Source organism: Lissotriton vulgaris, chromosome 4_1 (assembly GCF_964263255.1).
Source record: "Lissotriton vulgaris chromosome 4_1, aLisVul1.2, whole genome shotgun sequence".
Lineage (NCBI taxonomy): Eukaryota > Metazoa > Chordata > Amphibia > Caudata > Salamandridae > Lissotriton > Lissotriton vulgaris.
Genome location: NC_141691.1, coordinates 976,639,100 through 976,783,278, shown reverse-complemented (window position 1 = coordinate 976,783,278; position 144,179 = coordinate 976,639,100).

Below are 144,179 nucleotides of genomic sequence, written 5' to 3'. Positions count from 1 at the left end.
TATAATTACCTTCTACTGATAATTGGGCAAGGATCTCTTATTTATAATCATCCCTATCCTGGATGACAATAGCTCTGCCTTTATCGGCGGGCTTGATCACTATATCCAGATTAGTCTTCAAACTTTCCAGGGCTTGTCGTTCTTGTCTTAAAATATTGTACTTGATATATTTCTTGTCAGTGAGCAATTTGTTAACGTCTCCCATGACCACTTGCTCATAAGCCAACACCCTGTGTGGCATCATTTGGGCGGGAGGGGTAAAAGTAGATGGTGGGCTCTGGCCTGTGTTACTAAATACTGGTTGATAGGGTGTTTTATTAAAGTAATGTCTCAAACGGACTTTCTGAAAAAATTGATGGAGTTCCAATTTAAGATTAAAGCTATTGGGTAGATTGGTAGGGACAAAGGATAATCCCTTTTCCAGGATTTTTCGCTCATCAGTGGTCAACTTATAGCTTGAAAGGTTAATCAAAGGACTACCTACATTATTTCTACTTGGAAGATCTACCATCTGAAATGCTGTTTCCGAGTTCGGATCTCGCCATGAGATTCCTGTCGAAACTTCACTTGTTTCGCAGGCCTGTCCCTTCCTTGATTCCAGGTTGGTTGACCCCTGCCCTGATTCCAAGTCGTTTGGCCCGACCCCTGGCTCGTCCCCAGGGGCGGCCCCTGCCACGTTGTTCTAACCATGGGTCTTGCTCTAAACAATCAGTGTGGAAATCTTGTTGGGCAGCCCCACTAGTGCTTGGTTATTCGTTCTCTGAGCCACTACTAACAGAGGAGTTAGAGAAGGTGTTGTATCTCCTAAAACCTCCCTTGCCCCTAGTGGTAGATCTTCCTTGTGACTCTTGGTTATAATATCCTTCCGCCAGGTAAGGATAAACCGTTCATTTGTCAAAGAATTCGAGATCCTTAGTCAATTGATCCAACTTAGTGGATTGTGTAAAGGTGTCAAATTCCTTAAGCGTCCTTTCTAGGCATTCTAAGGCCTCTTTTGCATTACTTAGAGCTGAGTCCTCAACAATTTCTTTTCCAAGTTCCCCAATCTCTTTAATTAGGCGCTCAATTTCCTCAAGTGCAATTTCGACCCCAAGCACCATCCAGTGTCTGGAGCAGTTGTTTGAGATGAAACTGAACTTGCCTTTAAATTTAGGGTTATCTACAAAAATCGCAGATTCATTACGAACCTGCAAACCTACAGGAATAACATTCGCCTGTAAATATTGGGTAAGAGCATGCCCATGAAGTCTTGTTCTACTCAACTTCTTTTCAAGTCTCTCCAGTTTATTGATTTTATCATTTAATGTTATATCAATTGGAGTAGTTATACGGCCCAGGAAGCTGCCACCCCCCTGAACCTCAATCAGATTTTTGATATAATCGTCACTGTAGGTGAGTGTTTCATTCTCTGACATGTCCTATATTGTCTATAATTAGATTCTTTCTGGCATTGGAAACAAACAACAATTAAACAAAATTATATAAACATCTAACAACAACGAAACAACCCTCGCAGGAATCCCAGCTCAAGAGATCATTAATTCAATAAGAATGGTCCTAGACAAGTTTTTAAATTAATACAATAGTTATTATTTATAGCTGGGGAATAGATCCCAAGGAGGAGAGACATTCTTTAAACAGCCAGAACTTAATATCAATAGATAGTACCCAACCTGCATATACCAAAGACAATTATTTCAGTCAGTATATTTCACATTTATTTTCAGCATTCTTTAAAAAAGAAACAAATTCAAATACAAAAAGAAGAACTGCAAGATGCAGTAAGCAAGTAGAAAAGGGGGTGCTCAAGTGAATGAAAAGGAAATAAATCAAGATAGCAATTTGCATAGTTTATGTACAACTAAAATTACAGATCTTCTAGTTGGACAGATAAAAAGGCCTACCTATACACAGTTATATACAAGGATTATAATACAAGGAGGGACAGGGGCTGGAGAATTAGGGGTGTAGGCCTCTAACAAGGGGAGAATACAATTGTCGACATTTCGACCCTGGTGCAAAAGGAGGAGGATTAACGCCTCTGCTGCGGGTCTTCTTCAGGACTGGAAGGGAAGAGACGGGGAGGGGCGATAGGTAAAAGGGAACCAAATTGACCTGAAAGGAATTTAAAATGAGATAATTAACCTCAATAATCAGAAAAGGGGTACTTAAAAAACGACTGAATCTGTGGGTACTTTACCAAAAAGCGTGATATGGAGGTCACGTTCCAACAATGAATGAATCTTGAAAGATTGCAGAACATATCTCTTAAGATATATGGAAGAGTTGATTTGATCAAAACAGTGTTCTCCATAGGCTCACATTTCTATTTAATTGTATCCCATTAGCTTTCCCAAAGGGATTAATACAAAAGATTCAGGGGAACATATATAGCCTTATCTGGGATAAAGAGAAGCTAAGATATCCTGGAAGAAGCTGAGACAAATGCTATGGAAAGGGGGCCTACACTAGCCAGATAGCCAATGTTATTCTATGGCATTTCAATTTAAGTTTTTTAGGGTCCTTCCATGCATGCTAATAAACACTGATAATGAGGATATGGATAGGGTGTTTCAGCCTATGCTAGGATTTTTAATTGAAAATGTGGGTTTCTGTACAAGTTTGAGTATCCTAAATCTTACAAAAAATTCAAGCTAAAGATTCTGGTGGTGCCACAATTTTATTGCTTAAACTGCAAAAAGTCTGCTCAATTCCTTAATTTTCTTTCTATGCACTAGTCTGGGATTCACTTAGCACTCCAGAGTGCTTGCAAGACAGGTTAAACATCCCGTTACGAGCTGCAGCTGTTCAAAAAGGGGGGGACCTGTTAGATGGCAGCACCCGATAATCCTGGTCAGAGTTAAGCGCTAAGTTGGGCGAAAATCTTTCCAAATTTAAAAACTATTAGTATCATGGTTAGTGGCACATAAAGATGAATTACAAACCCCAGAGGACATTGAAGCAGCCCTATATCTGCCTGGGGTCAAGAAAGAAGTTTCAAAGTGGTATGGACTGTTGTGTCAAGCAGATGATCTAGTGATGCCACCATCCTACATGATATGGAACAAATGCTTGCTGAGCAACCAATTAGAAATTTTATGACAAGTACCCTTTTGCACTTCATAGTGTTATCCGCTTAAAAGAAATCACTTGTTTGTTACATTGGACTTGCGTCCAGTAACCCCTGTATAACAAGTGATTTCTTTTAAGCCTCAGAAATGTCCAGAATTTTCTGGTGCACCTGTTTCTGGAATGCCCAGGTTGGAAGATTTTTTGGGGAGAAAGTAAGCTCATCTATAGCAGAAATTACCAACAAAGTAATTAAGGTAAGCACCTGTCTAGTGTTGTTTGGGATAACACAGCAGATAGAGAAAGAGCCTAATAACCCCTCCCCGCTCCCGCCTCCCAGCTGCTCCGCCCACCCGCGCACTTGGCCTTAAATGGCGACCGTGCGACGCAGGTGAGTGTGACCCACTTGTGGGACACCCCCGCGCCGCACGGCCACCAGCTGCTGCGTGTGCCCCTTGCCTGCCCTCTGCCTCGCTGCTGCCTCGTTTTGCCGATTGCCGGCTGGCGCCGCTGCGGTTGTTTTTGCCCTTGTTTTGTCTAACATTTGTGCCTGTTTTATATAACTTTGGTTTTTTCCTTGTTCTCCTTGTTTTGTTGAGAATTTGTGCCCGTTCTGTTTAATTTTTATTTCCCCCGTGTTGTGGTTTCCTTCCTTGTTGTCCGCCTACCTCGCCGCCCTCTGCCCTCCCTTCCCGCCACCGCCGCTTTTCCCCGCCCCTTTTTCTATTCTGTACCCTCCCCGCTCCCGCCTCCCAGCTGCTCCGCCCACCCGCGCACTTCGCCTTAAATGGCGACCGTGCGTACGCGCAGCGGTCACGCGCAGCGGGCGCGCCGATTGTGCGCCGAAGGCGCGCCAAAGGTAAGCCCGTCTACGCCCATCCGCGCCTGGACCGCGCCCAGTGCCAGGACCCCTGGCCCACGAAGACCCCGACCGACCCGCCTGACATACTCCGCCGCCACCCTCACCGCCCTCAACACCGGCCGACTCCCAGAATGCCATCAAGCCTCTCCACGACGTACCCACGGACCCTTCAGCTGCCACGCCTGCAAGTTCACCTGCATCCGGACCTGCCTCGCACCAGCATCCACCAAGCCGAACACCAGCAGCACCCACCTCAAGTGCATCCTGCTCAACACCCGCTCCGTCCACAGACATGCCATCGAACTCTGGAACCTCCTCGACACCACAGCTCCAGACGTTGCCTTCCTCACGGAGACCTGGATGAACGCCTCTTCAGCTCCCGACATCGCCATCGCCATCCCAGAGGGCTACAAGATCGTCCGGAGGGACCGAAACGCCAACCAGATGGGAGGAGGCATCGCCATCATCCACAGGAGCACCATCCGTCTCACGACCAGCACCGACAACTCCCTGACCACCGCCGAACACCTGCATTTCCAGATCCACACCAACCCGAACACCACCCTCAGAGGCACCCTGATCTACCGACCCCCTGGACCACGCACACAATTCAGCGAGGACATCGCCGACTTCGTCAGCCCACATGCCCTCCCCTCCGCTGACTACATCCTCCTGGGAGACCTCAACTTCCATCTGGAGAACAACAACGACCGCAACACCAGCACCCTGCTCGACAACCTCGCCAACCTGGGACTCAAGCAACTGGTGTCCACCCCCACCCACCTCGCCGGACACACACTCGACGCTGTCTTCTCATCCAGCAAGGACATCGACTTCAGCCACGCCACAGAGCTTCAATGGACGGACCACAGCTGCGTCCACTTCACCTTCAAGAAAACAACGACCCACCACCACCAGCAACAGGCCGCCCGCAGAAGCTGGAACAAGATCACAGCAGACCAGCTCGCCACCTCCCTGAGCCAGCACCCTCCTGCCAGCTCAGCGAACCCCAGCCAGGCCGCCGACAACCTCACGAAGTGGATCAGCAACTGCGCGGACGAACTCGCCCCACTGAGGACCCCGCCCAGCAGACCCGGCAGCAAGAAAGCCCCATGGTTCACCAACGAACTCAAGAGCTCCAAGAAGAACTGCCGAGCCCTCGAGAAAGTCTGGAGAAGGGAACCGACACCGGACAACAGGACCTCCTTCAAACTTGCCACCCGGAAACACCACCAGCTGATCCGCGCCGCCAAGAAAACAGCATTCAAGGACCGGTTGGACAACAACGCACACAACTGCAAGGAACTCTTCAACATCGTCAAAGAGCTTTCCAACCCCAGCGCAGGAAACAACGACATCACCCCATCGCAAGACCTCTGCAACTCCCTGGCTTCATACTTCCACAACAAGATCGCGGACATACACAACAGCTTCAACAACCAACCAACGCACACCATGACCGAACAACCACCCCCCACCACCACCCTCCACGCCTGGACCCCGATCAGCACCGAAGACACCATCCGCACGATGAACTCCATCCACTCCGGATCACCGACCGACCCCTGCCCTCACCACGTCTTCAACAAGGCCGACGCTGTCATCGCACCCCACCTGCGAGACATCATCAACACATCCTTCGACACCACCATCTTCCCCGAGAGCTGGAAACACGCCGAACTCAGCGCTCTACTCAAGAAACCAACAGCGGACCCCACCGACCTCAAGAATTACCGCCCCATCTCGCTCCTCCCGTTTCCAGCCAAAGTCATCGAGAAGACCGTCAACAAGCAGATGGCCGCTTTCCTCGAGACGAACGGATCCCTCGACCCCTCACAGTCCGGCTTCCGAGCCAACCACAGCACCGAGACCGCCCTCATCGCCGCCACCGATGACATCCGAGCCCTGATGGACAACGGAGAAACAGCGGCCCTCATCCTCCTAGACCTCTCCGCGGCATTCGACACGGTCTGCCACCGCACCCTAGTACGGCGCCTCAGCAACGTCGGAATCCAGGACAAGGCGCTGGAATGGATCATCTCCTTCCTCGACGGGAGAACACAGAGAGTCCGCCTACCACCGTACAAGTCAGAGGCCACCGAAGTCATCTGCGGCGTCCCCCAAGGATCATCTCTGAGCCCCACCCTCTTCAACGTCTACATGAGCCCCCTCGCGGCCATCGTACGCAAACACAACCTCAGCATAATCTCCTACGCCGACGACACCCAGCTGATCCTCTCCCTGACCAACGACCCCGCCGCCGCCAGAGCCAACCTGCACGAAGGGATGAAAGAGGTAGCCGAGTGGATGACGACCAGCCGCCTGAAACTGAACTCGGACAAGACGGAGGTCCTCATCCTGGGCTCCTCTCCCTCCGCCTGGGACGACTCCTGGTGGCCTCCCGCCCTGGGCACCGCACCCAAACCGACAGACCATGCACGCAACCTGGGCTTCATCCTGGACTCCTCCCTCTCCATGACCAGGCAAGTCAACAACGTCTCCTCGGCATGCTTCAACATCCTACGCATGCTACGGAAGATCTTCTGGTGGATCCCCACCGAGACCAGGAAGACCGTCACCCAGGCCCTCGTCACCAGCCGACTGGACTACGGCAATGCCCTCTACGCCGGTACCACCGCCAAGCTCCAGAAGAGACTCCAGCGGATCCAGAACGCCTCAGCCAGACTCATCCTCGACATCCCACGAACCAGCCACATCTCCGGACATCTGAGAGACCTTCACTGGCTCCCCGTCAACAAAAGAATCACCTTTCGCCTCCTCACCCACGCACACAAAGCCCTACACGACCAAGGCCCGAGCTACCTCAACAGCCGAGTCAACTTCTACTCTCCCAAACGCCACCTCCGATCAGCCAACCACGCCCTCGCCGCCGTCCCCCGCATCCGAAGAGCGACTACAGGAGGAAGGTCCTTCTCCTACCTGGCCGGCAAGACCTGGAACTCCCTCCCGACCGACCTGCGCCTGACCCAAGACCACCTCTCCTTCAGGAAGAAGCTGAAGACCTGGCTGTTCGAGCAGTAGCGGCCAACCCCCCCCCCCCCCCCCCCCAGCGCCTTGAGACCCTACGGGTATGTAGCGCGCTTTATAAGTGTCACTGATTGATTAACTGGACAATAAGGAACCTACATTTGTACTTGATAACAATAGTGAAGCATGAAAATTGTCAAAGATGGCTGGATCCTGAACCCCAAGCTGGAGGACTGGTTCGCACAAGAAAAAAAGAGTATATTTAATGCATTTTGGGAATCAAAGGTGTAAGAACAAAGTTGATTTATGGTTCTTGGTGGTCGTGTGGTTGCACGTTTGACACAATGAGGTCCTATGATTAAGAACAACACTGGAGTGCTATCCTGGATCAGAGCAATACCCAAAGACCGTCTGTGAAAAGGAATGGCAACACTCCCTGGACCTGGTGGGTGAGGGAGTATGTGTGTGGCTATTGTTGATGAGTGGGTCAAATGGGTTTGGGGATGAGGACTAAAAAAAGAAAAACAACACAGGCAGCAAACAACACACAAACGTCAGAACAGAATGCATTCTACAATCCTCCTTGGTTAATACAGATATGCTACGGAACTAGCTGTTAATTGGCTGATATCAATGCTTGTCACCAGGGCAACCAACACACTAACAATAGACAGAGCACATTGAACAAAAATCCTAATACTTGTCAAATATGGCTCAGATATGCCATTTAATCAGCTATCATGGTTGAATCCCAATAGCACTCGCCATTTCCAGCCGAATACTACACTGGACCATTAAAATCATGCTTATAATTCACCTTTCTCAAATAAAACACATTATACGGAACTCTTGAAACTACGCATGTAACACATACATATCTCTAATTGCCAACAAGATATGTTTAATAGACGACAGAACTCTTGAGGCCTCTTGTGCACAAAATCACCCCAAAGGCATAATGTGGCAATCCACAGCGAACTCAAGAGCACGTTATTTGCACCATACTAGCATAATTCTCAAAACCATTTTAAGTTTGGTTAAGCATAGCACACAGTTATGTGAAAAATATTGCACTATACGTACTTACCTGGCTTTCGGCTACTTAGAAAACAGTCTGCATAGGTTGAGCAATGGACATTCAATAACCCATCTCAACAAAAATAACTAGCTCCTTCAGCTCACCCATCATTATGTATAATACACCATAAAGGTTTTTAGCAGAATCAAACTAATTATACTTGCTCATTAATAAACGCTGACATTATGGTGCCACTTTATTATATAATGCACTATACAAATGATTGTATAATAACATTGCAGTTAAAAGTCAGCAAAACATTTGCTTTGCCAATATAATGCTAACTATCCCAGCCTGCCAGTGATATTGCTCAAATATACCATAGTGCTGCTCAAAATTCCAGCCTGTCAGACATGGTCACTGTTCCTCCAAGAGGCGAGTTCAACTCATTGTGACAGGGGAAAGCCCTCTGTGTAAAGGGAGTGCTCAGGGTGCTGGAGTTGTTGTGTTTGACAATGGGATGAGTGTGTGCAACTCTAATGTCTAAGTCGTTAGCTTCAGACCCTAGAGTTGTCAATTAGGTAACATGTACTTACATAACAAGTTTGTATATTTGCTCTAGTAGGGAAAGCATGCATTGGCACATATTTCTCATTACTGCAGTATGAATAGCCACACGGATGTGCCAAAAGTCACATCACAAGTACAAATGGGACACATTCATGCCCCAGCCAAATGCACAGCAATTACGCCGCCCTTGCGGCATTGAAAACTTTAACCATTGTCATCTAATCTTCATATTTAACCATTATTTATTTCTCCATTTTACTAAATTCTTCATGCTCTGTATTTTTGAAATCCACGTCTGGAGTATTTTTGGGCTGTGTTCCAAGTTTCTTATATTCATTTAGTGTCCATCCGGACCTCTTCAATAAATACGATTAATGCCAGGCTCATCTCAGGCAGTGTTTATTTCATAAAAACCCAATGCATTTCGGGCAGCACAGCGCCCTTCTTCGGGGGTCACTAAAACACGATAAAACATTTTCCAATTAATCATCCATTCACGTAAATGCATATAACATCAAATGAAATCAACACACTAGTTTCTGCAGAAATACAGCCTTATACTCATCTGTAGTTTCTACGATTGTGGCTCGTGGTAATCTTACCTAAACTCTTGGAGCGTTATCTATTGAATTAAATAGATAACGCTCCAAGAGTTTCAGGTAAGATTACCACGAGCCACAATCATAGAAACTACAGATGGGTATAAGGCTGTATTTCTGCAGAAGCTAGTGTGTTGATTTCATTTGATGTTATATGCATTTCCGTGAATAGATGATTAATTGGAAAATGTTTTATCGTGTTTTAGTGACCCCCGAAGAAGGGCGCTGTGCCGCCCGAAATGCATTGGGTTTTTATGAAATAAATACTGCCGGAGATGATGTTCTGACCGACTTTTTCGGCCCTCCTTTGAGGGAGAATGATTGGAGGTGACTCCAGCCTATTATCCTTCTAGTGCAGGGATTAGAACTATAAACAGGGCCTATTCATAAGGCACAGTAATGCACTTTCGTACCCTTTTCCTTAGATCAGGGCTTATAGACTTGAGTTAGGGGATAGATTCATTAGTATTAGTGATAATCCGTCCTTTTGCAAGAGTGCTAGTATACCTTCTATGGAGTTATGCTTATTTCGGGCCTTGTAGGCCTCAAACGGGAGAGACTCCATCTTGCTTTCTGCCCCGGCAGCTTGAGAGGCTTCTAGGTCAAGTGTAATGTTTTAGTTTCGAAGTGTTGTTCGATTGGAGAGAATCGGCTCAGGCTGGCCCTTATCGAAAGACTGTATTTTTCTCCATTCCGAAGACACAACATCAGGCTGGCCAGCTGGGAACGTGTCCTTGGTACGGGGAGGTACAAGAATTTGGTGGGCGGCAGGTTACTGGCCGTAACTTTCCATGAAAGGACAAGCTTCCATATTAGCGAAAGCGTGAGGCAGTGAATGAGTCAGTCTGTAGGCGGCAGCTAGCCGTTAGCATCAATGCCATTAATTATTTCCAGGCAGACAGTCGCCATTTTGAAGTCCGAGAAAGATCATGAAGCTGATACTCTCTGAGAAAGATTGAGGAGGAGAGAGGAATAGTGCAGAGTGATCGGAGACAGAGAGAGACAGCAGCTAACAAAGAGGAAGGTTCCAGTGACTTGGAGGGAAGTGGAGGAGACAGAGCATAGCGGTGCAGACGTGTACTCGAGACTGCTGAGGTGTGATTCCGAGACGAGCCAAGGAACAGACGAGAAGGGAACCTAGATGACTGTCGAACCCCGACTTCGTGCTCATAAGGTGTTCTCTGCCCCACTTTGAATAGTGTGCACATTCTAACCTTTCACTTTTCTTTGCAGGATATATGTTATAGTATAGTGCTGTGTTTATAATCATTGTAATAAAATACCCCAGTTCTTAGTGAACCAACATGTGCCTTGTATTCTTGTTCAATCAGGGTAACCTGGTCTTCTAGTCAGACATCGTTTTCATGAACGGATGTAAATCCCGGTCAGGTAAGAGGTGACTGAATAATGAGGGAGAGAGGGACCATTTGATGCTGAGAGCAGAAGGTACATGATTCAATTTGGCAAGTTGTGCTAATTTCTGTTATTGTAGTATCACCCCGAGTAGCCAATGAGAGATTCCTTCCAAAGGTATTCATAGGAGAGTGATCGTCGTTGGTAAGCGGCGTTAATGAGAGCACTAGGGGGGACACTGGTGTGTAGATCCGCCGGATTGCGGATCGGGCTGAGAGTGAGAGAACACTGGGGTGGATACCAGTGTCTAGGTCCGCCGGATTGTGAACCGGATTGGAAGGAAGAGAGCACTAGGGCTGCAGCCTAGTGTGTAAGGCACGCCGGATTGCGTGTCGAGTGAGCACTGATGGTGATCAGTGTGTAATGGTAAATAATCAGACCTGCCCCAGGGTAGATTAGTCTGGGCCTAAGCTGCCGTGAGACTAGCTGGTATGAGTAGGATATTGTAGAAAACCTATGCGTGTGTATAGCTATTTCCCCATCCTTAGGTACGAGATATAAATATATATATATGTACATACCTATTGTAAATACGTTCTAAGGAGGGAGGTGATTACGTTCCGACTGGGTTGGTCCGAGGAGCTGATCCCATCTGGTTCGAGAATCCGGTCGTTACATCTGGTGTCACGAACTGTTTACGAAGCCTGTGTGCGCTGTATTGTTTTGATCTTGTTGATTTGCGCTCGGCTTGTACGTATTTTCTTTGTTGTTAATTGTGTTTATCTTTTTTTTTTTGTTGTGTGTTAAAATGTTTTCGCGAAAATCGAAATCTACTTTTAAATTGCCTGTTGAAATTCCCGGCTGGGAATCAACGCCTTACGAGGCCTTGGCCCGTGAGTGGGCTGATTCTACTGGTTTGAGTGAGAATTGGACTTCTTGTTTGGAGCAGGCGGACCTGCTGATGTGGCTTCTTGCTTACAAAAGGCTCCAGTAGTGAAGGGTGATGAGCTTCCTATTTTAGGACGCAGAGGTTGGATTGTGTTAACTGCATACAGAATGCTTCATGAGAAATTTGTGAAATTACAGAAGCGATTTGTGGATATGGAGGAAAAGTTTGTTGAAGTGCAGAATGCGCATACTCTTTTGCGATGTCAAAATAAATTGCTTGCCGACAAACTTGAGACTTATCAGACTATAGCCGAAAGGGCTGCTGTTCGGATTGCTAAATACAAATATAGAAACCGTCGCGGTCGTGTTTCTAAACGGAAAGTGCGTCTGGTCGTGGCAAAAGCCGGACTGGATTGGAACCCCGACGAGTGGGATGGTAATATCTGGGACTCGAATGATTCTGGCTCCTCGGCTGAGGAGGGTGACAGGCGCGAGTCTTCTCGCTCCGGACGTGATTGTAAATCTACTTCTTGTGACAAAGAGGATGATTCTAGCGGCCATGGTCGCTCTTCCCGTTCTGATGACGTATCTCATCTTGATTGTTCCTCTAAATCTATGGACCGGGCTTCTTCGGATGCTCGTCCGGAGGTTTCTGCGCATCCGGTTTTTCGGCGCAAGTTACAACAGGCTCCTGGTAATCCTAATGGTATTCATATGGATAGTATTGAAGACTTTACTCAACAGGAAGTTAGTGACATTTTGCAACGATTTCGACAACGGCCTGGTGAGGCTTTGCTTACGTGGATGGTGCGCCTTTATGAATTACGTGCTGCAGGTATCATGTTGGATGCAGGTGATGCTTTGCGTTTTTGCTCTTTGAGTTCTGATTCTACTGTACAGGATCATTTTCGAAATTTTAATGGTGTCGGCCAAATTAGTCTACTCCAGCTAGCGACTGATGGCTGTAATCACAAATACCCTACTGAGTCTGATTGGCCTATCAATGACAAGCTGTGGTATACTTTGCGCGATGCGTCGCAGCGGTTGAAAGAGGAGGTGATGAAAACTGCTATTTTTCTCAGTACTGCTGACAGGTTGTTGGATGGCTTATTGACATCTTCTGTGCGGAATCGCATTATCCTTTCTTCCCCTGTTGCGTATAAGCAGGTTATGATGACTTTGTTGATTAATCAAACTGGAACTCCTTTATCTATGGTGCTTGAATCTGTCCGTCAGCTTGGTGAGTTGGGCGACTGGTTTAAACCTGAGAGACAATCTCGACCGGAGGGTCGTACTGCTGGAGATTATAAATTCTCTAGACGTGATATGTTTCTTGCACTGCTGGCTGATGGTGTGAAAAAGGAGGACATTGACGGTGAACCTAATAATCGCTTATGGGACATGTTTCGTAAGCGAGGTTTAGATCGAAAGGAGGGTGCCCGTCGTGTGCGAAAGAATGATTGTGATCGTGAATATTCTGATGACAGTGGTGACGACAGGCGTCGTGTGGATTCTGATCGCCGTGAAGAACGGCGCTATGAACGTGATGTATCCCCTCGTTGTGAAAAAGTAAGGGGGAGAGAGGGGGAAAAAGAAAGGGGGAGAGATGATCGTGTCTACAACAGATATAGAGATGAAAGGGATCAGTCCCCTGAGTTGAGGAGAAGGGAGGATCGACACAAACTTTCTGATCGTAATTCACAGTACTATGGAAATGATAGAAAATCCATTTTGTAATCGAGATGGATATGAACAGGATGTTTTGATACCTAAGAAACATGAGAGCATCTACCCTGATTTGTCCTGGTTGACAGAACGCAGTAAAAATGACTAGGAAATAGGTCAAGCTCCAGTATGCAGGTGGGCTCATAAAGACAATAGACCCTATGTAGATATTGAAATTTTTTGGAAACATCGTAATATCCAAAGGGCCCGAGCATTGGTAGATACAGGAGCGGAGGCCACTCTAATTCATGGTAAATCAAAGAAATTCAAAGGCCAATTTTTCACAATTACTGGTTTAGGTGGAAAGGAGACTCCCACAGTGCAAACTACACTTGAAATGAGAATAGGTAGAATTCCCCGAAGAGAATATTCTGTATTAGTTGTACCACTCTTGGAATATATAATTGGAATTGACATTTTAAAAGGAATGACTTTGCATTTGGATGACGGTTGTTATCAATTTGGAACTAAACATTACATATCGTCCAGACCCGTACGGGTTGGTCGTTTATGAATGCCCCCCATAAAAATTCCTCAAGCTACAAAAGTTGTTTCTCAGAAGCAATATCGTATTCCAGGTGGCCATGAAGAGATCAGTGCCACTATTCAGGATTTGGTTGATGCAGGAGTTATAACTCCGGTTACTTCTGCTTGGAATAATCCCGTTTGGCCCGTGCGCAAGAGTGATAATTCTTGGCGCATGACCGTTGATTATCGAGAACTGAACAAACACACACCCCCTTTGACTGTTGCAGTACCAGACATCATTACCTTAATTGAAAGAATTCAAAAGCATCCAGGTACATGGTATGCGTCCATTGATATTGCTAATGCTTTCTTTTCAATCCCGATTGCCCCCGAGTGTCAGGAACAATTCAGTTTTACCTGGAATGGGCGTCAAATGACGTTTAGAAGTCTTCCCCAAGATTATGTACATAGTCCTACGATCTGTCACCGGCTGGTGGCGGAGCATTTGTCCGAAGTAACTGTACACCTGCAAATTCAAGTGTGTCATTATATTGACGACATTTTAATTCAAGGCGAAACACAAGATCAAGTTCAGACCCAATTAGATCAAATCCTTGACTGCTTGCGTGAAAAAGGTTGGGAAATTAATCCTGATAAGCTACAAGGTCCATCCCAAAATGTCAAGTTTTTAGGTATCAATTGGCATGAAGGTCACAGAGAGGTGATTCCGCAGGTTAAACAAAAAGTTTTAGATTTTGCAGTTCCGAGGAATAGGAAAGAAGCTCAGAGCTTCATTGGTTTGTTTGGTTTTTGGCGTCAACATATTCCACATTTGAGTCAGATATTGGCTCCTTTATATCGAGTCACTCGCAAAAAGAATGCGTTTGAATGGGGTGAACCACAACAGAATGCATTTAATTTGGCAAAAGAAGCGATTCAGTATGCTTTGGATCTGTGGCCTGTGGGCGAGGGTGCTGTGGATTTGAATGTGTCTGTACAAGGTCTTTATGCAAATTGGAGTCTGTGGCAAAAGCAAGGCAGACAAAAAGTGCCATTAGGTTTTTGGACTAAAAAGTTACCCGAGGCTGGTGAGCGTTATACACCTTTTGAGAAACAGTTACTTGCGTGCTAATGGGCTCTGGTGGATACAGAGCAATTGACTTTAGGTCATGATGTGATTTTGAGACCTGAAATTCCTATTATGCAGTGGGTTTTGAGTTCGCCAAAAACTCATCGAATTGGACATGCTCAAGAGGCGAGTGTGATTAAATGGAAATGGTACATTCAGGACAGGGCACGTGTGGGTCCGAAAGGTGTGGCAGCATTACATGAGCAAGTGGCGCAGGCGCCATCAAATGAGACTGGAAGTAATTGCTCCGTACCTGTAGTGCAGGAATCTCCTGTCAAGTGGGGTAAGCCATTTGATGATTTGTCCGCGGAGGACAGAAAACATGTGTGGTTTACGGATGGTTCAGCGAGGTTCATTGGAGAGAAACGGCATTGGAAGGCAGTGTCCTATAATCCGATCACTCAAAAATTGTTGAGTACAACTGGTGAAGGAAAGAGCAGCCAGTTTGCTGAATTATATGCAGTTTACCAAGTTTTGAAACAGGAATTACCTGGCACATGTCATATTTTCACTGATTCCTGGTTCACGGCTAACGGACTGGCGGTATGGTTACCAACTTGGCATTCTCATAATTGGGAATTTCATTCAAAAGAATTGTGGGGAAAAGAATGATGGCAAGAAATTTGGGAAATGCTCCCACAGAGTACTGTGACAATCTTTCATGTGGATGCTCATACCCCGATAGACTCCCTTGACAAATTCTTTCATAACATTGCAGATGAGAAATCTAAAATTGCTGAGGCAGTGGTGGACATGCAAGATTCTGATTTGGCGGGATTGGCGAAATGGGCCCACCAGAAAGCAGGACATTTTGGAGAGAGAGCCACTAGCAGGTGGGCCGCCGATCGAGGAATTTATATTCCTTTAAATTACATTAAAGATACTATTCTGCATTGTCCCATCTGTCAACATTCCAGACAACGAAAAGTACCACAAATTGTTAAAGGTCATTTACATCGAGGAAAATTGCCCGTTCAAATTTGGCAGATTGATTACATTGGCCCGCTCCCTATGAGCAAGAATTGTCAATATGTTTGTACAATTGTCGACACTTACAGTGGCCTTTCCCTGCAAACAAGCTACCCAAGTAAATACCATTAAAGCATTGGATATATTAATCATATTATATTATGGCATTCCATTTCAAATTCAATCTGACAATGCATCCCACTTTCGTGGAAGATTGGTACAGGAATTTTGTGCGGAAAACAATATAGAATGGGTGTTTCACATTCCTTATTATCCACAGGCATCAGGCCTTATTGAAAGAATGAATGGTTTACTTAAAGAACAGTTGCGAAAGTTAACTGACAATAAGTATAAAAATTGGAGAGATTATTTGTTTCGAGCATTGTTAATTCTGAATAATCGTCCCTTTTTAAATGCTGAATCCCCCTTGATGCGTTTGTTTCCCCCAAATGTTGTTGCGAAACCCAACACCATTGGCAATACTGTAATGTACTGGGAAATTTCCCCCGGAGCTCTAGCTCCTTGCAGAGCAACCCCAGGTTCCGCAGGCTTGGACCTGCATGCCATGAATGACACTGTACTTAAGAGTAAGGATCGAATCATTGTTGAGACAGGCGTTGGTGTCTGTATACCGGCTGGACGTTTCGGACTGATTGCCCCTAGATCGGGCCTTGCCTTAAAAGGTGTCCAAGTACTTGGAGGAGTGATTGACAGTGATTATCAGGGAGAGATTAAGGTCCTCCTGCTGAACAGCAGTGAGGTTGATTTATCAATTCAAAAGACTGACCGAGTTGCCCAATTGCTAATTATGCCTGTTTTCAGTGGTGAGATTCAGAAAGGCACTGCCCCAACTTTACTAACTGTGCGAGGCCAAAAAGGCTTTGGCTCTACCGACAGCCCTGGAGCGAGAATATGGGTGCAATCGCCTAAAAATCTCCCTGAACAAGCTGAAATTATTGCAACCGGTCATGACAACACCATTTTGGTGATGAGACCAGGGAAAGTTAGCTGGGAAGCTGTCCCGGCTGACAAATGTTACCTACGAGAATGAATAATGCCTGTATTTGATTTTCTTTCAGATCATTCTCTGGACTGCTGCTGCAGGATGTGCCGGCGTGGACTCCTTTTGGTCTGCTACGTCGGGGGAGGAGGGAACCCACAGACTTTGGTTGATTCGAGAACCCGAGTACCGCGTTCCTTCGCTGCGTGGGATTCATCATCGAACTTTTGGACTACTCTGGCTAAACGAGTTACTAATTCTCCGCATTTTTGCCTGACACCCATGCGCTCAGTAACTGATATTTTAGCGACCTGTTTGGTTGCTGTCCCTGCCTCAATTAAAACTTTGAAGCATATTTTCAATATATCAAATGCCCGACCCAATGTAATCCTGGGCGATTTCGCCGCCCATGAGTATTGTCCCTTATGTACCATTCTCTCGGATTCTATTCCCCCAATTCATTCTCAGATTACTACATATAATATCACGCAGGGTGACTTGTGCTTTTTCTTGACTTGTGATCCTAATGCAATTACTGAATGTGTAAAGCTGAAGCTTAAAGCCTCCACTTCTTTTTCGACTCATGAATGATTGCTGTGCTCACGAAGACCCCCAAAATCATGTGCTTCTGTTAAAAATAACATGACCTGTAAAAGTATAGTAGTTGCTCCTAGCCATTACCGTACAATGTTGTTACCTTCTGGTTGGTTGTTTTCATGCGGCAACACCTCTTGGCCCTATATTCCTGCAAATATTTCCGGAGGCCTGTGTGCCATCACTAGACTGAGTTTATTAATGTTTTCCTCACATCCTAATACTTATTCCCGTGTAGTTCGTGATGCTATGATGTTACATGAGGACTGTGACTCTTCTCTACATCTTTATTCTAAATCGGAATACATTAGTTTAGCTATTTCCATTATTGGTGTCCCGGCATTGGCTGTTTATAATGCCAAATCCATCGGGAAAATGGCCTGTTGGATGGTAAAATCTATTAATCAAACTTCTACCATTTTATCTGATATGCTATTAGATGCCCAGGGTGAACGCAGAGCAATTCTGCAAAACCGTGCAGCCATCGACTATCTTTTGTTAAAGCATGGACACGACTGTTCTGACTTTGAAGGTCTTTGCTGCTTCAATTTGTCTGGCCATACGAAATCAATTCAGGCCCATATTGACAAACTCCATGATTTGACTACAGAGGTTAGAAAGCACATTGATCAGGGTTGGTTTGACTGGCTCTTCAATTGGTTACCTGACTTACATTCCCTACGACAGATATTAGGGGGTATTATAATTTCTATTTGTATTTTAGTAGCTATTTGCTGCTTTATTCAGTGCGTTCCTTCTCTACTCCAATACTATAGATTTGGCAAGAGGAATAGATCAGTTAGTTTTGTTTCGTATTATTCTTCCACAGATGTTAGTTCCATATAGAGAATGATTAATAGACTGGAGTCAAGGGTGAAGTGTTCTGACCGACTTTTTCGGCCCTCCTTTGAGGGAGAATGATTGGAGGTGACTCCAGCCTATTATCCTTCTAGTGCAGGGATTAGAACTATACACAGGGCCTATTCATAAGGCACAGTAATGCACTTTCGTACCCTTTTCCTTAGATCAGGGCTTATAGACTTGAGTTAGGGGATAGATTCATTAGTATTAGTGATAATCCGTCCTTTTGCAAGAGAGCTAGTATACCTTCTATGGAGTTATGCTTATTTCGGGCCTTGTAGGCCTCAAACGGGAGAGACTCCATCTTACTTTCTGCCCCGGCAGCTTGAGAGGCTTCTAGGTCAAGTGTAATGTTTTAGTTTCGAAGTGTTGTTCGCTTGGAGAGAACCGGCTCAGGCTGGCCCTTATCGAAAGACTGTATTTTTCTCCATTCCGAAGACACAACATCAGGCTGGCCAGCTGGGAACGTGTCCTTGGTACGGGGAGGTACAAGAATTTGGTGGGCGGCAGGTTACTGGCCGTAACTTTCCATGAAAGGACAAGCTTCCATATTAGCGAAAGCGTGAGGCAGTGAATGAGTCAGTCTGTAGGCGGCAGCTAGCCGTTAGCATCAATGCCATTAATTATTTCCAGGCGGACAGTCGCCATTTTGAAGTCCGAGAAAGATCATGAAGCTGATACTCTCTGAGAAAGATTGAGGAGGAGAGAGGAATAGTGCAGAGCGATCGGAGACAGAGAGAGACCGCACCTAATAAAGAGGAAGGTTCCAGTGACTTGGAGAGAAGTGGAGGAGACAGAGCATAGCGGTGCAGACGTGTACTCGTGACTGCTGAGGTGTGATTCCGAGATGAGCCAAGGCACAGACGAGAAGGGAACCTAGATGACTGTCGAACCCCGACTTCGTGCTCATAAGGTGATCTCTGCCCCACTTTGAATAGTGTGCACATTCTAACCTTTCACTTTTCTTTGCAGGATATATGTTATAGTACAGTGCTGTGTTTATAATCATTGTAATAAAATACCCCAGTTCTTAGTGAACCAACATGTGCCTTGTATTCTTGTTCAATCAGGGTAACCTGGTCTTCTAGTCAGACATCGTTTTCATGAACGGATGTAAATCCCGGTCAGGTAAGAGGTGACTGAATAATGAGGGAGAGAGGGACCATTTGATGCTGAGAGCAGAAGGTACATGATTCAATTTGGCAAGTTGTGCTAATTTCTGTTATTGTAGTATCACCCCGAGTAGCCAATGAGAGATTCCTTCCAAAGGTATTCATAGGAGAGTGATCGTCGTTGGTAAGCGGCGTTAATGAGAGCACCAGGGGGGACACTGGTGTGTAGATCCGCCGGATTGCGGATCGGGCTGTGAGTGAGAGAACACTGGGGTGGATACCAGTGTCTAGGTCCGCCGGATTGTGGACCGGATTGGAAGGAAGAGAGCACTAGGGCTGCAGCCTAGTGTGTAAGGCACGCCGGATTGCGTGTCGAGTGAGCACTGATGGTGATCAGTGTGTAATGGTAAATAATCAGAACTGCCCCAGGGTAGATTAGTCTGGGCCTAAGCTGCCGTGAGACTAGCTGGTATGAGTAGGATATTGTAGAAAACCTATGCGTGTGTATAGCTATTTCCCCATCCTTAGGTACGAGATATAAATATATATATATGTACATACCTATTGTAAATACGTTCTAAGGAGGGAGGTGATTACGTTCCGACTGGGTTGGAGGTGCTCTGAGGAGCTGATCCCATCTGGTTCGAGAATCCGGTCGTTACAGATGAGCCTGGCATTAATCGTATTTATTGAAGAGGTCCGGATGGACACTGAATGAATATAAGAAACTTGGAACACAGCCCAAAAATACTCCAGACGTGGATTTCAAAAATACAGAGCATGAAGAATTTAGTAAAATGGAGAAATAAATAATGGTTAAATATGAAGATTAGATGACAATGGTTAAAGTTTTCAATGCCGCAAGGGCAGCGTAATTGCTGTGCATTTGGCTGGGGCATGAATGTGTCCCATTTGTACTTGTCTAGGTCGTACCTGGTGGCATTTAAGCATGCCACATACCAATCTGCACGCTATCACAAACCTAAGGACTAGGAAAATGGAAGAAAAAGGAACGAAAAAAACTGTTAAAAATTATGTGTGCATCCCTTACCCATGAAAGAAAAAGTCACATCACAGCACCATCATTATGAAAAAAGCCATAATGTTCTGGTGCGTAGAGCGCGATTGGAATAAAAGCATCCACGTTAGTGGTCAGGTTTACTAATATTTGGCGCAACACAGCAAGACAACTTGCTTCACTGTGCTGTGTTAAATGGCAAGGGAAAGATTGTGCTATATCTATTAAGATATGGCTCATTCCTGCTCTCCTTCTGCGCTGGACCACTTGCGGGTGCCAAGCGCTAGCACAAGCACCCTTGCACAATGGTGCAAGGGTGTCTGCGTTACATGCAGGATTGTTTTGTACAGGATGGGACACCGTCCTGCTTGCAATCAATCCACTGAGGCTTTTTCCTCTTTCTATGTGTGCTGCAAAATGCAGCACACATAGAAAGAAGAAAAGTGAGGAGAGATACACATATTTCTCCTCGTTCTGTCCCCCTGGCTAAACATACCATTTTGACACTTTGCCAGGTTTATTAGTGTTTGTAAATCTGGTATTTCACCATACAGCATGGGCTGGACTCTCCACCAGTGGAACACCTTTCCAGGACAGAGTAATGCAAGGCAGTGACTTGTGTTGGCTTGTGTTCCTCCAGATTTACCGTGCCATGCACAGCCACGCAAGGAGGCTCTGTGTGGCATAGTAAATCTCACTTAAGGGCTTGCGTTGAACTTGAGTCACCTTGCGTGATGCAAGGGCAATGCAAGCACTAGGTCTTTTACAGCACTATTGGTACTCCTGCTATCATTCAAATATTGAGTTAAATGCAGCAACAGTATTATGCATTATGCCTGAATTCACCAGTAGAGGTATGTGCAGAGCTATTTTCATGCCAACAATAATTTTGCTCCCTTGTGCAAGGCCCCAATTAAATGCAAGCTCTTCCTCCAACAATCTACTTAAGCTAACTTCGATCTTTCCTACTTTGTCCTCCTCCACTGACAGGGACCTGGTTGCAGTGGGTAACTTGGCCAGACTTGCTTGCATTACATGCACTTGGAGCTTCAGGGGCAGACAACCCAAAGAGACACTGACAACATGGGACTTCTGATAGATTAGTGTAAAGGGTGCTTTGAGGCCTGTATCAAAGCAGATCATCCAGCCCAGAACGAAGTCCCTTGGTCTGCATCTGTTACCATATAAACAACAGGCAAACTATTTTATTGTCTGAAACTGTCATTTAGTATATTGGGGAGTTTGTGGCACATTTGAGACATAGACTAACTTTAATGATTAGTATAACTAAAGACCGTTAAAAGAGGAAAAAACATTTAATTAACTATTAACCCTTGTAATCCCGCTGGGCAACTTTGTTGAAGGATTATATATCTAAAACTACTAATGGACTTGTACCAAACCAATTAAATCCAGTTTTTTAAAGCACATTTCTACTTTCATAGCAAGTCTGGGGTAAATCGGTTCAGTGTTTTTTGCTGTAAATGCAAGCACAATTTCCTATGGGGCCTAAAATGGGAAACCACAATTTTTTTTCACCACCCTACCTTTTTTGTCCTGCATGGATCTTCACTAAAATTGTCATGCCAGACCTTAGCTGACTATGCCAAGTGAATGCCAATTTTGGTTTGATTTGTGCTTGGGGTCAAAAGATCTATACAAATCAAACAAGCTCCTTCAATGCCATCAATGATGTCATTTGAGATGTCATTAGTGATGTCATCAATGATGTAATTTCACTTGTCATATGTGTTGTAATATGTAAGATCATAAGCAGTGCATTACAGTGGCACATGCTACCGTTAACTCACTGATGAATATTCATGTTTTTTAAACATTAGTTTTTATTCTCATTTCTACATCTAACTATAACGTCACCTTAACCTTTGTTATTTTCCGTTAATTTCAAGGCTTTTTTTAATATAAGCCTTATTATCATACCTAGCTGTAAGTCACTTTAACCTTTGTTTTTTTCAGGGAATTTCAGTTTTTTTTTTTTAATCAATGGGAAGATCATAGTCGAATACCTAATGATAACATCTCTTTAACCTAACACAATAGCTCTTGTCAGAGTCATGATATTCTAGGGGTCCCGGCCTGAGAGGGCTTGGTTGCAGAGCTCGGCTGAACCCCTAAAAAATGCAGTACTTATGACCTCACATATTACAACACTTAATACATATTCTAGGATATCATTCATAACAACACTGATGACAACTTAAAATCACATTATTGTTGACAACACTGCATGGAGGTGGCATAAGTTATAATTTCCTTGAGTTAACTATAACTGGAGAATTTCAAAGTTTTTTTAATTAAAATGTGTTTAAACTGATATCACTCTAACATTTGTTTTGTTCAGTGTGTGTATGAATGTGATATATATATATACAAATATATATATTCACTGAAAGCTTTTTTAAATTAAATGTGTTTAAAATTACATCACTTTAACAAAACCAAAGGTTACAGAGACATTATAGTTAGGCTCAAGTTTCACTCGTACAACACCAGTGAAATTTAGCATTTATAGTTGGGTGAGCTAAGTATAACTCACGCAATGCACTGCTTATGACCTCACATATTATATCACTCATGACATTGTCAGTGACATGACTGATGACACTGGTGACATCATCCAGTTACTGTGAGTGTTTAAAAAATGTTTATGAGTGTTAAATATATCTACCAAGGTGAATTGATGAATCAGTGGATGTATGAGAGCCTGTATAGATGGTTCAGTAGGTGCTTGACTAACTTTATAAGAGAGTGATTAGGTGCCTCATTAAATGTATGGATTACTGACTAGGTTGTCTGAATGTCTGTATCAGTCTGTTAGATGATGTCTACATGCCTGTTTGGGTTGGGGAGTGGGTGTATGGGTGCCTGATTGGTTGTCTGAGTACCTATATGGCTGTATTGGGTATCCGTGTGGGTGGGTAAGAAGGTGTGTGACTGCCTGCATGGATGAGTGAGTGGGTGAGCCAGTGGGTGTACGGGTTTGTGAGTGTGTAAGAGAAGGGCTGTATAAGTGACTGAGTGTGTGTATGGCTGTGCTGGTGAGTGAATAGATATATCAGTGGTATATAGGTGAGTGAGTAGACATGTGAAAGACAGTATAAGTGAGTGTTAGAGTATATAAGTGACTATCCCCCAGATGCATCAAGAACCCATTTTGCTATTCCTTAATAGTGAAAAATAATGATTCGCTATTAAGGAATAGCAAAATGCAATGCATGAAGAAATCACTAAAAAAATAGCGATTTCTTAAAATTCCTTAATTGCGACTCACAAATTGCGAGTCGCAATTAAGGAATACCTCCCCATTCAATCCTATGGGCCTAGAGGCCCATAAGAATGAATGGGAAGACATTCTCAATTTGCGAATCGCAATTAGCAAATCGCAAATTGAGAATGCGATTTCAAGGGTGCAGGGGTGTCCAAAGGACACCCTGTTGCATCCCTGAAATTGATCTGTGCACATATGTTGTGCACACACATGCCCTTAGGGCATGTGTGTGCGCAACATGAAACTTTGAAAAATACCCTTTAGTGCATTTTTCAAAGTTTTTGCAAATTACCATGAAGTTCAACTTCATGGTAATTTGCGAGCCCTATTAGTGAAATCGCAATTTTTTAAACCTTATTGCATTGCATGTAAGGAATCTCAATTTGAGATTCCTTAAATGCAAGTAATCGCAATTTTGCGATTTCTTAGTTTGCGATTTTTGCATTTGTGATGATTTATTTTTTTATTTATTTAAAACATTTGTATAGTGTGGCTGTCACCTTACAGGCATCCTGGCGCTGAGATATCTCCAGAAGGGGTAAGCACGGGGGCAGCAGAAGAGTGGCCAGGAAGTTAACATTTAGAAAACAGCCAGGTTTTGACCCGTTTCCTGAAAGGGAGGAGTTCTTTCGTTTGACGGATGTCTAGGGGCAAGCTGTTCCATAGTTTAGCAGCCGCAACTCTGAAAGATCTACCTCCGGTCCTAACTTTTTTGAATCTCTGTACTTTTACAAGGCATGCCGTTGTAGAGCGAAGGGCACTGGTTGGGATGTACCAGTCAAACATGGCTTGTAGAGAGCTGGGCCCAAGTCCCTGCAGGGCTTTGAAAACCAGGCTGAGGGATTTGAAGGCCACTCGCTGTTTCAACGGGAGCCAGTGTAGTTCGGCCATCGCCGCTGTGGCCGAGGATCTCCTAGGCCAACCAAGAGCTAATTTAGCAGCGGCAGATTGTACTCTTTGGAGTCTGTCTAACAGCATTGCTGGAGACTCGAATAGCAACGCATTGCAATAGTCAAGGCGGCTAAGAATAGTACACCTGACTATTAAAGCCCGGGCCTGTAAGGGAAGTAGTGGCAGGATCTTACGTAGGGAGCGAATGAGGGTCGAGCAGGTGGATACTGTTTTTGCAACCTGGGCTTCCATGCTGAGTTTGTTGTCCATCATAACACCCAGATTGCGGACAGTGGTGACCGAATGGGGTTTTTCCGAGGATTCAGGGGGCCAAAAATCCACCGGGAAAGGGCGAGGGATCCGACTCCCGGCACAGAACAGAACCTCGGTTTTGGAGGTGTTAAACTGTAGTGAGTTGTTGGGTAGCCAGCCAGCTGTGTCTCGTAAACAGTCATGAAAGGATTCCAAAGGGATCGATTCCTCACCCTCCCAAGAGAGGATGAGTTGAGTGTCGTCAGCGTAATTGATCGCCTCTAGCCTATGAGATTTTATCAACGTGATCAGTGGTTTGAGATATACGTTAAATAAAATCGGGCTAATGGACGAGCCTTGAGGCACCCCGTGAGACACTGGGGAGAAAGCTGATTGAAACGGAGGAAGGGACACAGCCTGCTTCCTATCCCGCAGGAAGGAGCAAAACCAGTGCAGGGCAGTGCCACCCACCCCGGCCTCCCTCAGTCTCTCCAACAGAATCCCATGATTAACCGCGTCGAATGCGGCAGACAGGTCCAGCAGAATCAGAGCTACTGCCTGACCCCTGTCTGCACACATTCGAAGGTCCTCCATGGCGGTGAGTAGGGCTGTTTCGGTGCCATGGGCTGGGCGGAAACCAAATTGTATTTCGTCCAGGAAATGGTACTGCTCCAAATGTTTGGAGAGACATGAGCTCACCCAACGCTCAGCAATTTTTGCAGGGAATGGTAGCAGGGAGATGGGTCTGTAATTCTGTAGACACTCAGGATTTAGGGAGGTTTTTTTTAGCAATGGTGAAACAAGGGCCTGCTTCCAAGAAGAAGGGACTGAGCCGCTACGCAGAGATTGGTTGCAGATCCTGCAGAGAGTGGGGAAGAGTTCCTCTCCGGAGGTCTTCCAGATTTTGTGGGGGATAGGGTCCGGAGGAGATCCAGATGAAATACCGCAAGCCAGTCTGTTGAAGTCTGCCTCAGTAATAGGGGGGAGCTCCAGCAGGCAATCCGCAAGCTGCCACCCTGGATTCTCAACTCCGATGTCTATAGTACCTTCCCCAGAGCAAGGGGGGCCGACCAATGTGGGGGAGGTGTTCAGGTTACGAATGATGGCTGCTATTTTTTGGTTAAAAAACAGAGCAAGGTTGTCGCAGAGGGCCTGTTTGGGAAGGGTCGATTTTTTTGAGCAGTCAGGATGGGTAAGGCTATTCAGAATCTGAAAAATGCTTTTGGAGCTGTTAGCGGCTGTACATATTGTGGAGCAAAAATAATCAGATTTAGATTTCTGGATCAAGGATTTATATTCAGAAAGATTAGTTTTCCAGAATAGCTTGTTGGCATCGAGGTAACCTTGCCTCCATTTCCTTTCCGCCTGTTTAAAGGCAAGTTTTAGAGCCTTTAAAGAATCATTAAACCACGGAGATGACACTCTGCCCTTATGCTTGCGTTTTTTTAGTGGAGCAAGAGAGTCCACTCTCGTGGTTATCCTGATACATAAAGCCTCATAATTGTCAGCGACTAGACAGTCCGAGGAGAAACTGTCAGCCACCTGGAACACAGCATCAGTGGTTCTCAGCCTTTCAAGGGCTCTCCAGTCTCTATACATGAATTCAGAGGTGGTGCCGTATGCCGGTGTTCTGACCCCCTTACAGTTAATATGGAATTTAAGAAGGGAATGGTCAGTCCAACCCATGGGCAAGATTTCATCCAGGTGTACTAGCTGTGGGACCGAAAATATAAGGTCAAGTTGGTGCCCTGCTCTGTGAGTGGAGTCCTGACTAATTGATGGAGCCCCACACTTTCACAAGAGAGCAAAAGATTGTGCAGTCCACTATCGAAGGTGCCATTCGGCCAAAGGTTAAAATCGCCTAGAATAATCAGTTTGTTGTGGGAAGTCGCCATGTTGGTGAGGGCCATGTCGGTGATGATGCATCCCAGAAGCAAAAATACCGGTCGCAAAGGGGCAGATTCTGAGAATCTGCCCCTTTGCGTGCGGATTTTACCTTGATGAATCTATGCCTATATGTGTGAGTGAGAGATTGTGATAGTGGCTGTATGGATTAGTGAGTGTGATTGTGTTAGGCTGTATGGGTGAGAAAGTATGTTTTAGTATCTGTATGAATAAGTGAGTGGGTGTTTAAAACTGTATAGGTGAGTAAATGGCTGTCTGATTGACTCTATAGGTGAGTGAATAGATGTGTGAGTAGCTCTAAGAGTGACTGACAGTGTTTGAGTGGGTGTGCGGCTGAAAAGGTGATATATCAGTTGCTGTATTAGTGAATGAGTTGGTATATGAGTGGCTGTATGGTGACTGAGTGGATGTGTGTGTAGACCTATGAATCAGTGAGTGAGTACGTAAGTACTGGTATGAGTGAATCAATGGTTTTAAGAATGGTAGTGTGGAAGTTGGAGTGGGTGTATGAAAGGTTATATTGGGGTATGAGTGGGTGCGTCAGAGATTCTGTGGATGATGTCATCAGTGATGTCAATTGGGATGTCATCAATGATATCACTGACCATGTCATGAGTGATGTAATATATGAGGTCATAAGCAGTGCATTGCGGGGGAACAACTTTTAGTTAGCTCAACTAAATATAACTGCTAAATTTCTATGGTTTTGTATGAGTGAAACTTGAGCCTAACTATAACATCTTTGTAACCTTTTTTCAGTGAATTTCTAAGGTTTTTTAAATACTAATTCTTCACCATAAAGACCCTGTAACCTTTGGATTTTATCAGTGAATTTTCAAGGTTTTTAAAATGCATTTTCTTTTCTAACTGTAACCTGTAAACTTTGAGAGTGGGTGTGTAAGTTGCTGTATAGGTTGGTGACTAGGTGTGTGAGTGGCTTTATGGGTCTGTGAGTGAGTGTGTAATATCTGGGTAATTACGTAAATGCATGAGTAGTACCTGGGTGATTGTATGATTACATAGGTAGTGCCTTTGTGATTCTGTCAGTGCAATTGCCAAGGACACACTGCGAATACCGGATGTTTTTGACAATGTGTAAAACACATATTTAGACATATTTTACATAACGTTTCACTGTAGCTATTGAGTAAGATACTAATTTAACTTTCCCCTTTGTATCCATTTGTTGAGAGAACTACATAAAAATGCCTTTTCCTTCTTCATAGCAACACCCTAGGTCGCAATGACATCAGTAGTCACAAATAAAAATGACGAAGTGTAAAACAGATATGTAGACATATTTTACATAAAGTTTGAGTCGAACTATTTAGTAACACATTTGTTTAAGTTTATTTAACAACATATTTGTAAAAAAACACAACAGTTTCAAAAAATAACTTTCAACATCTAAACTCACAAATGGAACATAAACAGAAGCAACCAGCAGCTGACTAGGGTTTCGCACATCCACTTCGTCTGTTTCAAAATTGTTAGGCGGTGCGGCTACTCTCACCATCCGCTGCCACGAATGTATATCAGACCAATGGTTATGTAAGAGCAGAGAGGCGCACACAGTGAAGTCAATAGTATACGGAAGTCCAAAAAGAATTGTAGATCTTCGGTTCTTATTTGTAAAGGTTTTCTTTATTTTCATGTACAGCGGCACAGCCAACGCGTTTCATTCCCATTCGTGCCTTGGGAATTTCATCAGGGCATGTTTTAGACAGTCTAGTCTGTGCGGTTACTCTCGATATCGTGCTTCTTCAAGAATAATTTGAAGGGCAGTCACAGTGGGTCACAATGTGTACCTGCAGAATGCTATATGTTGAAGTCCAAGTGAAATGAAGGTCCAAGTTCCCACGAAATATCAGGTCGCTGTCACTATGATAGGTCAATAAAAGTAACAAATCCGGACCCCTCGGGGGAACTCCAGAGGGGAAAGGGAGTCTAACCACCCAACGAAGTCTCCGGCTTCAAAAGGGGTCCGCAGAAGCGTAGTAACGCCACAGTGCCTTCGGTATGGCCCCCGTTCTCCGCTGCTCCTCCTCCTGGAATTTTGGAACATAACTACCAAACATCCATCAAACTACCCATTGTTACCCAAACTCATTTTGAAAATTGCACTGATTTTTAACTTTTTTTCTCTATTTTGACAAAAAGACGCAGATTGTTGCGAAGCTTAAGTCACTGGGAAATGAAGAAATATCATTAGATAATATACTTTTCAACTAAAGGAATAAGAAGGACATGCCCATTTATCTACCATGAACATTCTTTGAGAGGAGTTCATTCATAGTGAGCAGATTTGCACAATGCACAATATGTCACAAGGCATTCTCAAGTGGTACAAATAAAAAATAGTCTTGCAGGAGTATATCAATGCTTTACCATCTAAATACATACTATAGCAATAGAAAAAAATCAGCAAGAAGGCAACACAAGGAAAAATAACCCTCAATTACAATAGCAGCCACAACAACACCAGGGCAGAGACACCCTTCAGAGTTGGAATCTCAACTTCAAGATTTGGCTCCACAGTTTTCCCAGATGGCATCCTACGGCATGGATTGTAGAGTTGTAGTAAGTGATGGAGAGCAGACTATAACAGCCCTTCACAATGCAGCAAAGAATCATAAATGTTGATGGCTTTTTTATTTTTGGCCCTTGATAGTTTTACTACATTAGTAGGCATTTTATTATCTTCTAATTTATTGTTACACTTCTTACATATAACGTGCCATAAATATAAGTCAACAGTCTGTGTTTGAATCTTCTAATGAGTGCATCAACAACATATGCAAACATACTCTGGTTTTTGAGACCACACCATGTTAATTTTTGTAATCTCTTTTTCAAAACTATCAACTGTAATATCTGTGTTCTGTTCTGCAGCTCCTCTTAATAACTCTTAATTTCCCCTAGAATCCTGCTCCGGACCAAAGAAACAAAACTTCACATCATCACAAACCTTTTCTATGTCTGCCACAGTACCATGCAAATGTGTTCTATTCATTTCTCCTAAACATAAAGCAAGAATTTTCACATAGTACAGCCTCCTAACTAAAGTTCACATTGTTGAGTGGTGTACTCCTAACATCCTGAAATGATAAACTGTGCTTTGGCACACTATGTTTGATAAACTACTAGTGAGTGTCCCTGCAAATTTGCATGCTTTCTAATCTTGCAAGGATCCAATACTTGCAAAGTACTTATTTCGCGTTTTAAACTTCGCCTTGGAAAGATATGTAGAAATTTCCATAATATATCAATAGCTTTCTGTCAAATACTACAAACACTACTACAATTCCATTTCTATACAGGCGCCTGACTCTGCCTTCCTTGTATCTGTTCTCCAATAACTTGTTCTACATTTATAGGTACCATTACCTCTTTCACCGTAGTAGTGCCATTCTTAATTTCATAATGTTGTCCTATGTAATCAATAGCATAAACTAATCTATTGTCCTAGAGATATCTTTCTTCATTAAAAAAGACTCTGTACTAGAATTACATATGTATTCTCCACTAAAACTGTGCAAAAGTTAATTCTATTCACTAATCTTTTTTCTGGTTTTGTCTCCTCGTGTGTATAAACAATGGGATTCTATCCTGTATATCTTATTTTTTGTTTTTTAATTGCTTTAGTGATAGGTGAAAGGGGCTTGTCTCTGGAAATGTTGGAGAGAAGCACTATGTGTTTTTAAAATACCCCTCACACACTATGAGTCCCATAGTGTCATGCTTCATCATAGGGGTCTTCCCGTCCCTCTACGGGGCGGGGTGTGCTACGACTACGTGGGAGCACTTATTTGTGAGAAGACTATGTGTGTGGTGAAATTTGTGAGAGTGATAGGGAAAGTGAGAATTATTACTTGATTAAAACGGATTTAAACATTTCCTGGCTAGTGGGAAAATACACTTTATTCAGTTCCCTAGCTGGAAACCTTAAAAAAGGGGAATTAGATAAGTTGGGGGCAAAATATACTCCATACTTGGTCGACATGTTTTGAACGCAGTCCCCACTGCGTTTCTCATCAGGACCTAAATACGATCCCTACTACACTCTACACGCATCTAGTGGATATATAGTATGCCTAATATTGCATGAAGACTGACCGCAAATATAGGCTGGCCAGTATTATCCAAAAGGGGTTGAATCACCCCAAAAAAATTACTAAATTGGTATAAGTTGTCTCTGGATGATAAGCCATATGAGCAAGCAAACGGGGAGCAGCACGTAGGTATGATGCAGGCAAGAGCTTTCCTGTTTTCCACAATGAAACACATTGATTCCTAGTAGGTAGCCTTCTTCCCCGTTTGCTTGCTCATATGGCTTATCATCCAGAGACAACGTATACCAATTTGGTAATTTACTATATATCCACTAGATGCGTGTAGAGTGTAGTAGGGATCGTATTTAGGTCCGGATGAGAAACGCAGTGGGGACTGGGTTCGAAACATGTTGACCAAGTAGGGAGTACATTTTGCCCCCAATTTATCGTATTCCCCTTTTTTAATGTTTCCAGTTAGGGAACTGAATAAAGTGTATTTTTTCCACTAGCCAGGACATTTTTAAATCCTTCTTAATCTAGTAAAAATCCTCACTTTCCCTACCACTCTCACAAATTTCACCACACACATAGTCTTCTCACAAATAAGTGCTCATCCATAGTCGTAGGTCGTAGCACGCCCCGCCCCATAGAGGGACGGGAAGACCCCTATGATGAAGCATGACACTATGGAACTCATAGTGTGTGAGGGGTATTTTAAAAACACATAGTGCTTCTCTCTAACATTTCCAGAGACAAGCCCCTTTCACCTATCACTAAAGCAATTAAAAAACAAAAAATAAAATCTACAGGATAGACTCCCATTGTTTATACAAAGTCTAATAGGAGGTAAATTCTATTCTTTAGAAACCTCTATCCTCCCTCCTTTTGTTGTTTTGATTTGTCTCCTCATGCACAACACCATTTTGTCAAAAATCTTCATTCTATTAATTATCAAAATAAAAAGCTTCACCTTCAAAGCAAAGGCCTTATCAACTACTCTCCCAATGTGTTCTTTCTGTTTCAGTGCATGTCTCCTTCTTATATACTTCTTCATATTTCTCAGTAGATTTATAACTACTCTACTACGAAACATTCTAGCTCTGATTTTCTTAAACTGCTTCTGCCTCCGGGTTAGTGTCTGTCCATCTTTGTTACATTCTTTCCTGTTCTTTCTATATAGATTTTGTCCATTGTCAATCGTTCTCATAGTTTGAATTGTATTTTAATTTTTTTATAATCTTTGGAAATGTCCACATATATTTTCTAAAAATGGACTTTGTCCTGTTACCAATAGCTCTTTTTTCGGTCACCACTTTTTCTTAATTTTGAACCTTTTAAGTGTCAGTTCTGCATAGATTTTACAGTTGTTCTGTTCCTTTTTCCTCCAAGCTTTTGTAGGCAGTCTGTAATCATGCAGATATTGTTCTGAAAAAAAAGAACTATTTTTAAATTTTGTTTCAAGTCACTGTAACAACTACTGGCTTACACATAGTACAAAAATAGTTTTTTAACGTTATGTTGCAGTTTTAAATCTACAAATGAACCCATTGTTATAAGTACAAGCACATACTTCAATGTACCAAACCCAAACCAAAACACAACATTTAATTTATTAGTTACCTTTCAATATTATTGCACCCACTACTACAACCCAGCTGCACCATATCTCAGTTCTCATCTATACATGCTAAAAGACCAATTTATCCCTTGTTTAATCAATTTTAACATAAACTTCAACCAAAGTGTAAAAGTACATACAGTGTCTCAATACTGTAAATCCAAAAACACAACATAAGAGCTATTTATGTGCCTCTGTAACACTGTGTCACTGGTAGATTTAATGTTTCAATACTTTTCTACTTAGATGCATCAGATTTTAATTTTGAGAAGCACTGCACATAAAAATCTGCACATTATTCCATATCACAGCATATAGCTCACTAATTCTTCTGAGCACATGCAAACAGTGTGTGACACGTTACATATGTAACTCACCAGATGGTTCTAAAAGAGTACATATTCCTCACTAAAACATGTAAATACATGTGTTTCTGGTTGAATACAACAATACTCCCTGGATGATTGGATTGGTGCATAATAGTGCCGAGGTGATTCCCTCAGAATATAGGTAGTGCCTGCATGATTCCCTGGGTATGTAGGAACTACATATGTGGTTCCATATCTGCATAGTTTGTGCCTGTGTAATCACATGACTATATTTTGACTATCTGGGTGATTGGACGAATGCATGTGTGTTGCCTGCTTAGTTCAATGAATACATAATTAGTACATGCATGATTGGAAGAGTGCATGTGTAGTGCCTGGGTGATTGAACATGTCTAAATATCACACTTGATATGTAATTGCATACATGACTCTCTAAGAGTATACATTGCTCTGTTACTCGGCGTGCACATGCATCAGTAAGTTTCTAAAACTGAAAACAGCAATTGCAATTTTTTCAAAGCACAAAACCTTTTCTTAATGGCATACCTACATAATTTCACAGATATTTCTTTTGTCTTTAAAACATATATTTAACACTTCTCAAAGAAAAGTTACACGCCAAGTGAAGCTAACACAAGAACTCTTAAGAGACATTCTGCACTATTAACCCTCCTCAATTTTAAACATGGCATGTTTAAAGAAATACACCACCCTCAATATATACATGACATTTTCAACAGCCTTAAAGAATGTAGATCACCAAGTAAACATATATGTGATTTCATAACAGATATAGACCCTCGGGCCATCTTTGCAAAAGTATATAGTTCTCTGCATCTTTAAGTAAACTCGAGACTCATCGTACATATAACTACCTGCAATCACAAAAAACATATCTCACCATCTAAGTATATGCAAACCGGTCATATATATGTTAAAATCCACCTTGACAAACACTTCCTAATTTATACCTAACGTGTTTTACCACTTTATAATTAATATTCAGACGCAGGACATTTTCTTATCTTTGGTTCTGACTACACTACTGCTGTTTAATAATGTGACTAATACTACCCCAATTCCCGGAATGCAAATAATATAGATGTATCTATTCTGCACATAATGCTCAGACATTTAAAACATTGTCATTTTTGAAGGCATTGCTCATGGTAATTTTCAATAGTACTAAAATCTTAAACACATTCGAGCTGGGCCAGATCGGATATATTTTTTTCACATCACTGTGATACTCTTTTTAATCAAACTCCCATATATATCTTCATTTCTCCCATACACTTTTTAAATAATTAAAAAGTTATATACATACCAGTGAATTGAGTTAGTAGATTATATTATTCTTTAAGGTCTTTCTGGATAGTTATAACACTGTTAAGATTTGTAAAACCTAAGCAAAAGAATGGTACACCACTCTCATAGAGAAGCAACTATAAAATGGCATTCCTCTTCAACTTTCTACTCTATGATAGTGAGAAAGACAGCAAATGAAAGTATGTCTTTCATTTTAGACTACTGTATCTCCTCTTGTGAATGGTTAGCATCTGTTAACCCTTTCCCTCTGTTTCAAAACAAGGTTTCTGTGCCCTTGTGTTCGCGATGTTTTCACATTCATCATGGAATAATCATGACAAAAAAGGGAGTCCAAACCCATATTTAGCTTCAGTTTTTAAAAATTTAAATACTGAACAGTAGTTTATTACATAGTCCTGAGTTGGAAATCAAAGTTTGCCATTACTTAAATTGTGTCATAACACCTAAACTTAAAAAATTTTTCTGTCTCTTTAATATCCTTCCCCCCAATACACTCTTAGCTAGTGTACCTAGCAACCCAGTTGAGCCAATAGGTCACAAGTTCACAGCACATTCAAGAAGGAACATGCTACTTTCAAATAAGATACAGCAGTTGTGGTTTACTCCTCAGATTCAAAAGCATATCCATGTCTGTATTACATTTCTTTTTTAAACAACAGCCAATAATAGGACTTTCTGCTAAGGCATCCAACACACTACCTAATTTTATTCACGTTCATGTTAACAGCATCCAATGAAATCTATCTTTTTTTTATGCACCTCCATTTTAACTACTTTTCATTTGGAAAACGACCTCATTCAACTCCAGCCTTCTCCTGACTGCTATTGGTCCTTCGCTTCAATACAAAGTGTGGACTGTGGGCCACAGCTATGTACATTGGGCTAACGAGGATCCAAAAAACAGGGGTATTGACAGGGACTTGAGTTTGCCAAGTGTGGAGATTACTTGATTTGGCCAGAGAGGGTTAAGGTTTCATCAGTTCCTGGCTTTGGTTAACTTCATTGCGTTTTGCTGAGCTCCTCACCTCATGATTGTGCACTGTGTTGGCAATGACCTAGGCACATTGACTGGGTTAGGTCTGAAAAGCTGAATGAAAGATACAGTTGCAGAACCGATGTCGCTTTTCCTTCACACTGGCTTGGTGTACTCTAATGTATGCCAAAGACAGAAATGGAATGGGCAAATCAATTCTGTCCACAGATTGGCAAAGCCAGGAAACATGGTAATAAAACTGTTTTTGCATTCCTCAGAGACTATGCCTTTGGCTGTATCTATAACAACAATCTGTGTTCTGACATGCACGTAATTTATAGAAATGATGGGGTGCACTTTACAGACAAAGGCAACAGGATGTTTCTAAGTAACCTGAAACTCTGCATCTTGTCTTATGTGTTTCTGTCATATACACACAATCAACACAAAGCCTCTTGTTAGAGCTAATCAAGTACCCAAAATATTGTTAAGTTTCTTTAAAGAGATATTTTTTTCGGTTTTTGTGAAACTTTATGATGGTCGCCGTTACGTTGTGAAAACGGAAAACAAAAGCAGACATTCAAAGGCCCCCAGCACATCCAGAAATAATGATTAAAAAAACATTCTAAACATTTTGCTACACATATTACTATATACAGGCTTCTTTCAAAACATGTTTAAACTCCTGTTTTGGTACTAAGTTTCTTTAAAATACATATTTAATATCTATTGTGGATTTTCGTGGTTATTCCGGATGTCGCAACGGCGCAATTAACCGTGACGATCACACTTCTTCCATAAAGGGAAAAACACATAAAGACACACATATTATATTTTTTTGCACATTAGGTGTTTATTACTGCACACTCCAAACTCATGTTTTTCTAGTGTATTTCTAGAACAACCATCTCTAAAACCTATTTTCAGTTTTTGAAGTGAGGCCAGAGATCAGAATGACATTAGTAATCATGATCCTGGCAGACACGGCGCGAAAGTGGAATGCAAAAGAAGGAATTCAATAGCACCACCACATAATTTTTTTTTAACTATATAATTAATTCTAACCATTACACTAGATAGCTCACTATCTAAATAACTCTATAAAATAATTTAACATAATTCAATAACTCTAAAACAATGAGTATTATTGATTCATATATTTTATTTTATATTTCCACCAATATTCACAGTGTCATGGAATTTGTCACAATGACCCCATGATGGTACACTGGAGGTCGTACTAGTGGTTGCAGCATCATCGCAAATATTGCTAGCATTTAAAAAGATCAATTTTGGACACATAACTTGGGTCACTAACATGCCCATTTCTCCACCCTGGCCCCTTATGTTAGCTTTCACACACATTTTCAGCTCCGGGAACCATTCCCGGATGATAAAATGGCATCTGTAACTTTCTGTTCAGATTGCGTCCAGCCAATCAAAGCATTCCTGTTGGTGCGCACAGTCAAAATTAATCACAAAATTGTCGCAAAATCTCAGTGTCCAGAGATGTATCTATAATTTTCAGCTTACATTTTTCAAAAACTGCTGGATAGATTTGCACAAAATAACAAAAACCCTAGTCTGCGTAACAATATCTACCTTTCTGCCAAGTTTGGTGTAATTGCATCCAGCGGTTTGGGATTTAGGTTCTACAACGTATTCCAAGGAGAATTAACATTACAAATGCACACTTTTATCACACTCATATTTCTCGGTCCCCCCAGCATGGAAGCTTCCCATACTTTCCATGACACAGAGAACCTACTTTGACACTTTTTGGGGAAAATTTCATGAAGATTGGTCGAACAACGACAAAGTTATAGGGAAATGCAAAAAGAACAATTGATGGACAGACTGCAGAACAAGGTCATGCATTCACACCAGTACAGAGATCTGGACATAAATCCATTGTTTTTTTTTTGCTCACCATGCTATTCCAGTTTGATCCCAGCCATATGCAAATCAGTCTTGAACCTGCGCCCAGTGGGAACAGTCCAGCCGGAACTGCCAGGCCAGGTCCTCACTGGACTGGAAACAAGCATCCTAGGACCGGTTTCAGGGTTTCACCCCTCATCAGCTAGGATAGATTGAGCTCAGTAGCATGGAGAGCACGGGACCCACGTCTGGGCATACATGTCTGTAGGAAAGTAGGATCTGCTTCATATGGTTACCCCTACTTTTTTGCTTGATGTTACTCCATTTTGACTAGTCTGACTGGGATCCTGCTTATCAGGACCCCAGTCTATCTGCTTTATACTTAAAAATATTATGCTTGTACTTAGGTACACTCCAGATTGGATACTGTGGTACCCTTGTCAGTCACTAGTATATGGTACACGTGTACCCAGCGCATAGGTACCCCAGAGGCCTCCCATGGGCTGAAGCATGTATTATGCCAGCCATGAGAGGCCATGCAAAATGGAATTACAGGCCTGTCATTGCAGCCTGTGTAGGGTGGTGCATGCATAACTTACTTTAGATATAGGTTTACTAAATCTATAGGTCACTACACTTAAAACCTATCAGTCACCCTTCTAGCAGGCTTTGACAATCCTGAAGGCAGGGTTTACATGAGAGGGTGCCCCTGCATGAACAGAGCTTCTCTGCAGCCTTGGGAGACCATTCTCCCAGGTTGTCGGTGACGCAGCCAGACATATAGGTAGAGGTGCATTATATGCCAGCGTAAAATGCTATCTCGAAAAAAACAAAATTTGTCGTTCAGGTATCAAACACCTTGGAATCATACCTCCACACTGGTAACAAGTGTGGGAGTTATGATTTCACCCTTCTGTAGCAAGCTTTGTGGTGTCACTGGTCTTTTTTGTACCAGCCTTCTTGACCCGGGCAGCACAAAATGGTTGCTGCCAACCAGAGACACATTTCTGCTCTTCTGCTGCTGAGCAAAGCTCGAGCAGGGAAAGGCAGGACAATAGGCATCCTGTCATAGGTAGGTGTGACCACCTCCCAGACAGGATTTAGTGCATTTCGGCTGGGTGTCTGCACTTCCAAAGTGCCAGAAAGTCTGCATCTGGAGCACTCTTGGTGTGCTGTGCATAGCCCAGTTCTCACTAGTCCTGGAAGCCATTGGCTCCTGCTCTGGCGCGAAACTGGACGAAGGACATGGGAGTATCCTCCCCACTGTCCTGACAATCTCCTGGGAGGGTCCCCTGAATCTGTCCAACCCTCTCCTGTGGGTACAAAAGGGCATACCTGGCTGTAGGATCCTAGATTCGACGTGGACAAGATTCTGATCAGGAAACAACTGACCTTCGACCATCAGGACACTCTGGACTTTGCTGGACTTCAAATGGGCCCGACTTCGTCTCCCTCTCTGTTCAAAGCATTGTATGTTGCCTGTGCACCATACAGGCTCCTTGCAGGACCTGTGGAGCATCAAGGACAACTGAAGTATCTCCCTTGGGGTGAAGGAGTCACTCCCCTGCATTCACAAGCACTGTACTGCAACTGACCAGTCTGCTGATCCTGAGCTCCAGTGGACTCCGATGGCTCCAGCAACACAGTAAGTGGGTTCCTACATTCCTTGAGGTTAAGCTGCACTCTCACTGAGTTTGAAGCCAGTATCCCTTGTGGAAACTGCATAACCTGAACCCCTGTGCACCACATACATTTGCAAGTGCATATGCTTGTTGGCATTCTACAACTTAGTGCATTGCTCTACTGATGGCCCCAGCTTTTGCACACATTTCATAGAAAGGACTTTGGCTTCCTTGTATCTCTGTTCCCCGCAAGCTGTTGTTTTGTGAAACTGCAAGATGCCCTCCCACAACTCCAGTGCTTCAGCCTGTAGGTCCAATTGCAGAACAACACTATTGGTCTCTCCTGATTGCTCCAGGCTGGGTCTGATTCCCCTGGCTGTGGTGAGTCTCCTGGTCCTTGCTGGGCCAGACCATGACCTTCTCTACCTTCTTCACGGATTGCCGCTGCCAAGGCTTGTTGGTGCTCCCGCCAGACACCAACCCCTCAGCATTTGACATCCTTCATGGGGCAGCTTGCACCAGCTCCTGGTCATCCTTGACATCTCCTGGTCCACGTCACTGCAGAGTCAAGGTCTCCAACTTCATATCTGAAGCACCCGACATCGGTGGGCATTTGCCTACCGAGCCCATGGTCACTCTTGAGTGACCCAGACTCTGTCCCCTCTGCTTCAGGTTCCTTCCTTCAAGAATCCACCTGTGGGTTCCACTATTCTTCCTTCCAGCAGTGGCATTTCTTTGAAGACTCCCAATGTGTAGTTCCCTGCCATTAAGTGTAAAGTTAAGCACTGATCCAATGTAGACCTTCCTTGTCTGAAACCGTATTGGAGGATTATTAAAACACCATTCTCCTCCAGCCAGTCCCTTAACTTAGTTAAAATCACTCTCCCCAAAACTTTAACAGCAGAATAAATTAAAGATATCGGCCTAAAACAATGTGCGTTTCCTCTCTGGCCTTTTTTTAAAACTGGGATAATAATGGAAGATGCCCACGATATGGGGAAACCCTGTTGACTTGACATATTATAAACATTTGTCAACATTTTGGCCCAGAAAATTGGATTTTGTTTATATAAATTGGCTGGGACACCGTCCTGGCCAGGGGCCTTGTTGCTGGTCATTTGCTCTATAGACAGTTTTACTTTGTCTTTGCTAAAAATCAATTCAGAAGGTTTCCTTATCTACACTACTATTTTACTTTTGGCAAGGTAAACTCGGGAACCGCAGCACCAATCCACACACCCAATACATTGTTGTAATCCTCAGGGTGTGTAGATGGACATAGTCTGCATGAAATAAAAAAAAACGTAAATTAAAAAATTAAACTTTAAAAACAAAGTTGTCCCCTAAAAGTAGCGCCGGCCGCGACGTAGCGCTGGCCGTGACCTAGCTAGTGATGCGTGATGGTGATGACGACAGGCGGGGAGGAGCTCGGGGAAGAGCGGCGGCTCAGGTAAGGCAAAGGCAAAGGTGAGGCGGGAGGCGGGAGGTGGGAGGCGGTCTGGGCACTGTCGGGGCGGGCGGGGTAAGGCAAAGGCAAAGGCGAGGCGGGAGGCGGGAGGCGGTCTGAGCAATGTCGGGGCAGGCGGGGGCCGGGGCAGGAGTGCACCCAAGCCTGAAATGTTGCCCCCTTCTGCCCCGGGCAACGCTGCTGCAATCCGGAAATGCTGCCCCCAGCCCCCTTCTGCCCCAGGCAACGCTGGGGCGGGATGCTAGTATAATCTAAACTAGTAAGTGAGTCTAAGGTAGCAGGGGCCTCATATATGGATTCAAAATGAGAGAGCCATTGTGAATGAATGAATGAATGAATGAACGGAAATTTGTAGCGCGCAACTTATCCCAAGGGCATTAAGGCGCCAACAACAGACAGAACAAATAGTCTCATGGTACCGGATCCAAGATCTACTGATAGGCCTCAGCAAAGAGCCAGGTTTTAAGTTGTTTACGGAAGAGCGGCAAAGAGGATTGTCTTACCAGTTCTGGAGGGAGGGAGTTGCAGAGATTGGGCACAGTGGTGGAGAAAGCTGTGCCTCCCCACCTAATTCTTGCAAATCGGGGGACTAGAAGAAGATTTTTAGAGACCGAGCGGAGTGCTCTGCTGGGAACATAATCTTGTTAGATTTACAGGAGTGTAACCCATATACCAATTCAGGACTGGGTAGGTAAGGTGCAACAAAGAAACAATGTCCTGAGAGGTAAGGATATGTAGACAATTAAAACATGCATGCACATAGCATTACTGGTAAAGAAAGAAGGAGAATATTCGTTGATATGACAAAAGATAGTTAATCATCTTTATATTATAACATTAGTTTCATGGTCGGATGTTATACAGTTAGAGACGGCACTGCATAAATTGAATTGATGACAACCATATAAAACTTGGTGCATAAAAGTGTACAAAGTGAAGGAGGCGACGCAAGGGAAAAGTGAACAGCGTGGGCGGTGTACTGTGAGTAAGGTGCACATCATTTACAGTGAGTGGCTCGAAGCAGTAGGCAGAGGTTCTTCAATTAAATGTAGAGCCACAAAGGAGGAGTGCGCCTGTTATTTTGGCTGTTAGGTCGACGGCATTTCGATCCACATTAACTTGGATCGTCATCAGGACTTGGTTGTCTGAGTTGGGGCGTGCTTGGTGGATGCTGGTAGTGTGAATGGTCTATTTAGCAGGTTTCCACGAATAGGAGGGGCAGTCTGTGGCAACTGGTGCAGGCCAAGTCAAGAATCGTCTGCAGACTGCATGAGGGCACTTGAGTAATCTGTGCCTTGATCGGCCGTGTTGGATCAGCCGTGTTCTAGCACGTTAGCGGAATGAATCGGCGTGCTGGAGCTTAAACGAACTGCAAGCGTTGGAAAGACACCAGCTGATCCAACACGGCCGATCAAGGCACAGATTACTCAATGTGGATCGAAACGCCGTTGACCTAACAGCCCCACCAAGTGAAAGCAAACTGCTGTCTCCCGAAGGTGGGCACCTCAGGAGATTGTAAGAGCCGGCCCTGGAGGGTGGTGGTCCCGATGGCAATTAATGGCTCCAGTAGGGTGCCACAGACCCTCCCTTCTTCATTTTCCATGGGCCAGCTCTGGGAAGGTGGTGTTCCCCAGGGACGTATATGACCCAGGAGTGGGGTCCATGTGACCCCCTCCCATTATTATTGCACACATGCCCAGGGGAGGTGGAGGTCTTCGGGACATGGAGGTTCCATGTGCCCCCCCCACTAATTTTCATTTAGCCCCAGTGAAGGTGTGGTCCCTGGGGCTTCAAACAGCACCCTGAGGGAGGACCATGTGGCCCCCTTCATTAATTCAATAAAGACCCAGAGTGGTTGTGGTCCCCAGAGCTCAGGAGCCCAATGGACGGGGTCTACATGGCCCCCTCCGATATATAAATAAAGCCCATGGGTTCTATTTATGCCCCAGGGCCTAGCCTACCCGGGGCTATACAGTAAACAAGTCCCAGCTTGTTTTTTAAAACTTTTTGCCATGGATTTGTGATCCTGTCACATTGTGGAAGCACAAATTTTGTAAAACATGCTTTCCTGCCCTGGCGGCATCCTAGGGGGACCCCAGGACCAGAGCCAGGGGGCCAGTGTATTCCTATCCTGCCCCCTTTCCTTTTTTACAACTTTGTTATGGGACCAGATACATCTGAGTCCCAAAATTGTTGCCAACACTTCCTGGTTATATATATATATATATATATATATATATATATATATATATATATATATATATATATATATATATATATATATATATATATATATATATATATATATATAGCAGACCACTTGGGACATTATTTTGACATTCAGGGTGAAGGCGGCAACCTACTGTGCTTTTATTTCAGTGCACTACAGTATCCAGCATTCCTGTGCGCATACGCCCACTGGGGCGGGATATTTCAATGCGCAGGTGGTGCACTCGCTGCTCTTCTCCTTTCCTGCCAGTGAACAAGGGCAATAGGACGCCCGAAACGCATCTGGCTTTAGACACTGCATTTAGAGCAGCTTTCCTGTTTGTCCTGCATTCCCGAAAATAAATGGCTTGAACTCGCCGTGTTGTGGCTCCATCATTTGAGGCAACTCGTTCTTTTCACATATGCAGCCAGCCTGACCGCGATGAAGCCCCACTGCTATCACAGCGGGCCTGCAGCGGCGAAGATAAGAGACGCTGATGGGATGGCGGGGCCGCTTTCTGGAAGTTGTATGGGCAGGACGCCGGGCTTGTGAGCTTCTAGCAGACCACTTGGGACAATATTTTGACATTCAGGGTAAGGCGGCAACCCACTGTGGTTTTATTTCAGTGCACTACAGTATCCAGCATTCCTGTGCGCATACGCCCACTGGGGCGGGATATTTCAATGCGCAGGTGGTGCACTCGCTGCTCTTCTCCTTTCCTGCCAGTGAACAAGGGCGATAGGACGCCCGAAACGTGTCTGGCTTTAGACACTGTATTTGGAGCAGCTTTCCTGTTTGTCCTGCATTCCCGAAAATAAATGGCTTGAACTCGCCGTGTTGTGGCTCCATCATTTGAGGCAACTCGTTCTTTTCATATATATATATATATATATATATATATATATATATATATATATATATATATATATATATATATATATATATATATATATTTCTGCCACTCCACTTCGCAAGCAGGACGCAGGCGCTCTCTTCTCCCGAAGAGATACATGGAGCACAGACCCAAGTAAGTGGAAAAATTGTCGGTTTATTGAGCTGTTACTCAGTCGGCCATTACGCGTTTCGGTACTGACGTACCTTGATCACATGACACAGTAAATGGTCACCTGGTTTCTTATATACCAACATTTGCATTTTTTTCTCTTTTGTTAGTGATGCAATTAAAGTGACAGTGCTCTAATAATAACAAATCTGTACATTGGTTGTTGTAACAATCGTTGGCTCCATGTTGCATTTTAACGCACATTTCATGTCGGTATAAATACCCTAAGATACATTTACATAGTAATATATACATGTTCAATTCATATTTACATGTGTTCCTGTGCAAATTTTGCAATAAAGTGCATTTGATCACGGTATAAATACCCTAGAGCAGATTTCTAAAGAGTGTTATAAATATATAAATAAATAAATATATATACATTTGTTAAAAAACTCATTTTCTTTACAGCTATATCACACTTTATACAGAACGTGCAAATTCGCATGTGCAAAATAACGCTTCTTCAGATTTTCATATTACATATGTGTAGTATCTTTAAGATTGATTTGTCGGAGCCACTTATATATTCAGGACAGATTATATTGTGGTTGAAAAGGTCCTATTCAGAAGCCTCTGATAAGGATGGTTTTATGTAAAAAAGAAAAAGTGTTGTTGTGTAAACCCTGATGACAGAAAAAAGAAAACTCCCTAAAAAGTGTTGCAACATACAATTCATAATTTTTTATGTCTATGAATTGTTTTATTAAAAAAAACAGTTACTAATAAAAACTTTTTATTTTCTATTTCTTGTTTTATGTTAAGGCTATGTTTATCGTGATACACTAAATTCCATTTGGGTTTACCAGGGGAGTTGTTTATGGGTATATGTTTTTTTTCTGTTTGTTTTAATATACTCCATTTTAACAATATCATTACTACATACTTCTTGACTGTTCTTATAGGCTTGTATACAGATCTTCAGTTATATTTAGCCCATACGGTTGTTTAGAATCTAGCTTTAATATATAGCTAGTTTCCAATCTTCTTAATTTCTCATCCCGATCTCCCCCTCTCTTGCTTGGGGGTATTGTGTCAATGAGGTAGTATTTAAGTAATTTGACATCTCCCTGGTGTTTTTCATTAAAATGACGGGCAACTGGGTAACTTGGGTCTTTGTTTTTGATTGCACGTATATGTTGCAATATTCTTTTGTGTCCCTGCAGTTTTGTGCTTCCCACATATCTTAAATTGCAGGGACACTCGAGGATATAGACCACATATTCCGTTTTACACGTTAGCATGTGTTTGATTTGTTGGTCACCTTTCCCAAATGCTAGTGTAAAACTCTTTTTGTTCACCCCATTTAAGCAGGCTTTACACGTTTGACATTTGTAGAAACCTTGTCTCTGGTTAAACCAGTTCTTTTTAGGGATTTCTATTGGATTGTTCACTACTAATCTGTCTCTCATATTTGGTGCTCTTCTATGAGTGACTGTTGGTTTGTTTGGTAAATATGGACCTAGTATTGGGTCATTCTTTACCAATGGCCAATTTTTTAGAATAATTCGACCAATTTCTTTATTTTGTTTATTGTAGCTTACAATCATTCTGAAATCGTCATCTTGTGGTATCTCTGTTTTTGATACTTTCGTGTTTGTCTTTGCCAGGGCTGTTTCTAAAAGGGAACTACTGTCTACCTCGTTACTTTTTGTTATTGCCTTTTCAATGCATGTTTTTGAATACCCTCGTTCTAAAAATCTGTTCTTGCTTGATTCTTGTGCCTTAGATAGTTCTTCTGGTGTGCTACATATGCGTTTAATATATATATATATTCACTGAAAAAACCATGGGTTATAGACCATATATAGTTAGGAATTAGCATTTACAAAACCTTATTTTACTCACACAAAACCATTGAAATTCCATATATAGTTAGTTGCACTAACTATATATCGCGCACCCGCAATCCACTGCTGATGATGTCACATATTACATCATTCATGACATGGTCAGTGACATCACTGATGACATCACTGATGACATCTCAAATGACATTCCTTTCGTTTTGCAATAATTTGCTAGGAAGGTACCGTGGCTAATCCGTATTTTATATATATGTCCTCTTTATTAGGGGTGCCCTCCGGTGGGGCGGGACGAGCTACCTCTAATAAATGGTCCGGGTAGAGCCAATTACCAATCAGTGGGGAGAAGATAGGCATTACAGATTACAAAAGGGGGGACAAGGGTCCGCACTACCTATCTTACAGTGAGAATCACCATTGCTCCCCCCCCGACTGACACCCTCCTTTGCCTCAGCTTGGATCATCATTTGCTAAAGTGTTCGAAGACCCCACCGTGATTATAACAACAACCGGGGCCTTACTGCACACCCTGAGAAAAACTACGCAGCAAGACAATCTCTACCTTCTCCCTTTTCCATGTTCCAACGCTTTGAAATGAACAATATATTTATTCGCAGTGACAAAATGGCGGTCAACACTTCCTGATTTCCTTCGAATCGAACGTTAACAGACGTCACGCAGCAAAAAAAAAATTCCGCTCACGCACAGCCGCTGGAAGACATGTATCAACATGAGCCTCCTCAGCCACCCTCAGAAAACCTAGGGGGTCAGGATACGTCTCCCGTGTAAGCATGGGCGAATTTTGCGAATCTCGCGTTCGCGAATTTTGCGGATTTGCGAACTCGCAATCCGCAAAATCCGCGAATTCTCGCGAATTTGCGGATTTTTTTTTTTTGTGTTTGCGCGGGTTTCTGCCAGTTCGCGAGGGTTTTGTACAATGTCGCAAATTGCGAACTTACCTGTCGGGTCGCAAGTTTCGCGAACTTGTTGTTTCTACGTGTCCAGCCTGTTTGGGACACTCTTCTTCATCACTGCCACTCTCTGTCACCACTGCCACTCTCTGACTACTCATGCCACCCTCTGGCCCACCCATGCCACCCTCTGTTTCATCACAGCACCCTCTGGTTGTCCAGTCAGTGTACATTATTGTGGCAACGCAAGCACACCTTCCCTGCCTCAAGTGACCTGAATTAATTTGGGGCTGATTAATGTGTCACAGAATATTTTTTTAGCTGGCACCTGCTTCCTTAGTGCTTCCTGATTAGTGAACTTTTGCACTTGCTAAGTGCTTTCATTGTTGCAAAATTAGTTACAACACCTGCCCTGCCCCAACTGACAATAATGAATTAGGGGCTGATTAATGGATTTGAACTGCCAGCCTGGCTCCTGCTTGTCTCCCTTAGCTGTAATTCAGGACCTTTGTGGCATATGTGTAACTATTCTGAGGTTCAGAGCAGGGTCACATAATAGTTGCAACTGGCAACTGAACTCTGGAGGGGCCCCTCAGCAAGCACTACAGGAAATGGCTACTAATGATGAGCCTGAACTTTTGAACCTGGTAAGTAGTTTCAGTTTTGATTAGATCGTATTTCTGCAATTTTGCACTTATTCGCGGGGCGCGAAGTTGTACTGGGAAGCCGCGAACTCACGCGAACAGTGCGAGCAGTGCGAGCAAAATCCGCTGCTCGCGGATTTGCGGATTTTGCGGGAGATTCGCGAATCTCGCGGATTGCGAATTTCCCGAAAATCCGCAAAATCCGCGAGCGAAACGGATTTTCCGCCCACACCTACTCCCGTGCCCCCTTAAACTCATTTCCCACATTGTTTTTCATCCATCTTGTGATTTAATTAAAACGAAACACAAACCGGGAAGCGCTTCTACCGCGAAAAATCGAAAAAAACTTTTTGGCCCCACGGGACCCTTTAATAACACCAACATCATTCCTAGGAGGTCAAGAGGGGTCTACCTTGCCCCCTTTCATTAAATTCCTCCTTCATTTTTCTCCTCCTCTTGTCTCTCGATCCTACCGAGAGACAAGATGGCGGCCGCTCCGGACTGTTTAGAATGTTGACAGACACCGAAGAGCCAATCAGCTTCGCTTCGCGAAGTTCCGTTACGCGTCAGGTACGCGAACCGGGGCGCTAACCGGGACGCTGTCACAGATATATATATTTTTTAAATTGTTAATTTCTCAAAATCCACTGGAGCACATATATTGAGACCTAGCAAAGGCACATCGGGCTAACAGTTCCTACAATTTTACCAAGTTTCATGCAAATCCATTCAGCCGTTCGAGCTAAAAGTGAGGCCAACCGCCCTATGGAAATTAACATGGGAAAAACGCATTTTGGGACCCCCCTTTTTTCTCGGCCCTCCCTTGACGAACCCCCCCCCAAAATTTTCAGGGGCTGCTCAGAAACAAAATGTGCCATTTTCCTGAAAATTTCAGCCAATTCCGTCCACAAACGCCAAAGTTATTAGACATAGAATTTTCAAAAATCCCATAGAGAAAAAATCCTAACTATATATACCTACTGGCGACCGCCAGTAGGTAATATATATATATATATATATATATATATATATATATATATATATATATATATATATATATGTAAATGTAAATGTATTTATATAGCGCAAATCGCCCACATCGCAGGCATCTATGCGCTTGCTTAGGGAACCCGTCCTGGTATTCCCCTGTGAGATAACCCCGGCAGGGTATCCACAAGGTGAAAGCCAGGCATCCCGCCGCGAGGGGCCGTTGTGGAGATTAAGCAAGCTATTGCCCAGAGTCGCAGAGTGTGAACCCGTGAGTCGAGTAGGCACCGGAGCGAGAATTATCGAGTCCGTGGAATTATTGAGCCCAACCCCCGTCGAGGCGGGGAATTGAACCCTGGTCCAGGGCCGATCTCAGCTTCCGGGTCCATATATATATATATATATATATATAAATTACCTACTGGCAGTCAACCAGTAGGTAGTAATAGTGAGGACCTAGTTTGCATAGGAAAAGCATTTTTGGATTTGCAAATATCTTTAGCATTGTTTGATGAATCTTCCCAAAAATTAACTAATTGGGCAGTCAGGTTAGCTGCTATGTTGAAAGTTTTAGGGTGATTCATCAAGCGGGGGCTGAGAAAAATGGGGGTCTCAAAACACATGTTCTCTGTGTTAATTTCCATAGGAATCTTTAGACACGGCTACAGCCTGAACTGCTGAACGGAATTACACCAAATTTGGCAAAAGGTAGCTTTTGGTTCAGAAAGCACTCTTTTTGTTAAATGGTGTAGATCTGTTCAGTAGTTTCTGAGAAATGTAAACATTTCTCAGATATAGAACTGTGGCAGTGGAGGGTCCGCGAACCCTTCCGATCTCGTGTCTGAGATCTGATTGGCTGCCAACACTTCATCCTGGAAGTGTTAGCAGCCTTTGAGTGACTCGGTTCAACCGGGTCACAAAAAAAAGGTTAAAAAATAAGAAAACTGGGCATGGTAGAAACACCCTGACCCCCTAGGCTTCCTCGGTGGGCCCACAGGGACCCGAGCACCAAACAAAAGCATGTTTAAAAAAAAAACAGCTGGATTTTGCCACCCATTCCACCTCCCCTGGGCTATGCTCAAAATAATGTGTGGGGAGGCTCAAGTCTTCCTACACAGCCCCAGGAACAACCACCTCCCCAGGGATACTTACAAATGGGAGGGGGCCACATGGCCGTACATCCCTCCTGCTGGAGCCGTAAATGGCCCTGAGGACCACCACCCCCAGGGCCAGCTCCAGTAATGTCTCAGGGTGCCCTTCCCTGGGACATTTCAGTTTGCTATGGGATGGCAGGAGCACTGCTCCCTCCATTCCATAGCAAACAGTGTGCCCGCTTTGAACAAGCAAAAGCACTTTGCTCTCGCTTGTTCAAAGCAAGCACACTTCACTTTTTACCCCCATGGAGCTGCATGTCAGCAGCTCCCTGGGGGTTAATATCAATGCCGGCTCCCGCCTCCCTGCAGGAGGCGGGAGACGGCTGGGACTGTTGGGGGCTTCAGACCCCCTTGCAGTCCCCAAACAGCTGGCCATGCCCCAGGGGATGGGGTCAGCGGGCCAAAAATGGGTTAGGAGGAGGGCCACGCAGCCACCCTCCTTAAAAAATAAAAATGAAAACAAAACTAAAATGAAATGGCTTGGCCCCTGGGATGGGGTCCCTAGCAACAAAAATGGCCCAGGAGGGGGGCTACTCGGCCCCACTCCCATTAAAATGAAGAAAACAATGGGATTGCGGACCCCCTCCCCTTTCCTAATTTGAATAGAAAGAAAGGCCTAGCCCCAGGGAATGGGGTCTCCTGTGTTAAGGGTTAATATATGTTAGGGTTTCATGGTATTCCACAGAAGTAAATATACATTTAATGTATGCCTTTGGTTTTCTTAAAGCTGTAAATAAGCATTAAAGAACTGTAATTTCTTACTACCTGCAATTGTGCATTTGCTAATGCTTGTTTGCATGCTAGAACTTGGTAATGATCGTAAGGAAAGGTTCTGCTGGAATATGGTGTTCAAAGGCACGTGTAAACAGTCAGCGGCTCATACACGTGCAGCATGTGCCATGCAAATTACCAACAGGTATAAATATGGATACAGCGCTCGTGACGACGCTTCGCTTCAACTGAGCGTCACCGCGAACACTGCTGCTGAAGCTTTTGCCGCGTATTGGATTCCTGACCTTTGACTCCCGCTGCGTCTGGAAATCAGAAGCCCCGGTATCTCCCAGAAGATCTCCTCTTTTCCCGTAAGTGCTCTCCGCCTCCCCGCCTCCCGCTTCCTTCTTCTCACCCCGGTAGTGCCTCCCGTCTCCCTTCTTCTCTCCCTGCAAGTGCCTCCCGCCTCCCGCTTCCCATCCTCGATCCTTACCTAAAAGGAAGAAGAGTCCGGACAGCGTCTTCTTCTTGCCTGCAGTCCCTGGCAATTCATGGAGGTTTCCTCATCCTGATCGGACCGCATCACCTCAGTTTCCGATTCAGCACGTCACCTCCGGTCCGGCAACCAAGTAGGTTCATTGTTCTGCATTCTGTCCATCAACTGTGTTTTTTGCAATTTTCACCCCGAGTGGGCTGGGTATGCTCAGACGTGAGTCCCAGGCTCTCCACATCACTGGAGTCAAGCTATCCAGGCTGAAGAAGGCTGATAGCCAGAAACCGGTCCGTGGATGCTTGATTCCGATCTAGGAAAGACATGGCTTGGTAGTTCGGGCTGGACTGTTCCCATGAGGCACAGGGTCAAGGCTGATTTGCATATAGCCATTGCCTAACCTAGGGTGGTGTGGAGTGCAAAATAACAATGGATTTAGGCCCAGATCTTTGTACTGGGGTGAATGTAAGACATTGTTCTGCATTCTGCCCATCAACTGTGTTTTTTGCAATTTTCACCCCGAGTGGGCTGGGTATGCTCAGACGTGAGTCCCAGGCTCTCCACATCACTGGAGTCAAGCTATCCAGGCTGAAGAAGGCTGATAGCCAGAAACCGGTCCTTGGATGCTTGATTCCGGTCTAGGAAAGACATGGCTTGGTAGTTCGGGCTGGACTGTTCCCATGAGGCACAGGGTCAAGGCTGATTTGCATATAGCCATTTTCTGACCTAGGGTGGTGTGGAGTGCAAAATAACAATGGATTTAGGCCCAGATCTTTGTACTGGGGTGAATGTAAGACATTGTTCTGCATTCTGTCCATCAACTGTGTTTTTTTGTGAAATATAAACAAGCATTGTTTAAAGCAAAAGCTAACAAAGCAAATAGGCACCATTAGGGTGCAGGAATTCTGTTTGTTGTTGTTTTCTCCTAATTATCGTTACAGACCGAACTCCCAAATCCAGCTTTAAATTACAACAATCCAGGTATGTCAAGTTGATATTACAAGTTCAAAGTTAGTACAAATATACTAATTTTAGTGATAAGTAGAACATTCAAGGAATTGTATTTCATGAATACTTGTTCTTATTCAATGCTTTTCAAGAAGGAAGAGTTTAGTGATTGTTGTAGAAGTGTAAGCCAGGGCTGAAAAACAAAAGGTATATTTCACTAGATAATAACAAATAATTGAAAAAGTTCATTGACAAACAATTGTATTCATGTCTTGTCACACTTGCACAGCAGTAAACGTTTAGAAGGCCCGGCACACGTATCTTAGAGACATCATTGGATCTGAAGAGCTCCTGAGTTTCTTTTTGTTTCTCATTCCACTTCCCCTTTTCCCTTGTGGATAAATTAGAGTGTTCAAGAGTTATCATCCTTGACGCTTTGGTTTGTTCAAGAGAGAGTTGAGGGTTTGCAGCAAAGAGAAGAAAGAAAAACCGGCAGTGTCGAGGTGTAAGCTCAACAGAAAGCGAAGCCTCAAAAAATTGTTTCTTTTAATTGCTGCAAACCAAGAAGGATTTCCAGAATGGATGTAAATCAGTTAACCCAGTTGGTTCAAAGGTTAAATACAGAAATGCAGGAACTACGTTCTGAGAATCAGTCTTTACGACAAGAACTGGATAAGACTAAAACAGGTTTTACTTCTTGGTGAGACTCCACAGGAGAAGGGCGCGGTACTGTCTTAGCACCCCCTACGTTTGTAACAACATCTTTTGGTTCACAGACATTTCGTACCCAGTCTGCCTCTGTCACTGAGCAACCAGTACAATTAACAGTTGTAACTCCCACTCCAGTACCTTTAGCAAATCCTAAACGGTTCATAGGAGATTCTAGCAAGTTTGCGACATTTATGAGCCAATGTCAGTTGCATTTTTTATGTAAGCCGCAAATCTTTGTTAATGATACCACAAAAGTTTCTTTTATATTATCCTATCTGGGTGGGGTAGCTGCCGACTGGGCGATGCCTCTTGTAGATAATAATGATCCTCTTTTACATAATTTAAATGATTTTAAAACTGCTATGACTATTTTGTTTGCAAAACATGTCTTCCTTCAAGCTTCAGATAATGAGTTGCTGAATCTGCGACAGGGCTCCAAAGATTTAGTTACTTATATCACCACGTTCAACAGATTACTTGCTGAGACACATTGGCCTCCTGAAAAAAGAATTTCCATTTTTTATAGGGGTTTGAAGGATGAGATCAAAGATTCACTAGCTCATATAGTTGAATTAGCAAATACATTTAGTGATTTTCAGGAATTTGTTGTCAAATTAGATCATAGATTGGGTAAACGTAAGGGAAAAAGATCTAAACATGATATCAAAAGTCTTCATTTCAAATCAGAGAGAAAAGACATAGAAAATAAATCTTCTTCAGTAGAACCAATGCAAATTGGAGGAATAAAAGGACCATTATCTAATGACGAAAAAGAAAGACGTAGGAGGGGAAATCTCTGTTTATATTGTGGAAAGGTTGGTCATTTTGCAAAAGACTGTCCTGTAAAACCAGTCAAAAAGAAGGCTTTGGTTATCAGTACAAATAGTGAATCGGAAAACTAATTGTCTCAGAGGATGTTGAGACCGATTCTCTGAGTAGACGTTAAAACCAGGTCCCACAATATGCACCTTGTGCATTAACCCAAGTCCCTAAACATTTTGCAGTAAGATTACTTCTCATTCTGACCATTCAACAAAGACATAGTATTCCTGTGCTTATTGATTCAGGAGCTACATGAAATTTCTTTGATATAACCTTTGCCAAAACCTTACAAGTACCTCAGATACCTAAGAAACAACCAGAACCTGTGAGGGCAGTTGAAGGTTCGGCCTTGTCTTCAGGTTTGATTAGGTTTAACACCACGCCATTGTTATTCGTAGCTGAAAATGGACATTCTGAGTATGTGGTCTTTGATATGATTGACACACCATCTTTTGGAGTCATTCTGGGTATTCCTTGGTTAGAAAATCATAATCCCAAGAGAGATTTGGTAAAACGCACAGCGACTCTTGACTCAGCTCATTGTAGACTGCATTGTTATCAAGACACCAAATATCCGATCATGCCACTCTGTTGTGCTGCTTTACAGTCTACTAATCCTGAACTACCAGCTGAATATCAGGATTTCAGTGATGTATTTGATCCGGTAAAGGCGACTACTCTCCCTCCCCATAGAATCTACGATTACAGAATTGATCTTATTGCTGGGGCAAAACTACCTTGCAGTAGAATATACGCCTTAACAGACCCAGAAAACCAGTATTTACGATCTTATTTGAACAAATTACTGGAATTGGGTTTTATTCGACACTCCACCTCGCCAGTTTCGTCGCCTCTTTTCTTTGTAGGGAAGAAGTCAGGTGATCTGCGCGCTTGCATTGACTATTGCGCAGTTAACAAGGCAACCATTAAAAATCGGTATCCTTTGCCTTTGATTCCTGTACTTCTAAATCAAGTAAAAGGTTCTAGTGTTTATACAAAATTGGATTTACGCGGAGCCTATAATTTAATCCGCGTAAAAGAGGGCGACGAAGGGAAAACCGCTTTTCGTACTAAATTTTGACTTTTTGAGTATACAGTAATGCCCTTCGGTTTAGGTAACGCCCCTGCAGCGTTTCAATATTTCATAAACAAAGTGTTGCATGATTTATTAGACGTCTGCCTCATTGTTTACATTGACTATATTTTGATTTACTCAAAAACCAGGAAGAACACACTGAACATGTGCGGTTAGTTTTGAAAAAGCTCAGAGACAATGCCTTATTTGTGAAACAAGAGAAATGCGTATTTAATTCATCAAAAGTGGAGTTTCTGGCATACTGGTTATCTCCAGAAGGTATTACTATGGACCCAAAAAAGGCTGAAGCAATTCTCAATTGGCCCTCACCAAAGTCTGTGAAAGATGTTCAACGCATTTTGGGTTTTGCAAACTTTTATAGACGTTTTATTGCAAAATTTTCAGAAATTGTGGTTCCAATCACATCATTATTAAGGAAAGGAAAAACATTTCAGTGGTCTTCGGTAGCCGAAGATGCTTTTGCAATTCTTAAAGAAAGGTTCACCACAGCTCCCATTTTGGGTCACCCAGATCCAGACAAACCTTTCTTTGTAGAGGCGGATGCTTCTCAAACAGCAAACAGCTTAGAGGTCTTTTAGTTTTCCAGAATTACTAGGCGCACTACCTGGGTGGCCGCAAAGTGATATGTTCAAAAGGTAGTCAGTGTAGGCAATGAGGCGAGCGGTAATACCTCACAACCGCTCCAAGATGGACCAGCAAGCTGATCCACACAATTAGAGAAAACAACAATGCCCCTGCGCTATACACATACAATAATAGGATAGTATTGATGTAAGTTAGTTTAGGAAGACAATAGAAGTTGTTGTGACAAATCTAAACAATTCGTGACTCTCCGAGAATGAGTATCAAAGAGTGAGAATAGATGGATGGATAAACAATCTGTTCTTGGTGTAGTACTTCTGTTTATTGTTCCATTTCAAAAGCCAACACGTGTTTCATCGCAGGGAACAAACTGCGAATCTTCAGGGCTGGATAGAAACATAAAATAAATTTTTTGGAACATGTTTTGTTGGCGAACATTTTAAGGTAGTGACTTGATCGTGTCAACCAGAGTGACAAAAGCATGCCATTTGAGTGACTTTGTGTCAGTGTGAAGAGAAAACACTAATTAGGTGACATATGTGAATAGGGAATGGGTTAGATAACCCCAGAAACGGAAAGCACTGGGCGGATCGAAAGGTGAAGTGGCAAGGTGAAGAAGTGTTGTATTTTTTATGTCACGGCATCCCAAGTGACTTGTGATGTTAATATTAAGAGCAAAGCAAAGAATGGCAGCATGAATTTCAATCATTTTCGTGTAATACATTGTGCACATTACTTAATACATAATTAGATCTTTTTAAAGATATATTCTGGATATTTGTGCACTTATTTCCAAGAATTTTTAAACCCTCCTGTGTGAGAAAACCATTCTATTTGGTAGTTATCATACCTTGATTGAAACACTTCTAGGATTAGGAACATTCCATCCGGATGTTTAATCCTCAATCATTTAGTGCTAGTGATTTCGGGGGAGAGGGCCGGTCAGTGTGTAGACTCTGTTGAGTGTCTACAAGAGGAAATGGAGAAAGCAAGAAAAATGTGAAAAGGGAGATAGAATTGATGGGATATGCTGGGTGCTAACCCACACGTGCTCTTGAAAGTTAAGTTAAACAGACAGGGCTTTCCCTGATTCAGTTGTCCGCTATTATATATTGCGGAGGTCATGGTTGGAGAGATGTAATTGAAAGCAAGCGACACTCACCCTCGTGGAAAACGATAAAGGATGAGAGTTTGTATAGATAAGCAACCCAGACTGGGCGTTTAGTGGAATCCTAAATTCGGAATTTCAAAATTTATATATTCGGGCTGTGCGGAATCTGCAAATAATATAACGTGTACATGAAAATTGTAATACACGGTACCGGGAAACCAAGAGAGGGGGAACTTTACAGACTAGGTAAGCGAGCCCCGTGGTTAGGTGACTGAAAGTCATGCTAGACGTTACTTGTCCTTTTGACATGAGACGTCTTCTTACTACAAATCATGTTGGCTAATCACTGCCATTTTCACATATACAGGTGAACTGCCTACTTGAACAAAACGGCACACCCGCCCCACCACAAACTTATTTCCCCTCCCGGTTTTCACACTACTCGTAATTAATCGAGGTAGGTTCCCTTCCAGATACTCGATCTCTCCTGACCTGTTATGTTTTTATGTTTCTATGTACCCAATCAAACATGACACTGTGTTTTACGAGTTCTTTACAATTTTCATGTACACGTTATATTATTTGCAGATCCCGCACAGCCCGAATATATAAATTTTGGAATTCCGAATTTAGGATTCCACTAAACGCCCGGACTGGTTTGCTTATCTATACAAACTCTCATCCTTTATCGTTTTCCACGAGGGTGAGTGTCGCTTGCTTTCAATTACATCTCTCCAACCATGACCTCCGCAATATATAATAGCGGACAACTGAATCAGGGAAAGCCCTGTCGGATGCCGTGACATAAAAAATACAACACTTCTTCACCTTGCCACTTCACCTTTCGATCCGGCCAGTGCTTTCCGGGGTTATCTAACCCATTCCCTATTCACATATGTTACCTAATTAGTGTTTTCTCTTCACACTGACACAAAGTCACTCAAATGGCATGCTTTTGTCACTCTGGTTGACACGATCAAGTCACTACCTTAAAATGTTCGCCAACAAAACATGTTCCAAAAAATGTATTTTATGTTTCTATCCAGCCCTGAAGATTCGCAGTTTGTTCCCTGCGATGAAACACGTGTTGGCTTTTGAAATGGAACAATAAACAGAAGTGACTACACCAAGAACAGATTGTTTATCCATCCATTTATTTATTTATTTATTTTGAAAGTTTTATATAGCGCGAACAAGATCTTCGCAGATATCAGAGCGCTTTACAGAGGAGGGGAGCATATATACACAGATACATCAATAGTGTTAAAAGTACAGTGTAGTGATATCATAAACAATCAAGTAATTCTCATACAAAAATGCAAAGGGTTCAAACAAGTAGTACAGATCAGTATCGAGTCTTTGAAGTTGATCCCCAGTAGTGGTTCAGGTGTATTTAGCCATGAGGATCGCTTTTACTTCTTTCTTGAAAAGTGTGATAGAGGGGATGAGCCTGGTTTCAGGGGGGAGTGAATTCCAAATCCTGGGAGCCATTCCTGAGAAAGAGCATTTATAGGTTTTTTCCTTGCGGAATCTTTTAGGCTTTAGCAAAAGATTGTTTGTGCCTCTAGTGATTCTTGAGCCACCAGAAATCGTCAGCTTCGGAGCGAGGTATCTAGGTGAGCTCAGGTGGACAGCCTTGTGCGCCAAACAAGCGATTTTCAGGTGTATTCTGGCTTCAAAAGGCAGCCAGTTCAGGTATTTGAAGTCAGGGGAAATGTGTGAGTGCTTTTTTGATCCAGTGATGAGTCTTGCTGCGGCGTTTAAGGAGGCTCTTAAGGGTGCCGTAGTAGCTAGGGGTAGACCGCAGAGGGCGGTGCTGCCGTGTTCTATTCGAGGTATGACTAGTGATTGTACCGCAGTTTGGAAGTCTTTGGCTGGAAGGAAGGGTTTAAGATTCCTAAGGGTGTTGATTTGGTAGTTCGCTCCCTTAGTTGCTTTGTTGATGTGTTCCTGCATGCTGAGATTGGTGTCAAGTGTTATGCCCAAAGATTTTGCTGAGTCCACGATGGTGGGTTGAACATTGAGTGCCGTTAGGTGTTTAAGCCACATTTGTGCGGTAGTGATCTTCGCGGGAGGTGAGATCAGAAGGAACTCTGTTTTAAGGGCATTGAGTTTGAGATGATTAGCGGCCAGCCAGGATTGGGTGCTTCTGATCGTTGAGTTCAATAGCGTGATGTCTTTGGGTGATTGTAGTTTGAGATAAAGTTGGGTGTCATCAGCATACATGTGGAAGTGTACATTGGATTCTTGTAGCAAGGTGGTGAGAGGTTCCATAACTAGGTTGAACAAAGTTGGGGATAGGCAGGATCCTTGAGGTACGCCTAACGATACAGGTCTTGGCGCGGACATCAAGTTGTTGCTCTTGAATTTCTGCGACCTGTTATGCAGAAAGGACGTGAACCATTTGAGCACAGTTCCAGATAGGCCCATTCTTGTGTTTAATAGTTCGAGTAAATTCTCATGTTTGACGGTGTCAAATGCGGAGGAGAGATCAAGGAGGATGAGGAGGCAGGTATCGTTATGATCTAGGATTTGAAGGGCGTCGTCAATTATGTGAGTCATAGAAGTTTCAGTACTGTGATTTGCTCGGAAGCCTGATTGATGAGAGTTGAGGAGATCAAACTGAGTAATGTGTTTAGACAATTGTATTTGTGCGCATTTTTCCAACAGTTTGTCAAGAGTCGGAATGTTGGTAATGGGACGGTAGTTGTTTAGGTCAGAGGGGTCGGCTGTAGGTTTCTTTAGCAAAGGTGTGACTTGACCAACTTTGAGGGAGTCGGGAATGGTCCCTTGCTGAAGTGAGCTGTTAATGATTTTAGTCCAGAGTAGAAGGAGCGACGGGGTAAGGACTTTGACAGCGTTAGCAGGAAGGGGGTCCGTGAGGTGATTAGATGGTTTCAGAGTGCTGAGCAGTCTGCCAATTTCTTCTTCCGTGTAGGTGACAAAGGTTGACCAAGTGGCATTGTTTTTTGGTTTAGTGGGTGCTATGCAGTGGGGTTTGGGATAGAGGCTTGCGTCCATGAGGAGATCATTCTTTATGTTGTCAGTTTTTTGGTTAAAGAAAGAGGCGAAGTCTTCGCAGGAGGGAGCTTCGCGCATAGTGTTGAGAGGTTGGGGTTGTTCTTTGGATTGTGTTCGGATAAGCTCAAACAGCTTTCTCGGACGATTTTTGGCTTGGTCGAGCTGACGGCTGAAGAAGTCTGATTTAGAGCGTTTTATTTTCCTGAAGTAGGCATTTCTCTTTTTCTTCAGGGTTTTTAGGTTCAGTGCAGAGGGAGCTGATCTCCAGGTGCGCTCTGCCATTCGCATGGTGCGTCTATCGTCATTGAGACTCCCGTCGTACCAGGGATTGGACATTTTTGCGGAGGCTTTTTTTAGCTGCAAGGGTGCGACTTCATTGATTATTGCGGTCATAGTGTTAAGATAGTGATCAGACAAGGATTGGACGTCCTTAACGCCAATAGGAGGAAGCAGTAAGTTACAGCTGTTGGGGGGCAGAGAGTTTGAGTTTAGTTTTTTCATGTCTCTTTTCCAGACTTTGGGCCTGGCGGATTGAACAGGTTTAAATGTAACTTTTTCATTGATGAAGAATGTGATAATATGATGGTCTGACCAGTCACAGGGTTGGATAGATTCGAGTTGGATAGAGGCCTCTTTGGAGATGATAAGGTCGAGGATAGAGCCTTTCTCGTGTGTTGGACTGTTGCAAATTTGAGTGAGGTCAAGGGCGTTAAGGAAATTCTTCAGACCTTTTACCACCGCATCACTATGATCGTTCCAGTGGAGGTTGAAGTCACCAAGGTATATTTGTGTGAGTTGTCGCCCGGAGTTGGTTGAGATCAGATCCATGATTTGTTGGGTGAAGGTAAGGTTGTCGCCGGGTGGGTGGTAAACGCCGTGAAGAGTGCAGATCTGTTTGCCCTCACTGATAATATCGAGGCAGATGTATTCACAGGAGGTTGGGGAGGGTAGGGAAGGGGAAGTTACTTTCGAGACAGAGAGGTTGCTCCTGTATATACATGCGATTCCGCCACCTTTTTTATTGACAGACCTGTCAAGTCTAGTGATGTGGTAGTTGGGGGGAACCAGAATGTCCATTATAGGTGTAGAAGAATCTGTTAGCCATGTTTCAGTCATGATGATTAAGTCAAGATCCAATTTTAGGATGAGATCGGCGATAGCGAAGGAGTGTCTAGCGGCTGATCTGCAGTTGAGGAGAGTGCATTTGAGACGGGGTGTGTCGAGGATGGGAGGGGGTTCTAGGGCGAGGGGGACTTTACTCAGGTTACTATGGATAGCGATTCTGTTGTTCAGTGTGGGGGGTCCGAGGGGATTGGAGTGAATCGTAGGAATGGCAGTGAGAGTGTCGGGTGTGTTGCTATGGGGAGCTGAGTCGTAGGAGCGGAGGAGGGTGATTGTGTCGAGGTCCGAGAGAGGGTTGCAGGAGCGATGGGGGCGGTTTTCGCGGTTGTGAACAGGGATTGAGGTCCAGTGCGGTGGGAGTCGAGTGCGAGAGTTCGCCGCCCGGGTGGAGGACCAGCTGGGAGGGGAGGTGAAGGTGGAGGCGCGTGAGGGGTGTCTGGGTGTGTGCTGAGAAATTGTTTGATGGTGTGAATGTCTTGTTTGATCTGGTGGAGGGTGTTGAGTGAGGGGTGACTGGAGTGTGATAGACAGAGTAGTTGTTGTTTGATGATGTGCATGTCTTCTTTGAGCTGGAGGAGGGAGGCCGTAATGTAGTCCAGTGTGGGAAATGTGTTGGAGGAGGGGATGGGAGGGTCGGGCGTGGATGACAAAGGGGAGAGGTTGGTGGTGGTATTCTCACTCTTTGATACTCATTCTCGGAGAGTCACGAATTGTTTAGATTTGTCACAACAACTTCTATTGTCTTCCTAAACTAACTTACATCAATACTATCCTATTATTGTATGTGTATAGCGCAGGGGCATTGTTGTTTTCTCTGCTTCTCAAACAGCAATTGAGGGAGTTTTAATGCAAAAAGACAATACAACAGGTTACTTACATCCAATTGCCTTTTTCTCAAGAAAATTATTGCCAGCAGAACAAAATTATACAATTGCTGAGCGAGAACTACTAGCAGTAAAGGCAGTTTTGCAAGAATGGAGACATCATCTTCTAGGAGCAAAACACACAGTAACGATTTATTCAGATCATAAAAATCTACAATTCTATTCAACAGTGAAGGCTTTTACCCCAAGGCAGATGAGATGGCTGCAATTGTTTAGCAAATTTGATTTTTTTAATCACATATCGTCCAGGAGAGAAACAATCACTCTCAGACACCCTTTCCAGATTAGTATGTGATAAACAAAAAGATTCTCTCAAAAGTTCACCCAGTATTATTCCATCCGACAAAGTGTGTGCTGAGATTTCTTCTGATTCCTTTCTTGAGCTTTACAGAAATAAGGTAAAGTTACTTGATCAAAAGGAATGGCTATCCCAGAAACACAATTCAATCACCAGCAACTTATTCTTTCATAAAAAGAAATTGTTTCTTCCAGATGAAGAATCCCGCCAGTTGTTGATTAAGTGGAATCATGATCTTGGAATGGCTGCACATCCAGGAATTAATAAGACCCTTGAACTTTGCCAAAGACACTTTTGGTCGAAGAACATGGTAATTGATATTCAACAGTTTATTGATACATGTCCAGTGTGCAGTCGTCAGAAATCTTTACACACAGCTCCCAGAGGTCTCTTACAACCAATGAACATACCACCAAATCATTGACATGCCATTAGTCTTGATTTTATTACAGATTTGCCAAACTCTAATGGTTTTACCACAATTTTAGTTGTAGTAGATATATTATCAAAAATGGGACATTTTATTCCTTTAACAAAAATACCATCCGCAGAAGAATTTAGTCAAGTTTTCTTACAATAAGTAGTAAAACTACATGGTTTACTAGATAAAATAATTTCAGACAGAGGCCTCCAATTTGTGTCAAAATTTTGGAAAAAACTTAGTAATTACTTAGGATTTGAATTAGGATTATCGTCAGCTTTCCACCCTCAAACTGATGGTGAAACTGAAAGGGTAAACCAACATATTGAACAATGTTTACGTTGTTTAATTAGTACTGTATCTTTAAATTGGGATGAAACTTTACCATTAGCAAAATTTGCCTATATTAATACACTTCACACTGCTTTAGGCTGTTCACCATTCTTTTTTATGACTGGCCAACATCCACGTTCATTACCTGAAATATTCCAAAAATGGAGCAAGATATGCCAGCTGTAGCTGACAGATTAGCTAAACTACAAATTATGCAGGAACAAGTTAAAAAGGCCTTAACAAGAAATAAAATTAAAATTAAAGAGAATGCGGATAACCAAAAATATCCAGCTAGAAGGTCCTAGGAAATTAAAACCACGGTTTATTGGACCCTTTCCAATAGAAAAGGTACTAAATCCAGTTTCTATAAAATTAAAACTTCCAGACGAATATGCTATTCATCCGGTTTTCCATGTTTCTCTCTTAAAACCTTTTAACCCCTCTACTAGAGCGGACGCTCCTCCCCCACCAATTATAATTGAAGAACATCTTGAATATGAAGTACACAAAATTCTTGATGCAAAAAGATTTCAGGGCAAACTCTACTATCTGATTGATTGGAAGGGTTATGATTCTAGTGAAAGATCCTGGGAACCTGAAGTTAATGTTCATGCTCCTCGTTTGGTTAAAAGATTTCATATCTTACATCCAAAAAAACACAGACCAATTAGATGACCTTTGGGAGGGAGAACTGTTAAGGGTTAATATATGTTAGGGTTTCATGGTATTCCACAGATGGAAATATACATTTAATGTATGCCTTTGGTTTTGTTAAAGCTGTAAATAAGCATTAAAGAACTGTAATTTCTTACTACCTGCAATTGTGCATTTGCTAATGCTTGTTTGCATGCTAGAACTTGGTAATGATCGTAAGGAAAGGTTATGCTGGAATATGGTGTTCAAAGGCACGTGTAAACAGTCAGCGGCTCATACGCGTGCAGCATGTGCCATGCAAATTACCAACAGGTATAAATATGGATACAGCGCTTGTGACAACGCTTCGCTTCAACTGAGCGTCACCGCGAACACTGCTGCTGAAGCTCTTGCCGCGTATTGGATTCCTGACCTTTGACTCCCGCCGCGTCTGGAAATCAGAAGCCCCGGTATCTCCCAGAAGATTTCCTCTTTTCCCGTAAGTGCTCTCCGCCTCCCCGCCTCCCGCTTCCTTCTTCTCACCCTGGTAGTGCCTCCCGTCTCCCTTCTTCTCTCCCTGCAAGTGCCTCCCGCCTCCCACCTCCCGCTTCCCATCCTCGATCCTTACCTAAAAGAAAGAAGAGTCCGGACGGCGTCTTCTTCTTGCCTGCAGTCCCTGGCAATTCATGGATTTTTCCTCATCCTGATGGGACCGCATCACCTCAGTTTCCGATCCAGCACGTCACCTCCGGTCCAGCAACCAAGTAGGTTCATTTAACCCCTTGTTTTCCATGTAAATCAAAGAACAGAGTATTAGCCCAGTTATTCATCAAGGAAGCATCTATTTCTCGGTGAGAAGAACTTATAAACATAAAGACTTTGAACTTGTTAGGGAATATAGAGCTCTGGACAAATAAGCATTGGAACTTTGAACGAACATACGTATAAAAGCATTGGCACATGCAAAAGACTATTGTCATTTTGAAGAATTACTAGGTGTGTAACCATTATACAGAGTTGTAGAATTACTAGGTGTTTCACCATTGCATTGTACAGAGTTTGTCATGGAATTGATGCTGTAAAATATAAACAAGCATTGTTTAAAGCAAAAGCTAACAAAGCAAATAGGCACCATAAGGGTGCAGGAATTTGTTTGTTGTTGTTTTCTCCTAATTATCGTTACAGACCGGACTCCCAAATCCAGCTTTAAGTTACAACAATCCAGGTATGTCAAGTTGATAATACAAAATCAAAGTTAGTACTAATATACTAATTTTAGTGATAAGTAGAACATTCAAGGAATTGTATTTCATGAATACTTGTTCTTATTCAAGGCTTTTCAAGAAGGAAGAGTTTAGTGATTGTTGTAGAAGTGTAAGCCAGGGCTGAAAAAACAAAAGGTATGTTTCACTAGATAATAACAAATAATTGAAAAAGTTAATTGACAAACAATTGTATTGATGTCTTGTCACACTTGCACAGCAGTAAACGTTTAGAAGGCCCGGCACACTTATCTGAGAGACATCATTGGATCTGAAGAGCTCCTGTGTTTCTTTTTGTTTCACATTCTACTTCCCCTTTTCCCTTGTGGATAAATTAGAGTGTTCAAGAGTTATCATCCTTGACGCTTTGGTTTGTTCAAGAGGGAGTTGGGGGTTTGCAGCAAAGAGAAGAAACAAAAACCGGCAGTGTCGAGGTGTAAGCTCAACATCCAGGGCCAAAATCAGCCTCAGGAGGGGGCCACACGGCCACTCTCCTTTTTTATTTGTGAATAAAAAAATGGGTCATGCCCCGGAGAATGGAGCCACACAGCCTCCCTTCCTAAAATTAAAAAAATCTAAAGCCAGCATCTAGCCGGAGACCCACCCCCTTTTCATACTACTTTGCAAAGGCTCCTCCTTGCACGCTCTTCTTTGGGGGATAAAGTTCCCTTTCGCTCTTGAGGGTCTTTAGGGGCAAACTAGCTCACATGTTACATAGTGGGATTGCTGAGAGGTGCTCGGAGGCCACACCCCTTTTTCTACCACTCTGCCAGCGCACCTCTCAGAGCACTGCTGATGGGGCTATGAGGTTCCTTTATGTCCTGAGGGCCTTCAGACTAAAGTGGATTTCATCCACTAAGCAAGAGTGTGCCAGGATATGCGTTTGCAGAGTGGTGGAGAAAGGCTGACCACCTCTCAGCAATCCAGCTGTATGGGGCTTACTAGTGGTAACAGTAGGGTTAGTTGGCCCCCAGGGACCCTGAAGCAGCAAGGGGACTTCATGCCCCAACCAAGAGCGCGCTAGGAGACGTGTCTGCAGAGCGGTGGAGAAAGGGGGAGTAGCCTGTGACCACCTCTCAGCAATCCCACTGTGTTGGGCTTACTGAAGGTAACAGGTAGGTTAGTTGGCCCCTAAGAACTCCCTGCAGTGAAGGGGATTTCATCCCTCAACCAAGAGCACTCCATGAGGCACGTTTGCAGACTGGTGGAGAAAGGTGGCATTGCCTGATATCAGAACTCAGCAATCCTGCTATGTGGGTCTTACTGGAGGTAACAGGAGGGGTTGTTGGCCCACAAGGACGTTCTTGGGGCCAACTACACCTCTTGTTACCTCCAGTAAGTCCCACACAGTGGGATTGCTAAGAGGTCTTTGAAGGCCATGCCCCTCTTTCTCCACCACTCTGCAAACGCGCCTCTTGGTGCACTACTGATTGAGAGGTGAAGTCCACTTTACTGCAGAGGAACCTTAGGGGTCAAGAATCCCTCCTGGTAGTTTCTGTAAGTACTACGCAGAAGAATTCCTGAGAGCTGGTTGGAGGTCCAGCCCCTTTTCTCCACCACTCTGCAAATGTGAGAGCTAGGTAAAAAACCTTTGAAATTCACAGAAAAAACAAAGGATGCAGTGATATTATAGTTAGGAATTAGCATTTAAAAAACCTTAGAAATTCACTTAAAAAACCATATGTTTCTGGGACGTTATAGTTACGAATTAGCATTTAAGAAACCTTAAAAATGTACAGAAAAAAATACAGGTTACAGGAACGTTATAGTTAGGCTGACATTTCACTTGTACAGAACCTGTAAAATTCAGCTGTTACAGTTAGATGATCTAACTATAACTTGCTGCCTCACAATGCACTGCTTATGACCTCTCTGATTACATCACTGTTGACATGGTCTGTGACATCACTGATGACATCTCAAATGACATCACTGATTACATCATCCAGTGACTGTGAGTGTTTTTTAAAAGTTTATGAGTGTTAAATATATGTCATATAGCTTTATTCAGAGCCATAACAAACATCCATAAAAGCATTTACATAGGTAAAATGAAAAAGTATACATAGATTTCATTTCATCGAATAAAAAACAGTGAAATACGTTAAAAAGCAATATAAACATAAGCTCGGAATACTAAAAATCATCTAATTCAATACCATCAAGTACATATAGGGGTCGATTCCGATTTGGGAAAAACCGCTCTGAATAGCCGTTTGGAGCGTTTTTCCCATACGAATCGTACACTGCAATGTCCCCCGTACGTACGACGAAGTACGATTCGTACCAGGAGCTGGACTCCGTACGAATTGTACAGAGACCGTACGAATCTATTCCCCGGGTGAATCTCCCTCGGAACCCGCTGTATGCGACATCTGTACGGTTCACGGCTGGTTTTTATGACCCAGCAAGTACGATTCTTGCGGGTACGCACCGTACAACCCTTTTTGTACGGGAGCTGAAAACAGCCGTAAAAGCAGAGTTCGCCCCGAAACAGGTATGGAATGCCCCCCCCCGGGTACGTTGCGTAACCCCATAATCGCAGGGGTACGCACCGTACCACGCGATCATGGGGTGTACGCACCGTACCACCCCTGCGATCATGGGGTGTATGGACCGCACCCCATGTTCGCTGGGTGTAGGGTGCGTACACCCCCATGATCGCAGGGGTATGCACCGTACCCCGCGATCATGGGGTGTACGGACCAAACGGTGTGTATGTGATTGTGTGCTTTTCCATACGAATCGCCCTTACCTGACGTGGACCGTACGAATCACGTCCTCATACTCCGGTCCGGATCGTACTCGTCAGGTCGTACGGCATGTTTACGATTCGTATGGAGAGGACGTTTTTTTTCCAGGATCAGAATCGACCCCTAAAAAGCAATGTAAACATGAGCTTCAAACTATTTAAAACGTCTAACTGCCAAAACTTCCGTTAAGCATCTATGCAGACATATTCCTGAGGTTATTAAAGTGCATTAATGCAAGATTTTCTATATTAACTTCTGGATTCGCTTATTTCCGTGGTCCATTACTGCTTATGCCCCTCAAATATATAATCTTATTGCCATGTTCTAGGTAGTAACTAATGTTATACTTTTTCTTGCATAAAAAATGGCCCATAAGAAAGAGGACATTCCACAGCAAATTTCTAGCGTTGGCAATGATTACAGAAACAAATATGCGCGACAACATTGTGTTAAACTTAACTGCCTTATGATAGGTAGAATATACCAGTTCCTATATTAAAAATAAAAGATTACAAAGGACCACATGCATAGTGTTCTGGGGCATCCTGTCATGACAGGGACGATTTATCAGTTTTGTGGACCAATCATTCATGGTTGGGAAACAACATAATCTATGGAATATTTCCAGTCTTAAAAGTGTGAAAACAAACCTTAGCCGTGGATTTAAGATGTTTATGAGGTAAGGCTGCATATTAAAAGAGGTTAGAAATCGGGCGTGGCTTGGCCGGCAGGGATGGCGCCGGTGTGTTAGGCTCGCTCCGGCCGGCCCCGTAATTATCCTGTCCTGAGCGCTGATATGTACTACATGGCGATCTAAGACCCTCAGCTGAGACCGGACGGGGCTCCCGGATTGTAGTGAGACACTCTGTGGTGAAGGAGGGGCCTGGCGCTCCTGTGATGATTTGGAGCCGGGGCCTCGAGTCCTGGGCCTAGCAGGCGCTGTGGGCCTCCGGCCGGAGGGAGAGTACTGGATTGCAGCTCCGAGCGGCACCCCCTGCGGATCCCCAGATCGGAGAGAGGCTGTGGTGGCCGAGCGTGGGGAAGGGCAGGCTGCACTACCTGGGGATGCTGCAGCGACGGCGGGGGCCTAGCTCGGCTGGAAGGCACAGAGAACTTGGGTGTAAGCTGTTGACCGGTCCCGGAGGGACAGCAGCCATTTTAGGCGCCCGGGCGGCTGGCTCTGATCTTGTAGCCCACCAGCTGGACATTGATGAGCGTGGCGCGTGGCAATGCCGATCCTTTGCGTCCTTGCTGGGGTCCCCTGGCTGGACGGATTGGGGGTGACGTCGGTTGAGAGCAGACAATGCAGCCGTGCTGCTGAAGGGACAGGCGGCTGTCTATACGGTGCTGCAAACAGTCTGTTGCACCATCGTGGATGGTGGAGAGCGGCCGGAGCTTGCCTAGTGGAGATCCTCGGGGCCTGACTGGGTCAGCTCCCTCCCATTTCTCCCTGCTGTGCGGCTGGTGGAGCCGGGATGCGTCTGCCTTGCCCCTCCCTCATATGTGGCTTGGTCCCTCAGTGGAGTGGTGGTGGCCCTAAATCCGCTGCGCCCGGTGGCATCATCGAGCCGGGCCGACTGTGGGGACTGTGGCACAGGTGATCTGGCCAGGAGGGGCTGAAGACTGGCTCACTGCGGGGGTGTCGGTGGTCAGTGCGGGCCACTGTGTGCAGATCGTTGTGGGACATTTGCTGAGGGGAGAGGCCTAGCCCACAGTTCGCCCTCTTGGCGTGCCTAGTCCTTGGCTAGCTGGTGCTGGCCGATGTTGGGGTGCGGATCCATGCCGCCTACTCTATCATCTACGATCACCATGACCCGAGGCGGGCACTCCAAACATGGGACGCTGGACAAGTTTACAGAGGTAGGCCAGGCGGCAGGTGGTGGGGGGCCGCAAAATCCTGTGCCAGACAATGCGGTGCTGTTGGCGGCCATCACGCAATCCAGAGACATGCTGGATGCCAAGATCGGGGCCGTTGGCTCGGATGTTATGCTGCTCCGTCAGGACTTGAGGAATGCAGTGGAGCGGATCACTGGCACGGAGACGCGCATTTCAGAGGTGGAGGATGATATCTCAGTGCTAAAAAAGAAGGTTGCAGCAAAGGAAAAAATGCAAAAGGGCTTCGCCATGAGGGTTGAATATGCAGAAGAACGCGCGCATCGGAACAACCTGCGCTTTTTGGGATTTCCGGAAGGTTGTGAGGGTAACAATGCGGAGCGCTTCTTGGCCAAGTGGCTAGAGAGCTGGCTTCCTTCAGATGCGCTGTCTCGTTGCTTTGTGGTGGAGCGTGCCCATCGGGCGCTCATGCAGAAGCCCCCAGCCGAGGCGCGCCCCCAGCCCATCATCGCCAAATTCCTGAACAATGCTGACCGGGATACCATCTTGCGGCAGGCGAGGGTGAAGGAATCTCTCACTCATGACAATGCCAACATCCTAATTTTCCCATTACATGCGACTCATGCAGCAGCAACACCAATCATTCCTTGCTGCTAAGGCCTGTCTCCGGATCCTAAACATCCAGTACGCTTTATTGTAGCCGGAGCGGCTGCGTGTTATCTTTCAATCTTGCACGCTGTTCTTTGAGTCCCCCGAGGGAGTCTTCCAGTGGATGGATGAAACAGTGAAACTACGTGTTACCATGGCTCTAGGGGGGGGAATCGGACTCCTCATCGAGTGGAGCGGTCCGGGAGGGCCTCCGGAGTCAGCAGCGCCATCGCAGAAGATCGCACTCTAGCCGGAGCTCGAGGTCTGGCTCTGTCCTGCGCCAGGGGAGTCCTGTGCCGGATCGACGGCAGCGAGAGGGACTCTGAGAGGCTGACTCTTTCATTGGGACATTGCTTATGGACACTATGGACACTCAGGTGCTCAGGTATTGTGGGCTGGTAGCCTGCCCCTAGTGAGGTGTGGGTGGAGGGAGTGGGAACCCCGTTCTTATGGGTTGCCACTCAGGATCCATTGGAGGGGGCGGCCCAGGGTCCCCCGTTGGGGCTCGGGCTGCGGTCCGACCGCGATAGGTGCTTCCGTGTTTGGGAGGTGCAGGGTGGGGGGTGGCGGGATAGGGGGTTGGGGGTTGGGGTTGGGGTTGTGGGGGGGTTGCGCTCGATGTGCTGCTGCTTGTTTGCTATGTATTGTGCGTATTCAGTTACCAGGACACTTGTCACTTCTGTTGTACAATGGTCTTATGTCTGCACATGATAGGGAGGGACCGGTAGGACGTGGCTCCTTGCGAATTGTGAGCTGGAACGTCAGAGGGTTGCTGTACAAAGTAAAGAGGGGTGCTGTTCTTCAGTATGCCAAGAGGGCAGGGCAGATGTCCTGCTTCTTCAGGAAACACAGTTGCTGGCACAAAGATAATGTGTCTTCAACGGTTTGGGTTCATACATGTGTACCACTCAGGCTTCACGAAGGGGTCTGGGGGGCTGCCATCCTAATACACCGCATGGTTTCCTACACACATGAGCGCCTCTGGACGGATACGCAGGGCAGGTATGTCTTTATACAAGGTAGGATAGGTAGCGACTTGGTGACCCTGGGTAGTGTATATGCCCCTCCGCCTTTGCAGTGGCCCCTTGTGGAGAAACGTCTGTCCCTCTGGAGCGACATGCCAGATACACTACCAATTGTGGGTGGGGATTGGAATGATGTCATGGATTTAGGCAGCAACAGATGGCGTAGCAGGGCGACGGAGGGGAGAGGGGCGGTTGGTACCTTCACCACCAAACTACATGCACTGGTGACAGGTCTGGATTGGACAGATACATGGCGGTATTTACATGGCTCAAGCAAGGAATACACATACTTCTCTGGTGTTCATGACTCGTTCTCTAGACTCAATTACATATTTGTTTCCAGGGGACTGGCCCATAGAATCCTGTCGGTAGACATTCTGTTGAGAGCCTTGTCTGACCACTCACCAGTTGCTCTCAGGTTTAGCATGGGCCCTGCCAGGCAGCCATTTCGATGGCGTATGTCGGGGTGGCATGTGATGCAGGAAGACTATAGGACGCACATGGCCTTGGAATTAGACCACTACCTTAAGTCCAATGTAGGCTCGGTGGACTCCCCAACTAGCCTCTGGGAGGCCCTAAAACCTACTATGCGGGGCGTAGATATCTCCTGGTGCGCGGCTGCCCGTAGGGAGCGGCGCAAAGAACTTGTGCGGCGTGAGGCGGAGTTAAAGAACTTAGAGCGCAGTAGTCGGGACGAGGATGGGGGCCCCAAACGGCGACAGCTACTCTTCGCCCAGCAAAAATACGCCGCGGTGCTGATGGATGAAGCACGCCAGGCATGGCTGGCCACTCGTAGTCAGGTATATCAATGGGGGGACAAGTCGTACAAAATGATACATCGCCTTTGTCAGGGCGCACTACACGCCCAACCTCTGCCTCGCATTGTAAACCCCGAGGGCGGACCTATACTTGAACACCCGGCTATTACGGATAGCTTTGCTCTGTATTATGAGGAGCTCTATGCGCCACAGGAGTGCTTGCCGGCCGACACAATCCAGCGCTTTATCGATGACCTCCCCCCACGGGCGGTATCTGACGAGGTGCAGGATTTGCTGTATAGACCACTGACCGATGATGAGATAGGTACGGCTCTGGGTGAGCTGAATCCTGGTAAGGCGCCAGGGTCCAATGGCTTTCCCTGCGAATTCTTTCGGAGGTTTTCGTACAGTTGGGCCCACGGCTCCGCCCGGTAATAGAGGAGGCGCGAGAGGGGGGAGCGCTCCCGGCGAACTGGTGACATGCTGAGGTGGTAGTCTTTTTGAAGTCGGGCCGGCTTCCGGAACGTCATGCTTCCTACTGCCCGATATTATTGTTGAACACCGAAGCTAAAGTGGTGGCCAAGGTGCTAGCCAATAGGCTCAAGCCACACATAACGGACCTAGTCCACCCGGATCAGGCGGGTTTCATGCCCCAGAGAGCTACCCGTCACAATATTCGGCACACTCATGTTGCGGTCTTTGCGTGGAGGACCCTTGGGGAGCGGGTGGCGTTGTTCCTTGCAGATATGGACCGCGCCTTTAATTCACTAAGTTGGGTCTATTTGTTCGCTTTATTGCAACGCATCAATCTAGGCCCACGTTTCTTGGCATACGTGCAGCTTCTATATACGGACCTCACGGCCTCCATATGTGTTGGGGGAGCGATCTTCCGCTCCTTTGCGGTTCAACGGGGGACGCGTCAGGGCTGCCCCCTGTCTCCTTATCTGTTTGTGCTCGCTATGGCGCCCCTTGCGGCGTGGGTGCGCATATATGCCCAGCTCAAGGGGTCCAGATGGTCCGTGGGTCTGGCTGACAAAATAGCGCTCTACGCGGATGATGTATTGTTTTTCCTCACAGACTTGGACCGCTCAGGCTGCGGCTGCTGCGCATTTTGCAAATCTTTGGGGAAACCTCTGGCCTGTATATGAACCCTGCCAAATCCACACTATGGGTACTTGGCGAGCCGGGACGGGTAGGGAAGTGGGCCTCTGGCCTCCAGATTGCATTGGATGGGATGAAGTATTTGGGGGTGTTCCTTTCGGAGACCGCTGAGATCTCTCATGAACGCAACCTCACCCTGGTCTGGGATCGTGTGTGTGAGGACATGAAGGTATGGTCCCGCATGCCGCTGACCATCCATGGCAGATCGGCCATCTTAAAGATGGTGGCACTCCCGCGTCTTGTGTACCAGCTCCAAATTCATCCGTTTCGGATTCCGCTGCGCTGGTTCCAACAAGTCAACTCAGCGCTGAGTGGGTTCTTGTGGGAGGGGGGATCCAGCTTGTGGCCCTGCGGACCTGCTTCCGTTCTACCTACACTGGGGGATTGGCCACTTCTTACGTCCTCTCCTATTACCAGGTGGCCCATCTACTGGTCCAGAATGACTGGTGGTATGGGGATGGGGAGACCCTGCCTAGGCGGTAGAGCACTTTCTCATGGGTTCGGCATCGGTCCATACGCTATTATATTCAGCTGGACTTCAACGCCGTCTCCCCTCGGCCACGCAAGTGGTATTTTTTGTATGGAGACAGAAGTTACGTAGAATGGGATGGTGGAACGTGCTTACTCGAGAGACCCCTCTGTGGCACAATGGTCGCCTGCCTCACTTATCCGCGCTCGTAGGATTCCGGGGATGGGACGCAATAGGTATCTCCTCGTTGGGGAGTGTAATGACGGGCTGCTCCCTGAGGTCATTCCGGGATCTCTGAGAGGAGTTCGGGATGCCCCACTCCCAATTTTTTAAATATCTTCAACTTCGCCATGCCCTAACGCCCCATCTGACAGCCCTGGAGCAGCTCTCTGACTTTAGCCCTCTTGAGGCCAAACTGTTCATGGGTGAGTTGCCGGACAAAAAACTCTAGCGCATTTATCAGACACTGGTTCACCAATGCTCATCCGACTTACTTAAGCTCAAGGCTGCATGGGAGGGGGACGTTGGGGTCCTAGAAGAGGAGCACTGGAATGAAGCCCTGGCAAGCCCTTGCACTGCAGCAATCTGCACTCACCTGCTCCTTATTCAATTCAAATATTTAAATCGCACATACTTCACACGGCAGCGCCTGTGGCGGGCGGGCATGGTGGTCTCCCCGGAATGCCTTAGGTGTGGCGCAGAGGTGGGCACGCTCTTACATACTGTCTGGGACTGTTCAGCGCTGCAAAGGTTCTGCGGGTGGTATTTCGAGGTTTGTCGGAGGTGTTGGCTTAAGTGCTTCCCTGAGATCCCAAACTAGCTTTGTTGCATGTCATGGAAGGTATCGGCACATGTTACAATTGGGCCTCACGCTGGCCAAAAGAGACATTGCTAAGGCCTGGAAGGCGCCTCAGCCCCCGTCTCTGGCTGCCTGGAGGAACGGCATGGACTTTTGTATGGGATTGGAGCAACCTATATTCCTAGCCAGAGGATGTCCTTTCAAACATTTTAAGATCTCGAAGAGGTGGGCTGACTACCGTGGGCTGGACTTAGACCCTCCGCCTGATGAGCCTGCAATCCCGTTGCCTTGACGTCCAGACATTTGATAATATTGTGCTGTGTGTTGATATGATTCCGTATATCGTCTGTACGCAAGTGATTCTTTGTGTTTCAGCAGATGGGCAGTTAGGGGTAGGGATGGGAGGGGGGATGGGGTTCTGTTTTTTCTTTTTTTGCAAAAGTCTGTATATTGTATTTTTGATATGCTATTGCTTGCAGTAGTCTCTGGTGTTCGGAGCAGTGCATCATATGTGCGTTCGGACAAATAAAATCTGTTTAAAAAAAAAAGTGGTTGGAAATCAGTTGATTGTTTAAAACAGAAGGTTTTGGAAGTTCGGTTATCAAGTTGAGATTTTCCAAGTGTATCATAGCCTCCCTTTTCAATGTTTTTCTGCTGATGGTAACTAACATGTTCAGTTTCTCAAAATATACAGGGTAGGCCATATCACCAAAGGGATCACTGAAAGAATATCGACGGACAGAATATCGACCTACATAAATATTGATGCTGGAATATCGAAGGTAAGTATATCGACACCCTACCTACAACAATGTAAGTAAAAAAATATCGATGTTAAAAATATTGTCAGTAAAAATATAATTTTTTTCTGTAAAAAAAAAAGTAAAATAAAGTAAATAATATTTATAAAAAATATATACATATTTAAACATATTTAATGATGTTTAACATTAATAAATAATGCATATTTACCAATAAAACTTAAATTAAAAATATACATACAATATATAATATATCCTTACTTAATATTAATTTGTAATAATTATTATGGTTACTTATAAATTATTAAAAAATACTATAAATTACAAATACATCTTCACATATAAAATAAAACATAAATAAAAATAAATAATAATATGTAATAAATTAAAATATATATATATATATATATATATATTTCAATATTTTTAAAGCTAATTAAATACATTATCTAAAAAAATACAAAAAATATTAAATACATAAATAAATAAAACTACTGCTTAAAGTCCAAAAAAATACAACAGTAATGAAAACATTGGATAGCGTAGAACATAAAATTACTATTCCCACTCCATAAAATTCAACAGTAGGGAAAGCGTTAAATAGCATAGGAGTAAAAATTACTATTCCCACTGCAGTGAGTGCAACAGTAGGGAAACCGTTGGATAGGGTAGTGGTAAAAATTAATATTCCGACTCCAGAGAGTGCAACAGTAGGGAAAGCGTTGGATAGCGTAGGGGTAATAATTACTATTCCTACTCCAGTGAGTGCAACAGTAGGGAAAGTGTTGGATAGCGTAGTGGTAAAAATTACTATTCCCACTCCAGAGAGTGCAACTGTAGGAAAGCGTTGGATAGCGTAGGGGTAAAACTTACTATTCCCACTGCAGTGAGTGGAACAGTAGGTAAAGCGTTGGATAGGGTAGTGGTAAAAATTAATATTCCCATTCCAGAGAGTGCAACAGTAGGGAAAGCATTGGATAGCGTAGGGGTAAAAATTACTATTCCTACTCCAGTGAGTGCAACAGTATGGAAAACGTTGGATAGCGTAGTGGTAAAAATTACTATTCCCACTCCAGAGAGTGCAACAGTAGGGAAAGCGTTGGATAGCATAGGGGTAAAAATGACTATTCCCACTGCAGTGAGTGCAACAGTAGGTAAAGTGTTGGATAGGGTAGTGGTAAAAATTATTATTCCCACTCCAGAGAGTGCAACAGTAGGGAAAGCGTTGGATAGCGTAGGGGTAAAAATTACTATTCCTACTCCAGTGAGTGCAACAGTAGGGAAAGCGTTGGATAGCGTAGGGGTAAAAATTACTATACCCACTCCAGAGAGTGCAATAGTAGGGAAAGTAAATACTTCATATATGAATAAAAATAAATTGAATATTAATACCAATTACAAATTAATTAAAAGTAATTAACAATTTTATATAATATAATAATTAATCAATTAAAAATACAAATAAAAATTAATTATTAAAAATAATTACCTATTAATACAAATTATTTACCAATTAACAAAAAAACAATAAATACATTAAAAAATGTATTAATTACATTTAAATTACTTTCCACCCTATTCCCCTATAAACCCTCAACCCCCAACAGAAAATAAATTAATACAATTAACATAATTATCAATTAATCAATTAATAAAAAGTAATTACCAATGATATTTTAATTAATTACCAATTAAATATTTAATTAACAATTAATTCAAAATAAATACCAATAAATAAATTAAAATACTTAATTAATTATAATTAAATTACTTCCCACCCTATTCCCCTATAAACCCACAACCCGCAACGAAAATAAATTAATAAAATTAACATAATTATCAATTATTCAATTAAGACAAATTAATTACCAATTATATTTTAATTAATTGCCAATCAAAAATTCATTAACAATTAATTCAAAATAAATACCAATAAATAAATTAACATATTTAATTAATTATAATGAAATTACTTCCCACCCTCTTCCCCTATATACCCACAACCCGCTACAGAATTATATTACGCAAAAATTAAATACCATAAAATGTATTAATTAAAATAAATTATAAAATAAATATACACTTTTCACACATATACTAACATAAAAACACTTTAAAAAATTGGATATTATTAAAAAATGTATATTAACTTACTTACCTTAAATTCAATATTTTTGTTGTCTATATTCTGTCCATTCAATATTTTTGTTGTCTATATTCTGTCCATTCAATATTTTTGTTATCTATATTCTGTCCATTCGATATTTTGTTTATTCTATATTTTGAATTCGATATTACTGCTATTCTATTCAATATTTTTGTAGTCTATATTCTGTCCATTCGATATTGTGTCCATTCTATATTTTTAATTTGATATTAATGCAAATCGATATTTTAAACTCGACATTTTGACTGTATACCTCACCAAAGAACCACTGGACATACGCCTACCATGGAATACACGTATATATGCAGCTGATTTAAGCCAATCGTCTATTATTGCTCGATTGAAGTCTGTGTATTCTGAGGTCCATATTTTGTGCCACAGCAAGATTGGTTCTAACTTAATTAAATTTGTAAGAAGAGGGGCACCAAGTTCAGAGTGGAGTACATATACTCATGTGCTTTTGGGGTTTGCTAAAAGGTGTCTAAAAAAGTAATTTTCTATTAAATGCACCTCTGCTCATTTCTTTTGTCCCCATGTACCCGCCCGGTAGAGTGCTATGCTAATGCATTTTGCATTATATAAATCTTCATCATTATGTCTTGCAGATTGGTGCCCAATTGTCTTGCAAAACCTCTGAGGGCCCTACATCCTTTATTAAAAATTACTTTTCGATTCTCAATAGCCTTATTTCATAGCCCACCTTTGTCGAATAGGACTCTAATATAAGAAAAAGTGTTGGTAGAACTAATCTTTGGTCCATTTATTGTTATATTTCTACATTTCCTAATATTCTTACCGCACTTCAGATTGAAGGTTTTAGATTGGTTAACTTGGAGGCCCAATTTCTTCATGTATTCGATGAAGTTATTAAGCAAAGACTGTAGGTCTAGTGGGGTGCAGGCCAAAAGGACTGCATCGTCGGCATAGAAGAGGGCCGGGACAGGGTGCGTACCTATTTGTGGGAGGTCTTTACAAGCGTGACAGAAGTTCCTCCCCAACCTTGTTTATATATAAAGAAAATAGGAAGGGGGCCAGGACGCATCCCTGTCTCACCCCTCTCCCCATGTCGAAGGCTAAAGTACATTTTCCACTAGCACCATTTCTTACCTTGGCTCTACACCCCGTATATAGGTCTATCAGAAAGCTAATGATTGGCCACTCCAGCCCCATATCTTTCAATTTTAGCCAGAGCTTGGCATGTATTACACAGTCAAATGCTGATGAAAGATCGACAAAGGCTAGGTAGATCTTTCCCTTTTAAATTCCGACGTATTTATCAATGAGCATATTTAGATTGAAACTCTAGTCTATTGTCCCTAACCCGAGTCTAAATCCATATTGCAGATCTGACATTTTACCATGAATTTCAGGCCACTGGTGTATTCTTTCCAAAATTATGCATCCTGCTATCTTTGCTAGGGAATCAATCGAGGAGATTGGTCTGTAACACGCGGGTTTAGGAGGTCTCCTTTTCTATAAATAGGTACAATGATTGTTAAATATATATACACCAAGGTGTATTGGTGAATCAGTGGGTGTATGAGTGACTGTATGGATGACTCAGTAGGTGTGTGACTGACTGCATAAGTGAGTGATTATGTGGCTCAGTGAATGTATGGGTGAGTGACTGGTTGGGTTAATGTGTGTATCTGTCTGTCAGTTGATGTCTAAGTGGGTGTATGAATATGTTAGTCGGTACATGAATGGCTATATGGGTGATTTATTTGGTTGTCTGAATACCTCTATGATTTTCTCGGTGCCTGTGTTTGTGGGTGAGGAGGTGTGTGACTGCCTGTATGGATTAGTGAGTAGGTGAGTCAGTGGCTGTATGGGGTACTGTTGCATGTGTGAGAAGTTGTATGGGTGAGTGAGTATCTGTATGGCTGTATCAGTGACTGAGTGCATGTGCCAATATGGATGAGTAACTGAGTATGTAAAAGGCAGTATACATGAGTGACAGGGTATATTAATGTGACTGTATGTGTGAGTGAGTGAATTTTAAAATGTCTATATAGATAAGTGCATGCTTTTGTCAGACACTGTATAGCTGAGGGAGTATGTACTAATATTTGTATGAGCAAGTAAGCGGGTGGGTGTGTAACTGTTTGGGAGAGTAAGTAGCTGTATGATTGACTGCATGGGTGAGTGTCTAGGTGTGTGAGTAGTTCTATGGGTGACTCAATCAGTGTGTGAGCACCTGTATGAGTAGATATGTCAATGGCTGAATTAGTGAGTGAGTGGGTCTAAGAGTGGCAGTATGGGTGAGTGAGTAGATGTGTGTATAGATCAATGATTGAGTGAGTAGGTGTGTAAGTACTGGTATGGCTCTTTGAATGGGTTTGTGAATGGTTGTGTGGGAGTGGCAGTGGGTATATTAAAGATTCTTTAGGAGTGTGAGTGGGTGCGTCAGAGATGCTGTGGATAATTTCATCACTGATCTCATCCGTGATGTCATTTGAGAAGTCATCAGCGATCTCACAGAGCATGTCATGAGTAACGAAATATGTGAGGTCATAAGCAGGGCATTGCGGGCGCAAGTTATACGGCTGATTTTCACAGGTTTTGTACAAGTGAAATGTCGGCTTAACTATAAGTTTCCTGTTACCTGTATTTTTTTCCATGAATTTCTAAGTTTTTTTAAAATGCTAATTCCTAAATATAATGTCCCTGAAACCTGTGATTTTTCAATGAATATATATATACACATATATATTTATATATTTCAATAAATGAATGATTCTAAACGAGTGTTTTTAACTTCCTGCAAAGCAAAGAAGTCAGAAATAAGGTTTGAATTACACTGCTCAATTTAATGTAAAGTTCACTGTACCTGAAGGAATTAATCAAGGACTCTACCACCAATTTTTTATAGGAGCATAAAACGTTGTGAACTTCCATTTTTAATAATGGCGCACAGCACTTTTATGAAGGTAGACTAATAAGATTATAATGAACTTAAAAGGAAGTACAGTACTTAGTATGCAAAGGTTAAGGCGGATATTTCACAAAGCTCTCATTTCCAATTGAGCTCCTTGACACAAATCCCCCAAATAGACAGCAGAGATGTAAAAACATATTGTACCCTAAAGCTTGTTTTATTCACTTAAAGCACATATCATGGAAGTTGTTCCATGTGCATTTTTCTTTGAACAAACCTTCTCATGTTCCTTTCCCTAATTGGTGCAGCTTGCTTGAGTGTGAGATCAAGGTACATTATTCCAAATGTCTATTCGAGGATGGTGATCTGGAGCAAACCACAAACACACCCAGAGTCACAAACATTATAGCTTTTGTCAGCCCTGATTATAAGTGACCAGATGAGTGTGAGGAATTTGGTGCAACAAATAAATAGTGACACCAAAGTGTTCGCCATTTACTGAGTGCCGTAAATACCCTCAATTCTGAGTTTTCACCATGAAAACAGGAATTACGTGTGCAATTTAATCCATTATTCCACACATCAAATTTCAGCAGTTCTAACAGGCCATAATTTGCTAGAGGGAAATGGTGGTGTTGATGTAATAATCTAAAATCTCAGAATTCGGATTTGAGTGTTACTGTGATAGCAAATTTCCTTGTCGGTCACAATCAGGATCTAACAAGCTTTCCCCTAAACAGTGCAGGATTCAGAAAACTAAAATGGGATTCATAAATTAAGAAATCCTAATGGATAACTTGCTGCTGTCAGGTTTCTATTGCAGTGTTGTTGGGTTGGGAATTTTACTGGAGAACAATGTTACTATAAGATAACAGTAGTCTACCTGCTACAGCACATGGCAGGGAATTAAAATGCCTGTTGTAAATCCCGGCGTTGACTTTAGGCCATATGATTAGCTCAAGCCTAACAGGCAGCACAAGACATCTGGTTGCAAAATACCTATTGTCAGTTTACAAAGAAATGGTAGAGGGTTTAGCTTTATTTTCATTTTCACTTGATTGCTTATTATTTAATATCTAGCCGGGCCCATCCTTTGTTTGCTTCAGCACTCCAGGAAAGTGCATTTGCTATTTATCTGTCTCCCTCCTGTTTTTCTCTCCCCTTCACTCTTTTTTTGTGTACTTCTCTCTTTCCATGCTCTCTGTGGCTCTTTCACCTGTATGTTCTCTCTCCCCTGTGCTCGTGTTGTTCTCTCCAGTGTGCTTCTCCCTTTGCCCATTGTTATTCGCTCCCTTGTATGTGTTTCCTTGCCCCTCTTATTGCTTTCCCATGTGTGCTTCTTTTCCTTTACTCCGCTCCATCCCAGCTGCAATCCCCACCCACTTCTCTGCTGTCACTCCTTCCCCCTGCAGTCTTATTTTCTTTTTTTACTTTTTACTTTTTTTGGGATATAAATGAGTTTAATTTCTCTGCATGAATGCGTTTTTTGCGAATGGGGTAATAATAGCAGTATGTTTGGCTTCTGTTTTTTGAGTGTCAAAAACATTTTGCATTTGTGCTCGATGTGTATTTTGTTGTCTTGTGAGTAATTAGTTTAGTGTTTTTTCTTTCTAGTGGGATATAACTGGTTTTTGCTGTGTCTCTGCAGAGTAGGTGCTGGTGAGTGTAACTGTCTCTTGCAAAGTGAATCGTATAGTTTTTGAGTATATAGATCTTTGTGATAAAGGCACACATTTATTTTACTTACTTATTTTGCACAGTGTTAGTTGCTATTGACTTGTTTGTGCAGTCTCCTTTCTTAATTGCAAAGACAGTCCCGTGCACACGACAATCTGATTGGTTCTCAAGTGAAAACCTACATTTCTCCAAGTAATTCAAATCAAGATTCAAGAGTCTGTTGTCTATAGGTATAGATATTTAATAGCGAGGTGATGATGGATTTATACAATTGATACAACTTTCCTAGAACAACACAATTTCCAATCTTAGTATTTATGTTTCAATAGAGCTGCTGCACTGAGTTTGTAAATACATCAATTACTCTATTTTTATGAATGTATGTACATTTTTATGCCTTTTATGATTTTAACAAATCGAATAAAGTGTATTTGACTGACTGACTGTGCAAACTCTTTATATATTTGTCTTCTTTTAGGTACTATCCTACTACGCATACACCATTGGATTTTCCACCCCTTTTGGGTATATACTAACATCAGATTACGACATATATTACAGGTGCACTGCGGTTTACTTTTACGCTATACCATGATGGCACATTTGACATCAACGTGACCGCATTACTACAACACACAAATGTAAACTTATATTTGCTCTTCTTTTAGACGCAGCAACAAGTATTTAGCTTTTTCGCATAAACTCGCCGCTTTTCAATGTATAAATGTATATATGATTTCCACTATATTCTGTCACCTCACTATGTCACAACATGTTTTGGGCCGTGAACCTTTGAACGTGCGCTCCCAGTCACTTTTATTTGCCTTTACACCAACATAGGGTCTCCACTTAATCTCACTTTCATACATCCTGCCACCTGTTATAATCTACGTTTCTAATACATGCACACTCTTGTCCTTCCCAGCCCTGAAGAGTCACAGCCGCTACACGGTGTGACGAAACACGTGTCGACTACTTACCTTATTGTTTTTATTTGCTTGGATGTACTGATCATCACCTCGCTAATAAATATCTATACCTATAGACAACAGACTCTTGAATCTTGATTTGAATTACTTGGAGAAATTTAGGTTTTCACTTGAGAACCAATCAGATTGTCGTGTGCACGGGACTCATTTTGCAATTGTGGAATAGGAGACACGTCTCCTTACCTTAGATGTGGCTGGTTTTCTGTTGTGTTTGTTCCCCTGACCCGCATGCACCGGACTTAAGTCATCCACCAAGGCTTACACTCAAGGTACCCGCTGAGCGCCACTTCTTCCTAAAACCTATCCAAACCCATTCTCCCCCTCTTCAACACAGTCACCTTTCTTAGTAAGGATACTGGCTAGCCACAGGATTACTGCTCAGCAGGTTGTTGGTATGCTTTTTGAGTCTTCCTCTGACCGTGGTTCAGAGACTGACTCTGCATCTGAAACAGAGGAGGGAGTGTAAGGTTCAGGCAGTGAGATTTCTCTCCACATGGAATCATTGGATGACGAAGCTACTCTCACTTCAGATGAAGCTACTCTTAGTACGGATAAAGTGCCTGTTTTAGAGGAGGACATTAAAGTGCCGATAGTGCAGCAAGAGGCAGCCGGGCTGCAGCCTGGGGTTGCAAGGCTTCCCGTTGGAAGTGATGACCTCTTGGTTGTCCCAGGCATGGTGCAGCCAGTATTGCCAGTCTTTACTGGTGTTCCATGCTGTAGAGTGAATACTGAAAACCTTTTGGCGAAATTTTATTTTAGTTGTTTTTGGACGATGTATCTTTGACAGAGATTGTTGAGCAGACTCATTTGTATACCGAACAATTTTTGAGGGACAAAAGTGCCAGCCTTAGGCTCCACTCTAGAGCTACCCGGTGGACAAATCTGGAAGAGATGAAGAGGTTTTTGGGTTTAACTTTTTTAATGGGCTTGCTAAGGAAGCCATCAATGTCTTCAAATTGGTCTACTAGTCCGTTGATGGCAACAGTTATATTACCGGCAGTCATGAGTCGCGATAGGTATCTGCTTCTGCTTCAGATGCTGCATTTTGTCGATAATGGTTTAGTGTTGCCACAAGATCACCCTGATTGTGACCGTCTTTTTAAGATTTGGCCTGTCGTTGATCCTTTTGTAGATTGATTTTCTGAGATCTATGCTCCAGGAAAAGAAATAGCAGTGGATGAGTCTTTGGTCTTGTTCAAGGGCCCACTATGGAATTAAGCTGTAATGCTGTGTGACAGTAGGACTGGGTATATATCTCTAATTTCAGGGTGTACAACAGTAAGGAATCCAAGATTAACCCCCCTGGTTGTCCATCCACTTTTGGAGTGACTGAGAAAATTGTGTGGGAACTTGGTAGAGGAATTTTTAACAAAGGTCACCATTTATATGTAGATAACTTCTACACTGGTGTGCAGTTGTTCCGGGAATTGGCCAAAATGGACACTGTTGCTTGTGGCACAATCCGCTCTAACCATAAAGGTTTCCCAAAAGAACTTGTTTGTCAAAAGCTTGTGCGGGGACAGTGCACTGCAGTGCGTTGCGAGGAACTTCTAGCTGTAAAGTTTTCAGACAGGAGAGATGTCTACATGCTGACTACCATCCATGATGAAAGCACTTCACCTGTGACTGTGGAGTCAGGTTGCTGAAGCGCGCAAACCAGTGTGAATTTTGGACTATACTAGGCACATGGGTGGTGTTGACAGAGTAGATCAGAGGTTGGAACTTTACACTGATATTCGTAAGGCTTACATTCGGTAAAAGAAGTTGGCTATCCATCTTTTCCACTTGGCAACTTTTAATGCTTTTGTTGTATTCAAGGATTTCTGTCCTGAGTCAAAGATGACTTTTGCTAACTTTCAGGAGTCTGTAATAGGCAGTCTTGTTGTAGTGGAACAGGCATGTGTTCCTAGAGCTGGAGTGGTGGAGGATGTGGCTAGATTGAAAGATCACCACTTTCCTGATCACATTCCTACCACACCGTCCAAAAACTTTCCCAGTAGGAGATGTAGAGTCTGTTGGCAAAAAGGTATGCGGAAGGAGACTTGTATGTACTGCCCCAGTGTCCTTCTAACCCTGCTCTGTGTGTGGCTGCTTGTTTTAGAATGTACTACAGACAAAATCATTTTTGGGAGCATCCATGAGTGGTAAAGTGAACTGCCTGGTCTCGATTGTTTTATATATTTTTTTCAGTTTCAAGGTTGGCATTTGTGCAATGTATTTAGTTTCAGATTTTGTGTTAGTAGATTTGTATCTATTCCCAATATGTTTGTGTTGTCTGTTTTTTAGAAAAATTACTAAATGTGCTGAAGCTTGAGTGGTGGTGTGCGTGGACTGGCGCTTGGCTGGCGGTGGCTGGCAGTGTGCATGGACTAGCGCTTGGCTGGTAGTGTGTGTGGACTGCTGGTAAGCTGGTGGTGTATGTGGACTGGCACTTGGCTGGTGGCATGCGTGGACTGGCGCTTGACTGGCATGTGTGTAGACTGGCGCTTGGCTGGTGGTGTGTGTGGACTGGCACTCAGCTGGTGGTGTGCGTGGACTGGTGCTTGGCTGGCGGTGTGTGAGAAGAGATTTCCTGCTGGTCACTACACACACTGCTAGCCAAACGCTACTCTACACAATACGTGAGCTGGTGTGGTTGCTTTGCCAGGAATGTGGGCGTGTGAAAGTGATGGGCCCTTGAATGGCGCTGTCTGCTGGTGTGAGTGTTGTAATGTGCTGTGCCCGCGGCTGGCGGTGTGAATGGTTTTGTATGTGTCACACATATGAAAGGTGTATGAATGGCCTGTAAAGAGGTTGATGCATTGTCATGACTTTAAAGCTCACGAGCTGTGAGTCAATGGTGCAGTTTCTGGTCCTTGCAATTATTACAGTGCATATTATTTTTGTGAAATCTATGGTTAATACAACTGTATATACTGAACCATAACTCACCCTCGTGCCAAATCCAACCGGTATGTATGTGTGCTTGAGAAATAGGTGGCTGTGCAGAAATATTTGTCTTTTCTGTCTTTCTCAAGCAGGGTGTACCTTGTCCTTTTTTGTGAATGTTGTAATGTGTTGGTTTCGTGCCTAGTGGTGTGAATGGTCTTGTGTGTATCACGTATGAAAGGTGTGTGAATGGCCTGTAAAGTGGCTGGGGCCTTGACGTGGCTTTACAGCTCAAGAGCTGCGAGTCATTGGTTCAGTTTTTTCTTCCTCTGCCAAGCCCAGGGCCAAAAACAAATGGGACCCCCCTTGCAAAACCAGGTTGTTTTGCAATTGGTCATTTTGATGTTGCCTTAATAGGTTTTGGGCCCTTGCCTGTCGTGGGTACTTGACCCACCCACGCAAGTGAGGTACCATTTTTCTTGGAAGACTTTGGGGAACGCGGGTTGGGTGGAATTTTGTGGCCAGTCATGTCACCCCATCCTGGATTTCTCTGGGTGTCTAGTTTTCAAAAATGTATAGGTTTGCTAGGCTTCCCTAGAAGCCGGTAGAGCTAGGGTTCAAAATCTACAGATAGGCACTTTGCAAAAAAAAGGGTTTCGATTTCACTGTGAAAATGTAGTGTGTCCTTGTTGCGTTTTTTGCCCTTTCCTTTCATGGGCACTAGGCCTACCCACACAAGTGAGGTACCATTTTTCTCTGAAGACTTTGGGGAATGCGGGGTGGGTGGAATTGTGTGAATCCTTGCACATTCCAGAACTTATCACCACAGAAATGTGAGGAAAATGTGTATTGTTTGACAAATATTTAGGCTTGCAAGGGATTCAGGGTAGCAGAACCTGGTGAGAGCCAATTAAGTCACCCCATCCTGGATTCCCCTGGGTGTCTAGTTTTAAAAAATGTATAGGTTTGCTAGGTTTACTTAGGTACCGGCAGAGCTAGGGTTGAAAATCTACAGGCAGGCACTTTGCAAAAAAAAGGTCAGTTTTCACTGTGAAGATGTGGTGGGTCCATGTTGCATTTTGGGCCGTCTCCTGCTGCGGGCACTAGGCCTACCCACACAAGAGAGGTACCATTTTTCTCTGAAGACTTTGGGGAATGGGGGGTGGGTAGAATCTTGTGGATCCACGCAGGTTCCAGAACTTATCTCCTCAGAAATGTGAGGAAATTGGGTCTTTTTGACAATTTTTTAGGTTTGCAAGGGATTATGGGTACCAGAACCTGGTGGGAGCCAGTCAACTCACCCCATCCTGGATTAACCTGGGTGTCTAGTTTTTAAAAATGTATAGGTTTGCTAGGTTTCCGTATGTGCCGGCAGAGCTATGGTTCTAAATCTACAGCTAGGCACTTTGCAAAAAAAGGGTCAGTTTTCACTATGAAACTGTGGTGTGTCCACTTTGCATTTTGGGTCGTTTCCTGTCACGGGCACTAGGCCTACCCACACAAGTAAGGTACCATTGTTTTTGGGGGACTTTGGGAAACGCGCAATGGGGGGAATTTTGTGGACCACACAGATTCCAGAACTTTCCACCACAGAAATGTGAGGAAAATGTGTTTTTTGACAAATGTTTAGGTTTGCAAGGGATTCTGGGTAACAGAACCTGGTGAGAGCCAGTCAAGTCACCCCATCCTGGATTCCCCTCGGTATATAGTTTTCAGAAATGTATAGGTTTACTAGGTTTCCCTAGGTGCCGGCAGAGCTAAGGTTAAAAAACTATAGCTAGGCACTTTGCAAAAAAAGGGTCACTGTAAAAATAAAGTGTGTCCACGTTGCGTTTTGAACCATTTCCTGTCATGGGCAGTAGATCTTCCCACAAAAGTGAGGTACCATTCTTATCGAGAGACTTAGGGTAACACAATTGACTTTCAATGTACTTCTGCCAAATGAAAGACGATATGTAAAAAAGAAGTAATTTTAGAAAAATGAGCTATAATTCTAATGCTAGTATGAGTACTCCCAATTTTGGAATGTGCAAATATCTACTGTTTCTAAACTTTATATTTTGTTCCAATTTCAGAAATGCATAGTTGTCTTTCATACCGATTTTTCCTTGTATACATTTTCCCAAATCAATTACTATATACGCAGTACATAATAAAAAAATCATTGCAAGACGCTGCTCAGTTATTGGCTCTGGGTTTGTCAGGTTCTTGGTGAACCTACAAGTCCTATATATATTCCCACAACCATAAAGGTCCAGCAGATGTAACAATATATTGCTTTCAAACAGATGTCATAATTAGAAGAAGTTACAGGTGAAAACGTTGACACAAAGGGTTGTTTTTTTCTACTAATTTTCCATTTTTCCCATATTTAACTGTTAGTTTCTATTAAGAAACCTGGAAGGATCTACACAAATCACCCCTTGCTGAATTCAGAATGTTGTCTATTTTTCGAAAAGGTATAGATTTTCAGGATCCATTATTGCTTTCATACCTCTACCATTAACCGAAAGGAGGTTAAGAGCACAAAAAATAGCAAAAATAGGCTATGTGGCAGAAAAATGCCAAAACTGTGTAAAGGTTTTTGCTTTTCTGACAATAGTCTGCTTGTCCCTGAAAGCTGGGAAGATGGTGATTTCAGCACCACAACCCCTTTGTTGATACCATTTGCAGGGAAAAAACACTCTTTCAACTGTAGCCCTTTTTCCCTCTTTAAAAAAAAATACAACATTTAGTTGTATTTTGGCTATTTCTGGGCCCACTCCAGGGGAATCCACAAACCCTGGGTACCTTTAGAATTCCCATGATATTTGCAGAAAGGACGCAAATTTGACGTGGATACCTAATGTGGTCAGAAAGTTACAGGGGCCTAAGTGCAAACTACCCCAAATAGCCAAAAAAAGGCATAGCACGGGGGGGAAAAGGCCTAGCAGTGAAGAGGTTAATATTTTGACGTAGCTGATTTCTGTGTCAACCCCTTATTAATATCTTTACTTAGCTCATCTAATCTCCAATGTCCTGTCAAAGTTGTTTTGTCAAAGTCATGACGTGCAAAAAAAGAATACCTTGTGAATGCAACTGGATTATTTGGTTCTGCTACCCATTAAATACCTAAATTCAGAACAATTGCAAGGATTACAAGTGGTTGTTCAAAATTCACATGTGTTTGAATATAATGTAATGTTCCCACTGAATTCACACTTCAGTAAGGCCAATAAGGGAAGGCCTTGCTAAAGCGGGCCAAAGACGCAGCTTCTTGGGCCAAAGCACTTCACACTATCAAGTGTATCAAATAAATGAAAATTGTTACATCTCTGTCACTTCTCTAAGGGCCCTGTTACAAGTCTGGCAGTCCGAGGACCACCAGACTCTTGGTGGCGTGGCGGTGGTGGTTCAAGCCACCACCACACCCGTGGTCCGACTACACGAATATCACTAAGGCAGCCAGACTGCCCTGGAACCACCAGCACCACCAAGGAACCACCATTCCCTGGTGTAGGAGCAGAGGTCATAGGCTGCAACAATCTTGCTGTTCCGCCAAGCATATTATGAGTTTCCTCTCAGCCAGGCTTTTCATGGCTGTTCAACTGCCATGAAAAGCCTGGTGGACAGGAAAAAAGGGGGCCCTAGAGGGTCCCTCTGTGCCTCAAACATATGTGGATGCACACAGGAGCATAACATGGGCCCCCCTCTGTGCATGCACATAGGTTCCTGCACAGCATAGGCTTTCATGTCAATGCTGTGCAGGAACCTTGTAGTGTGGTCTCATTGCGGTGTCTTTTGTAATGGCACAGCTGCCTTTAAAAGAGGCACTGCCATGGAACCGCTACACTGCCCACCAGCCAGATTACGAAAAAGTCATAATCTGGCAAGACAATTAAGCAATGCTGACATGCAACCCACAAGAGACCTCCCTCTGGGGCGAATTGAGGAAACAAGGTTAGCCTAAAAAGGTAAAATGGGTCGCAAGGTAGCAAGAGAACAAAACAATGTGGGCAAGATTACTCCATGACTCAAAAAGCAGGAATACACCTTTTTGGTACCTGGATACACAACGACTGGAACTAGCAAAGGAATACAAATACCTAGAAGTCCTGCTAGATAACAAAGTTTCCTTCAGCCCTCAAATACAAGCACTAAGGGGCCGATTACGATTTTGTTACGAAAACATTCCCACCGAATCGGGTTGGGAATGCTTTCCGTACGAATCGCACTCCCGGAGTCCCACCGACCGAGTACCATGTGTCTGCATGTGCACGTACTCAGTTTGGTCAGGCTCCCATTGAATTCAATGGGAGCCTGTGTACCTAATGGGAACACAATCTCCCATTGAAACAAGCATTTGCAATGCAATAGGTCTCGCATTAGGAAATTTTGAGCTGTTGGTATTGTAAATGACAAATATTTTATTTATGTGTTGGTTTTGAAAATAGCAAAATTAATAGCTTTGTCATTTACAATGCCAATAGTTTTACCTTTCGCAAGCGTGACACCTATAGCATTTGTAATGCAATATGTGTTGTATTTACATGACTTAGATTTATTAATATTATAAATAACAATGGCTTTTATTTTTTTTAATAATTAATACTTAAATAAAAGTTATTGTAATTTATAATGGCAATAGCTTAAACTTTTGTAAATAACTTTTGGGAAGATTATGTGCAGTGTATTTTATTGTGATGAAAATCCAAGAACAGCAGTGAAATTTTAACATCTTTTTGTGACATTTGTAATAAAGCTTGAAACATTGAGAGAACATATTAGAATCAGTTGTTGTTGAATGGTGCACAGAGTGATGCTGTGTCTTTCAGTGGTGCTGAGTGATGCAGAGGCCTTCAGTGGTGCTGAGTGATGCTGTGGCCTTCAGTGGTGCTGAGTGATGCTGTGGCATTGAGTGGTGCTGAGTGATGCTGTGGCATTGAGTGATGCTGTGCACTGAGTGGTGCTGTGGCATTGAGTGGCGCTGTGGCATTGAGGGGTGCTGTGGCATTCAGTTGTGCTGAGTGATTCTGTGGTGCTGAGTGATGCTGTGGTGTTGTGTGATGCTGTGGTATTGGGTGGTGCTGTGGTATTGAGTGGTGCTGTGGAGTTGAGTGGTGCTGTGGCATTGAGTGGTGCTGTGGCATTGAGTGGTGCTGAATGATGCTGTGGTGTTGAGTGATGCTGTGGCATTGAGTGATGCTGTGGTGTTGAGTAATGCTGTGGCGTTGAGTGATGCTGTGGCATTGACAGATGCTGTGCGCTAAGTGGTGCTGTGGCATTGAGTGGTGCTTTGGCATTGAATGGTGCTGTGGCATTGAGTGGTGCTGTGATGCTGTGGCGTTGAGTGATGCTGTGGCGTTGAGTGGTGCTGTGGTGTTGAGTGATGCTGTGGCATGGAGTGGTGCTGTTGTGTTGAGTGGTGCTGTGGTATTGGGTGGTGCTGTGGTATTGAGTGGTGCTGTGGTGTTGAGTGGTGCTGTGGCATTGAGTGGTGCTGTGGTGTTGAGTGGTGCTGTGGCGTTGAGTGGTGCTGAATGATGCTGTGGTGTTGAGTGATGCTGTGGCATTGAGTGATGCTGTGGTGTTGAGTAATGCTGTGGCGTTGAGTGATGCTGTGGCATTGACAGATGCTGTGCGCTAAGTGGTGCTGTGGCATTGAGTGGTGCTTTGGCATTGAATGGTGCTGTGGCATTGAGTGGTGCTGTGATGCTGTGGCTTTGAGTGGTGCTGAGTGATGCTGTGGCATTGAGTGATGCTGTGGCATTGAGTGATGCTGTGGCATTGAGTAATGCTGTGGTTTTGAGTGATGCTGTGGCATTGAGGGATGCTATGCACTGAGTGGTGCTGTGGCATTGAGTGGTGTTGTGGCATTGAGTGGTGCTGTGGTGTTGACGGGTGCTATGGCATTCAGTGGTGCCGAGTGATTCTGTGGCACTGAGGTATGCTGTGGCATTGAGTGGTGCTGTGGTGTTGAGTGGTGCGGTTGCATTGAGTGGTGCTGAGTGATGCTGTGGCGTTGCGTGATGCTGTGGGAAGCTAATAAGGAGGATAGATAGAGGGCAGGAAAGAGAAAGGAGAGAAAGAGGGGTGAAAGAAGGGTTGGAGATGCAGAATGATGAGGTGAAAGATCACTAAAGCGAGGAGGGAAAAAGAGCAAACAATAAGAAAGGGAAGGGAATCTATGAGACAACAAACAGGAGGAGGAGGTGTGAGAGCAAGAAAACGTATGGGCGAGAGGGAAAGGGGTTGGAAAGTAAAGTGAGAGAATAGATGAAAACAAGCGATGCACGCTCTGAGCTGGGGGAGGGCCATTAACCTGTAAGAACTTGCGGCAGACATCAAAGGAAGGGTGGGAGGGACATTGGTGAGTGAGGGACAAGGGGGTATGCATCCTGGTGAGTTGAAGTGGCAGCAGAGGCGGAGCGCAGCGCGCACGCAGTGTCTGGTAGCAAATGGTCACCGTAGGTGACCGGGGGTGGGGGAGAAATGGTGGGTGGGGCAAACCGAGGACAGGGTTCTGCAGATCTGGAGGCCTTTATAATAGAGCTTGGGGAAGGGCTTTAGGGCGCATAGAAGAAAGCGCGAGAGGGAAAGGGCGCTGGGTCGGAAGTGAACTGGCAATCCAAAATAAGTCAAGGAATTGACCGGTGATTGGGCTGGATTAGGTAATATAAAATCTGAAATTAAACATAAACACACAGGATCGAATATCAGTTTTTTTTTAGACTAAAAGCTTACCCTTAACATTTTAAATACAGTTGTAAAGTAGAGGCTATAAGTTAGGGTAATATCTACCAACATACAGGAAATGCTAGTGTTAATGTGTGGCAACGTTCAGTACAATCTGCAAAAGGGCTCAGACCATCACAAGTGCTACTTACATGGAGATCACTGAAAGCAACAGAAAATCCTGTTACAGAAAAAGGATTTTATTTTACCTTTTGCCGTGAAAAACAGGCGAGTCAGGTGATGGGCTTTAATTTTACAATTCAAAGTGTAGCCCCTTGCGTGTCAGCACTGGGGAAAGCCATTTTTGCAGGACTGCTGGAGTAGCAGCCTAACACTGTGGGCTTGGATGGGAAGCTGTGCAACACATTTAAAGTGCTTTAACAGCGTGTTTTCTATATTCCTGAATGAGAATGTTTAGAATGCTTGTCATAGTTATTACAATTAGTTTGCTCTTGTGAACAAACGGATTCGAGACTCTCCACAAAACTAAACATGGAGCTAAAGTTCTATACAAGTGGGAAATCTAAGTCTACCATTTAAATTCAATTATCAAAAAAACAAATACAATTAAGGATGCTGAAATTCTCAAGATGGCTGGTTATAACAAAATGCAAATTAAACGTGCCGTAGATTTTTCAGCAGAAGGAAAGACAAGAAACACACAAGAAACACGAGGGAGGAATGTTGGGGTAATTAAAGCTGGCCCGAGCGCGCGCTGGGGAAGCTTCACGCTTGAATGCCTGAAGTCAGAAGGGCGGGAGGGAACTGAGGAAGCTTCAGATGCCTGGCTCGGGGAGCAAATGGGAGCGAGGTTGATGGGTTTGTGCACACGCGTCTCACACGAGTGCACCACATGAACTGGACGTAATCCGCCCTTGTTCAAGAGTTTGTTTCCCCTTCTATATGTCAGAGCTATATAATAGCTCGACCTAAAAAGGGGTGGGTGGGGGAAAGCGTGCACCCTGTAGCGGGCACACCATGGTGCCTGCCACACTGCATGCATGGAAAGGGGGGCCCATTAGTAACCCCCGGTGACCGAATCAGAGGGCCCCAGGTGAAGAGGTGCCTGTTACAGGCTCCCAAAATCCGATTTCCACAGCTGTTTTGCCTTGGCAAAACCAAGTTGTTACATCTGTCAGAATCGTTCATCGTACTCGCTCGTTCCGAAACCGTCCCCATTGAGCTCCATGATTTGGCCCCGAAGGACTCGGATTGACTGATTCAGGATCGGAACCAATTCGGTCAGCGTGGATGGCTTCCTTGCATCCTACTTGGTCGTTCAGAAACATAGGCTCCAAATCAGATTTGCCTAATCCTATTTGGAGTCTTTCCTTACAAGATCATAAATGCTCCCTAAGACGGAAAGGCAACACTCTAACCTTTGCCATGAAGTCTAATAAAAAAGCACTTGCTGGGCCCTCATTGGCAGCCCTACTCGAGGTCATCCACACAAAACCAATTCCGACAATAAGATATAGGAGTGAAGGAATGCGAGGAAGAGACACAATCACTGTTGGGAAAATAATCACCAGGGCATGCAGATCGATCTTTTATATTCCAAACTATGCCTGTCCTGGTCAAATAAGGCTAGACTTTGGGCTTCAGAAACAGTCACTGGCTAGTAGGTCTGCTTTTATAAAATGCTGGCATAAGATCAGAGGAGCAGAGCAAAATACCTTAAATTGGTACCTCTGGGCTGAATTGACACTAAGAGGGACCTCACTAGCCAGAGTATACCTCAGAGACTCCCCAAACCAATTAGGGTTGGAAATTGCATGGGGCTCATCAGCGACCCATACTAGGTTCAAGAAAGCGGTCTCTAAATCCATCAGAGTGTTGTCAACGTCAGAAGATAAGGCCTCACTCGAAAAAGAGCACACGGCTGGCTAGTACTTAACAACCACAAACATACCTTAGCACAGGATTTAATATCACACTGAAAGAGAAATACTAAAATATTGGCTGGTGATAATGCCTATCCTACCTCACCTTCTACCATGGAAGAGAAAGCCTGGAGATAACATCTGCCAACTATGTACTCATGGACCGGAAGATATTGTCCGTATAATCTGCATCTGCACCAGCCTAGCAAAAGAACAACGCTTACTTCTTTGACCCCTCTATAACCAAGATGGGATCCGCAGCAGCAGACAAGCTACACTGGGCGAAGGTAGGAAAACCCAAAATCCTGTGAGTTCTTTTAAATCATCAAGGACTTTTAACACATTTTTATCTTGTTTAAGTTATTTTATTTATGTGTCATGTATATGAATGGTTTTAATATTAAAGCATAATAAATTACTTTCATGATCTGGTGGGCAGGCGGCACAAGCTTTGGCGGAGAGGTGGTGCAACAGTTTGCTCTGCCGCGCCACCACTTCAACAAAAACATGTAATCAAGGCCTATCTGTTTTAACAAGTTTTGTATTTCTGTTATTCGATCTGCTGTTTGTTGACAGATGTAGTAGCCAGCATCAATACAGCTTCAACCTCAAAAATCTTGTATTCCACCTAGGAAACTCAAGGCTGAGCATCCGTAAGGTGTCAATTAAGAGCATATGGAGATGTTCTTTCTGAAAACTGAATGTGCAAATCTGGGAAAGGTTTAAGGTAGTCTCTTTGCAGATAAATCAACAAATTCGTATAGTGAGTATCTCAATTCCTCAACTACCAGCATGCATCATCCTTCACACTGCCATGAGGTACAACTGCTTGAACTCTGGAAGGCCTGTTTAGAGAAACACTCTGCCACTGGTTTTCAGTCTAGATGTCCCAGGACATTTCTAGGTAAATTAGTCTTAGCATCTCTACTTTCTGAACCTTAATGCAGCCCCCATCAATCTCTCCAAGTTCTTCTAACAATGTAACACCTCCAAAAGGGAGAAGAACGTTCCTCCTGGTCTGCCAAAATAGAAAAAGTATAGCTGATTGGTGTTTTGGAGTATTTGTACATTGATCTTGCCAAGCATTTAGCTCTGTGTAAGATTTGGGTAATTGCACCTTCTGCAGGGGTTTGCCAGATTTCTTCCTTCCTGCCCTTGTTCAGCATTCTGCCACTGAAGGACAGGGACATATGTTTTTTTTCTTTTTCTAGTTTGTAGAAACTCCTTATCAAACATGGTTTATTTGACAGGACTCCCTTTCCAAAATGTGCAAACCTCACATCCTTAATGGAGGTGATGTGGTCACATTATTTGGGGTTCCTTAAAGCAAGAAGTGGCACCAAGTTTGTATAGGGCTTTACCTTTTTACGCCTTTACGGGGTCCTAGGTTGGTGGTAAAAGTCAAACTTGAGACTCTCCACAGAGGTACAGGGCATTTTGGGGATGAGCAATGTGCTATGAATGCTATTAATGTATTTCTTCCCTCTACACACCTCAATAGATGATGTTACCACTTCTCCAGAACTACATCCAGTCTTAACAGTGAATATTTATTTTCCGGATGAGTTTGACAATGGTAAGTCTACCTCCTGTGCAGGACCCTGAATAGAAGGCATGGGTGTTATGAGGAATGGCCAGCAAATCCAAGAACAGATCTCTAATCTGTCACTATGGGCACATTCTCATACATGAGCATGTCAAAGAAACACAAGGATTAGAGCACCTCTCAATATTAGTGCTATCCAACCACTGTTCTGCCACTGTTACATTCTATGAGATAGCAGAGTCAAGGGAGGTGGGTAATTAAACCCTTTCTATTCCTGCACCAATACTCCACCCTTGGAATCATCCTCTAAACACCAGTTGAGAAATCAGGAATGTGCCTGGTGACATTACTGAAGGGGCCACATTCTGTGGCTCAGTAAGATCAATGGAATACATACTCTTTTTACAGTTGCATTTAATAGAACTTCCTGACAACCCTTCCTCCTTACCTGTACAGTGGACCTAATTACATTGTGCTTGGTTCTCTGTGGGCACAAGTACTAGGTGACATACTAACCCTTCTCACAAGGTCAATCATTTAAGTGTAATGGTGAAGCTCAAATTGATCATGGCATCTCATATTTCTAGCATGGTAAAGACTGCCTATTCTGTTGGGTGCTAAAGAAGATGTTTGTGTTCCTAGCACAGAACCCAGGCAATATTAGCCTTAACAACTCCTCAGATGAGCTACAAGAACAGTTCCAGCTTTGCCATTTCTCAGTATCTTTTATAGAACCTATAAGGGGTTATGATTACTGCAGAACAGGCTTTGTGTAGATTGGGTTAGAGCAGAATTCTTCAAACTGAGGAGCAGGCTACTCAAGGGGGGGGGGGGCTAAATTGATCCTACAAAGTGCCTGGCTCTGGTCAAGAGAAACATCATGCTAATTATAGTACTTTGTTTTAAGTGAAAATAAATGAGTGGCAGTAAACCACACTGTAATGGGGCATCACTAAAAAAGAGTTGTCACTCATATCCTGGCTCGGAGTATGTATCAAAGTGGATGCGACTCCAAATAATCCTCATACCTTCTCCTCCCATTTCTAATAAAGAATCACTAATCACTGCCACAATATCGATGCATACATTATCGAAACACAAACATATGGGAAACTAAATTTCGATCACAAAAATATCGACTTCCTGTACTTAACGAGTAAAAACACAAATATATATATAAACTAAAACAATGAAACGCTCAATGTCAATGACAATAATATTGCCAAAATAACTAATAATAAACACTTTTAACATAAAACAATTACTTAAAATAAAAAAAGTTTTATACACATACTTAAATTAAACAGAAATATATTACATTTACTTTACACCCCAAAAAATATATAACAAAAAATTATAACACTACTACCCCCCAAAAATGTGCATAAAGTTGAAACATTTAAACTACAACCTAAATATGACTTTATGTCGCCAGTAGGTAGTCATAGTTAGGACCTACTTTCCATAGGAAGAGCATTGTTTGTTTTGCGAATAACTTTGCCGCCTCTTGATGAATCTTCACAAGATTATCAAAACATATAAATTAGTCAGTTCATCTGCTCTGTTCAAAGTTTCAGAGTGATCCATCAAGCGGGGGCCAAGAAAAAGGGGGTCCCAAACAAGCTTTCTCCATGCATTTTCCCGTAGGCATTTTGAACACGACTACTGCCCGAACCACTGAACGGACTGACACCAAATTTGGCATTAGACTAGATGTTGGTCCAGAAAGTGTGTTTTTAGGGATTTGGTGTAAAGTTGTTCAGTAGTTTTAGAGATTTTAAAGGGCAAAAAATATATATATACAAGGCATGCGGATCGTTACTGTGGACTGGTGGATCCACGAGCCAAGGAAAGATTATGATTGGCTGGCCACAACTTCACAGAAAAGTTGAAGCCACCATCTGTTTGTCGCCTTGACTGGGGGTGTTAAAATGAGAGTGCAAAAACACATATGGTGTCAGGATACAGATATCCTGACCCCAAAGGACACATAGGGCTTGGTTACGAGTTTGGTGGTGTGGGAGCGGGAGCCCCATGCTGCTGCCCACCCTCGTACTGCCAAACCCGCGTGCGCAACGCGTGCCAGATTATTACTATGACTATGAAATAGGCACTGCAATTGGAACGAAAAAGGAAGTGCCTGCATGGCATGGACTGTGACAGATAGGTAACTCGTAATTTGCTTGGCAGGATCACAGTGATCCCACCAAGCATATTGCGCCCTCAAGACCACTGCGCCACCATGAGGGATCCTTGGTGGTTGCAGCAGTGCAATGGCGTTCCGACTGCCCAAATGGTAATGGGGCAGTCAACGCCAGTGCAGTGGTAGCTGCACCACCACCACTGCCGTACCACCATGAATTGGGCAGACCGTTGACTGCCAGACTCATAAACAGGCCCATACAGGTGTCTGTTAATTCTTCAGTGGATTCACAGATCCACACATGAGTCTCAGCATGGCCCCCTATATAAATAATCAGCTCCAGAACACGATCCGTGGATCCAGAAAGAAAATGGAATAAATAAAACACCTACTACATCCAAACCCATGCGCAGCTTGTGTTTGGGTGCATGTGGCAGGGTTGGCTGCATGTCTAGGCCCTGCAGCAAAACCCCTGCAGCACACAGCTAAAGGCCATGTGCGATGCTGCTTATTTTAATGGGCATGCTAAAACAAAACTAGAGGGAGGGAGGAGCTTAGCGCGCATCCAAGATGGTCGTGTGAGCAAAGGGCTTCCGGGACCCTCGCCGCCTCCCGCATATATCCTGCCACGAATCCTGATACAGACGACGGGTCATTACGGACATGACCCTGCTGACATAAAAGCTCTTTTCAGGAATCGATTGAGATGCCGGGAACTGGACTTACTCTACTCCGATAGTTGAAGGCCTACACCGAGCCCGGGACTCGAGTCCCCGAGATACCCTGGAGGCAATTGAACAACAACGGCCAGTGGAAGTCGACTGATGCCCTTGACGTACTTTCGGTTTCGTTTTCTGGTTCTTGTTTACCGAAACCGGCTGCCCTCTGACTTTGTTAGCCCATGGTCTAACTGGATTGTACGCTTGCATGCTGCGCCTCGTCTTCTGACTTTTCTCAGCTTGATTCGCGAGGAGCCATTCACACCAGGTCCCAAAGGCCCCTTCGGGGCGCGTTGCTCAACATGGCGAACAAGCCTGAAAGTGAGAAATGAACGACCAAGACCACGCACCGAGGGGGTGCCATTCAATCCAATATCATGGATCGCTACACTCGCCCTAAAGGATCCCCCAGTGGTGTTGGTAAAACCTCAGACGAGCTTGGAGATGGCTCCCCAGTGACGGAGGAGTTGACTTTATGAGACGTCATGGGCGCCATTGCGAGCATGAAAACATCCATGGGCCAGCAATACGAGACATTGGCCTTAAAGCTTGACACAGTGGCTATTGATGTCAACTTGATCAGGACTGATCTGGCGAAGACCAACGAACGGGTCAAGTCTTTGGATATCAAGACCGCCAGTCTTACAACCGACATGACCGATCTCCAAACCGAGGTTCGTAATCTACGAACCTCGAATGATCTGTTTGCCCGCCGGCTGGAGGACTTTGAAAGTCGTGCAAGGCGCAACAATGTACGTATCATCGGGGTTCCGGAGAAGTCCACTAAATTGACGACGGATCTCCTTGTGGAGGACCTGATACTGAATCATCTCGCCCCTAAGGGCCTCAGTAACTTTTTTGTGGTGGAGCGTGCCCACAGAGTTCCAGGCAGGAAACACAAACCAGGCGCCCCACCACGGCCCATAATAGCCAGAGTTTTCAATTTCAGGGATAGAGATGTCATCCTGCAGGCATTGAGGGCCAATGGCCCCACGAAATTTGAGAATGTGACTGTCAGGTTCTACCCAGACTTCACTCAATCTGTAAAGAAGCAGAGGATGGGATTTATGGGGGTGAAACGGAGATTGAGAGACATGGGCGTGAAATACGCTATGCTCTTCCCTGCTTGACTGCGCATTGAATATAATGAACGAGCGCTCTTTTTTGATCGGCCTGAGGTCGTTAGTGACTGGCTGGATACTCTACCGATGCATCGAGACTGCACAGAGCAATCTGGAGGCGCAGATGGTGGCCCATTGGAACAGGAGTGAGTGATGACCGGCGCGTGCTCTACATGGACTTTGCAGCAGTGGTTTGTTGACTTTTTGTGTTTGTAAATACAATGGTATATACCCAGAGGCGGCAGGGAAGAGGGGACTCTTCCTCTTCCCGGGGTGTTTTTCTCTCTTTTTGTAGACTAGTTACAGGTTAGGGCGACAGGCACACTGCAAGTTGGGGTGGTTTTTTGGACTAACGCAGGGGTGCAGGGTGGGGGGATGTGTTACGGGGGTTTCTTGGGGGTGGCGGGGGAACTTAGCTTTATTTTATATTGTTTCAGAGGCAATGTATCACTGCATATTTTGACTTTTGTGTCCTTTGCGCTGTTGGGGGGAATCTGCCTTCATTCCTGGAATGGGGGGTAGGGGGTTGAGGGTACTAAGCTGGAATGTCAACGGCTTGGGAGACAGGATAAAACGGGGGATAGTGCTACAGTTTTTGAAACGTCTTTCCCCTGATGTAGTGTTGTTACAGGAAACGCATTTGATAGGGAACACATGCCACGCAATGAATAGGCGAGGTTATCGTCTAGTCGCGCACTTGGGATTCACCACTGGGTCGTAGGGGGCTGGTGTCCTTGTTAGGAACTCCCTCCCCTTGGAAATAGATGATACTATCCTAAATGATAGGGGACGATATGCCGCTATTACTGGCAGATGGGAGGGGAAGACGATTTCCATACTCTCCGTGTATGTTCCGCCAGGTTTACAAACTACGACATTTGCTGACTTGGGGAAAGTGGTGTTGGGGTTCCCCGAAGGGATTTTGGTTGTGGGTGGAGACTTCAAATCTGTCGTCTGTGGTAGAGAGGATCGCAGCCCCCCTAGGGATCTTGCGAGATCACAATCTTGGCTGGGTAACTTCCTGGAGAAACTGGGTCTGGTTGATTGTTGGAGGCTGATGCACCCTGGACAGGCACAATACACTTTTCATTCGGGTGCACACCGGAGCCTCGCTAGGCTTGATTATGTCCTTATGCCGGCGGCACAGACGTCTCGTGAGAGAGGTTTGACACCTGGCCAGGGGTATTTCGGACCACTGCCCACTGTGGCTTTCTATTGATATTCAGCTGGGAGCCGGGGGTCGAGTGGCCCCGATTAATCCCTGGCATCTCCGTAATCCTAAAACCCGGGCGGGCGTGGTCAGGTCCATTGATCATTATTTCGCTTAAAATGTGGGGTCGGTGTCCTCCTCCATTTCACTATGGGAAGCCTTCAAGACGGTAATCCGGGGTCAAACTCTGTCATTGATTGCCTGTGCTAAGAAAAGCAGGAATGAGGAGGTTGTATGACTGGAGGCTGAAATCACTGCCTTGGAGGGAGAGTTGGAGTCTGGTGCCACATAGGATAAGCTGCATGCTTTAAACCTCAAACAGTTTGACTATAGAGCCCTGGTGACAGATGCTGCCAAGGCCATGAGTCGTGAGCAACAGGGGCGACTGTATGATGTGGGAGATAAAGCAAGGAAGTTGATTGCCTGGTTGGATAAAAAGGAAAGACTGAACCGCGTTGTGCCTGTTATTGAGAGAGCGGATGGAGTGCGTATTGTTGATCCTGTGGAGATAGTGGAGGGTTTTGCACACCATTTCCAAACGGTGTATGCGCCAGTCTCAGACAGACCGGAGGAGGACTCGCACTTATAGCTTAGAGATATCGCATTGCCTTGCTTGTCTGATTCTGACAGAGAGCTTATGGAGGCGGAATTTTCCAACTATGAAATAGCACTCGCTATTCGCTTCATCCGCTCGGGAAAAGTTACGGGCCCAAACGGTATTCCCATTGAATTGTATAAGCTGTGTCCGGAAAAATGGTGCTGTATTTCCTTGAGATGTTTCTGGAGTCGCGAGATGTCGGGTCCCTTCCCCGAGACCTGAGACTTGCGTCCATTGTTGTAATTCATAAAGAAGGGAAACCCCGGGACCTATGTGCGTCCTACAGACCGATATCACTTTTGAATGCCGAACCTAAGGTCTTGGCAAAACTGCTAGCAAACCGGCTAATAAAGGTGATTGGCGACCTGATACACCCGGATCAGTCCAGATTCATTCCTCATCGCAATACCGTGCTGAACCTGCATCGTCTTCATGGCGTCCTCGCGCGAGCAGAGTCATTACGTGAGCCTGCCATCTTGGTCTCCTTGGATGCCACGATGGCCTTCGACACCGTGGAATGGCCATACTTGTGGGCGGCTCTCGCGAAGTTCGGTTTTGGCCCAGGGTTCATCGGTTGGCTCAAACTCCTTTACGAGGATCCGCTGGCCCAGGTGGTGGTTAACGGCAGGGTCTCGGAATCCTTTCTTCTCGGGAGGGGCACGCGACAGGGATGCCCTTTATCTCCACTGCTTTTCGCGCTTGCCTTAGAACCCCTAGCTGCTTGGCTGTGGTGGGAACCGTCGCTCAAAGGCATTAGATGGGCCCCCGACTTTGAAGACCGCATAACACTATATGCGGACGATATGCTCTTATACCTCACTTCCCCTCGGAAGTCACTGAGGGTACTGTTTGATGCACTTAGCTCATTTGGAAAGAACGCCGGCCTACTGATTAACTGGGCTAAAACTAGTGTTTACTCGCTCACTGGGGAGGTACCACCCTTGCCGCGTATCTGCCCGATACAGCTATCGCAAACCGCTTTAAATACTTGGGGATTTACATATCGCTGGACCCTGTGGTTCGGTATGAACGCAACCTGCTTCCTCTGCTTCTTAGGCTTAAATCCGATGTAGCGGCTTGGTGTGGCCTGCCGTTGTCCCCGGTCGGGAGGGCAGCTTTATTCAAGATGATGTCCCTGCCCCAATTTTTATATGCCCTCCAAAATATGCTCGATCTCGTACCTGCCAGCTATTTTCGCGAGATAAAGAGCCTACAGAGGCAGCTGATATGGGGTGGGCGTCCTCGCATTGCCCTAGCGAAATTGACACTGCCCTGGTACGACGGGGGCATCGTGTTACCGGACATCAAACGTTATTATTGGGCATCCCAATTGAATGCAATCAATCATGCCATGTACGGCCCTATGTCAAACTCCGCATTTGAAATGGATAAATGGCTGCTCCCGGGAGGGAACTACAACAGGGCGCTATACTCCAAATCGACTGGCAGGAAATTAACGGGACCCACCGGGGTTGCGGTGCGGGTGTGGTGTGGCGCGAACGCAGCTTTGGGGTGGTCGGACAGATTTTCTCGAGCGACCCCGCTATACGTTGCTGATAAATTGGGTAGTTTGTGGACAACTAAGGGCTTCGAGAAGTGGAACCTCATTGGCATTAGTAAGGTCGGGGATCTTTGGGTCAAAGATAGGATTAAGACCTTTGAGGAACTGCAAGCGGAATACGCGCTCAGCGATAGGGAATAGTTCTGTTATATGCAGATCCGACACGCACTTGGTTCGGTTTTCCCGGCCGGAACCTTGATCCCGGAATCTTCTCCTCTTGAAGATAGGGTGCTTGACGGACACGTCCCGGATAGCACTATTTCCCTAATATATAAAAAAACGTATCAATGATCGAACGGATCTACTCCTGCAGCTTCAGGAAGCTTGGACCGTGATGGACTGGAGCTGGATGATGACGATTGGCAGGCTGCGATATCTTCTCCTAAAGAGGTCGCGATTCCGGCCCGTCTCCGGCTGGTGCAATTGAAGATCCTACACCGTATCTATATAACAGGTCCCCGGCTGCTGCGTATGGGTTATTCTGTGGATGGGTTGTGTAAGCGTGGGTGGGGTAGGATGGGTACCTTCCTCCATATCATATGGGAGTGCCCTGATGTGGTGTTATTTTGGAATTGTGTGCATGCTGTCATGGAGGAAGTTACGGGTGTCTCGTTGTTGCCTGAAGCCCGACGCTGTTTACTGAATGTGTGGTAACGAAATGATTATAATGTGGCACAGACGCAATGGGCCACCCTTGGGAATATGGTGGCTAAAAGGGACATAGCGCAACTGTGGGGGTCCCAAAGAGCACCTACGATCTCAGCTTGGAAAGAAAACATGGATTGGTGCATGTTCAGGGAAAAAACTGTGTATGTCGCACGTGGCAGACCCAAGAAGTGGGGGAGAATATGGAATCAGTGGAACCTATATCGTGGGGCGATCTGTACTTGTCCTTTTGCAGATATTCCGGAAATGTCGCAGTCCCCATAGCCCAACATTCCTTGTACTGTGTAGATTCTTGCTGATGTTGTGATCGCCTGCTCCCGGTCCCCCTCCCCCCCTTCCCATGGCTTCATCTACTGACATTTGCATATATTTCTCTTGATACGGCTCTTCCCATTTTGGTAAGGACACTCACCATATAGTCTTTTTTGCCTTGCTTTCTTTTGGTTTGTTTTTATTGTTTATTTATATATGTTTAAAATGTAAAACCTTAATTTCATCCTGTGCAATATCATATGCTTTCAAGAACAATATGTGGAATCGCTGCCGGACCCCCGGGTTGTCGGCTGAAGAGCTGTGTATCAGTGTAATATTATGCTACTGTCTCGTTTTAGCGACGGCCGGCCCCTGTGGTTGTAGGCCCGCAAATGTATTATTGCAACTGTAAATAAAGGTTTTAAAAAAAAAATTCACTGATTACAGGGAAGTTATATTTAGGTTCTGAATTTACTTGCATAACACCATAGAAATTCAGCAGTTATAGTTATACTTTTAGTTAATCTATTTTGAAGAACCTACAACTCATGCCATAAGGCAACAAGTGACAAGTCAAAGTTTCTTAACATATAGTTAACATAAGTTTAACTATAAGTATAACTATACCTGCTGAATTTCTATGGTTTCATGCTACTAAATTCAGAACCTAACTATAATGTCCCTGTAATTTTTGTTTTTTTAGTGTATATATAACTTGTATTCAAAAATGGCAAACTATATATGATGCTAAAAAGTAATATCTAAATTAGCGTTTACTATAGAAGGACCAAATGAACAAAAAAGATTTTAGCTAAAAGTAAACCTTCCAATGAAATGTAACTATAAACAACTTTAACAAACTAACAACTAAATCAGCAATCTAAAAGGCACTCTAGTTTGAAGAACAAGCTATTATAAAAATGGCATAGTGTAAAGACTGAAGGAGTCATAAATCTTCTTAATAGTACTTTGTTGTGCACGACATCCCAGCTGAGCTCCCAGCTCAACAGCTTCATCAGTTCTTCTGTCAACATTCCCTCACACGCTGACATCACGACATTCCATGATGTCAGCTAGTATATTTCTACACATCTCCCCCTTACATTACTAGAAGAAAAATGTATTTAAAAAAATAATATAATCAATAAACATATAATATAATTTACCTAAATATAATCAATAAACTTAAAATATAATTTAGCTAAACATTTTTCTCTTTTATATGCAATATTGTTACCACTTGACTTTACAGACATCACCAACACTTCTCACAGTGCCATTATCCACAATATTAACACTCTGCTTAACTTTATTATTATTATTATTAACTGAGCTTATAAAGCGCCTGGTTACACTAGTCAGTGTGTCCCCGTGCTAATAGTGGCCTGAAAGATCCCTAATACAGCCAGAAAAGAGCAGTTCAATATTTGGGGAACAGATGTGTCTTGAGTTCCTTACGGAAATCTTTTTCGGACGGCTCCATCCGGAGTCTGAGAGGAAGAGTGTTCCAACTCCGTGCTGCCAGAAGGCGGAAGGATCTGCCGCCCATCCTGGCCCTGCAAGTCTTCGGGATACACATTAGCCCAGTGCCCTCCGACCGGAGGGGCCTAGTTGGTTTATACAATGTGAGCAAATTCCTCAGGAAACTCGGGCCCTTACCGTGAGCGATCCGATGGCCTATACACAGGATTTTAAACTGGACACGCTCTTTAATTGGGAGCCAGTGGAGCGTCCCCAATGCCTTTTTGGTGGAAGATGTTTTTGGCAGTGATAACACTAGGCGTGCAGCAGCAATTTGGATACCTTGCAAACGTTGAAGACATCTCACGTTAGCTCCCAGATATAAGGCATTCCCGTAGTCCAGCCTGGAAGTCACCAGGGCATGGACCAGGGCCCTTCTTGCTGATACTGGGAGCAGGTCGAGGGTCTTTCTCAGACAACGGAGAATGCCAAAGCAAGTACCAGCTACACGTCTAGTGTGATACTCAAAAGATAGGTTTGAGTCCATCCAAATACCCAAATTCTTGACCTGTTCTTTAGGTTGAGGTAAGGGGCCCAGGGTCTGGGGCCACCATGCGGATGTCCAAACAGACGGAGACTTGCCTATGATAAGCACCTCCGTCTTGTCTCCATTTAATCTGAGACAATTGTTTGACATCCAATTAGCCAGGTCTTGCAGGCAGGATGTAAACTGACTAGCTGCCTGCTCAGCTGGCTGAAAAAGAGCTACAACCAGCTGAGTATCATCCGCGTAAGTCACCACAACAACCCCATGTTTCTCCGCAATAGATGCCACTGGGGCAACATAGAGGTTGAATAAAGTGGGACTTAGGCTCGAGCCTTGGGGAACTCCTTGGCTCAGGGCGATAGCTCTGGACCTATGGGGCCCCTGCTCCACACAAAAGCTGCGACCAAGGAGAAAGGACTTCAGCCAGTGCCACGCTTTGCCAGCAACTCCTCCCTCTCTCAGGCGCTGTAGCAGAGTGTGATGGGCCACAGTGTCAAATGCGGCACTGAGATCTAAAAGAATCAGTGCCGCAGTTTGACCCTCATCCGCATGCTTCCTAAGCATCTCCGTGGAATAGAGGAGAGCCGACTCCGTGGAATGGAGAGCACGGAAGCCAGCCTGGGTGGGGTGATAGAGTTGTTGGGTTTCAATGTGAGCCGTAAGTTGTTGGTTCGCCAATTTTTCCGCTATTTTGGCGATGTAAGGGAGAAGTGAGATAGGCAGTAAATTGCTCATTTGAGCGATGTTAATCTGTGGTTTCTTCTTAAGTGGAAGTACCACAGCCTGTTTCCATGTCGTTGGAACCGTGCCAGAGTCAAATGACAGTGTCAGGAGATGCCTGACATACGGCGCTAGTGTCTCCATATTGCTTCTCAGAATTTTGGCGGGTGCCGGATCTCTAGGAGAGCCTGATTTTATACTTCCAGCCACCTTTTTTAGTTCAACAATCAGGGGTCAGAAAAGCACACAGCTTATCTGTGGCTGAAAGTCCCTCATCCAGCATGGTTTGGTCGCTGGAACCGGCCCTGGCTGTGTTGGAGAAGGTGGAATATATATCCTGTACCTTTTTATGAAAGTAGTCAGCTATCTGATTGCAAGATTGCACCGAGTTAGCTGCTCTTTCTTCCAGACAGGCCAGAGAGGATAATTCCTTATATACTGTGAAGAGTTCTTTGGCGGAGCAATCGGTCTTAGTAATCCTTTCAGTATAACAATCTGCCCGTGTTTTCCTTATTAGAGCATGGTACTTCCCTCACTCTACAAGGTTTGGAATACTTACTCTCTCACTTTTGAACATAACTTTTTTTCTTTATAACAACCCAATCGTCAGGTACAAAAGTAAATGCCTTCACACCCATTCTCTTATTATAGCATGAAACATTCTTCTCCTGAGATTTTAACCCCTTCGATGCTCATGACGAGCTGAGCTCGTCATGAGGCACGGTGCTCGTGTGCTCATGACGAGCTGAGCTCGTCATGACCAGACCCATTTACATTGACCTACAGCACAGGAGGGGAATGAGTCAAGCAGCCAAGGTGTTAATGCTCTCCTACTCATTTCTTCACGATCTACCACAAGTTCCACAACTTCCATTCTGCACTTCAACCAAACTGGACATTCTTTAGTATTTGGTAGCCTTCCTTTGAGAGAAACGAATGGTGAGACTCCAGTCACCGAGTGAGGAGTCATCATTCTCTTCAATTCCTAGCCAAAGATAACTATACGTTCTCCATTATTAAACGATTTACTCTTTCCACTAAACCATCTAAACGATTTACTCGTTCCACTAAACCATTGACTTGTGGACGGAAAAGGGCAACCCTTTCATGAACAAATCCTAAGCCTGACAAATAAGTTACCATCTCCTTAGACACAAATTGCACTCTTTGGTATTCCTTCATTCTTAAAAACATTTTCCATAAAATCAATAACTACAGATGTGTTCACCTCTGATACTGTTTTAATTTCAAACCACTTGGAATGGTAGTCTTTTAACACTAATATAAACTTGTTAGCAGATATCAATCTATCCACTGGTCCCAGAAAATCAATAACTAGCTTCTGCCACGGTTGGTCAGGAAAACTTGATATCCCCAATGGTGGCTGTCTAATCCCTTTGGTTTTCTCACTGTTAGCACATGCCACACAATTTCTTACTCTCACCTCCACATCATGGTGAATTCCCGGGCACCAAAACATTTCTCTTACTCTCCTTTTCATAGCACTACGTATACCCAAAGGAGGAACAAACTGGTTTCTTCTCCTTAAATTTCCATCTACAACACTCAACTCATCCTTAACTTTAAAAAACTCTCGCAAATCCACACTACAAGTATCTTCATCTTCCCATCCACATACTACTTTTCCTTCAACTTTCCTCATAACCTCATCATTAGCTCTAGCAAGCATCCACTCATCGGCAAATAAGGCTATTTTTCCTTCAATAGACAATACCTCACTAGGAAAAACCTCAGAAACAATTACCTTCAACTCCACATGCATCCTGGACAAATATTCAGCCATAACATTGTTACTCCCTTTAACAAATTCAACTTCAAAATTGTACTCCAAAACACTTAATACCCATCTGGTGATACGAGGAGTAAGATTCCCTTCTAAACCACGTCCACCTTTGAAAATGTAAGTCAAGGGTTTGTGGTCGGTTCTCAATCTAAAAGGAAGACCCCACACATAGAACCTAAAATGGTTAATTCCCCAGCAACAGGCTAAGTCCTCTCTCTCAATCACAGAATAACCTGTTTCAGCTCCCTGTAACCTCCTTGGTGCAAATCCAATTATATTTTCAACTCCATCTTGAACTTGAGTAAGAACAGCCTCAATTCCCACATTGCTAGAATCAGTGATAATGTAGGTTTTTCTTGTCACATCAAAATGACCTAAAGCCGGGGCACTCTCTAAAGATTTCTTTATTTTGGAAAAAGCATTCTCGCATTCCACTGTCCAGTCATACTCAGCTCCTTTTTCATTAAACACCTCAATGTTCAACAATTTCCGTGAAATTCTTCACATACTTAGAGCAGTATTCTGCCAAGCCTAAGAATGACCTTAACTCATCTTTAGATTCAGGTTTGCACGCATTCTCTATTGCTGCCACTATACTTTTCATAGGACTAATTCCTTTTGCATTAATGGTATGACCTAAATATGTAATTTCATTCTTTCTAATTTGGCACATTTCTTTCTTCACAGTCAAACCATGCTTTTCCAACCTTAACATCACTTCCTCAAACAGTTTATAGTGTTCCTGGTTACTATTTCCAACAATAAGTACATCATCTTGAAAGCATAAGACATGTTCTAGGTCTCCAAAAATATTCTTCCTCACTCTTTGAAAAACAGCAGAGGCAGATGCCAGTCCAAAAGGCATTCTTTTATAACGAAAAGCTCCCAATGGAGTAACAAAAGAGGTTAGAAGACGTGATTTAGAGTGTAAATTAACTTGATGATAAGCAGACGACATATTGATAACACTGAAAACCACTCCCTTGCCCTCCATGGTCAACATTTCCAAAATATTTGGTAATGGTTGTCTATCAAACCATATGCATTTATTTGAATTGCATAAGTCAATACATAAGCGAATTTTCCCATCACCCTTAGGAGCCACAACGATGGGTGCCAACCATTCCGATGCTTCAATTGCTTCAATAATTTGTTGTTGAAGCAGCCTCTCAAGTTCATCCTTCATCGGTTGTTTCATCATGTTTGGTACATTTCCCACTCTGTGAACAACAGGCTTCACACCATGCACAGTTCTTTCACCTCGTCACCGGTATCTGTAGGGCATGTGATGGATAGGGTATGAGTAACAATTACTATTGCAAATCCAGGGGGTTGCATCTGTGGGGTATTTGCAGGATAGTTTATGAGTAACAATTACTATGAAAAAGAAAGGAGTTAAAGGAGAAGGAGACATGCACTTTCACGGTGAACATGGAAGGAGAGAAAGTGACGAGAGATGATTTGTGATGTGTTTTAGCTTGAGAGCCTGGATAATCACTAAATGGGGTCTGGCAGTGAAGTGCGTACTTATTCTGGAAGAAGTCTTTTGGGGTCTTGCAAAAGCAAGTCATATTTAATAATTGCCTCTCATTGCGATATTTGCAAGGTTATCTGATTTGCTCGTATGTTAAAAACGGAAACTTTCGACACCTCCAGTTGAAGGATCATAAAGTTATATATATATTAAAATATACATTAACAATATGATCCCTCTGTGGAAATACAAAATAAATTGAAGATTATGATATCCCTCCTAATCATTACTTTGCACGTAGTAATTCCTTAAATAACCTATTTTTCTTGTAATGGTTCATTAGTGAACTCGTTATTATATTATATTTAAACATAATCATACCACATTCTTTAATAATTATTTTTGCTTTCTTTTTTAAATGTATAAACCATATACCCATTAAGATAATTTACCTCTCTTCGATATTCTTACCTTCCTCCGTCGAAATTCATCCAACTCCTCTGGAGGGGACATAATGTTTTATGTATTTTTAAATATACATTAACAATAAGTTCCCTCTGAGGAAATGAAAGATATTGTCAAGATGCTTCCGTAGTATCGAATCATTACCTTGCTCGTAGATTCTTCGCCCGTATTGATTCTCTGAAATGAAACTAATTATCCCACGGGTGTGGTTTATATACTTTTTGGTTACTTAACAGCTTATGGGATAAATGTATTGCTCCTCCCACTTTTAAGTCACGTTTTCAGTTGACAGGTGTTCTCATTTGCACTGTTTTAGTGCGTCAAGTATTTATGTAAATGTGCCCCTTTCCATACTTTTTAACTTTCTTATAATTTCTAAAATGCTTCATTTAAACTCATTTTTTCTTGTTAAAGCATTTCTATGGGTTACTTTTTTTTAAATATGAGTATTAATATTCATTCCCTATTTTTTTAACTTATTTTTCTAGTAACTTCCCTTTTTTTGTAAAACTATTTTTAATATTCGTCATTACCCAAAACCCCTATTTTCCTTACATCCAGTGCAAGAGATACTCTCTATTAAACTTTGAGTATTCTAATTTATATCCGAGTATTAATGTATTATTTATCTAATATTTGTAATCTTTCTTCATGCACTGCAAGGGATATTGTTATTTGTGTAGAATAACATTATGAATCAGTGTCCATTTGGCAAAATTGAGCGAGATTGATTTGGTTGGTTGATGTATTTGCAGTTACATAAGTACATATACTCTTGCAGTAAGCCATGCTTTAGGGTTTGCAGTGCTTCAAACTCCTATGCATTATGCATGTAGTGGTGTAACCACCTTCACATTTGTGCTTCATGCCTACAATTCCCCACTCACTACATACCAGGGGTCTCCAACCAGTAGCTCGGGAGCTACTGGTAGCTCACCAGCACCCTGAAAGTAGCTCTCAGAGGTGAAGCCAAACCAAACCAATCTCAGAGATTCTGTGTATATTAAAGAAGGTAGTACTGCCCATTTCACTACCCTTAAGAGTTACATACAGCCAAAGCAATGGCAGGGCCTGTTCATAACACTCAAACACAAACTGTGGTGGTGTATGAATTAATGAATTAGGGATGTATAGAGCTCACTATTCACCTGTGAGGGTTTCCAGGCGCTGGGGGAGTATGTGGGGGGGATTTGTGCAGCTTTGGTCATTCGAAAAGGTAGGTGTTATGGCTCTTCCTGAATGCTTTCAGTGTGGGTGTTCATCTGATGCTGAGGGGGAGTTCTTTCCAGGTCTTGGCCGTGATGTATGAGAAGGGTGTGCCTCCTGTCTGCTTATGTGAATACAGAGTATTTCGGTCAAGGCCTGGTCAGAGGAGTGGAGGTTTCTTTTGTGGGTGTGGAAGGAGATTGAGGTATTGGAGTCCGGTGTTTATAGGTGTGTGAGCAGCTTGAAGGTCACTGTTTTTTCGACGGGGAGCAAGTGCAGGTCTTGTTTATGCTGAGTAATGTGGTCTTGTCGTGGGATCCTGAGGATAAGTCTGGCTGCGGTGTTCTGGACAGTCTGAAGTTTGGGGAGTAGAGATTTGTTGATTCCGACATAGAGGATGTTCCCGTAGTCCAGCCTGCTGGTGATGAGTGCTTGTGTGATGGTCTTCTTTAATTCGGGGGTGGGTCTATTTGAGGGTTTTGCTGAATATGTGGAGGGTGTTGAAGCATGTGGAAGCTGCAGCGTTGGCCTATGGGTCTGTCACATGTGAAATGTTTATGCACTTTAAATCTAAGTTGGGGAGACTTACTGTTGTGGTAATACCATTTGTGGCACACTGTATGTGGTGATTTGAATTTTACTTGATTAGAAGCATTTAATATTGATACATGTTTTCCTAGCATTCTGCTGATAACTTCATCTGGAATTTTAGGGTGGTTACTACTGACAATTGTGCTTAGGGTGGAAATAGTGTAATGTTAATAGAAACCCCCAGCACAACCACTACACTTTACAGACACCACTACACTATTGTAAACTCTAAACACTATCCCCAGCATGAACCTCTACAGTACATAAACACTATTGCACTACTCTAAACCCTAAAACACTACCTACTACAGTAGACAAACACTACTAGACTATCCTAAACCTTACAACACTACCTTCAGTAGGACCCCCTACACTACACAAACAGGAGTGTACTACCCTAAACACTAAATGTACCACCAACACGACCCTGTACTCTAAACAAAGACCTATGCACTACTTTAAACCCCAAATCTATCCCCAGCACAACCCATTCACTACACAAACACCACTACACTACCCTAAACCCTAATACACTACCCCTAACACTTATACAAACAGCACTTCATTTGTTTATATAGATAGTTAATCATAGTGTTAAAAAATCATTAATACAAGTATACAGTTATCTATAGTTACTGTCGCAATCACTGAGTCATATGTATACTTCTTTATATACAAGAAATGTCACATACTTTGCCTTTTATTTTTGTACTTTATTGCCCATGTACCACTGAGAGATATATTTGCTAATCACCACACCCATAAAGATGTTAACTCACTCAAACAATTGTTATAACATGTAGTCTTAATGTCATATACTTACTGAATCAACAATTCACACATCTTTGGGCAGTCACACATCCCCCAGCGAACCACACACACATTCATTCTCCCATACATATACTTAGTTAAGTAATAAATAAGTAATATAGACTTTCACGTAGCTAGTAACCAACTGGTGCAGCAGTTTACGGAACAACTGTCAAAGTAATACAAATATTCACATAGTTTAGTCACTATTCAATATATTTAATGAGAGGATAAATTAGTCAATTAAACAATCAATCACACTGCTACTAAACCCTTTATCTAGATTCTTTTATATCCACTTCTTTACTATGCAGATTGTTATATTTATAATAAATATTTAAATAACAAACCAAACCACATTCACTGGATGTTGTCATCAGTGATGTCATAAGTGATGTCATTTGAGATGTCATCAGTGATGTGATCATTGATGTCATTAAACATGTCATGAATGAAGTAATATATATACGTAAAGAGCTGCGTATGAAGGGGCCGTACTTCTAAGGAAAGGAAAAATCAAGCAAAGTAACTTTTTCTCTCTTTCTAAATATGGAGGAGGCACCTGCGCAAACAGTATGTCACAAAAAGTGACGTACTGGTGGCACAAAGAGCTTGTAAATCTGCTGCAGAATTGTTTTCTTTTCTACACATTTTTTTCTTCCAATATATGCTACAATGCACAGCATAGATTGTAAGAGAAAAATCCCTTCACTGATTGTTTTTGTACCGGAAGGTGCGTCTTCCTGGACAAAAACAAACTCCACATGACACAGATATTCTTGCACCCTGGTGCAAGGGTGCCTGTATCGCCATATGCCTGCAGTTTAAGCAGCAGTGCAGAGGGAATGACAGACTTGCAACATATTTATGTACATATGTTGCATCTCTGTGCTTCAGAAGTAGCTCAGCACGCTTTAGCTAAAGGGCTTACATTATCATGTTACAGCACTTCCTTAGTTCTACAGTTATACATTCACCATATACTACAAATGCATTCTTTAGTCAATTATGCAGTATGTATACATTTATGCAAACTTTCACACACTAGCATATAAATGTAGCTCTTTCTTTAACCAGAGTAGTTAGTTCTGAAAATAACTATTTTTTTGTTTTTTGCACTTTTATATTTTTTTTGATTTTTTAAACGTTTTTTCTTTTTTATGGTTTTTTAAAAAGAAAAAAAAGGCACCAGGGCGAACAGAACCATGAACTTTGATGGAATTAAAAAAAAACTAGCATTGATGGTTATCAATTGCTCTGCAAACTAGGTCTACTGATTGCTCCCGATAACAAATTAAACAAAAGCACTTCACGCAGTGCATTCTAACTTTCACAAATTGGGGACATATGTCTGGTGGCGATGTTAAAGGTGATGCCACAGAGGTACTTGGTATTGCCTGTGGTGGAGGTGTATTTTAGCACAGTATTCTACATTCTTCGTGAGCATAGTTCACAGGATGCTGGGATTGGAGGTGCTTGCGCATACTAGCAGTGCCACAGGAGTATTTCTTGTTTGGATCTCCTCTGGACAGCACTGTCTGTCAAATCTTGCATGTCACCTTGGTGGCATTACATTTCTTTTGTCCCTCCAGAAAAGTAAAACATTTCCATACAATGGATGTGTATCTTTTGGGAGGATGAGGTTCTGGTAGAAATTGTTCAGTAACAAAATCATCAGAATCAGATGATTCTTGTAGTGGTGTAGCGATTTTTGAATTAAAAAAAGAAGTTCAGGTTTCCAATGATGAAAAAGTGAGGTTTTTATCAGAATAGGTTTTCTCTTAAGGAAGGTCTAAAAAAAGTGAATATAATGGGTTGGGTTCTTCAATAGTTAGAACAGTAACTGTTATAAACCAATGAAATCTCTTTTTTTTGGTCACATGGGATGCGTGTTTGGGGCGTACACGCAGCACGCATCTAGCCCGACTTCTCAAAATTGCATTCAAAAGTAATATAAGTTTATTAAAACTAAAAGTATATATTTTTTTCTCCTTAATATTTATATACAGTAGGTAGTTATAGTTAAAACCTAGTTTCCATAGGAAATCCGCAACATTCTATTTGGAATAACTTTGGCGCCGGTGGACAAATCTTCTCAAATTTCTCCAAGAAAATGGCCTGCTCTGCTCCTTCCCTGAAAGTTTGGGGGTGATTTGTCAAGTGGGGGCAGAGAAAAAAGGGGGCACCCAAAACTTGTTTTCCCCATGCAATTTTCCATAGGCACCTTTAGCCAGGGCTACAGCCCGAACGGCTGAACGGAATTAAACCAAATTTGGCAGAGAGGTAGATTTTGTTTAGCAGATTGTGCTTTTTGTTAAATGGTGTAAATCCGTTTAGTAGTTCCTGAGAAAATCAAAAGTAAAATCATAGCGATATCTAGAGACGGAGTACAGTGCGTCTACCTTCCCGAGCACAAGCTGCATGCTGATTGGCTGTCAACTGTCTGTCAACACTCGAAACCAGGAAGTGTTGGCAGCCATCTTGTGCCTCAGTAGAACCGAGTCACCAGAAAACAGGGAAGCAAAGGTTTTGAAAAAATCGCGGGGTACGCTTACACTGCCGATCCCCTCCAAAAGTTAAGGCACCACTCTGCAAACGTGCCCCTTGGCATGTTTGCAGAGGGGGAACTAATTCCCCTTAAATACTGGGGGGTCCCTGGGGGTCAAGTAGCCCACCAACAACCTCCAGTATGCGCCAGGGGGCTGCCTTGCAGAGACGTGTAAAGATGTCACGCCCCTTTTTACACCTCTCTGCAACGCAGCCCCATGGCGCATACTGGAGGTTCCTGGTGGGCTAGTTGGCCCCAGGGACCCCCAATATGCAAGGGGAATTACTTCCCCCTCTGTAAACGCACCAGAGGGCTGCGTTGCAGAGAGGTGTAAAAAGGGGCATGGCCTCATTACACCTCTCTGCAATGCAGCTCTCTGGCGCATACTGGAGGTTCCTGATGGGCTAGTTGGCCCTCAGGGACCCCCAATATGCAATGGGAATTAGTTCCCCCTCTTTAAACGCGCCAGGGGGCTGCGTTGCAGAGAGGTATAAAAAGGGGCGGGCCTCATTACACCTCTGTGCAACGCAGCCCCCTGGCGCATACTGGAGGTTCCTGGCGGTCTAGTTGGTCCCCAGGGAACCCCAGTATTCAAGGGGAATTAGTTCCCCCTCTGCAAACGCACCAAGGGGCGCGGTTGCAGAGTGGTGCAATCTGTCACCTCAAGCCCTGCCCCCTCCCTGCACCACTCTGCATATGCACCCCCTGGCGACTTTGCAGAGGGGGAAATAATTTCCCTTGAATACTGGGGGTCCCTGGGGCCAACTAGCTCACCAGGTACCTCCAGTAAGCACCACAGAGCTGCTTTGCAGAGAGGTGTAAAAAGGGGCGTGGCCTTATTACACCTCTCTGCAATGCAGCTCCCAGGCGCATAGTGGAGGTTCCTGGTGGGCTATATATCCCCCGGGACCCCCAATATGCAAGGTGAATTCGTTCCCCCTCTCTAAACGCGCCAGGTGGCTGCGTTGCAGAGAAGTGTAAAAAGGGGCGGGCCTCATTACACCTCTATGCAACGCAGCTCCCTGGCGCATACTGGAGGTTCCTGGTGGGCTAGTTGGGCCCCAGGGACCCGCAGTATGCAAGGGGAATTAGTTCTCCCCCTGCAAATGCGCCAGGGGGCTACGTTGCAGAGAGGTGTAATGAGGCCATGCCCCTTTTAACACCTCTCTGCAACGCAGCCCCCTGGCACATATTGGAGGTTCCTGGTGGGCTAGTTGGCCTCCAGGGACCCCCAGTATGCAAGGAGACTTAATCCCCCAACTTAGAATGTGCTACAGGGCATGTTTGCACAGTGGTGAAGGTATGGGGCGGGGCTTGAGGTGATATGTGTGCAAACATGCCCTGTGGTGCGTTTTAAGTTGGGGAATTAATTCCTCTCCAATCCAGAGGTTCCCTAGGGGCCAACTAGTCCAACAGATACCTCCATTAAGCGCCACAGAGCTGCGTTGCAGCGTGTTGTAAAAAGGGGGCGTGCCCTCTGAGCAACTCTCTGCAACACAGCTCCCTTACGCATACTGGAGGTCCCTGGTGGGCTAGTTGGCTCACAGGGGACCTCAGGATTGAAGAGGAATTAATTCCCCAATCTAAAACGCGCCACAGGGCGTGTTTGCACACATGTCATCTCAGGTCCCACCCCCTTCCTTCACTATTGAGCACAATATTCCTCGAAAATCAGCGGAACTACGAATTCCGATGTACTCACCTGTTGTCACAAGAGACGTCAGTGCTGCATCTTTGAGCCCAGTAAGGACCCTGAAAAGTAAATCTAAGCGTACTTACCAGTAACTTGTATTTCCTTCCATAGGAATCTATTGTGTGGTTTTCACCAGAAAAGTTTCTAAGTGTCTATTTTTGAAACGTACAAATATTCCTCTAAAATCAGCCTAACTACGAATTCCGATTTACTCACCTGTTATCAGGAGAGACCTCAGTGCTACATCTTTCAGCCCACTACTGATCATGAAAAGTAATTCTAACCATACTTACAGTAGCTTGAATTTCCTCCCATAGGCTAACATTGACTGGTTTCACTTGGAAATTCTTTTAAGTGTGGAGTTTTGGAACTTTAAAAAATTCCTCAAAAATCAGCCGAACTACGAATTCCGATTTACTCACCTGTTATCAGGAGAGACATCAGTGCTGCATCTTTCAGCCCACTACTGATCCTGAAAAGTATTTCTAACCATACTTACAGTAACTTGAATTTCCCTCCATTGGCTAACATTGACTGGTTTCACTTGGAAATTCTTTTAAGTGTGGAGTTTTGGAACCTAAATAAATTCCTCAAAAATCAGTCGAACTACGAATTCCAATTTACTCACCTGTTATCAGGAGATACCTCAGTGCTGCATCTTTCAGCTCACTACTATTCCTGAAAAGTAAATTTACAGTACTTACCAGTAACTTGAATTTCCTTCCATAGGATATCATTGCCTGGTATATAAAATATATATAAATTAAAAAAATATGAAATTAAAAAAAAATATTACAATTTCAGTATTTTTAAAAACATTTTTTTCAATTTATATAAAAAATATGCAATGTAATTTAAAAAATCAAATATCTTAAAATAAATACTGTAAAACAATGTAGTAAATTAGTATAAAAATATAACAATTAATACATTTAAAAATGATCATTTACAAAACCTTTGAAATTCACTGAAAAAACCATAGCTTTCAGCCACGTTATAGTTAAAAATTAGCATTTGAAAAACCTTACAAATTCACTGAAAAAACCATAGGTTTCACAAACGTTATAGTTAGGAATTAGCATTTAAAAAACCTTAGAAATTCACTGAAAAAACCATAGGTTTCACACACGTTATAGTTAAAAATTTGCATTTAAAAGACCTTAGAAATTCACTGAAAAAACCATAGGTTTCACACACATTATAGTTAAAAACTTAGCATTTAAAAAACCTTAGAAATTCACTGAAAAACTATTGGTTTCACACATGTTATAGTTAGCTGGACATTTCACTCATACAAAACCATTGAAATTCCCCCGTTATAGTTAGTTTAGTTAACTATAACTCGCGCACCCGCAATGCACTGCTGATGACGTCACATATTTCATCACTCATGACATGGTCAGTGACATCACTCATGACATCACTGATGACATCTCAAATGACATCACTGATGACATCACTGATGACATCATCCTTGTGAAAGAGTGTCAGACCTCCTCTCACCCTAATATAACCTTTGATACACACATTCAAAAAGAGAAAATACAATTTAAAAAAAAATGGAGATACCAATACCAGGTTCAACAACCTATTCAGTAATTCCAACATCTACATACACATCCACTCATTCACCAACATTTCTATACAGTCACTCATACATGTACTCACTCATCATATGTACTCATACATCTATACATCCTATTACACACCGACACTCAAACATAGAGTTACTCTCACACATACTCACACAGCAAATAAAATATCGAACATCCATTTACTTGCATATACAGCTACACACACACCACTACACTTACGTCTACAGAAACATACACATACTTACTCTCTTAAACAATCACTTATAGAAACAAATACTTATTTATACAGGAACTCTTCCAATCTCTCGTTCTCTCATATATACTCACTTATATACATCAATACTCACATATACTAGTTTAAAACATATGTACTAAAGACACTATTGGGACAGTTATTCACTCACTAACACACCCATACACAAACTCATCCACCCATACAGTCTTGCACACATGCTGTCTTCAAAACACATACAAACAGTGAGTCAGTCACTCATGCATCTATACGCTAAGTAATATCCCCACCAAACCATACAGACACTCATACTGATACTCAAGAAAACAACTAATAAGCCATATATACACTCACGTAGCTACTCACCAATCCATGCAGCCACTTATACACAAAGTGAGACCCTGATACAGATATTTACATATTTAAACATTACTCGTTAATACATGTATTCACTAAGATACACTAAATAAGTCAGTTATAGAATCAATTTTACCAAAAAATATCCATTTAGACATTTATTTACCCATTTATTGTTCCATCGACCTTTAGATATACATATATAAAAAAAATTCAGACAGACACACATTCACTGGATGATGTCATCAGTGATGTCATCAGTGATGTCATTTGAGATGTCATCAGTGATGTCACGAGTGATGTCACTGACCATGTCATGAGTGATTAATATGTGACATCATCAGCAGTGCATTGCGGGCGCACGAGTTATAGTTAACTAAACTAACTGTAACGGGGGAATTTCAATGGTTTTGTATGAGTGAAATGTCCAGCTAACTATAACATGTGTGAAACCTATCGTTTTTTCAGTGAATTTCTAAGGTTTTTTAAATGCTAATTTTTAACTATAACGTGTGTGAAACCTATGGTTTTTCAGTGAATTTCTAAGGTTTTTTAAATGCAAATTTTTAACTATAACGTGTGTGAAACCTGTGGTTTTTTCAGTGAATATATATATCTATACATATCTTTTTTTTGTGCCGAAAATGTTTGCGGAAGTCGTGCGCCCACCGCGTTGAACACGTACATGACATCATGCTGAAACGCACATGCGTGGTGTGGCGTGATACGTATATGTTGCGTATGCTCTTGAAGTCACGTACGGGTTGCATAGCAATCGTGCATGAAAATACGCTCGTATCGCACAACCTACGCGCATCCTACAGAACAATTGTAAAAAGGTGGCTATGTTCTACGCAGCAATCGAGAGAGGTGCGCTATGGGTGCGGGACTGCTCAAAAAAGTATCACAAAAAAAGAATATATATTACATTTTTAAGAAATATATATATATTAAAAATGTGTACTGTAATCTAAAAAAATATCTAAAATAAAATATATTTAAAAAATAAATTGAAAATCAGTATCAAATAATTATAACAAGTAATAGATTTAAAAATTGTTATTGAATACATCTTTCTAAATGACAGAAAAAAACCTTGGGTTTCAGGCAGGTTATTCTTTGAAATTATCATTTAAAAAACCTTTGAAATTCACAAAAAAAACAATAGGTTTCAAACAGGTTATAGTTAGGAATTAGCATTTAAAAAACCTTGAAATTCACTGAAAAACACATAAGTTTAAAGCAGGTTATAGTTAGGAACTAGCATTTAAAAAACCTTAGAAATTCCCTGAAAAAAAACATAGGTTTTAGGGGTGTTATAATTAGCTGGCCATTTCACTCATACAAAACCATTGAAATTCCTCCGTTATAGTTAGTTGTACTAAGTATAACTCGCTCGCCCGCAATCCACTGCTGATGATGTCTAGCCTTGTCTCCTCGGATCTTTCTACCCTTTTATCGTTGCATGATCTTGAAGCGGCCACGGGTTCCCAACCTATGCAGCATGATTCAGATATCAACACTCAATCTAGACTATCCCAGCTCAATTTTGCATAGAAAGGAGCAGGTACACCCTTCAAAGCAAAATCCACCTTTATTCCAATGATGGCAAAGGATGCTGTTGATACTTTTCACGACTTTGTTACCAATGACATCAAGGTACTATACAAAAAATCCAGACAAAAGAAAAAGAAAAATAGCCACAAACAAATAGAGTACAACAGACTCATGAAGAAACTAAATGAAAACCCTAATATTGTGATAAAGAACTCTGATAAGGGCGGGAATTTGGTCATCTGGCCCAAGAAAGTATATATCATGGAAGCAAAAAGACAATTGGCTGACTCTAATTGTTATGAAAGAACTTGTAAAAAAAACTATGTTAAAGCTAAGGATACTTTATTGAAACTTTTGTCTCAATGGCGGAGGGAAGGTCTAATTTTTATTTGAAGAATATAAATTTATGCATAATGAATCTCCTATCCTTACTGTTCTTTACCTTATTCCTAAAGTTCACAAATGCATTACAAGATCTAGTTAAATAATTGCCTAGCTAGGTCAAGGATACAAGTGATTTTTTACACAAAATTGACGATCTAGAATGGAATGAAGATATGCTTCTAATAACTTTAGATGTAGAATCTTTATATACCTGTATCAATCACAATTAGGGTATAGCGTCTGTGGAACAGTTCCTTGGCAAGCGGTCTATTGAGTTTTATCAACACAATAAGGTTTTATTGAGTCTAATAGAGTGGTGTCTGCACAATAATTACTTTTTGTTTGGAAATGATCCCTTTAAACAACTCAGAAGGGTGGCGATGGGATCCTGTTTCTCCCCCAGCTATGCGTGTTTACACGTTGGCTGGTGGGAGGAACAGGTCCTAAATAAACAACATCAAGTATGGGTTGATGAGAAGATAGTTAGATATCTTCGTTATATCGATTATGTCTTTATTCTCTGGCAGGGCGATGAGGTTGAGGCTTCCTTGTTTGTGCAAGAAATTAACAATAACAACCTCAATCCTAATTTTACGTCTCATGTGAACAAGAAAGAAATTGAATTTCTGGACGTTAAAGTTTAAATCAAGAATGCCCGGATAGAAAATACTCTGTTCAGGAAACCCACGTCGGGAAACACGACTCTACATGCCACTAGTTTACACCCCAAGCATACAATCAATAGCATTCCGTATGGAGAAGCACTGAGATTAAAAAGAATATGCAGCAGCACCAGTGACTTTGATTTGTGTGTTCATGACATGAAGAAGAGACTGAAAAAGAGAGGCTACTTGGATAGCACTTTAAATCAGGCTATAGTAAAAGCTAATTTGCAAACAAGAGAGAGTCTACTATTTCCAACTTATTCTGATGTAGAAGTTTCTGAAAACAGTGGGGATAATGATAATCCCTCGGGTAATCTTCAATGTCCTAGACTAGTTACCACTTTCAGCAATGAGGAGAACAAGATTAGAACTATCATTAAGAAAAATTGGCCCATAATCTTAACGGATACAGTTATTGGGTCAAACCTGCCTTGTTCCCCTCCTATCACTTTCAGAAGGGCTAAAAGTATGGGATCACTTTTAGATAAATCCAGTCCCAAAGTGAGTCTGAACTCTATGTGGTTACAGACTGCAAGTGGTTTTTACAAATGCTCTACGTGCAGAGCTTGTAAATTTGGAGAAAATAAAACACATTATCAAACTCCATTTAGCTCTCAGGAAATTGCTATAGCTGGCAACTTCAACTGAAAGACTGATCATGCTGTGTATGTCTTGACATTCACCTGTGGCTTGAATTACATTGGAAGTACCAAGCTACAGGTGCATGTCAGGATTTTACAACATCTTAGGGCAATTTTGCACAGGGATCAAGCATATCTAGTAGCATGCCATTTCAATAGATTTCACGACAACAATTTGGCATGTTTAAAATACTATGTGGTAGGGGCCATTCCAAAATCACGCAGAGTTGGAAACAGAGAGCGAAGACTAAGGCAACTTGAAACCACCATGATTTTGGAGTTCGATAGTAAATGGCCCAACGGTTTGAATAATTCAGAGGATATGTATATTTTCTTATGAATATCATCTCCCTGTTTTTAATTCCATAGTGATTTCAGATTAGGGAGCCTAGTATTTTATATTGTCGTGATCTCTATTCTCTCTGTCTATTCTGGTATTTCTGCATTTTTGTATTTTTGTATGGTTGTATTTTTGTATATTTGTATTTTTGTACTTTTGCAACTTTGTATTTTTATATTCTATTTATTAGCAACTTTGCACATAGCATTTTTGCACATGGTTCAGAATATGAAAATAATCTCTCGCAGTCTTTGTATTGTATTGTTCGCCTAACAGATTTACTGGTATTTTCCAGCTAGGATATTTTGAAAGGCTCTCGTTCAAACTGCTGGGGTACTATTAGCTTTTCCTCTTTGTATCCAGTGGAGTAGTGGAATATGAGTAACTTTTTGAAAACATAGAGAATCAACTGATTCCTATGTTTTCTCCACTATTTTTTACTGCCTCCTTCTTTCCATTTTTTATATTATTATTATTATCATTAGGGAAGTTTATAAAGCGCCTGGTTACGCGCACCGGCGTGTCTCCCGCGCTATGATAAGTGGAGTAAACAGTCCCAGCCGCCCTCATGGTCGCCTACCTCCCGTATAAGTGAGTTTTACATTTTTTTTCCTGAAAATGGACTCCGAAGGCTCCAAACGTAACTCCAAAGGTAGGGCATTCCATTGCTTGGCGGCCAGATATCTAAAAGACCTGCCCCCCATTCGGGCCTTCTTTATTTTTGGAACCTTCAGTAGCCCTGTGCGGGATGAGCGTAGGTCCCGCATAGGCTCATAGCGAGTCACCAAATTCTGTAGCGGAGCAGGGGCTTTGTCGCTCAGGATACGGTGACACGTAGAGAGAGCCTTAAACTCCACCCTTCTTTTAACAGGGAGCCAGTGTAATACCTGGAGTGCTGCTTTAGAGGGAGATCTCTTAGGGAACCTTATGACTAAGCGATCAGCTGCGTTTTGCAGCACCTGAAGGCGGCCTATGGCCTTTCCCGTGGCCCCCAGATACAGCAAGTTGCCATAATCTAGGCGCGATGTGACTAGGGCATGCACCAGCATTCGGCGCGCTGTGATAGGTAGTAGGTCTAAGACCTTCCTTAAGGTTTTCAGGACACCGAAGCATACCCCTGCCACCCGGCCAATCTGGGGGCCAAAGGCCAGGTCAACGTCGAGCCACACTCCAAGATTCCTTGCTTCCTGACAGGGGACTGGGGCTTCTCCCAGGCAGGGAGGCCACCATGACGACGACCAGACAGACGGCCCACCAGGAGTACCTCGGTCTTGCTACCGTTTAGCTTCAAACAGTTGGCGGACATCCAGGTTGCCAGTTCTTGCATGCAAACTCTGAAAACGTCCGCCGCAAGACCAGGCATTCGTGAGAGGGAGATGCCCAACTGCGTGTCGTCGGCATAGGACACTAGGCGCAGACCATGTCTTTCAACAATTGCCGCCAGCGGGGAGACATAAAGATTGAACAAGGTTGCGCTCAGGGACGAGCCCTGTGGCACGCCCTGGCCCAAACTTATCTCCCTGGAGTAGCAGTCTTCCAGACGAACTTGAAAACATCTGTTTGCCAGGAAGGACTGGATCCATCCAAGCGCAGCTCCTGATACCCCTCCTTCATTCAGACACTGTAGCAAGATGGAATGTGCTACAGTGTCGAATGCTGTGCTTAGACCCAGAAGGATCAGGGCCATAGTCTGGTCCTCATCCACACCCTGTCGTAAAGCCTCTACTGCCATAAAAAATGCTGACTCCGTCGAATGGCACGGGCGGAAGCTAAACTGAGAATCGTGGAGCAGAGAGGCCTCTTCCACGAAATTCATCAGTTGAAGGTTCGCAATTTTCTCCGCAACCTTCGCCATATATGGCAAGAGAGAGATGGGGCGGAGATTTTCTACTTTTTCAAAACTGATATTGGGCTTTTTCTGCAAGGGGAGTACCACCGCCCGTTTCCAGGCAATAGGTACAGTCTGGGTCTCAAAAGAGGTGTCCAGTAGATGACGAATATAGGGCTCTAATACCGGCAGACTGCCCATCAGCCATTTGGGTGTGGTGGGGTCCCTAGGAGAGCCTGACTTTATGGATCCACAGATTTGGATGAGTGCCTCAGTCGGCGGGGTAATGAATGTGGTCAGCCGTTGATCCCCCCTCACCTCAGCTGTCGCCTTGAAATCAAGGCTTTCGCTAGCTTGGTTAGGGAAGGCAGAGTAGATCTTAGCTACCTTATTAGCGAAAAACTCTGCTATTCGATTGCAGCTGTCCACCAAACAAAGTTCTTCAGGGACTGGCATGGGCTTCCCTGCAGAGAGAGATTTATAGATTAAGAACAGTTCCTTTGTGGAATTGTCTGCTTCTTTAATCCTGGCGTCAAAATATGTTGTTTTAGCCTTCCTAATCAATCTGTGGTAGATGCGTCTGCTAGCTGCATACTCTGCTTTGGCTTGAATGGTGAAGGCTATCCTCCACTGTCTCTCTGCGCGTTTGCATGCAACCATAGCCGCTCGCACCTCCTCACTGTACCATGGCGCCGTTCTCTGAACACGGCCCCCCGCTCTCGCCAAGCCGAGCGGGGCCACACGGTCCAAGGCCTCCGTGATACGCTGGTCAAAATTATTGTTGACTTCCTCCACACCCCCCCCCCCCCCTGGGTTACCCTCTGTAACGAGCGCCTATTTAAACTTAGTTTGAGAGAAGGCAGCCCATCTCCGCCTAGGATGTTTTAGTACAGACTGCTCCAATGGCCTGGCTCCCTGAATATGAATCAGGAAGGGAACGAGATGATGGTCCGACCAGGGGATGGATACGGGGGTCAGAACCTCCACCTGTTCCCAATTGGTGAATATAGGGTCCAGCAAATGGCCCAGTTGATGAGTGGGGTCATTAACTTTCTGCTCAAGCTGAAGTGCTTTCATCGCTTGACAGAGGTCCCTGGCCGCCTTGTCCACAGGGTCATCCAGATGGAGGTTGAGATCACCCAACATCATGAATTTGTCTGCGCGCAATGCGGCCTCTGTGATGCCTTCTACCAAGCTCTCGCAAAATCTCGCCGCCGTGCCAGGTGGCCTATATATCAAGAGGCCCTTCACTGTGCAACCTCCATTAACCAGAATGGAGAAAGCAGCTGCTTCACTATCCTCAATCATAGTACGCTCCATCTGGCATTGTAGTCCCTGTTTAGCTACGATAGCTATCCCTCCACCTCTTCTTAGTAATCTATCTTGCCTTAGTAGGGTATAGCCTTCTGGAATGGCTTCAATGATCTCTGGCATGGAATCCGCGTCAAACCATGTTTCCGTGAGGAAGACTAGATCCCATTGATTCTCAGTAAGGAGGTCATGTATATCTAGTCTGTGCTTACGCAGGGATCTAACGTTAAGTAAGCCACAAACCAAATCCTGATACTCACTGATAACCACGTTCCACCGATTAAAGGCAAAATTACAGTGACTACAGCTCGTGTTATCCTCGGCGTTCATGCCGTGCAGGCATGGCCCGCGACACTGGCTGCAAAGGGATAATAAGTCATCTCTACTCCATCGTATATGTGTCATCGGAGAGGCAGGGGGCATGGCCCTTGCCCGCAGCCGGCCGCGGACGGGCGCTAACGGGCTTAACTTAGGCGCAACTTCGGCGCTGCCGATAGCACATCCGCCTTATATCCCCCCCAGCGTCCCAACAACTACAGCGCTGCAGGTGGCTGCCGGAAGTAGCTGGCTCAGACCTTCCACGCCCTCTGCTCGAACAGTGCTAGTCACCGGCGTCAGAACGAGGCGGGAAGGAGGGACGAGTCCAGCGCTTCTTCAAACCGTTGCTGCAACTGCCTGCCTGCCTTCAGGTAAAAACCTCAGCAGAACAGAGTGCAGATTGCCTCCAGATCAATGAGCAGCAGCGCGAGTATAATTGAGCAGCACACGGGTAGCGCACACGCTCTCGCTCACACAAATGCCCAGAGGTAGTTTAAAAATGAGCTCACACGCTCTCACAGCATAAAAGTTTTAAAATCACCAATGCGCCGGTGAGCGCGCCGTTAAAGCGGCAGGGACACTGCCACTGTCCACTTACCATGTTAGAGTTCTTTGCACTTTTTTAACTGTGATGACGATACTGTGTTATTTAAATGATTTTTAACATTTAGTCAGGTGTCATATCTGATGCTAATGTTATTTATAGACATATATAATATTTATCACACAGTTAGCTCTTTATAGCACTTTTTGCACAATTCTTCCTATTTTGCACTTTTTGGCACAGTTTTGCACATTGACCATTCCTTGCTGCTAGCCTAACTAAGAGAATTTTTATCATATGCCCACAAGTAGTCTGTTATCAAGTTTCACTATCAATGATTAGTCATGACATTAAATGATTGTCTTTGATATAATGATACATATATTTCTATTTATAGTGATTTTTAGGATTTATCCTTGGATTTAATGAAATTATTTATTGTATTTATACAGTTATATAGTTTTTCAACTTTCATTCATGCTTTTAAATGTTTGCCAATAGTGCTAAAACGTTTTTATATCAGACTGCAGTAGTATGTTATATCATTTTGCCTGGATAGTGATATTTTTTCTGTGTCTAGTGATCACATTATCGGGACTGAGATGATGTGTGTGGGGGATACCTCTTTAAATACTCCAACTTGGCGTTTGGTCAGTGTTCTCCGCTAGTGAACAAGGGCTCTTGAGCCCAAAATGCGTAATTGCTGCAACTTAAAATAAAAAATCTTCACTTACCTGGTCCTGTGGTCTGTCTTCCTGCTTCGCCGTTCTACGGGATCGGAGGTTGTTGTGGAGCTGTTCCGCATATATATATATATATATATATATATATATATTACCTACTGGCGGTCGCCAGTAGGTATATATAGTTAGGATTTTTTCCCTATGGGATTTCTGAAAATTCTATGCCTAATAACTTTTGCGTTTGTGGACGGAATTGGCTGAAATTTTCAGGAAAATGGCACATTTTGTTTCTGAGCAGCCCTTGAAAATTTGGGGGGGTTTTGTGGAGGGGGGGCCGAGAAAAAAGGGGGGTCCCAAAACGCCTTTTTCCCATGTTAATTTCCATAGGGCGGTTGGACTCACTTTTAGCCCGAACGGCTGAATGGATTTTCACGAAACTTGGCAAAATTGTAGGGACTGTTAGCCCGATGTGCCTTTGCTAGGTCTCAATATATGTGCTTCAGTGGATTTTGAGAAATTTACGTTTAAATCAAGATATAAATCTGTAACAGCGCTCCGGGCAGCTATCCGGTTAGCGAACCTTTCGCGTATCGGAACTTTGCGATGAGAAGCTGATTGGCCCTCCGGTGTCTGTCAACATTCTAAACAGTCCGGAGCGGCCGCCATCTTGTCTCTCGGTAGGATCGAGAGACAAGAGGAGGCCAAAACAAAGGGGGAAATTACCATAAGGGGGCATAGTAGATCCTCGTTGACCCCCTAGGTTTTATGTGGAGGTTTTAAAAGGGCCTAGGAGGGTCCAAAAAAAAAAAAAAAATTTTTTTTTGCGTGGTAAGCGCCAAGTTCGCGAACCGGAAAGCGTTCTGGGCAGCGAACTTTATGGATAAAAGAATGAAAGACTTTTCTAATGCTGTATGTTAATTGTTTGTTGTTTTTCTTGTTTTTTTTTGTTTTCTTTTTTTTAAAGTGTTTTTTTTATTTTGATTCTTTTTCATAATTTATTAAACTTTCTAACATTTCAGTGTCTGAAATGTCATTATTTTCTTGAAATATTGTTTGCAATCTGTGAGGTTGCAAAATGTCCTCATTTGCAAGGAGAACATCTACTGCTTGGACACATTGCAGCAGTTCATTATCCAAGCTTTCATCCATAAATTCCATGTCAATTTGTTCAATTAATTCCTGGCTGCTCTCTTGCAGGTCCATCTCAAAAGAAACTTGCTGCTCGCCTTCCATTTTGCCTGAAATTTGGATTAAAAAATATATATATTAGTAGAGATAGGGCACTGTTGGGATTAATTTTAGATAGGCAGTTTTTATCAGTGAATTTATCTTTTGGCAGTGTATAGTATGAGAGTGGAAATAGGACTATAAAAAAGTGTATGTGATTTAACCAAGACAAGCCTTACTCCATTGATAACTATAACAGAGAAGTCTATCTAAATACATTACTACTACAGAGGGATAGTGTATATCTAGCAGAAAAAGTCTACTATATTAAGTTATAGTGCACAATATATTAAATTTTAACTTACCTTCACAAAGAAGTTGAAGTTTTTTGAAGCTATTGAAATAGGAGGTACAACAAGAAGTAGTAGTCAAAATGGCTGTGTTTCCTTCTCTTCCTTTATATATATACAGGTATATAACCAATCAAATGTCAGGTAATAAAAGTAGAAAATGAAAGTAACATTTTCATTGGTTGTCAATTCCAACAATTCAGATGTGTTTTGTGAAGTAATTTACCTCACGGTACTTGGAGAGGTCTACAGGCTAAATGGCTAAATGAAATTTCAATGAAATTTGTGAGAATGGAAGGGATTGTTATGTAGTATGAGCTAATCTATATTTGGTGAGAGTGTCTCTAGTCGTTTTTCTGTAAATTACTTTCCCACCTTTTTTTAGGACCGCTTTCCGGAAAGCGGCCCGGTTAGCGAACCTTAAGCGTCACGGGAGTCCACCATTTTGTGTTTCGGTCGCATTAAGATACAAGATGGAGGGCAAATAATGTTTAGAATGGGTAGAAGGGGTCATGGTAGACTTATCTTGACCCCCTAGGTTTTCTGAGCATGGCTGAGGAGGCTTATATGTGCGGAAAAAAAACTTTTTTTTAAAAAATCCGCGAGGTTAGCTTTCGGTTAGCGAACCGGGTAGCGCTCCGGGGAGCGAAATTTGTGGAAAATTAGTGAAAAAAGTTAGAGAAAAATAATAATTGTGAGTGATCAGATGTAGGGTAGCTCTGAGAAGAGCTTTTGGGTTTATGGTACATTTAGGTACTTATAAGTAGGTACCAATGCACAGTCTTAAATTCAGAATGAAAATTCTGTTGCCCTCATCTGAGAAGTGAACTCCATCTCCTCTGTAGATATCTTGCATGTAGTAACGCAAGTTATTGTTGTACAGAGAGCCCATTCCATGGTCTCTCATGTAAGCTGAAACAGATTTGTTTACATGCTTCCTCGCTTTCTCAATTTGTGGACAAAATTGGTTGGACCACCTCCATTTCTGTCTTTGGCATATATTGGAATATACCAAGGCAGTTTGAGGAAAAAGTGCCATTAATTGCTCAAAGGTGTCCTTTAAAAGCATTTCCAGACCTACCCCTGTCAAAGTGCCCAAATCATTACCTCCACAGTGCACTATTAACAGGTCAGGTTTTGGCAAATGCATAAAGGTTTTCACCAATGGTATCAATTGGTGACATTTTAATCCTCTTTGGCCCAACCACTTAATTTCCACATCTTGTAAATTGAGGTTAGGTAAATTTCTGCTCTCAGCATACCTTTGAGCCCAGTGGATGTAACTATGTCCAACAATCCAGACCTTAAACATGGTGGGAGAAGGTTGTTCTGCAGTCAGATGAAGTGTGGTAATGAAAGGGCAGTTGAAACAGTAGGAGTTTCTAAAGAAAAAAAACTGTGGATTTACAATGCTAATGATTCATTAGCAGTGATTGGTGCATTTCCATTTCTGAAAACAGAAAGTTAGGGTGCATGGATGTGTTCTTTGAAACATGTAATTTGAATGGTCAAGGAAGAAACATTTATTGAAAGATTGCTCTGGATACGCAGGTGCACTGAGAGTTCAGAGTTCAATTGAAACATTGTTGTGTGAATTTGCAAACATGAGAGGTCTTCCAGGAGGTGGTTGCTATGGAAACAAGGGAGAGAGGGCAGAGGGGGGAAGGGTTTTGATTTGAAAAAAGTGAGGGAAGAGGTATGATTGGCTAATATGAGAGATATGTGAAATGAATATCTGTATTTCTGTGCTTTCAATAGCTGCAGCCTTTGGAGTGCATCCTTATTCTTCTGCTGAAGACAATTTGGTGTATTTCTGAGACTGTTTTCAAAACTCAAACAATATTTGCTAAGGTGAGAAAAGATTTATTTAATTTAGATAGAGAATAGTATGATTTAAGGAGAAAATGATGAAGAAAGCTGTGTTTTTAAAATGTGGTTTTGTCTCTAGTGATATACTAATAGAATTAGTTTTATAGAGAAATTGTAATTGCATATTTGGTGTAACATTCTGGCATGCAGTAACACAAGTTATTGTGGTACATGGAGCCCATTCCATGGTCTGTTATGTAAGCTGAAACAGATATGTTGTTTTTAAAAACGATTTAAGAAATCAACTACATTTCTGGATATGTACTGCTAGAGCTTCATAGGTTGTTTTGAGCCATATTTATAAGGTATTTGAGTGTCTAAGATGTTATGTTTTCCTTTTAAAATGTAAAGTGTTCCTCATGGGGCAAGTGTCTTGTAAATACGCTCCCACTTGTGCTTGGCAAATTTAGATTTTGATTATGGGAGTTACCTAGCCATGTTAATAGTGTCCCAAAAATGGTGCTAGGGCATTCCAGAAAACACTTTCATGTGTCTCTAGGACATTTTTAGTCATTTCTTCATGAATGCAGGTATACAATTGATTTATATGCTGTGTTTAAAAACGAATTTTGAAATCAATTAAATTTCAGGATATGTACTGTTAGAGCTTCATAGGTTGTTTGGGGTCATATTTAGAAGGCATTTTAGTGTCTTTGATGTTATTTTTCCCTTTTTAAATGGAAAGCGTTCCTCATGGGGCCCTGAGCAGTTCTTAGCCATGTTATTTAATAGGAAGTGGATAACATGGCTAAGAGCATTTGCTGGAAAATGCATGAATATCGCTGACTTTTCTGCGATATTCATGCATTGCGGCCTTTTTTTTCGCATTTGCGAACAGTTCTTAGCCATGTTATCCAATGGGAGGTGGATAACATGGCTAAGAGCATTTGCTGGATAATGCATGAATATCGTTGACTTTTCAGCGATATTCATGCATTGCGGCTGTTTTTAATCGCATTTGTGATAAACAATTACATTTCTTGATATGTACTTTTAGAGCTTCATAGGTTGTTTGGGGTCATATTTAGAAGGCATTTTAGTGTCTTTGATGTTATGTTTACCTTTTTAAATGGAAAGCATTCCTCTTGGGGCAAGTGTCTTGTAAATACGCTCCCACTTGCGCTTGGCAAATTTAGATTTTGATTATGGGAGTTACCTAGCCATGTTAATAGTGTCCCAAAAATTGGGTTAGGGCATTCCAGAAAACACTTTCATGTGTCTCAAGGACATTTTTAGTCATTTCTTCATGAATGCAGGTATACAATTGATTTATATGCTGTGTTTAAAAACGAATTTTGAAATCAATTAAATTTCAGGATATGTACTGTTAGAGCTTCATAGGTTGTTTGGGGTCATATTTAGAAGGCATTTTAGTGTCTTTGATGTTATTTTTCCCTTTTTAAATGGAAAGCGTTCCTCATGGGGCCCTGAGCAGTTCTTAGCCATGTTATTTAATAGGAAGTGGATAACATGGCTAAGAGCATTTGCTGGAAAATGCATGAATATCGCTGATTTTTCAGCGATATTCATGCATTGCGGCCGTTTTTTTCACATTTGCAAGCACTTCTTAGCCATGTTATCCAATGGGAGGTGGATAACATGGCTAAGAGCATTTGCTTCAAAGGTTGTTTGGGGTTATACACCATTTTTGGGAAATTATTAACATGCCTATCTAACTTCCATAATCAAAATCTAAATTTGCCAACCGCAGGTGGGAGCGTATTTACAATAAATTTGCACCATGAAGAACGTAAAATAGCATACTAGACACCAAATGCCTTATAAATATGACCCAAAACATCTTATGAAGCACTAGTAGTGCATATTTCCAGAAATGTATTGGTTTTCATTTAATGATTTACTTCATTGGTAGGCCTTCACATGTTTTTTTACCTTGGTTTTTTTCAGTGAAAATGTTATCTGCAACCATGTGTTGGCCTCACCTCAAATAAACAAAACAGGTGATGGACTGAATGTGGATCAATGACACACATTCACCCCAGTCTAAAGATCTGGGCCTAAACAAATCTTTCGATAGGCTACATCTTATCGTCATCCTGAATTAATGATTTAAAATATTAGGGAGTAATTTATGAGTGTTGTATGCCTGTTTTGTACCATTGAGTGTCATTTTTGTGATGCAGTGCTGGTGGAAAACATTTGCTATGTTAAATAATTAGTAGGGCATTAAGTTTTAGATGACTGTTATTTATTTACTGTTTGGTAATAGTGGTTAATAACATTTTATATTATATTTTTCCACAGATTCAACTGCAGATTCTTTCATAGTTTTGAAAATGCCTACAAAAAACAGAATGAGAAAGGCGAGAAAACGTCAAAGACAGCAGGATGATGTTTTATTGCAGCAGTCCTCTTCCCCAAATACTTGTCAAAACAGCAAGAAAGGTCCGGGTAAGAGCACGAAATCATTCTTAAGAAATATTTGTAGTAAAAAAAGTTTTGCTCAAAAAAATGTTTCAGTTCACAAAAAGAAAAGTAATTTAAATGGAAAGGAGAGACCCATTACAAATGTTACTGGTAGAGGAAGAGATAACTCTGTGCATGATAGTAGAAGGAAACAACAGTTTAGGGACATTCGAAATCGAATGTTCCGTAATAGGATATTAGTTAATTTATTGAAAAATATTAAAAAGAAAGGCCAACAGAAAGCGGCATTTTATAAGAAGAAGAAAAATGTAGAGAAAATTATTGATCATGCTTTTGAAATTAAGCGAAAGTTGTTTATTTTGGTAATCAATAGAATTAGGAAACTAAGCAAGGTAATTTCTGATTTCAAAACAAAAAGTAGATGGAAGAGAGTAGTAAATCGTACTAACTTTTGTGAAGTTTTTTCCGGAGAATGGATGCATAGTTCAAGTTCTGAGGCATTTTTTAATGAGGAGACTTATTTTCAGGATAATGATTTGGTGCATGCAGTTGACATCAGTGGTCGAGCTTATGAAGTGAAGGATGGTTGTCCAGTTGAAAAAGAACAACTTGTGACAACAGAGACAGAAGAGGCGCTAAGTGATGAGGTTTTAGGAAGACGTCCTAAGGGTCCTGTGTACATTTGGAAGTGTAGTTCTATTTGCAGTGTGCGACAGGTTTCCATCAATTTGCTTTGTGATTTTATACGGACATTTAATAAGAAAAGTTTGAAGCAGAAAATGAAGTTGTTGCAAGATTTAGATCCTTGCAGAGTGAGACAGATGACAGGTTTGCGTGGTCATTCACTGGCTTGTCTTTCCAGGAGAGTATGCCAGAGTGTTTTTCATCATTTCAGGATGCTAGCAGTGCATCATAATAAAGTGAGAAAATTAGTGAGAATGTTGTATTATGCTAAGAGTCCAGCAATTATGCTTAAACAATTATGTGCTGCTCTTTTGCATGGTTCTGAAATAGATGTGAAGAATATTTGTGAAGAAATTGAGTTTTGTTACTTTGGTAGTAAAGATGAGAATGTTCAAATTGACCCTGAAGTAGAGGGTAATGTGGAAGATAATGTACAGGTTTCTAGTACAGATAATTTTGAGAAGGAAATTGCCACGTTTCAGATGAAATCAAGTGAGAGGCCTAATTTCACTTGTGTATGTTGTCGACGCACTTATTATAAGAATCAGACTAAGGTAGTGGATTTATATGCAAAAAGTGAAAGGGAAAATAATAGTGAATGGAAGGATTTTGCCACATACTTGATGGTAGAAAATTATTTTGATTTGGGATCGGATCAACGTGTGTGTACTTATTGTTGTAATAAATTAAACCAAAACCAGATGCCTGCTAGGGCAGTTCATAATAATCTGGAATTGGTTGAGATTCCTTCTGAATTGAAGGATTTAAATACTTATGAATCTATTTTGATTCAAAGTATCCATCCCTTTCAGGCTATTGTAAGAATGGAGCCAAAGACAGGAAAGTTGCCTCCAGCAGATTTACAGAGAGGATTAAAGGGAAGAGTTGTTTATTTGCCTCTAGATTTGAACAAAAACATTAACACAATTGGAATAGAAAAAGTGGAAGAGGAACCTCTGGTTATCTTGGTTAATGGGGTTCCGACAAAGAATAAGAAAATATGGCAAGATTTAGTGGATGTTAGGAAAGTCAAAAAGGCAACAGTGTATTTGAAGAAAAATAATAAGTACTATAAGAATGTATATGTTGCAGAAGAGGAAGTAAGTGATGAAGAGGATAGCGATTTGTGTGCTGGCCAAATTGAGAAAGTAGAGGCCTCTAAAAGTGAAGAAATATATGAACATTATAGTGTTCATCCTTTGCATTCCAAGGAAGTCATGGGGAATGCTATTGAGTTGTTTCAAATGAAACAAGCCAAAGGGAGTCCCATTAGTGTTTGGGAGGAAAGTTTGGAAGCTCGGTGTTTCCCACAGCTATTTCCCACAGGTCAAGGAGGAAGATATGATGAGCGACCTCATCAAATTCCTGCGTCTGAATACCGGACTTTACGATTGTATGCAGAAGATCCTAGGTTTCGGCAATGCATTCCCTATTTGTTTCATCTCCTGTTTGAAAGCGATCTGTCTGGACTGTCATATGCAGTGAACCACATCTTAAAAAGTGGTATACAGATGCGAAACATCTCGGCAAGTGACTTTATGCATAAAGTCAATGTCCAAGACAGTATTTTGGATTCTCACTTAATTAATCTCATGGCGTGTCAGCGTGGTACTAATGAGTACTGGTACCGTCGTCATGGTGATTTAAAATGTATGCTGAGGAACTTAGGAACTCCAACATGGTTCCTCACTCTGAGCTGTGCCGAGTATGGCTGGGAAGACTTACTTGAATTTCTACGAGAGGCAAATGGAAATATTGAAAACATTGAATTCAAGACACCTGGAGAACTGTGTTCTTTGGATCCAGTGAATGTATGCAGGTACTTCAATCATAGATTTGAAGCTATGATGTCTTTCATCACAAATAAAAAGAATCCACCTCTTGGAGAGGTGTTGGATTTCTTCTGGAGAAAGGAGTACCAAGCAAGAGGTGCCCCTCATATACATATGTTGTTGTGGATCAAGGATGCACCTAAATTTGGAACAGATCCGGATGACTTAGTGATGAATTTCATCGAACAGTATTCTACGTGTGCTGTTCCAAACGCAACGGAGAAGAAAAGTCTAAGAGAACAAGTTCTTTGTTTCCAAAGCCATCGTTGTGGAAAGTACTGTCGTCGTAAATTCAGAAACAAGGACAAGTTCTACACCAAATGTCGTTTCAACTTTCCACGACCGGTGATTTCTAAAGGAAGAGTGAACAGTTTGATGTCTTCGCTGCGACATAATGTGACGAGGAAATCACCCAAGAATACATACAATTTGAAAAGGAACGAAGAGTCCAAGTACATCAATGACTACAACCCAGTGATTTTGTCCATGTGGAATGCTAACATGGATATACAGTTTGTGGCTGACAACTGTATGGCTGTGGCTCGGTATGTGACATCTTACATCACCAAAAAAGAAAAGACCGAACTGAAGGATATGTGGGAGGACATTTCCCATGAAAAGAGCCTCAGCAAGAAGTTGTACAGTTTCAGTCTGAAGATGTTGTCGCATCGAGAAATCGGAGCTTACGAATGTTCTGATCGATTGTCTTCAGCAAGTCTCTATGCCAAATCCAGGAGTCTCGTTTGGGCGAGTCTTGGTCTTGCTGCAACGCGAAATCGAGTTCTAAAACCTGTCCGGGAAATTGAGTATTTGGCAGAAAAGGAACCAAACAGTACCGACATTTTGAAGACCAACATGTTGGATACATATTATCCAAATCGAAGCAGTCACCTTGAGAATGTTTGTCTATATGAGGTTCTCCAAAATTATATATTCAAGAGGAACATCAAAGAAGATATTGAGAAAGGAGTGTTTGCTGTAATTGGAAGTGAGGGATGCCTGGTCAAGCAAAGAAAATGCCAATTAGTAAACCATCGAAAATTGAGTGGTGAATCTCCAGAAAAAAAGGAGTTTTTTTATTTAGCACTTTTGCAACTTTTCAAGCCTTGGCGTGCAGAAGAGGAACTGCTTGGAGATTTCCTCTGTTACGAAGACTCTTTCAATGCAGCCAAGGAGTCCATAGAATGTCCTGCTTTTTCTAAATATCAAGAAATGCTAACTTTGGAAATTGAGCAGGAAGCAACGATTGCAGCCGAGATTGCCAGAGACAGTTCTCAGGACAGTCAGAGTTCTGTTTCATTGAGTCAAGATCCACTTGGAGGACCTATTATCGAAAATGAAGCTGCCACTGCTATGAATGAAGTAGAAAGAGCCATGGCACATGCTCAGGAGGATTCAGTTAACTTAGAAGACTTGGAAAAACAACTCAACGTTGAGCAGAGGAAAATATATGATGAAGTTACCACGGAAATTGAGCACGGATTAAGTCATGAGAAGAACAAATGCTCATGTACATCGTTGAAGCCTGTCCGACTGTACGTGAGTGGAGAAGCGGGAACTGGAAAAAGTTTCCTCATTAAAGCAATCTCTTGTTATTTGCAGGAAAGGACTGAGTCATCGCTGTCTTGTGTTGTCACCGCTCCTACTGGACTGGCAGCACATAACATTAAAGGTATTACTTTGCATCGTCTACTGATGCTGCCGGTGGAGCATGACAACAAATTACAATACAACAAGTTATCTGGAGATGCTTGCTGTGAAGTTTCAAGAGTCTTGAGGAAAATGAAACTACTTATCATTGACGAAGTAAGCATGGTTTCCAATGTCATGCTTGCCTTTGTGCATTTGAGAATGCAAGAAGTACTTAAAACTGAATATGATGTGTTATTTGGTGGGAAACACATCATTGTTTTCGGAGATCTTCTGCAGCTGACACCAGTAAAAGGTCAACCTGTGTTCAAAATACTCACGCATGAAGATACCAGGAAGTGCCTAGGGAGCATTGGCAACGTCAATATATGGTTAAACTTCAATTATGCAGAACTGCATCAAAATATGCGTCAGGCAAAGGATGAAGATTACAAGAATATTCTACAAGATATTAGAATTGGAAAAGTGACTGAGCATGGGAAAGAAGCTTTAAATGCACGATTACTGTCAAATTTATATCCCAAACAAGAGATTGTGCCTGAGAATATTTTTCAGAAAATTACTGAGAAGAAATCCGGGATATGTCTCATGCCAACTCTTGCAGAATGTGCCATCTTCAACAACAAAATGTTGAATTTAGAAAAGCAAGAGATTGTGAAACTTGAAGCTATCGCCAAATTAGAGCATATGGGATCAACAATTATTTTGTCAGACAATTTGAAATCAAAATTGGATTCATTAGAGAAGACTATATCTAAAACAGCGGGTTTTGAAAAGACTTTGAATGTGTGTTTAAATTGCCGAATTATTTTGAGAAGGAATTTACATGTAGAAAGAGGTCTGGTAAATGGATCAATGGGTAATGTTGTTGATTTTGAGAAATACAGAAATAGAGATGGAATAGAATTTTTAAAAATTAAATTTGATGGCATTGAGGAAGTACAGCAAATTGGTCGTTGTTCTGCTAGGTTTTTGCTTGTTAAAGATTTATATGTTCGCCGTAAACAGTTTCCTGTTTGCTTGGCATATGCGGTGACAATCCATAAATCGCAAGGTTTAAGTGTAGACTGTGCATTGGTGAATATTGGCAGTTCTGTGTTCAAGGAGGGTATGGCATATGTGGCATTGTCACGAGTTAGAACTTTATCGGGATTGTACTTATTTGACTGTGATGTAACAAACATTTGTGCGGATCTAGATTGTGTTAAGGAATACAATAGGTTAAGAAGAGAGTATGCGCCACGTTTGCCTCAATATCCTTTGTTTGAGAAACGTGTGGTAGGCCGCAAGCGTAGAAATAGCAGTAATAGTAGGGAGGTTGTTGCAAAAAGACTAAAAGTCAATGAACCGAAAATTGTTAGCAGAAAGAAAGTGGATTCTGTTGAAGATGTTGTCGGTTTTCAATTTGAAAACAGTTCTGGTGTCAACTGCTATGCAAATGTAGTGGTTAATGTTCTCTTTTCACTAGAGAGTTTAAAAGAACAGATTCTGTTGAATTCTGAACAAATTTTATGCTGTTTGTTGAATTCTGTTTTCGAGAAATGTAGCACTGATCGAACAAAAGTAGAAAGTGTGTCTGAAGTTCGTTATCTGTTAGATGAATGTTCAGGTCAAACAGACTTCTCTGAAAATAATCAGCAAGATTGTCAGGAGTTTTTAATGTATATGCTTGATATATTGCAAGTTGAGGGTGTAGATGTAGATCACCTGTTTGGGCTTTCTTATCAATGGCAGCATGACTGCGAGAATTGTAGGGTATCAAGTACTACTAGTGTAGACTCAGAAAGATTTATATATTTAACTTTGCCAGACAGTAAATCAGTCTCCTTTAATAAGCTAGTAAATGCAGCGGATCACAACATGGAGTGTAGCCAATGTAAATCTGAAATGATGTCAACATTACTTATACGTAGATATGGACAGTATGTCATTTTAATGATGCAACGATGTAGGCCTGATGGATCAAAATTGTCAACTTTAATAAAAAATTTTGTGGCTTCTCAGCTTTCAATATCAGGAAGGACTTTTGTAACTGTAGCAATTATCTATCACGATGGTCCTTCAACAACTTCAGGACATTATACAGCTTATTTAAAGTCTCGAAACGGCTGGTCATTCTGCAATGATTCCGTTGTAAGTTTCAAAAAAAAATTGCCGTTTGACCTTAAAAATTCTTACCTGGTGTTTTTAAAACCAAAATTTTAAAGAAAGAATCTCGAGATTTCCTGTGAAGAATTGGAAAAGGTTCATCAAGTTGAGGGAATGTAAGTCTGCAATGCTGTCTAGATTATTGGTCCAAAACTTTTAATTATAATGTTATTTTGTAAAATCCGACTATATAAACCTGATGCAAGTAAGTCTGCTTCATAGTAAGCAGTATCAGTGTCATAGGAAAAGGAGAACATGAGTGACAAAGAAGAGTAAGATATTAGTAGTCCAGGATTGTGAAAATAATCTCAAATGTTTTCTTTTTGCAAGTTGCGAAAATAGAAAATGTCGGGATTTGATTGGAAGAATTACAAGACTTGCGAATCGCGGCAACATGATTTGGCCTAGTGGAAACATGTGATAGAATGAGAGAAGTCTTTTTTTCTATGTAACATATTTTTCGTATCGATGGAGGTTTTCTTTCAGAAAGTGGCGGGCTGAAAATATTTATAGCACAACAGAGTGGATGCTGTTCATAGGAGATCCTTCGACGTCATTGAAAGTAAGTTAATTTTAAGGAGTTTTGAAATCAGATTTCTTAGGTTGTATGGGTTTTTTAAACACAGTCATTTTGATTGTGTTTTTTTTTCCCCGCTGTTACATGATGAATATCTTCAAGTCACTGATTTAAGTGAAATTTGATACATTCTGAGAACAGCAAAAATAAACCATTTAACATGTATAATTAATGTTATGCTTTTTGTACTTATGATATACATTTAGAAATGTGAGGTAGATATGGAGAAGCTGAGTTTTCTGTAAGTGTCAATTTTAATGCTTACAGTGCTGTACTTCTGGGTACTGTTTTTTTTTTAAAAAAAAGAAATAGGCCTCACCTCAAAGAAAGCTCTTGAAAGTACACATCTTATTTGCATCCTAAAACAATCATTTAAAATGTTAGACACAATTTTATGATGGATTTACATCTCTTTTGCGCTGTTATTGCATCACTATTGTGAGACATAAGCAATGCAAAAAAAGCATCATGTTCCAAAATAGGCCTCAGTTCATCAACATCAAGATACAGTTTCTTTAAAATATATATATTTAGGATTGTGTAGGGGACGTAGAGAAGCGGAGACTTCTGTAAATGTCCAAGTTGTTGAAAAACTGTTTGTTCTTGAACCTTTTCCCTTGTCTTTTCTAATTTTTAAATACATGTTTTAATATTTTTGGAAATGTTTGTTCTCTGTTTTACAGATTGAAAGTATGAAAAAATATTTTAAAAAGGTAACAAGAATTATAAGGTACATGTTTTCTACTCTTTTTACCCGCAATGCACTGCTGATGATGTCTCTGACACTATCTCTGGTTTACTCTCTATAGCTGTCTTTCTTTTTACATTATTCTCTGTTTACTTCCCTTATACTAACTCTTCTTTTTTTTAAAAAAATATTTTTTTGGTTCGCTTACAGTTCGCGAACCGGTCAGCGAACTTGAAGCGAACCAAAAGAAATAGAGCTTGCCAGAGTGATAAACATTCTAGCAATTTTATTTGAAAGGGGGGGTAGTTCTGAAAAGAACTTTTTTTTTTTGTTTTTGTTGTTTTATTTATTTATTTTTTTTTTCTGAACATTTTTTGATTTTTTTGTATTTTTAGAACAGTTTTATGTTTTTTTTGTGTTTTTTATGGAGGGGAAAAAACAAAAAAACAGGCATTGAAAACGGCTCAACAGGAGCAAAAAAAAAATTACTGCTTGGGTGCATTAGGGCACTTATGGTTTTCGAACACCATATTAATCAAGTTGACGCTCATGTTCCCATACGACAACATAGCACCACAATATATACAAGTAAACCTCATATGTCTAAAATTGGGTTGAATGTTTGGCACAGTTTCCTGTGCCTCTCTTCCTGACAAAGACATTGATGAGGTAGATCTGGCCACAGGAGTTGTCGGGGGATTGTCTTGTAGGTCCCTTAACTCAGCCCGGCTGTAGTTCAAGGGATGCCACCTGGTCATATGTCGATGCATAGTATAGTTCCCCATACTATATTTCTTCTCTGTGCCTCTTGACAATCTGTAATCACAGATGAGGCAGGTGGCATATTTCGCGTTCACCTTCTTCTCCCCTGGAGGGATGGAAAAAAACTGCCAGATGAAACTGGTTTTTCTCTTAGAAACACGGGGCAACTCTGTGATAAATTGTTGTTGATCTGTATCCTCTTCTTCTTCTTCCTCCTCTTCTTCTTCTCTGTTGGAGGTAAATTGACTGGGTGGTCCTCTCTTCTTATGAGGAGGTGGAGGTGGTGGTGGGGGTGCACCAGCTGCAGCAAGTATGGAAGCCATTGTTGAACTCCAGGTAAATGGTCTTTCTCTCACCAAGATGAAAGTCAGAGTGAGGAAAGAAGGAGGGGTTTACATGATTTGGGAAAAGCAAAAGTTCTGAACCAATGAAAAGTGTTATTTTTAGGTCACATGACCTAGTCATACATCATTTGGAAACCAAAAGTGAAATGAACCAATGAAAAGTTTGATAAACAAGTCACATGACCTGTTCCGCTTACGTTACGCGGTCCGCGCCGCGTCTCGGATCGCTTCCGGTTAGCGGTCCGGAGCACTTCCGGGAGCGCTAACGCAGCGCGTCATTAGACGCATTACGCGACAACGTGATACGTCGCGCTTCCGCGACGCGTCACAGTTCCGCTAACGTTAAGTTGACCGGTTCGCGGACTAGGTCGCGGCATGAAGATGAGCTAACGGAAAGCTTCCCGGTTCGCGAACTAGAAGCGAAGAAAAAAAAATATTAAAAAAAAAATTATCAATAAACATCTAAAATATATTTTAAGATTTAAAGAAGAATACATTTTACAGCTACAGATGTTAGCTTTTAAAAAACCAATGAAATTCACAGAAAAAACCATAGGTTATAGACCATATATAGTTAGGAATTTGCATTTACAAAACCTTGAAAATTCAGTGAAAAAACCATAGGTTATAGACCATATATAGTTAGGGATTTGCATTTACAAAACCTTATTTTACTCGCATAAAACCATTGAAATTCCATATATAGTTAGTTGCGCTAACTATATATCGCGCACCCGCAATCCACTGCTGATGATGTCACATATTACATCATTCATGACATGGTCAGTGACATCACTGATGACATCACTGATGACATCTCAAATGACATCACTGATGACATCTCAAATGACATCACTGATGACATCACTGATGACATCTCATTTGACATTACTGATCACATCACTGATGATATCATTCATGTGATAATACGATGAACCTCTTCAGACTCTAATATAACCTTAGATACAATCAGTGTAAACAGACACTCACAGACTGTCACTCATCCATGGAGTTACTCACACACCTAGTCAGTCATGCAAAGAATCAATCGCACCTCCATTTCCTCAACTATACAGTTATACAAACTTTACTTATTCATACATATACTAACACATATTTACTCTCTTATACAATCCCTGATACAAGTTCACAATGATCCATACAGCCACTCACACATTCACTGGCTCTTATGCACAGTTATTTATATATGTCAACTCTCACTTGTACTGTGTTTTACATATGTACTTACTTTGACATGTAGCACTGAGATATCCATTCACTCACCAATACACTCATGCACACAGTCAACCGCCCATACAGCTGTTTCCACATGCACTTTTGAAACCATACATCTAGTGAATCAACTGCTCACACATCTATGCACAGAGTCATACACCTCCCAGCCACCCACACACACACTCAGTCTCCCATACAAATACCTGGGCTACCAATCAATAACCCATATAGTTACTCATATAGCTACTTATCAACACATGCAGCAGTTTACAGAACAACAGACATAATAATGCACAAATTAAGACAGTTTAGTCACTAACCCATGCACTCAGTGAGACATATTTAATCACTCACTCATACAGTCAGTCATGCACCTACTAAATCCTTCATCCAGACACTTATACATCCACTCATTCTTCAATATGTAAGACATATTTTAACTTTACAGAAACATACAGTCACTGGGTGTTGTCATCAGTGATGTCATCAGTGATGTCATTTGAGATGTCATCAGTGATGTCATTTGAGATGTCATCAGTGATGTCATCAGTGATGTCACTGACCATGTCATGAATGATGTAATATGTGACATCATCAGCAGTGGATTGCGGGTGCGCGATATATAGTTAGCGCAACTAACTATATATGGAATTTCAATGGTTTTATGCGAGTAAAATAAGGTTTTGTAAATGCAAATCCCTAACTATATATGGTCTATAACCTATGGTTTTTTCACTGATATATATATATATATATATATATAATGCAGTATAGGAAAGTAAACCATCCAATTAAACACAACATCACAGAGCACAAAAATTGGCTCTACACAACCTCATGAAGGATGAAAACATCACAGTCAAACCTTCAGATAAAGGGGGGAACGTGGTGCTACTCACCAGAGATTATTACAGACATGAAGCACTATGCCAGCTTTCTGATACTAACTTTTACGTCAAGTGCACCAATGATGTATATCAGGAAAGCATCCGGAGTTATGGTAAACTGATAGGGAAATGGCATGATTGTAACATGTTAAGTAAGGATGAATTTCTCTTTCTCCGGAACAGCCAACCCCTTACACCCACGTTTTACCATCTGCCAAAACTACAAAAGGACAATGTACACCCACCGGGCCGTCCGATTGTGTCATCTATTGGCAGTCTCACTGAAAACATGTCCCGTTTCATTGACAAATTTTTGTTCCCCTTGGTACTTACCTTACCCTCATACGTTCGGGATACAAAGGATTTTCTAAACAAAATCCGGAATGTGAAATGGGACAATGACTGCCAGCTTATTGTGTTGGACATCACACGTTTGTACACAGTCATAGACCACCAGCAAGGCCTAAAAGCTATTCAGCATTTCCTGAACTTGAGACAATTAAGATTCACCAAACATAACACCATGATCCTCAAATTCACTGAATTTTGTTTGAGTAATAACATTTTTTTATTCGAGGACCAATTGTTCAGGCAGGTGTCTGGAACGGCGATGGGTACCTGCTTCGCTCCCAGCTACGCAAACCTTTTCGTTGGCTGGTGGGAGGAGCAGGTACCCAGGAGCTGTTTGGTAGATGGCTCAGAGGGTAAGACTGAGGGTTGGTTCAGGTACATTGATGACCTGTTTATTTTCTGGCGGGGTTCATCTGTAACAGCACATGCCTACATCAATCTACTGAATGAGAATAACTACAACCTACAATTTTCAGGGACGGTAAGTCCGGTAACTGCGGACTATCTCGACCTAAAAGTGTTTTCAGAGGACCATCAGATCCACACATCCCTACATAGAAAAACTACTGCTGGTAATTCCACACTTTTTGCCAGCAGTAGCCACCCCCGCAACTCATTAAGAGCATTCCATACGGAGAGTTACTCCGACTCCGAAGGAATTGCTCAAAATTAGAGGATTTTGAGGTGGCAGCGACGGAATGTGTGAACAGATTCAAGGCCAGGGGATACGGAGAAATCCTTTTAAATAACACCTTGAGAAGGGTTAGGGCTATCCCTAGAGACTCCTTGATGACAACTAAACCGACTACAAAGAACAACTCCATGACATCTACAGTCGGCAAAGGCAAGTTTAGATTAATAACTCCCTTCTCTGCTGGAGCTAATGATTTAAGGGCCATGCTCCGTAAGAACTGCCATATTCTCAAAACAGACAACACACTTAAAGATGACCTACTTACTCACCCACTCATAACCTTTAACAAAGCCAGATCTTTAAGGGACTATCTGGTAACCAGCCATCTAGAGAAACCACTCCCTAAGAGCAACACCCTAAAAACTATGAGTGGTTTCTACCCATGTGGAAAATGCAAAGCGTGTGCCGGAAGCAAAAGGGTCCTCTCCATAGAAATGCCCGATACGGTAAATCAAACAGTTTATTACATGCAGCACACCTTTAGCAGTTTATTGTCTGACCTGCCCGTGCGGTTTCCGCTATATAGGGAGCA